General features: G+C 36.1%; 1 protein-coding gene across 2 annotated transcripts; it reads left to right on the top strand.

The window, feature by feature from the left end:
* The first annotated feature begins 32373 nt into the window (after positions 1 to 32373).
* On the top strand, positions 32374 to 132213 carry LOC131036362 (uncharacterized). 2 transcript variants are annotated; one of them, XM_057968227.2, is made up of 15 exons: positions 32374 to 32529; positions 32685 to 32877; positions 55696 to 55763; positions 55844 to 55988; positions 56112 to 56197; positions 56300 to 56474; positions 56609 to 56814; positions 64824 to 65053; positions 65169 to 65264; positions 65414 to 65523; positions 95499 to 95600; positions 95759 to 95868; positions 95973 to 96060; positions 96152 to 96363; positions 131589 to 132213. In XM_057968227.2, the coding sequence occupies exons 2-15, from the start codon at positions 32746 to 32748 to the stop codon at positions 131794 to 131796; spliced, it is 1968 nt and encodes a 655-aa protein (XP_057824210.2). In that variant the 5' UTR covers positions 32374 to 32529; positions 32685 to 32745; the 3' UTR covers positions 131797 to 132213. The 2 variants fall into 2 exon arrangements, with proteins under 2 accessions (XP_057824210.2, XP_057824211.2); XM_057968228.2 differs by having other exon boundaries at positions 32395 to 32563.
* The last annotated feature ends 11966 nt before the right edge of the window (positions 132214 to 144179 follow it).

Below are 144179 nucleotides of genomic sequence, written 5' to 3'. Positions count from 1 at the left end.
TGGTGCATCATTACCAAATCTTACATAACCTCCATCATAATCTTCTAATTTAACAAACTTGTGTTTATTACCTGTCATGTGATGTGAGCATCCACTATATATGATCCAAGAATCATTATTATTTATGTGTGATATTAAGGCTTTTTCTTCAAACCTTTCTTCATCTGATCTATCTTTGATAGCCACATATACAACTTCCTCTGTCTCAGTCCCATCAGATTTATCGTCATTGGATTCCTCATCAACTACTGGGCATGTCTTTCTATCTCTCCTTCTGAAGTCTCGGTGCCCTCTATATTGGTTTTCTTTATGTCTGTCATCTCGATATTCTCTCTTTTCACTAGATTCTTTTCAAGACAGTTTGAAGCCATATGTCCAATTTTATCACAGTTAAAACATTTCAAAGGTAACTTTCCTTTATACCTACCTTTGCCTCTCGGTAACCTTCTAGCCAATAATGCTTAAAACTCTTCTTGCTTTCTGATTTCCTCATATAGTTTGTGTACTTCTTCCATGTTTTTGTGAAATCTCACTTGCTCCACTATGATTTCCTTCAGCATACTTATACATTATATCATTGTAATCATTAGATTCATCAAGATGAAAAGAACTGAATGCAAATTCAACTTTGTTAACCAAAGACCCACTGTTATCAAAATTACTTAACTCAAAAGCATGTAGCGTACCGATAGTGGCATCCAAAGAGACTGGCATGTTTGGTATAAACCTTAATTCATTAATTGCAGAGACTCGAATGGCATAAGCAGGTAGAAGTGTTCTCAGCAACTTACTTGTTACATCCTTTTCTTCAATAGTTCCTCCTGCTCCTTTGATTTGATTGACAGTTTCCTTTAACCTTGTACTGTATTGGATTATGTTCTCACCTTCATTCATTCTCATGGACTCAAGTTGTCCTCTTAGACTGTCTACTTTTTCTCTTTGAACATGTTCATCACCACCATACACAGATATAAGCTTATTCCACATAGCTTTGGCATCATTACAACCTTCTAGATCATTAAACTCTAAGTCGGTCAATGCTAATGTTATTTCAATCATTGCTTGAATATGTTCTTGCTTTGCCTTTATCTCTTCCATTGTCATTAGGTAGGTGATAGGTGCAGTGTAATCATTCTCCAGATAATATGTTGCATATTCTCCAATTCCTAACAAGTGTAGCTTCATCCTTTTCTGCCATGTGGTGAAACTTGACTTGTTCAACTTTGGTGCATCCCTTTTATACATCTTCAGATCTTGCCTCAAGTTCCTTTAAACTTTTCTTTCGGAGTTCTAGCTCTGATACCAATTGAGAGTTAGATGAGAGGGGGGTGAATCAGATAAACTCACAATACAAAATATTCTTCAGATTCAACCTCGATAGAATTTACTTGATATGCAACTATGACTGTAAATCATTCAAACTCATAAACTGATAAACTTGAAACAACAAAACACATTTAACACTAGATTTAACGTGGAAACCCAAATAGGGAAAAACCACTATGGGATTTCGGACCCACTAAGAAAATATACTCTTCTAGAGTATGCTCAGTTAAAAGCCAATCCTGTTAAAGATTACATAAACACATTGCTAGATGTGACCCGGTCAAGGGATTCCCCTCAAATCTATCAGAATCTTGCACTTTGTTAAAAGTGACCTTGTCAAAGGATTTCAAACACTCATTCAGAATGTTACCTTGCTAGAGGATTTACAAATAAGACTGTTAGGTCCACTCGGTTAAGAAATTTCCTGTCACTTACAAAAATAAATAACAGTAATAAAATATATCTACAACTTCACATCTGAAATATTAAAGCAGACTCTATGTGTTCAAAATAATCTTGTCATAAGACTTATCTTCCTCCTTGTTGGGCTTCTCAATCTATTCTTCAATCAGATCTTCAATCTTTTGTACTCGGTAATCACCTCTGCAGTATCACTGCTCTTCTATTTGCCTGCTTGCTTTGTTCATCAACTTTTCCTTATTTATAAGCAATTCCTAACCGCTTAATCTCCTTAATCATATTTCCCATGATTAATCTTAGCCATCCGATCTTCAAACTTGACTATGTTCATTGAATCCTTTGAACTGAAAAATGTTTTATCTTGCCTTGAAACTTGTATACCTTCCTTGGTACTTGTGCTCGGTTATGACCGTTCAATCTTTTTTGTAGATCCAACTCTTGAATTTTCATTGCCGTTGATCCTTAACAAACTTCTTGCACGACATTCCAATCTTCTATAAATCTCTAGTTCATTGGCATCCTTCATTTAATAATGTATTTATTCATCCAATGTATTCTGCTACTGCTCGGTTGATACTCAGTAAATACTAAACTTTACTCGGTAGACATTCTTTCTTCTTTAACCGACATTGATAACCTTGGTGTTTACTGACTAGCTCCTTGCTCGGTAAAATAGAACAACATCAAACCTTTACTCATTCTATTACATGAAATCTTTTCTCCTTCTTATTCAGTCTTTAAATACACAAATATAGGATATTTAAACAATCAAAATAACATAATCTCATCACTGTCTAACTTGGTAATAGTTGCCCATTGAATAACTTATTACTCCCCTTCATTTTCACATTCTTTCTGTGTCACTTACCGACATCTTTATACTCATCAAAATATATTCTTTAAGATATGGCAACATCATACTGAATCAGAAAATCAATTGCTTGACATCAACGACAAAATAATATTATTAAGACAGTAATCATCCTTTATCAATTATATCATCAATCTCCAACAACCTTCTCAATATCATCATACCAACAAACTTAATGTAATGCCAACACCTTTGTCTTTTGTCTTTATCGTCTTCTTATCCTGCGGCCCTTGGCCATATCCTTTTTTATCCCCACGAGATAAGCCTCTGGTACATTTTGCTTAGTTGGCCTTACCTTTTCTTATCCCGCAACCTATTCTTCAACTACGCTTGACCTTGCGGGATAAGCCTCCTTCATGATTTGCTTTATTGTTTTCTTATCTCGCGTTGCTTGTTTCTTTGTTCCCTCGATGTCTGAAGACCACGCAAGATAAGCCCTTTTTTCTTCCACCTTAATCATTTTCTTATCCCGTAGTCATTTTTGTTAGGATAACTGGTGAAAAATTGAGAGGGGGGGTGAATCAGTTGTTAACAGATTATAACTTTTAATCCACAATACAACCTTAAACAAATCAAGTACCAGTAAATAACAGACAGATGTCGGTAGGAACAAATACCGGTAAGCAATACAACTTAACAATTAACTAGATAATCAATGCAAAGCAACCATACCACATAAAACCATGATTTGTATGTGGAAAACCCGAAAAGGGAAAAACTATGGTGGGAAGCCTACCCACAGTCAGATGATACTTCTGCAAAAAATATGTGTTACAAGAGGGGCCTGCACTTACAGGAAGGCACACTACCTAGAGCGTACTACTCACTACAAAAGAGTCTCACTGAATACAGAGAGGCTACAACCTTCTCAAGATAAATGGACAACAATCCAATAGAGTGAACTACTGGAAATAGAATCTACTATGCCTGATTACAGTCCCGGTTAAGCTCAATGTTGGAGAACTAAATCCTCTTCTGAATCCAATTCAATCACCAATGATCGATCAACTCCTTTGCCTAAATGATATTACAATATTCGCACATTACATTCCTTGACCATGACCTTTACAATAACCATGATACTTTACAAAGAGTTTCTATATCTTATTTATACAAACCCTAAGGCCTAAACCAATTAGGTCGGCCACCTAAAGATATTACAATAATGTCATTACATAATTTCATTTACAATGATATGCCATGTCGGCTTAAGACCAAAACAATAATAACAAATCCATAAATCATCTCGAATCATCCTGGTAATGTGTAGAGTACTCGCTAGCATGATACCAGTCCATAACCTAGATAGGTACCAGACCTATTCTGGGTCTACCACACCAAAGAAATATCTTCAAGCATTTTAAGCATGATCAAAGAACATCTTCAACATCCTGAAATCCTCGAAGAAGCTGCACCAACACCAATTGTGCATCCTGTCATGATTCCTCAATGAAAGCTCTACTGGTAAAGCCTTAAACCAGTGTCGGTAAGGGTTTAGCAAAGTGTATGATAACATCCAATTACCAAGCCAATACCAACTGACCAAAACATGCTCATGGAGCATATAACTCATGAAATCCAATATACTTTACTGATCCAAACATGTTGAATGTGTTAACAGATAATCTCTTCTACTGATAACACTAGATCTTCTACCGATAACCAAAACTTGTCTGTTGGTAACCATCCATATCAGCTAGTGTTGACATCAATGACAAAATATCAATGTAACACATAATAAATTCATCCATAATGCCAACAATCTCCCCCTTCGGCATTGATGGCAACACTGGATGTGAAAAACATCTAAGTACCAAGAGATGCCAAACAAGTCTCCCCATGTGGAAGATAACCAACAATCAATAGTTCTCCCCCTGTGAATGATATCTATGTAACGTTCGGAATGATTTTTCACATTACTATCACTCCCCCTTTGACATCAATGCCAAAAATCTGACAAAAATATCAAAGCAATGATATAAACCTCTGAATCTCAAAGCTGACTACTCCCCCTGAGTAGTAGCACCACTCATCAGTGCCAGAATGAATAATGTTTCTGATAATACATGTCAAACTGATGACAAACTTCATCAATCAAGTCACTACCAGAGGGGCAGAAACCCCTAACCTGTCTCTTAAATATTCAAATGATTCCTTAGATAGTGGTTTAGTGAATATGCCTGCAATCTGTTCTTTAGTGTTCACATAAATCAATTTGACTTCCTTTGCTTCTACCTTGTCCTTCAGAAAGTTATACTTTATTGAAATATACTTAGTCTTAGAGTGAAATACCAGATTCTTAGACATGTCTATAGCTACAGAGTTATCACAGTAGATAACTATCGATTCACTACAATTTACTCTGATATCCTTCAACGTTTGCTTCATCCATAAAACTTGAGTGCAATTAGTTGTTGCTGCAACATACTCATCTTTTGCGGTAGATAAAGAAATGCATGACTATTTTTTGCTTATCCATGAAACCAGTTTCTTTCCAAGAAAGAAAGCTCCACCAGAAGTGTTCTTCTTGTCATCAATATCACCTACCCAATTTGAGTCAGTATATGCACATAAAGTGAAATCATCATTTCTGGAATACCATAAACCATATATTGTTGTTCCTTGCAAATACCGAAATATCCTCTTTACTACACATTTATGATTTTATTTAGGATTACTTTGATATCTTGAAACAATACTTACTACATTCATAATATCAGGTCTAGTATGAGTTAGATATAATAGAGCACCAATCATATATTTATACCTTGTCGGATTTACCAGTGTAGAAGTATCCTTGATAACTAATTTCTCACTTGTAGCCATAGGAGTACTTACCAGTTTGGAATTCTCCATACCAAACTTTTTCAACAATTCCCTTAGATACTTAGTTTGACAGATAAAAATACCTTTGTTAGTTTGAGTAATCTGCAAACCTAAGAAAAATTTCATCTCACCAATCATGGACATTTCAAATTCATTTTTCATGTTGTTAGCAAATTCCATGCATAGTTTATCTTCTCCTCCAAAAATGATATCATCAACAAAAACCTCAATAATCTAAATATCATTATCAGTGATCTTATAATATAGATTACTATCAGCACTGTCTTTAGTAAAACCGAGCTTCAAAAGATATTTATCCAACCTTGCATACCAAGCTCTAGGAGCCTGTTTCAAATCATATAAAGCTTTCTTCAATCTGCAAACCATGTCTTTGTCATCTGTTAGTGAAAATCCATCAGGTTGCTCAATGTAAACTTCTTCCTCAAGCTCACTATTCAGAAATGCACATTTGACATCCATTTGATAAACCTTGTAGTTCTTATAAACTGCATAGGCAAGAAATAGTCTAACAGCTTCAATTCTAGCTACAGGTGCAAACCTCTCACCATAATCAATTCCTTCCATTTGATAATATCCTTTACAAACCAATCTATCCTTGTTTCTTATAACTTGACCATCCTCATTCAGTTTATTCCTAAGAACCCATTTAGTTCCAATAACATTCTTATTTTTAGGCCAAGAAACTAAAGATAAAGTTTCATTCTTCTCTATTTGATCTAATTCATCTTCCATAGCCTTTAACCAATGTTTATCCTTACAAGCTTCAATAACACTTGTTGGTTCAACTTGAGAAATAAGACATACCTCTTCATTTGCCAATTTTCTTCTTGTCATAACTCCCTTGTTTCTATCTCCAATAATTTGATCTTCAGAATGATTTAATCTTACATACCTTGGTGTCTTTTGAACTTCAGGTTCACTGCTTTGATCATCAGTCATAGTTGAATTTTTTGATTGTGCTGGTGTAACTGTCTCAGCTTCCTATACTAGTTGAGGCATTGTCGGTTCAGTTATGATCATTTCCACTGTCGATTCCCTGTCATATGATATAGAATGATTTTTGTACTGTTCATCCACTTTCACATTAGCACTCTCAACAATTTTCTGCACTTTTGTTATAACATCTGTATGCTTTGCTCTGAATTGAATAACCAAGAAATATCCCTTCGTCACATCTAGGATCAAACTTTCCAATTGAATTATCTCTTTTTATATAACATTTACTTTCAAAGATTCTGAAATACTTAACAGTAGGTGTATGTCCAAACTATAGTTCATAAGGGGTCTTACTAGTTTCACCTTTGATGTGAACTTTGTTGAATGTGTAGACTGTCGTACTCACTGCTTCTCTCCAGTAGATATGAGGCAAGTTGGCTTCCATCATCATAGATCTAGCTACATCCAAAATGGTTATGTTCTTTCTTTCAACTACTCCATTTTTCTGAGGAGTCCTAGGTGGAGATAGTTGTCTCCTAATTTCATTTGTCTCACAATAACTGTTAAATTCATGAGAAGTGAATTCACTGCCATGATCTGATCTTAGACATTTGATTTTCAATCCAGTTTTTGTTTCAACCTTCGCTTTAAAGATCTTGAATTTATGAAAGGCTTCAGACTTCTCCCTTAGAAAAGTCACCCACATCATTCTAGAGTAGTCATTAATAATCAGCATGAAATACCTATCACCTTGAAAGCTTCTAGTCTTTGCTAGACTACATAAGTCAGTGTGAATCAAATCAAGTACATCATTATATTTATCATGTATGCTCTTAAAAGAAATTTTGACTTGCTTACCCAATTAACATTCCTTACATACTGAATTATGAGGCTTCATAATCTTAGGTATATCTCTAACTGCCTTAGTTGAACTGATCTTAACAATGCAATCAAAATTAACTAGACACAATCTCTTATAACATAGCCAACTCTCATCAATATGAGCAATCAAACATGTCTTATTACCGGTGTTCAAGTGAAAGATATGACTTCCTGTCTGAATACCGGTTGCAATTTCCAAACCAGTCTTGTTAATGATTTTGCATTTTCTATCTTTAAACTGAAGTTGAAAACCCTTATCAACTAATTGACCAACACTCAAAAGATTATGCCTTAAACCTTATACATAATAGACATTATCATTGTTATGCTTACCATCCAAAGACATAATACCTCTACCTTTGATCATACATGCCTTGTCATCTCCAAATTTGACTTGACCACCATTGTATTCTTGCAGGGACAGAAATTTTCTTTTATCTCCAGTCATGTGATGTGAGCATCTACTATCAATTACCCATTCATCTTTATCTTCAACTTTTGCTGCCAGGGCCTTCTCTTCATTTTTGATAGCCAGTTCTGGTTCATCTTCCTTCAAAGCATAGAACACCCATTCTATTCCATTTCCAGATCCACTAGCAGAGTCTTCTATCAGCTCATCTCCAGAGCCATCAATTACTCCTTCCTCATCTCCTATGTAGCATTGTTTACTTTTCTTGAATCTATATCTGTTTGGGTTAGGCTTAAATTTTTTCTTGACTCTTTCCTCAAGCCTTGCATTCCTTTCAGGACATCTAGATACAAAATGACCAATCTTATTACATGAAGAACATTTAAAAGGTGCTTTTCCTTCATACTTACTTCAAGTTGGACCTTTAGGTATTCTTCTAGCAAATAAGGCTTCAAGTTGCTCAAGCTCTTCATCTTCTTTCCTCATGTCTTCCAATTATTTTGCATATAGAGCTCTCCAATTACTTTTGCCGGTAGATGTTGATGATGATGCATGAAAAGCAGGTTTAGACTTTACAACTCCAGAAGATCCAAATTCTTCAAGCTCAAAAGCAAATAATTTCCCAATCAGAATGTCTCTATTGACTGAAGTGTTTGCCATTGTTCTTAACTCATTAATTGTAGTTGCCTTTATCTTATAAGCCGATGGAAGGGCTCTCAAGACTTTGGAAACTATTTCATCTTCACTTAGAAATCCTCCACAACATTGAATTCCCATAACAATCTCATTTACTCTTTCCATAAACATAACAATTCTTTCATTTTCTTCCATTTTCAAGTTTTCATACCTTACTCGGTAACCATCAAGTTTAGCAATTTTGATAGTAGGGTCACCTTCATTTAGATTTTGCAATTTGTCCCATATAACCTTAGCCGATGATTTGTCAGTCAATCCCATAATCTGTTGATTAGTAAGTGCACACAAGAGGGCTTCTCTAGCTCTGCAATCATTTTCAATATTCTTATCCAGGTCTGCAAGAGCAGGATTGCCAGATGTCGGATCATAAGGTGTGTATCCTTTCTTAGTGATCTCCCAAATATCCTTGCCAAGAAATCTAAGATGAGTCTCCATTTGAATTTTCCATATCCCATAATTTGTTCCATGAAGATAAGGGATTTCTCTTCTGAAAATAGCTGTTGATGGATTAGAAGTGTTAGTTGCCATAGGATCTAACTCAAGTAGTTAAGCTTCTGCAAAAGAGGACCAAAGCTCTGATACCAATTGTTAGGATAATCAGTGAACAACTGAGAGGGGGGGTGAATCATTTGTTAACAGATTATAACTTTTAACGCACAATACAACCTTAAACAAATCAAGTACCGGTAAAGCACAGAGAGATGTCGGTAGGAACAGGTACCGGTAAACAATACAACTTAACAATTAACCAGATAATCAACGCAAAAAAACCATACCACATAACACCATGATTTATATGTGGAAAACCCAAAAAGGGAAAAACCACGGTGGGAAGCCTACCCACAATCAGATGATACTTTTGTAGAAAGTATGTGTTACAAGAGGGGCCTGCACTTGTAGGAAGGCACACTACCTAGAGCATACTGCTCATTACAAAAGAGTCTCACTAACTACAGAGAGACTACAACCTTCTCAAGATAGATGGACAACAATCAAATAGAGTGAACTACTGGAAATAGAATCTACTATGCCTGATTACAATCTCGGTTAAGCTCAATGTCGGAGGACTAAATCCTCTTCTAAATCCAATTCGATCACCAATGATCGATCAGCTCCTCTGCCTGAATGATATTGCAATATTTGCACATTACATTCCTTGACCATGACCTTTCCAATAACCATGATACTTTACAAAGAGTTTCTATCTCTTATTTATACAAACCCTAAGGCCTAAACCAATTAGGTCAGCCACTTAAAGATATTAAAATAATATCATTACATAATTCCATTTACAATGATATGCCATATCAACTTAAGACCAAACAATAATAACAAATCCATAAATCATCTCAAACCATCCCGGTAACATGTAGAGTACACGCTAGCATGATACTGGTCCATAACCTAGATAGGTATTGGACCTATTATGGGTCCACCACGCCAAAGCAATGTCTTCAAGCATTTGAAACATGATCAAAGAACATCTTCAGCATCCTGAAATCCTCAAAGAAGTTGCACCAACACCAATTCTGCATCCTGTCACGATTCCTCAATGAAATCTCTGCCAGTAAAGCCTTAAAACAGTGTCGGTAAGGGTTTACCAGAGTGTATGATTGTTACCCTATATTTTTGCTCGTTTCTAAAGCCTCATAATCACCTAAAAACCAGTTATTGCTAATGTTTTAATGTTGAAAGTGTTGGTCACCTTTGTTCAAACTTTCAAGGACCCTCCTAGACATCCCCTACTTGTCAGTCACAAAGAAATCATTATTTTTCAAATTCTATAAAAAATGATACAAAATCCTTTTGTATAGATAATTTTCACCTTCTTTTCTCCAAAATGACCAATTTTTATGGCCAAACTACATGTTGGTTGGGAGATTTTAATTCTTTTATTTTTGGGTTATTCATATGCCCAAATAATTAAATCCCAAGTCTTATGTGTCCTATACAAAGTCACACTAACACATACAAAGTCCAACCTTCATGTTACAATGGAAGATTAGGCTTCTTGAAAGATGAATTTAATTATTAATTCATATGTTGATAACAAAGGATAGCAGTTGATAACATTTTCAAAGAACTGTTTCAGCAACACACTATTACAAAAAAATCTAAAGAGTTACAATTCTCCTCTATTCTAAAGAGAGATTTGTCATAAAATAGAGCTCATTCCTTCAAATGGCAGCTCAAAGTCACGATCCATATGCAAGTTTTGACATGTATAATGTTTATAGTTTTCAATGCAAACTGTAACCATGAATTTTCTGAGACAGAAAAATCAGTCTCAATGCGGGGGGCATAACTATTAATTGAAGTGTTTGGATTGCACTGAATTTGTGATATGTTTTAGAAAACCTAGTTTTCTAAATCCTCACAAGAGAGATTGGAAAAATATTATCGCGTTCAAAACTTATTAATCTCTGAGTACGGGTCTATAAAAAATTTTGAGATAAAAGATTTGAAGCAAAAAAAAAGATAAAAGAAAATATTAATTAATAATCTTTTCAAGAATCAGTTATTGATAACTAAAAGTCTCAGAGGCTATATATATGTAATGAAAGAAAACAACAAGGGTTCTTTTCTTTTTTTCTCTCTTTTTGTTGTAATAAAGAGGGGGCGTCATTGTTTTCTGGATTTCATAGTTTTATTTTTTCAAAAGTGTTGAGTCTGTGAGCTCACATTTTGGTATTGATGGACTGAAGAAGATTTTATTGATCTGTGCATTTATTAATATTTTTTTATTAAAATGAGCTTTGTTTCTCTTGTGATTTCCTTTCATTGCCTTTTCTGATACTTTAAACTATGTATGCATTTAATTCTGAAACTTTGATTACAGAAATAATTTGTATGTTGGAAAGAAATATGTTGTTAGCTCTTTGTCTGGGTATTTTGATCCCCCTTTTCCTTTGAGGCATGAGAAAGACTCGACCACAGTCCAAGGCATTTTGATTCCATTGGAAAGGGTATTTCTTGGGTGTGGGTAATTAAACTGTATTTTACTTATCTTAATTCACTTCATTATAAATCTATTATTCACATATGTGTCATGGCTATGAGCAGATGTTAGTTGCCTTCATTGCTTTCCGGTTAAAAGCATATTCAAAAAATATACATTTTTATCCAACGAAGGGAGTTGTACCTTCATATCAAAATTCAGAGAGCACTTGCACTCACCATTGCAAGTGACTCAACTATTGGTTCTTGTTTTTGTCTTTCAATTTGAGCATTTGGGAGTTATTTTGAAAGGTATTTAAGAAGGACAAATATATTAACCAACAATGATAACATCCAATTACCAAGCCAATACCAACTGACCAAAACATGCTCATGGAGCACATAACTCATGAAATCCAATATACTTCACTGATCCAAACATGTCGAAAGTGTCAACAGATAATCTCTTCTGCCGGTAACACTAGATCTTCTACCAGTAACCAAAACTTGTCTATCAAAAACCATCCATATATGCTAGTGTTGATATCAATGACAAAACATCAATGCAACACATAATCAATTAATCCATAATGCCAACAATTTCCTTATCCCCGCAGGGACGTGTGGGATAAGGAAATCCACCTTTGTTCCCCTTCACTTTCTTACCCCACGACCTTCAACTATACCTTCAACTATACCTTTCTTGCCCTCGCGGGATAAGACTTATTGGTATCCTTCGACCATCCTTATCCTACGTCGTTCCTTCTTCTTCATTCTTGTTCCTTTATGTGTTGAATACCTCGGGTCTTCGTCGCCACGTGGGATAATCACCTTATTCTTATTACCTCCTTATCTTCTTATCCCACAACCTTTTTCTTATCCCCGTGGGAATGTGCAGGATAAGGAAAACCCTTTCCCTCGTTGTGTTACCTTGCGGGCCTTATCCCGCGTTACCTTTGTTCATTGCTTTTTTGCTCTGCGGGATAAGGGAAACCCCTTCTTTGATGCCTCGCATGCCTTATCCCACGATTCTTGGTGATGCTTCTCTTTGTTACATGGGGAAACATTTCTTTTGTAAATAGGTCTTAGTCTTATCTCGCGTTGTCAGGAAACTACATGATGATGCTTGTGGGATAATACCTCTCTATGCATGATGCTTTTAGCTTATCCTGTGTGAGTAGGACCCACTGTGAATATACTCGCGAGATAAAACCCGCTCACACATCCATATGATTTGCTTATCCTGCACAACTGGGATATTGGAGCCGACACTTAAGTGAAGAATTCAAGCACGTGGGACTCATAATGAATAAAGTGATCGTGCGATGGGGCCATCCTAAGGAAAAATATGACTAAGCTTTAGTCATCGGAGAATTATATGATCCTTAGGGAACAAATATTTTAGGTAACTGGCCCGATATAAAAACTTGACGTGTGGGGCTGGTAAACCTACGACAGAGAACCCTCTCGATCATGACCTAAGGTGAGGAAATCGACTGATGTCGGTCAATTGCGAAACATAACATGGCCTGGGAGAACAAAGGGGAAACTTAGCAAAATAAAAAATCCTCCAAAGACCCTAAACCCTAGGATTTTTATCACAAGAGAGGCATATCAAAAGCCAAAATTCAGCACTTCCAACAGTGCAAAAATATGAGCTCACCAAATGAGCTAATCAAGCTTGCTTTGAAGGCGATTCTGAATGCAATATACACAATTTTGAGCCTGGGTCTTCAAAATTGGACAAATTTTTTGAAGTCCCAACACCTTTCCATGTGGACCACCTTTTCTCCATTTTATCCCCCAAGGGGTCCTAGAGTTTAATATTTATCACTCTCTCATCTAAATACAAACCTAAACATGAGCAAGGAAGCTTACCAAATTTTAAATTAAAGGTTCTAAGGATCTCTGCCTCCTAGGCTGAGCCTCAAAAAAGAAAATTTATGATTTGGCATGCTTGACTTGTTCAAAGGTGGATGCATAGCTCTCTAATATAATATAGAAGAGTTGGGCCTCCCTTCTCTTGGCTTCCCCAAATAACGATATCATTTGTGAACTGTTGATCTGTGATAGCTAGTAGAGCACAAGTAATATTTATCCCTTTGATCAAACCCCTATCTCGGATGGCTTTGAAGGCCCTACTTAGTGCTTCCACCATAATTATGAATAGGAATGGGGATAGAGGATCCCCTTATCTAAATCCTCTGAAACTCCCAAAAAACTAGTGTTTATGCTAGATTTAGAAACCAAAATTATTATAAAACCTAAGAGAATTAACCACTAAAACCCTAGCCCTACAATAGAATCCAACATAGAACCAATGAAGAACCTAATATTATGCAAAAATAGTAAATAAAGAGCTTCTATTATTCACATGCTCCAAGGGCATGTCTTTATTGTCCTCCTATCTCCGTTGATCTTGCTTGATGTAGTTGCTCTTAGATTTCATGTGTGCATAAGAGCTCAATAGAGAATGGATGTGGTTGAGTATGTAATTCGACAGGGTTTAGGTATTTGATCACTTTCTTATTATGGAAAGAGAGAGAATGAGGCCTCTTTTATAAAGAGCTCACACTAGAAATGGAGGGCTAAGATTAAGAGGTTGAGGGATAAATGATCGGCTTAGATTAGAGGGTAGGTATAGGAAATAGGAAAATATTAGAGAGGTGGTTAAAGGTAAATTAAGAGATGAATGACGATTGTCATGGAGGGAAAAAGCTAATGAATTAATTAATTAAATAAACTATTTATTTAATTTAAGGAAAGGATAATTTAAATTTAAAAAAAATATTATTTAAATGGGGAAATGCTACAAGAGGATAATTGAATTAATTAAATAAATAAAGATATATTTAATTAATAGAATGCTTAGGATAAAATAATAAAATATATTTTTTAATTAGGCTAGGACAATTTTAGGTGTCTACAACTAGAACTGAGAATCTAGTGTTGGATATGCAGTAGAAAACCTAGTCAATCCACTATTTATTGAACCCAATGGCTTTTAGGATTTTGCATAGAAAGTATCAATCTACTTTATCATACGCTTTCTTGATTTCTAGCTTGATGAGCATACTTGGTGTCTTGTTATTTGGAATTGAGTGGATGGTTTCTTGGGCAATTATCACCCCATCCAAAATGGATATGTTGGGAACAAATCTAGTTTGTTGTTATGAGATTATGGTCAAAAGAATTTGTTTTAACCTATTAGCCATAACTTTTGCCATTAATTATAAATTGTTTTGCAAAGAGAGATTGGGTGAAATTCATCTAGATTTATAGCCTTTTCCTTCTTTGGAACGAGGGTGATGAATGTGTTATTAATTTCCTTGAGGAATCTACTTGAGTTTATGGTTACCTCCAATGCTTTTGTTGATTCAATTTCCATTATAAACTAGCATTTTTGGAAGAAGTTCGAGCATGCTAGGAACCCATCCAAGCCTAGGGATTTATTTGGATGGATTTTCTTAAATGTTGTTTCTACCTCTTCTATGGTGAATCTTGTCATTAGGATTTTTTTTTATGTGTCTGATATCAGTTTTGGAATATGGTTTAGGAACTCTTGTTGAGATGACCTATTCAAGCCCTCCAAATTGTTTAGTTTGGAAGATAAAAAAATGATTATTTTCTTATCTATCTCTTTTGAATCCTCTACAATTGAATCATCTACCTTTTTATTTTAATGATTCTATTCACATTCCTCCTCTTTTTGGTCATATTATGGAAGTATTTAGTATTATTGTCTCCCTCCATCATCCAAGTCTCTCTTGATTTTTGCCTCCGAAAGTCCTCCTTGTTTGCCAAAATATCCTCACAGACTCTTAACAAATCCTTCTCCTTGATAAACCTACTATGATCCATATCGTGTTGTAAGACTTCCTCATGTAGAATTTCCATATGTTTTTCCAAATCTTGTTTGGCCTCGAAGATCTCCTTAAAATGTTCCTTATTACATTGCAATAATTTGTGCTTAATCCACTTTAGTTTGACACAAATCAAAAGAGTTTGGACCTATACAACTCTCTTCATTCCACCATGAGTAAATCAAATAAAAAAGGCACCATCTTTCATCCACATTTTCTCGAATTTATCTTATAGGTTTCCTGTCTCCTACCAACTTTATTTGTATTGGGTAATGATCTAATTTTGGCAAGGCAAGATGGAGCCTTCTAATCCAAACGAGGAGGCCAAATCCTCACGGAGGAAGAATCTATCCAATTTTTTGGCTATGTGGTTGAAACCATGCCTTCAATTGTTCCATGTGTAGGAGCCATTTGCAAGTTCTACTTCCAATAGATTGTTCCTATCAACCCATTCCCTAAAGTCTAGTTGTGATTGATTTGGCCTTTGCATGCCTCCCCTCTTATCTTGCAAATACAAAATTGTGTTGAAGTCTCCTCCTATGATTGTGTGGGGGAATGGATTGCTAACCAAAAAACATTCAAAATCAATCCACAATTTTTTTCTTCTTTATATAGGTCATCGAACCATAAACATTAACCAACATAAAGTTTAGATTCTTTGTTAGGTAGTGCACCACACCTCCTAACTAGTTTATATTACAAGCAAGGATCTCAAAGAAAACTGAGTTGACATCCCATAAGATCACTGCACCTATTGAGGTCCCTTTCATAGGGATTGTCTCCACCATCCATTTACCTATCTCTTAGAAAAGTTCTCGACCTCTCATGTGGTAAATTTGGTTTCTTAAAAAAAAAATATTCGCATTTACCAATTTTAACTGACTCCTGACCAAGAGTTGTTTGTTAGGGGTATTTAATCCCCTAACATTCCATGAAATGAGAGTCATGGCCCCTTAGAAAGGGGGACACCCTTCCCATTCCTTAGTAACATAGTGATTTTGAGCTGATCTTCTACTTATTTATCCTTATTCCTAAGTTCCTGAAGTGTCTTCCTCCCTTTTCCTTTGCCTCTAGATTTCCCACAAACTAGTTTGATCTTTATGGATGGGGTCTGGTTGATTCCCATAAACTTTTGGTCTTCTTCCTTTGCCCTAGGTTTTTCTTCTCATCCAAAAAGATGTTCTTGTTCTACCTCCAAAATTTATCCTTCCTCCAACAATCCATTCAAGAGGTCCTTCTTTAGAGACTCTCGGGCTATTATCAAGGTTGGATCAACCTCAACCTCCCCTGGTTTCTCTTTTGTAAGATTGAAGAGATCAAAAACTGCCTCTAGTTCAAGTTTCCCTTCTGCCATTGTGGGAGCTTGGTCCTATGTTCCCTTCTCAAGTACCATCTTAAGGGTTTTTGTTTCCCCTTGCAAAATTTAATCTTGATTTTCTTTTCCAGGATCCATTTGAATGATTTCCTCTCCTTCCTTAGGTTGATCCTTGGATTTAATAGAAACACCTCTCTATCATTTCTAGTTCTTCAAGCTTTGAGGACATCTCTTTTTTATTACCAGGGTTTCCATTTGTCATTTTGAGAGGTTCCCAAGTTTTCCTTTTCTTTATCCCATTGATATGATTGAACTTTGTCACCATTTCTTTGCCTTCCCTCCTTACCCAGTTGTCCTTCATCCTTTTGTCCCCTTTATCCGATTGTGATAGAGTTAACCCTATTGTCAAGTCTACATTTGTTTATAGATCTTTAATGCTTGAAAAATCTTTATTGGAATTTTTGTAATGCCCCCCTCTAATTAGCTAGTATAAATATTCAAGGTTAGTCTATTAATGAATCCTTGTAGACTAATGGGTTGGATATAGGACGCTTGACCAGGCAATTTCCTCTGGGTTCAAATAGTGCTCTAGTTTGGTTCTGGTTGGAATCATTTAACATACACATTATCTCAAAGTTTCTAGATTAAAAATATATGAAAGCCTAAGAAATCCTCCTTCAAATACACTTAAGTCTAGAGAGAGAGTGAGGTGCCTCCTCGCTAGACACCCTCGAGTAGAGAGAAAAGAGTTCATTAAAGGAATTAAGTGAAGGTATTAAAATTTTTAATAATCTCAAGATTAAAGAGTTATAAATGAGATATTAGAGAAATAGTAAAACTCAAATTAATTTTAAGTGAGTGCCTAGGTAAGGAACCCTAATCAGGGCACACAACTTGAAGGAAAGAATAAAAAGGAATATTATGAGGAGAAGGGTATATTATTTTTGTTGATTATTTCACTTGCTTCCTTGAGGAGCTTGATAGTATAAGGTTTGAGCTTCTTGTGCAGACGAAAACCTCCATAATTAAATACACTTGCAGTTGTGAGAAATAAACCCATAGTGTGCAAGGAGATCCTATTTGCAGGGATTTTATTTGGGCTTCAAATAAATCAGTTTAGAGGTTAATTTATTGGTTCAAATCTAAAAGAGGTGTTTACTTAAGAGGCCAACCCCTTTCTTGGCTTGTTTGAAGTAACGAAGAGACATATTCTTGCATTTCAGTATTTGGATCATCAAGTTTCTCCATTTCCAACAAATTGGATCAAGATTTATATTAGTTTGGGGAAGTTGGAGCAATCTATGAATCATTTTCTAAGTGAGCAGCTTGTGTGCTAGGCCAACCCCCTTTCTAACTTGTGTGGGGTGAAGAAAGGCATCATTTTCCATTTTAAGAGTTGGTTTTACAAGCATCTATCAATACCATCAAATTGAGATAATTTAGATCAATTTTGGAGTGATTCTGGACTATTTTGAAAAGGACGTTATTAGTGTGCGACTTGTTGGTTAGGTCACACCAATCTTTGGTGTCCAGAAGCTATTTAAGCCTTTGGGAGGCTATACAAAGAAGATTCTGGTTACAATCATCATCAAAATCAAGGGCTAAACATTACCTAGTTTTTGGAACCACCTTGGACTGGAATAAGATGATTAGTTGCTGCAAAAAAACTTGGTGAGTAACCTGTGTGGCTATCTTCTCCTATATTAGACTTGCAAATAGCCTTTCTAATCTATTTTACTATAAGGGTTTTAAGAGAAGTTCATGTGTATGCCTAGAATTAATTTTAATTTTGTATAGGAATTTAAACTATATTTTATACTTCAATTTATGTATTTCAGAATTGTAGACTAATCTGGAAACTCTAATTTTAGAATGCAAACCATCTTGTTAAATTTTAGATTTACCATTTGATAGCAACATTTATTTCATGCCCTTATATATCATTCAAACTCTATAAACACAACAAACTATTATGAAACTTTTATCTAGCTCTGAAAGAACACAAAAGGAAAGAGAAAACATAGTGTGTGTAATTAAAATAAACAAGCAGGTTTGTACAAAGCAATTTTATAGTGTTCCACCTAGGGTGGGAGATTTCAATTTTTGACCTCTACATCCAGCCCAAAACTTCCTGCTACTGTATTACTCCTGAAAAGACATTGACCGGGGATGTTTCATTTTATTTTGACCACTTCTTGATTCCATTTGCCACATTCTAGGATAATCTTCAATTCATCATATATTTTTATTTCCATATCAATCTCAATCAATAGATTTGCCTTGAATCCAAGCTTTCCATTGATAAAATCTTCATCCACTCCCAAAAAATTCCCTGAAGAGTCTCCTATTTAATAGGGTTTTTAGATTCCAAAATTCCATGGGAAGGCCCTTAAGATTTGGCCACATGGGGATTTTCTCTAGTTTGTACTTAGTTAAATTGAAATTTGGTCTCCAAACGATACAATGAAAGCTTGAACCCTTAAGAAGTATAGGGATTTTGTGTAGGATCTCTATTTTTAATGTAGAATGTATTCATTCTATTAGAAAGGAGGAGTTCATGAGGGGATGAATACTTAATTTTCCTTCATAATCATTTCTTCACTGGTTCATGATTTGTTCATTGGAGCATCCTATTCCACGCTATTTCACCAGTATCGCATGATCCTTTAGGTGCTTCACACTTGTAGCAATTATTTTAGAGGCGATAACTATAGCTTTGCTATTTTTTGGTTACTTGTCTAGAACAATCCTCTCTACATTCCCTCCATACCTTTTTCGACCATTCCAACCCTCTAGAATCTTCTCATTCCTTTTCATTGGAACATGCCCATGTGTTTGTGGATTTCTGCCTACTACCTTCCTTCCGCTACCAAGTGTTTTTACATTGGCACCTATGGCAAAGGACAGAGTGTCTGATGATCTGTTTCCTTGACTATCAATATTTGTTTTAGGACACTTTTGATTCTTGCATTTGTTTTCTTTAATGCCTTCTTGTTGCCAACTTTTGCCTTTGTCACACCATTGAAAACCAAATTTTTGCCTATTTTTGCCTCTTGCCATTTTTTACTCCTATATTAATAATCTAAAAGAGTAAATATTACATCATTGCTCTTTTTGTGTTTATTAGCCTTTTTGATCATTAGGGTCTCTCTTAATTTCATAACATTCATTCACATTATCAGTCCTCAAAATTTGAAGCGTATGCTTTGCTAAGTGTTATTCTATCAAACTTTTAGATACTTTCATCCTCCCATATCTTTTTCTTAGTCTTTTTTATCTTTGAAGATTAAAAGATCATTTTTCCCATTTGTCAAGTTTGTTAAATCTTTGGACTATCAATGTTCCTCTTATTTTCTTATCATTACTTGTGATCCCTAATCCTTGAAGCCCAAAAGTATTCAAAATCATAAATCCTTTATCTATTGGAATTTCAAACTTCTTATTCATTTATCCCTTGGTAGCCATTCTCTCAACTCCTTGATTCCCCAACACTCTAACAGTTAGATTCGTCGATTTTCTTCATTTATTTATCCCTATTAAACTTCTCATCCTAACCTTGAATTTTATGAATATTTGATGCCCAAACATTTATTTTTGATCTATTACAAATTTTATCTAATTATTTTTAAAAAATTAGCTTTCTATTCATGACATTCGTTTCCATCCATACTCAAAAGTACACAACTATGTATTTTTTCTACTAACATCGTTCTCCCTACTGACATCATGCTAACACCATCCAACCCAAGCATTCTATCCCCTATTAAATTAATTTTTCTAACATCATGATCCCTTTGAAATAAAATATATATCCATTCCCTATTATAGTATGTTCTTCTATGCACTCACAATAATCTAATACTCAACCAAAACTCTTGAAATTCGCCTCAAGTATCTATCAATATAAGATTTTTGGCTTTATCTTGCCTTCCTACCATCTCGTCCTTCCCTGATGCACCAAAGGTCCACCTTGTTCCCTTTGTTGATGTCGTCACCCCTTTGAATTTTCAAATTTCCTCGCCCCGCTTTCCAAGAGAAGAAGTTCAATGGTGGCCCAATGGTCAAATGCTTGACAAATTAGTCCTTTGTCAAGATATGGACATGCACATATAGTTGACCCGACAGGTATGTAGTTTAAAGGAGGTTTAGTCCAACAAGGTAAGACCGATAAAAGGTTTATATGTGGATATTAGGCGTTTTAATGCTTCTCTCCCGAGTGTGATGGACATGAAGGTATGTGATGGCCCAATACTTTTTCAATGGAAATAGAGCCACTCCCATTTTTTCTTTCACCTACCCCTTAGCATTCATCATTAAGGTTGCTACAATTCCTTTTAACTACTAGATTGATGAATTATTAAAGATATAATTTGGAATACATAGTTGAGGAATTTAATTCTCTTATGCCTAGTTGCAAGTATATAGGAAACATGCCCTATATTCATGTGCAATAAATTGTTTGGGAGAATTTGTGACCATCATTACTCATGCAAATAATAGTTTTGAGTTTTATAAGGAGCACCCTCAGGTCTTTCAATTGAGAAAGTCAACAAGCACCATCTCCTACACCTTGTTGGACAATTTGGTGGAGATTTCAAAGGAGGAAATATAAGAAAACATTTATTGTAGCAGTTAGGAATAGTTAGCCTTTATTTATCCACAAAGAAATAACTCTTAAATTCTTTTGAGAGGTTTTGTCTTACTTACTATCTCTCTATATGTATAGTATTAAGATAATTAGGACCTCTCGAGAACCTAGTAATATATTTCTACAATCAAACCCATTTACTAGTTGTATTTGGTCATTTTGACCAATAAAAGAATTGCTTTTGCCTCTATCATATATTTTACATGATGTATTATTGATTTTTTTTACATCACCTTGTGAATTAGCTATTCCTTATGATTTCAATATTATTTCTTAAACCTCTAAAAGATTTTAACAAGTTTTGCACAATATATAAACTATTGAAAATCATTTTGTGCATAAGGAACTAGTAAGAAGTTCTTCAAAATCACTTGGTGCATCAACACACATATTATTTTTTAGATTAACTCCTTTACTCTTTTCCATTGATAAAAAAATACGATTAGGATTAGATTCAATTTCCTAAATCATATTTCAAACAAAGGACCATCTATTTATTTAGACATTTGACTTCAAATAGCAAGGTCTAACACCTTGAAGTCATTCCAAATGTTATCTCTAAAGTATTGAATGAGGTTCTATAAGGGTGCAAGTTCAAATGATAATAGTTTGTGATATGCCCGATGGGCCAACTCTACTCCAAGTTAAGAGTTGTTGTTGAGAAATTGGTGTTGTTCTTGGTATATTTTAGTCTTGGATAAGGCATCCCATAAGCACTTGGTGGCTCTATAAGTTCTAATTGCAAATGAATCTTATATATTTCATGACAAGAGTGGAGACAAGAGCTTCTTCAATGGGTAAATATGTTTAGTTTGTTGAATTATATTCATGTGCTTCAAGAAGAAGAAGAAGAATTAGGCTATCTAAATATATTGAAAAAAAATATTAACTATTGTAAAACCTCCTCCAAGAGCCCAATAAAAGCCCCCTTTTGGTAGTTTTTCTCAAACAAGAATATTGTTTTCATTTCCCAACATATCCCAACCAAGAAATAGAGTTTTTTGTCTTTCAATGGGGACAAACCTCTTAGTCTTCAAGATCACGATGTCATCCCAATTTCAATCTCAAAGGATATTTCATATTTTATTGGTGAAAATACCACCACACCTATAAAAGCACATGCAAGATATTGCAAACATTTGTTCAGTGCATAATATCACACAAGATATTATGGTTGTGAGACTTATTGCTATTTCTTTGAAAGTCTAGCAGTGTAAATTGTTTACCCTAAGAATTTCACGCTTTATTTGGCACTTTCTTTAGTGTCCATTCCCCTAGTTCATTTTAAGACCATTAATACTCTATGCTATTCTAAAACTTTACCGATGATCCTACGCTTAAAAATTCATCAAGCATGAAATTTGAGACTAGATCTACTTGTTTCTCCCCTTTGAATGCTCATTTTTTGGTGGACCCAGGTGCCCAATGGCCTAGTTCGACCAAAATGTGCTGAAATTTGGGGTGTTGCAAGTGTCAACCTTTATCTTTGGTGATTTGGTCTTGATCATTGTATTTGATTGTTATTTGTCAACTCACACCTAAAACAACATTTGTGATCCCTATATAAAGAGCATCTTTTATCCTTCATATTATCTAGAGGATGATTATTCAAGGAATGGTCTATCAAACTATAGAACAACAAACCACAAGCACTTTACATATGCAAATTCATCACACCAAAACTACACTCAAGTGTTGATTCATGTTTCTTATTTATTATTATTATTATGCTATGCACTAACCTTTTGCAAGACTTCAAGGAGCATTATATTGAGCCTTTATGTGGAAACCCTTGAGATGATTTCAAATCTAAGTTGAGCTTGTCAATTTAGCATTTTGTATATTTTTAGCCTTTTTATTGAGGGGACACACACTCACATTCATAATTGTTGTTGTGGAGGTGGGAATACCAACATGAGGTTTGATTTAGGCAAGTACATATACAATACAACCATTTTTTTTCTTATTTTTCACGTGTACAAGTGCAAATTTAATCATGAGATAGGTGCACATGGATATAGTATATGATGGCACCTGTGTCATCGAACTTTAGATCATGCAAAACTCTAGGACCTAAGTGCTTAGCGCCCCTATCTCGACCTTATTGGCTCTTCTTTTGAGGGGAAAATTATGTACTCTAGTGATCCTATTTATAATCATCCCTTGAGCATTCCTAAAGAGACATTTGAACATTGACACAAATGATTAGGTTTGTAGTTGTTTGGTAGTCACATGATTTAGTGTTAGGAAGTTGTTCTTATCACTTAGGCACTTGTTTGGTTCCTTGACTACAGTTTCTAAATCATAGACTTATCTGGAAAATTAGTTATGTGGTTGATTTGATGTTTGAGTCTTATGGTCTACATGATTATCTTCTTCGATATCTTGGTTTATAGATTACTAATGTGATGATAATTTTACACATTTCAATGTTTGGGATCAATGAGTTACGTAGCTTGTAGGTGTGTACAACCTATTATTTGTAGTGTGGTGATTTAGGCATGGACAATCTAAATACATAAGATTGATTTAATGTCGATATATACTTTATTAGTTGGCCTTGTTTATGGTGATTTGTGCATCTATATGTGTTATACTGGGATGAGAGGATGGACGACTGAAGTGAAAATATTGTCAATTATTGGGACTTGTAGGATGTGGTATTATCATGATGTAGTGGATAGCTTGGATTCATAGTTTTATGGTTGAGATTTTTAAAATGATGGCTTAGAAATGTATGATTTATTCTTGATGTTTTGATGGTGGTTGTATCTTCTTGGCTTGGAGATCTTGCTTCTACTTATTCTATAGAGTTGTTAGGATTGTAATTAAGTGTGTGTGGATCATGGGTGATCTTTGTGTTGGGAGATGGTTGTTAAGATTTAATGTGTAGCTTGATATCATAGTCCAATGGGAGTTGTTGGTAGTGATGTATATTCATTGTTGAAGTTTGCAACACAAACACTTGCAAGATCAAATAGAAAACAAGAACACCTTCCACAGATGAGAGTAGTAGGAAAAGATTTGTTATATTCCTCAATTTGGTTAGGTCTTGTCAAGGCTTTTCATTTGGGGTTGTCAAGGAAATCACACTTGACAAAAATTAACAATTCGAGGTGTTGGTAGTGTTGGAAAATGCACACTACAATGAGAAATTGTAGGTGATTGAAGGTATTGTCATTGATGGCAACCTTACAATCCTATGACACTGGTAGGCACCGACATCGACATACAGTTCACCGGCAGCAAAAAGATTGATTACCGACACCCTAGCTGACAGGATTTTGTTTATTACTTAATGCACTTAATTGTAATATCTTTTTGTAAGCCGACATGGCATATTGTAATAAGACTCATATATAAGTATGAGATCTTGTAGGATCATTTGTAAGTAATATTCACTTATTGGCCATTGAACGAATATTGCGGGTCACAAATCCCACCAAGGTTTTTCCCACACCAGGTTTCCTCGCCAAAAATATTGTGTTATGGTGTGCTTTCTATGTTGTGTTTATTGTTCTTATTTACTGCATTAATTCATGTTTACCGGTACACTGTTTTGAAATGCAATTCATTTAATAAGTTCAGAAAATCCATTAACCGGTTAGATACTAATTCACCCCCCCCCCCCCCCCCCCCCCTTTCAGTATCTTTGGGAATCCTAACAATTGGTATCAGAGCATAAAGGTAATAGATAATGTTGAGAGTATGGAGACAACACATGAAGACACCAATCTTGATTCATAGGTGTTGTATACAATGAATATTGACACACAGGAAATCAACATTGTGGTTGATAAGGAGACAAGTGAGAAGAGAGATGTGGCAACTGAGCCACCGGTAGAAGACATTACAGTTGAGACAAATGTTGAGGACATAGTTGGCAATATTGAAATTGGGGCTGAACGACAAACTGAACAGTCAACTAACCCCCTGGATACAGGAAAGGCAGATACCACTGGTGTACATACTGATGTATCTACTGAGCAACCGGCAACTGTTGACACTAAAATTTTTGTTGAGATACCGACAATAGACAATTCAGAGGTAAACACAGAGAAACATGTAGAAAACCCAGAGTCACAATCAGAGAAACCGACAGTGGAAAGCTCTGAGAAACAGACTGAGGTACACACAGGGAAATCAGAAGAGAAGAAGGATGAGGTAAAGGTTCAGACAGAGATTGTGCCACCAGTATCAGCTGAGAAACCAAAACCCTTGCTAGTAGAAATGCAGACTCAAACTGACCTACCAAATGTCACCACAAGCAAAGAGGTTCCTCACATCGACGGATTACAAATCGTTAAGGCAGTTGGTCAATCATCTGGTTCTTCATTGACAAAATTCCAGCCAATCAATGTAATAGAGGTATTGCTTGATTCAATTAAGAAAATGACTAATTGCAATGCACTTGCATATAAGGCAATTGATGACACCATACCAATTTTGAAGATGATTGCACCCAAGTGTAACATAGAAAACAAAGATTCTTTAAGCCAATTAGAAACATTATCTAAGTACATAACCGACAACCTACTAACAATTGATCAGATCAATGAGGAGACTTTCAGAGAGATAATAAATAAAGAGAAGGAAAAATTCTTTGAGGAGACAGTAAAGAAGAGTAAGGAACGTATTGATACATTATTACCGGCACTAGGAAAGACAATTTTGGACTTCAAGAAATTGTACAAAGATACATGTAAGACCAACATTTTGACAGAGGATATAGATACAAAGATCAACAAGGCACAGAAGGAAATCAATAATATTGTTGATAATTTAATAGGTTCACCAGACTCCATATCGATAGTAGAACATGAAATTACCGGCTATGAAGAGAAAATTGAAAAACTTGAAAAAATAAGGAGAGATTAAAGTTAAAGGCAAAGGAACTGAAATGCATACTAGGTCCTAAACTAAATATCCTCATCTCTTTGAGAAAAGAGATTTCTGAGGCTCTTATTCCAAGACTTAAGACACCGGAAGAGCAAATGCACATACTCACCGGTACAATTCAAAGGACATAAGCAACACTAAAGGATAGTGAGAGGTTCTATAACAGCCTAAATTTTGCATTAGTGGATCAGTATCAGATTGTAACCCACCAGTTACAGGGATCCCGACAGGAACTACTCTCAATTGACATTGAATGACAACCTTTGTCATTGATGCCAAAGGGGGAGTAGTAGAGGATGAGAAAAAGGAGTAAGGAGCACACAATTAATGTATGACAAAAGAGATCATCTGCTCAGACGGAGCACACAGTTTTGGTAAGACAGTTTTTGAGTAGACAGTTTTGGTAAGATTTTTGGACAACACTTTTCGGATACAATTTTGTCTTTCTCTCATGAGTGTTTCCATCAATGCCAAAGGGGGGGATTGTTGGAAAATGCACAATCCAATGAGAAATTGTAGGTGACTGAAGGTATTGTCATTGATGGCAACCTTACAATCCTATGACATCGGCAAACACCGGCACCGACAGACTCTACACCAGCATACGGTTCACCGGCAACGAAAAGATTGATTACCGACACCCTGACCGACAAGATTTTGTTTATTACTTAATGCATTTAATTGTAATATCTTTTTGTAAGCCAACATGGCATATTTTAATAAGACTCATATGTAAGTATGAGATCATAGAGGATCATTTGTAAGTAATATTCACTTATTGGCCAGTGAGCGAATATTGTGGGTCACAAATCCCACTAAGGTTTTTCCCACACCAGGTTTCCTCGTCAAAAATATTGTGTTATGGTGTGCTTTCTATATTGTGTTTATTGTTCTTATTTACTGCATTAATTCTTGTTTACTGGTACACTGTTTTGAAATGCAATTCATTTAATAAGTTCAGAAAAATCCATTAACCGGTTAGATACTGATTCAACCCCCCCTCTCAGCATCTTTAGGAATCCTAACAGGTAGAAAGACATTATTATTTATAGGTCTTCTCTCTTCACGTTTTATGATTACTTCGTAGGGGTTCATTTTTATATGGTTTGGGTGAGGTGTGTTGACATGTTGTGAGAGGTTATACAACTGTTTATTTTGTATGAGTGGATCATTGTGATTGTTCTCAGTATTATATAGTTTTGATAATCTCCCACACCTTGGTATGAGTGTGGATTGGTAGAATTAATATACCTTGATCTATTTTCAAATTTGGCATTACCCATATTGTGAGATTTCCTAGATATGTACGTTCTTGTAAGGAAGTTAAGTAGTAAAACAACTTCCTACACTAACCTTGAGAAGAGGGTAATGCAAAAACTTTTACAGATCGTTACAACAATTATAGAAACTTAACAATAATAGACATAATAACATGCATACCACAACACAATGATTTGTGTGGGGAAAACCCTTTTGGGAGAAAAACCCCACACTCCAAAAATAGCTCACTATATATTATTCAACAATCAATAACAAATTATAATATACTTGCTGAGAAAGATCTTCACAAGAGTACCACTAATCAGAGACTCAGAGGTTACTCAATAGCCATAAGACTCTTACACACAATGTCTATCTCACACACTCTTCATATATAGGCGATACAATACAAGAAATCGTCAAACAATATTACAAAACCATGGGCTAAAACCACCCAATAAAGTAGAGTCGACCTTATCTCCATTCTAAATGCCCTATGACATGTCAAAACACACATCGCCACGTGTTCTTCCCTTTTACAACCCATTTATGTGTCTGATGCATTTTTTTATGTCCTATTACAAGAGCCTAAACTTCTGGAGGCCATAACTTGTGAACCGGGTGTCCGATTAACAAACCGTTAGATGTGTTGGAAAGATCGCGAAGTGCTCTATCACATCATAACCTACTATGTTGGTAATAACCACTTTTCAAGGCATTTAAGAAGGTCTAAATTCTTCAAAATTAAATTTAAACCTTTCATCGCACCCTCCAAAAACATATTCTTTAATATCTTCAAAACTAGCTATGATCTTGCGGCGAAAATTTACTGGCATGCTTATCTAGCCAATCCGAAGCTTTGGAGAGAATTTCACACCATTTCATGCTCAAACAAAAAGTTACTATAAATAGTAACCTCATGTAAATGCAAGGTTGAGACACCATTTTCCTAGCACTTCGTTTATGGGTTTTATACAGGAGCTTGTGATCATGGTTTGTGGGTTGCGTATTATTAACATGGGTTTACTAATTTTATTGACAACTCTTAGGTGTGTATGGTTGGATTTATTAGCACATGTAGAGGGTGTTATTTCTAGTCATGTAGTTTTTTGCCTTTAACAATGGCTTGGAGTCTTTATTGTCACATGGATTTAATTCTTGTGTTCTTTTGATTGGTGCATCTTCACCCTCCCATGTTTATTTTCTTCCATAGGTGGCATGTTGAAAGATGAGAGGAGTTCTTGCTTAAGATGGTGGTCATCTTGGTTTTATTGCAAGTACCTTATGGAAAATGAGAGCATGCTAGAGATTCACGTGGCTTCATGTATGGATATGGTGTACTTCATTGATTGACTCTTATGAAATTTATACAAGTAAAAGAATGTTGAGACTAGGTGTTGTACACCTTGTATGAAATGAAAACACTATAGTGTTACAAATTAAATAAATATTTACTATTGTGTATCTAAGAGATGTGTTCAATTACATTAGATATTTATCTTGGGACATTTGTAAAGTTGTATGTAACATTGGGTTAGTTATTTTCAGGTGGGAGACATACGCTAACTAATTGGGAAATGTATTTAATATTTGTATCAAAAAGTAAATGCGGGGTTAATGGTTTTGTGTACTCATGGTTTTATCTTACCACTACATTGTATTTGTGTGAGCATGAATCTATACAAGCAAGCACATGTTTAGTGGTTAAGGTTGGTTGTTTGAGTGGGTTATCATTTTATTGAGTATTTATAAGGAATGCATATATGAATCATGACATGGGATGTGTGGATCCTTTCTTAGACACATGAAAGATGCATTAGAGAGCCTTGATATTTTATAAGTGTTCATTGGAACTCTATAAGTGCATGTGTTATTTTATTATTGAATAATTGATGGAGTATGGATTCTTTTGTAGGTTGGATATTTCACTATTGAGGGTTTTGTTAGAGTGTGTTTTGTGTCATGTCTACTTGATATGTTCATTATGGTTGTTTTGTAAGCTTCTATGGATGCTTTTCTATCATGGGGCAAATGGATTAAATGTACCAGGTATTATGCATGATTCTCTAACATTCAAGGTGTCTAAGATAGTTGCAAGGATATACGAAACATGCACTATATTGATGCAATAATTAGTTTTGGAGAATTTATGACTATCGAGAGTAGTTGTAGCAGTATGTGGTTATCGTTCACTCATGAAAGAGACAACTTTGAGTTTCATATGGATCACTTTAGGTCTTTTAGTTGATAAAGTCAATAAGCACCACCTCTTATGCCTTATTGGAGATTTTAAAGGATAAAATCTATGAAATCGCTTCTTCCAATGACCAAGAATAATTAGCATTTATTTCTCTGTAAAATAAATAACCCCTGAATTCCCTCAAGAGGTTTTATCTTGTACTCTCTCTACATGTATGAAATCAAGACAAGCGAGGGATTCTTAAGGATTTTGGGAATGTAATTTTGTAAGTAAGCCCTTATACCAGATTTATTTAGCCCTTTTTATCAATAAAAGCACCAGTTTTTGCCTCTATAATGTCTTTTACACAATGCATTATTGAAAAAGTTTGAGACAATATTGTGAATCAACTATTCCTTGTGATTTCAACTTTATTTTTATAACCTTTGTAATAGTTTTATGAGAAATTTGTAATATATCAAATACTATAATTATTTTTATGCATATGAAAACTAGTTAGAAGCTCTTCAAAATTACTCTGGTGCATCACCACATATAGTATTTTTTAGATTCATTCCTTCACTCTTTTCAATTGATAAAAAATAAATAGGAGTAGGATTATTTTTTGTTTTCTAAAGCATATTTCGAACAAAGAACCAACTCTTCATTTGGGGGTTTGGCTTCAAATAGCAAGGTCCCATACCTCAAATCATTCCAAATGCTATCTTTGAACTATTGAGCAAGGTTTGATGAGTGTATACATTTATGTGATAAGAAGATCCTTAAAAATATTCATAATAAAATTATTATATAACTAGGAGTTTCTATTGCAAATATACATGATGGTCCCACACAACTATTTTTCTAAGTTTGTTATTTGAATTATAGGTAATCCCTTGACTATTTATCTAGGATTATTATTTAAATTTTAGCAACACACGCAATCCTATATAAATTTTGAATTAAGCATTAAGGATAAAATTAATGGTTTTTTTTATAGGTAAATTGCAATCACGGGGGTTGCTCCCATTTATATTGTCCATAGAAATTAAAAGTTTTTACATTTTCAAGATCTCAATATGATAGGCCTCAAAATTCAGGGGAAGACACAAAAACCTTGATTATTAGTATCCACAAAAAAATTACTAGATTTTTTGACTAAAAGATGAAAACTTATATATTACCTTTGAACAAATAAATTCATCAATTGAACACTAATTAGACTCCACTACTCTTCTTCTTCTTCCTTTGAGCTTTCTAAAATTGAAATGCTGGGCCATTTGTTGCCCACCTTCACAACAATATCCATTATTTTCTTCATGAAATCTACACCTCTAGTTACCTTCTTTTGTCATCAAGCTTCACTCTATAGCATATTGGTGTTGATGGATGTGTGTCACTACACATTGAGGTTCACATTCCTTGTCTTTCTCGTCTTAAATAATTTGTACTCCAATCCCATACTCGACCATTACAAGCATTTCCACCAACCCACAAAGACACCAACTTTTGATAAGAGAGGAAGCCATCGCCATTATCATATCCTATGCCTCTCCCAAATTAAGTAATATGAATAGAAAAATAGAAGAGATGTTTGCGTTTACTTGAAAGATGTGATTCTCCAACATGAATTCGTCCCCCAAGATCCATTGAATTGCAAAGGAAAAAACAATTACGAGTTTTAAATACACATTTCAATCTTACATTCAATACCTTCCCTATGAATGACATTTACCATAGCTTGGACACAAGCCTAGTAGCTATAGAGATTGATGAAAAAGCCATATGATTCAAATCTTATTCATTTGAATCATTATTAGATTGACTTCGCTAGAGCTCACCTTCTCCCTTGATCACAACTTTGTTGCAAGGTGTGCGCCCTTGGTCTCTGTGCATCAAAAGCGGTGTGTTTGCAACATGGCTTAACCACCTCTCGTGGATTCTATAAGTTTAGTGGTTGTATCAGACATTGACAGATCGATCTTTTGGTGCAACAACAACCACTCCCAACAATTGGTATCAAAGCTTGGTCACGGGTTCAAACCCCGCTTGTGCTGAGGGGGGGATTGTTGCAAGGTGTGCGCCCTTGGTCTCTGTGCAACAAAAGTGGTGTGTTTGCGACATGGCTTAACCGCCTCCCGTGGATTCTATAAGTTTAGTGGTTGTATCAAACAATGACAGATCGATCTTTTGGTGCAATGACAACCACTCCCAACAAACTTGCCACAAATGGAAGGGATATGCACTATATTCATGACGAGTCTAATGCAAATTTTGTCATTTTTGATATCTTACTCATCAGGTTTGCTCATTAATGATTACCTTCCATTATGGAGCCTTTGAATTTTTTTTTTAAAGGGGGCCATGCGTTTATCTTCTTGTCAACTAAGAGTTCCTTTATTCCATTGATTGCCATGCTAGCAAGTAAGTCCACCTCATTATTGATCTCACGGTACATATGATTAATTGTAAAGTCCTCCAAATAGTTTAGCATAGATAGGGCAAAGAAATTAGCCTGTCAATCTTCTAATTTGAAGAAAAAATTCTTCGTATATTATTGACTATAATGATTGAGTCATCTCTAATTGTAATTTTATTTAGACCTTAATTAATTCATAATTGTAATCCTATTACCACCTCAACTACCTCAACCACCTCACCCTCATTATTTGTTCCGAGTTTGAACTTTTACCTGATCACATAAATCACATCACAGTACCATTAAAATCCCTTAGTATACATCCTTCCCCTATTTTCCTATTTTTTTGGAAAACAAATTTGAGCTATCCCAACTTTTTTTTTGTTTTGAAATAATGAAAAATCTATTGAGTATATATATTTTAAATATACGACTGACATTAATGAGGTTAATGAGGTTATTGCTTATTAGTGAGCATTGTTCTTCTTATTCTAATTCGAAATTCCGCCTTCGAATTTTCCCGCTCATCTATTTTCACCCAATACAACGAATTTGTTTCGTTGTCAGTGGGAGCGTAATTTGTCTATACGCAAGTCGGGAGTCGCAGGTTCGATCCCTCCAGGTATGCTATGTCAAATAACAGCTACGAATACTAGGTAGAGATCTCTGAAACGAAATGCCCTAGCTACTCCTACTGTTACAAGCACTTAGGTTAATGCTCTGTTTCTCTTTTACAAAATTGTTATCCAAAAACCCTAATTCATGGATTTGAAGCAGATTATGCTGGTCAAGAATAAGATTGCAAATCCATAATCGAGTCATCAAAATATAGTGTGAAATGGGGGAGGTTGCAACCGCGAGAATAACGGCGCCTTTATTTCCGTCGTCTGATTCCAATGGTTCTATGGAAGGTCGAAAAATTATCCAAGGGGCTACTGCTGGAAAGAGAAAGACCCCATCAGAACTCAGGGTAATTTATTATTCTTATTTTCTGCCTTTTCAGTTTGATTTTTTTATTTTTTATTTTTAATTTATATTTTGGGACCCCAGCCCTTACGCTGCCAGGAGAAACATACCATACAGGATACAAAAAGCCTGTGTAAACAGCCCACACAGGTGTGCAACACGCAAGATAAAAAGCTTAACATAAAAGCTAGCAACATAAAACAATTAGACAAAAGAAAATACAAAATAGAGCAAAACTAGCATGAACAACCCACAAGGGCGTAGCTGGAGGAATAACAGCAGTACACCAAGCAAACCAAAGTGTTTCAGTTTGAATTACTATTTGAGATCTTTCTGGAAAAGATTAAAATACCCGTGGAAGCGTTTTTCGTCTTTCTTTCTGTTCCTGTTAAATTATAGGTTAAAGCATGTTTTCAATCGCTTTAGACCATCAGAACTCCTTCAGGATCCCTTATTGTTTTCAATAGGTTTGTTTACTTTATTTTTTTTCCCCGGTGCGAGGAGATTTAAAATATATTTTTAAACCATATAATGGAACACTTGGATGGTCCCAAACGTGCATTCTAATAGCTTCTTAAATAGTTTGTTCTTCCAAATAATCAAACAAACACAATAATAAATATAATGTGCTTGAGTGCTTGCAGTAGGTTTGATAGGGTTCTTCTTTTTTGATCTAAGAGGAGGGGGAATTTTTGAAAAAGATTGCCATCTGTTTTTTTAAAGTTAGTTTTTCAAATTTCAATTTTTGTCCAGTAGCTCTTTGAATTTTGTAAATGGGTTGTGGCTTCTTGTAGGTTGTGGTTCATTGATTTTGCATTATGTGCATGCTAGTCACATATGGAAAGATAATCTTGACTTTAGAAGCTAATGACATTACTTCTCAAGGTATAGGTGCAGGTTAGGTTTCCTAAGTCATTCATCTTTGCAATGGAGTTGAGGTTTCCGGGAAAAAATTGTTTCTATGTATTTATGATGGACACAAGGTTGAAGAAATACATTAATCTCCAGCCACAAACAGATATTGATACAAGCAGTGAACTTGGTATTGGTACAATTTGTAAGAGGGTACGATAATTGGAGTTGGAAGGCTTGGAATGAGTGATTGGCATACGTTCAACTGTCAACACTCCTTTGATAGCAGAAACGTGCTCTTATACATTGTTTTTACTTTTTTCAATTAAAGTATTTTGATTATTTCTTTCTCATAACATATAATGTTGTCCATTGACTATAAGAGGGTGCTGGAAAAGAAACTTGTTTCATAACAACCAAGGACATAGGATTCAGTGAGATTATAAGGCAAATACACTAGAAGATGAATTGAGCATCTAAAGGAGTCACTAGTGAAGAACAAAGCTTACAATGATCATCATGGAAAGGAACATGATTTACACCTTGTGGACATGGTGTGGCCCTCACTTGTGCAAGGAGTAAATCCAACGACAAGGGAAGAAACCAAAATTGGTAAGCTATGTACTTTCTAAGTTAGAAAACAAGTGGGTAATAATGCATGCATATGTATCTAGTGGTAAACGTGGAGAGGTTAAGACACTTAGATCCATTCAGGCATAATGACAAAGAAAGGGACTATCTATTGTATTCCATAGAGGATTTTGTAATTGATTACTTAGAGAGATTGGAAGGGGTCAGTAAGTATCAAAAGCAAATGAGAAACACATGATAGGAAGAACAAGACCTTATTAGGTTGGTCTCAAGAGATAGCTATTGGGATAGGTGAGATGCTACCTATTGATGTGTTTTTTATGCACATGCGAACACAGAATAAAATACCTAAAGTATCTTATCCTCTCTTGAACAAAATCTCTCAAATGCTGAAGATTAGCTTAAGGATCACTTGAGAAGATTCCAAGGTTCATGAATGTAGGGTCACTACGTGTGGATAAGATTCTTTGGTTGATGTGATTATGCTGGAATCACAAGAGGACTTACATTAGAATGCCTGAATGCTTGATTTGCTGGAACTCGATCATTTGATGTTGCTATATGGTGATGCTCTTTGTCCTAAACTAGCTTGATTTTGTAAAAATGTCAAAAGGTAAAGGGTTGAGAAGGTCTATTCTAAGACCTAGAATGTAAGAACATAGATGAATGACTATATGGAACCCTACCGAGCGAGGTCTCACCATCAACTTGAACAATTTGACATAAGCTCAGTGCAATTGTCTAAGGACATTTCAAAGATGTTCGAATCGATACCATCAAACATTGATCACCATTCAAGTTAATGCATAAGCAATGGATGAATAACGATTCAAAGTTAAGCTCATATCATTCCAGTTGACCACACAAGGCACACTTACAATCAATAAGAGGCTAGTGATATGGATTGGGCGGATTCCACACAAATGCATTCAACAAATTCTTCCATTCAATCTAATTATTTATCATCTAACATGAAGATCCAACAAGAAACCATGCACATTGTAAAGAAACAACACACTTCACCATAAATTCAATGAAAATGGAGTTCATTTACAACTTGGGCAACAATTTCTGCCTTCTCCTCCTACTCTACTCTAATTACTATTCTATTCTCTTAAGACTATCTATTGAGTATTAGCTATTCTACTCGCTATTTTTCTTTACAAATGAAGAGTCTGAGCCTTATAAAGAGAGCTCATTTGCAATGAATGGCCAAGATTGAATCTCCATCAATGGTCAAGATTTTACACTGAAACCCTAATTAGGGTTTGTTACAACAAACTCTCCTTAGCCAATGAGAAAATTACATTTAGTGAATGTGGACCAATAGATATTGAGGGTAGTTACATCGGAGTTTGTGCATCCATGGGTGAGCTTGGTTCATTTAATCAAAACGTGCTGATGTGGACCTCTTTGATTGGTGGAGTAGCGACAGAGATACCACCTCAATCTTGCACTTTGTAGACTTGATTCGATTCATCCATCATCATGAAGGGATATCAAGAGATATCTCTTGATACTCAACATTCTCTAGCTCGCTCAAAGTAGTGGTGATGAGAATTATTGATGTAGCTGAGTTCTTCTTCCATCCTTGTTTGCTTTCCTTGGAGTGATTGTATGACTTCTCCTTAAGATCCTCAAACCAATCTTCTTCCAACCTGATCCTTTTGATCTCTTTCCTTACCTCCTGCAAAATAAACAATTGGGCATCAAACATACATGGTATATAACCTTTACATATTACCATTTTGACTTAATCCCTCATTCTGATTTTATATGATTTTCTCTAAATCTGATCAAAGAGGATTGATAATAATCAAGGAACTCGTTATAGCTGAAGGGATTTCGCCTTGTTGAAGATGAATTTTCTGCTCTTTAGATGAATCTGGACTGCTCAATAGTGAAATTCGCTTCCCTTTTGACAAATTCGCTCCTCCTTTGTTTAGTTTTGATGCTCTATAATGAATTCGTCCCCCTAAACATCAGATCCACATCTTCAATGCTTGAATTTGTCTTCCTTGATCATCAGGTCTGCACCTTCAATGTCTAATTTCGCCCTTGTGCCACAACAACTCACCTATATTTTGATAAAATTCGCTTATGTGCTGACAAAATTTGATGTCTAGCTCGAGAAATTCGCTGTCTGGCTGGTCAGATTCAGTTGGTCTGCTCTCAAATTCGCACTTGGAGAGAAGAGTATACTTGAATTAATGGTTGAAATGAATGTTTTAACCCTTCCTTTATAGGTGCTTAAAGCAAGATTCATGTCCCTTGAGTGCATGGCCGACCTGATTTAGTAAAAATAAATAAATTGCTTCTATTATGCCAGCCAACTTAATCGTTTCTTTTTTTAGAATTTCGAAAATTGAATAAGTTTTTGGCTCCAAAACATGTGAATTAGAGGAGCTCGCTTTAGGACCTTAGGGAGGACAAAGCATAAAATTCGCTCTAGGACCCTTGGAAGGACAAGGCATGAAGTTCGCTCTAGGACCCTTGGAAGGACAAGGCATGAAATTTGCTCTAGGACCCTTGGAAGGACAAGGTCAAAGAAAAAAAACTCGCTCCATGTCCTTTGGAAGGACAAGACCTATAATGAAATTCGCTCTGTGTAAATTCATTCTCTGACCTTGGCAAGGACAAGACCCAAAATGAAATTCGCTCTCTGTCCTTAGCAAGGACAAGAAAATTGCTCTTGGGCATTTGGGAGGGCATTCGCTCTATGTGCTTTGCAAGGACAAGGTCAAGGTGAGAAAGTTCGTTCTATGTCCTTAGCAATGACAAGGAACAAGTTCTCTATGTCCTTTGCAAGGACAAGGTCAAGGTGAGAAAGTTTGCTCTATGTCCTTAGCAAGGACAAGGAACAATTTCGCTCCAGGACCTCTCCATGGACATGGCTTGAAAATTGCTCTTGGACCTCTCCAAGGACAAGACTTACTAGTTTTGCTTTCAAATCTCAACAAGGTACATGCTTGAACAAATTCGCCCAACTTAGCAAAATTTTGCTCTAGACCCTTAGGACGGTACATCAATAAGTCTAAGTTCGCATTGTGTCCTTCGGAAGGTACGCACATGTTTTGAACCAAACTCGCTCTAAGACTTCTCTAAGGACTTGACTTTGGAAATCTTCTTTCACTTGGTTGGTTTTGAGTTCAAGTTTTCCATTCTTTCCACATAAAAGCACCATCAATTCGACCCTTAAAAACACCTATGGAGGAAATTCGCTTTGGGACTTTAGCAAGGACATGACCTTGGTGAAATTTCGCTCTAGGACCTTTGCAAGGTATGAGAGTCTATGTCTTTAGCAAGGTACGGGGTCAAGGTACTTGGGCAAATTTCGCTCCAGCGAGGGAGCAAGGTACACCTCCTTAGGAAAGATTTTTGACTTAGTCCTTTCACCTGACTTTGCTCAGTTTGTTCAATCTTAAATCATTTTTGCAACACTTGATGCCCTACTTCACTCCACTTAGGAGACCAACCTAACATGATGACTCTCTAGCTACTTGAGAAACTCTATTCCTTCAATGTAAAGACTCTAAGACAACCTAGAAAGCAAAAAGTGGGGGGTCCCGATTTGCAATGGGGCGATGTGTGAATACCTCACAACACTACCCAAGGGAGAGGGTAAAGCAATTGCTCTCTCATGTTCTCCAAAACTTAGTTTGTGGGTAAAAAAGAAAAGACATGAATCAATTGAGGCAATAACATAAGTTGTAGTGAAAGCTGGTTTGAAATAGACATGGTAGTATCTAACCACATGGAGAGTAAAAAGGAACTTTTCACAAAAGTCTATAAGAACAAGTTAATCATAGAAACTCTATGCAACTTTTATTATGTGTATAAAAGATGGTAATTTGTTAAGGTGAAAGTATTTTAGTCTCAATTGTTTTTTATTGCTTTCATTTCATAGAAGTACAAATAGAGGCTAGGAGGTTGTTCGAGTCCAGCTTCACCTCATTTAAGTACACCTAAGAAGTATATAAGTCTTTTTGACATCAAAAGTTACATACAAGGTTTGGTGGGAATTGCATATGCTTGTCAAGAAAAAATTGGGAGGTCAAGAAATTTTTTGGACTCAAAGAGGAAAACACAAGCTATAGATTTTTGGAAAAAGGAATTACTAGTCAAGAGGATCTTGGATGGTTTAGGTTGATTCAGTCTTATTGAGCCATTTCATTTTTATTGTTGAAATTCTTGAATCATTGAATAATCTCTAGAAAATGTTGGAATTATTTAAATTTGCACGTGTTTGTAAAACTTGCATATGTTATTAAATCTCCTCCACATGCCTTTTATAGGCAATAATAGTGTTTGCAATTATTGCATTGACAACGTAGTGTAATCTTTAGATGGTGGAAAATCTATTTTTCCTCCAATATTTGTAATTTCCTCAAGTTAGTTGTTGTCCTTTGTAGGTGGTGCTTAATGAATGCATTGAAGCATTCCATAAAGGGTAGGTTAGTATAGTGAGACCATGTTAGCTCCATAAACCTAGTTAGTAGTGGGGTCCTCCATCTTTTGTAACCTGTGACCTTGGTCCTTTAGTTGGGCACTTGCTTGTAATAACTTGGATTTATTCACTAACTATAATTTTTTATCCTATAGTTCATGTAACACTTGAATCAGCAAATAAACATCTATGCTGTGAAAATTAATTTGTAGTGCACCTCTTGTAGTTTTTCTTGTTAGAAATGAGCTACACCTAAAACATAAGGATCCTATCGAAAAAATGGTCATGAAAAGGGTTGACAACTTATTGGTAGAGCGACCTCACATGCAAATGGGTGGTCGTTCCAGCTAGTTTGTACAAAATAAAAAATATGGGAGTGTGGTCGTTCCAGCTAGTTTGTACAAAATAACATAGTATGGGAGCCAAACTAGGAGCCTTGAGCACCAAAGTTTTGCATATAGGGGTGTTGTACAAATGAGCTACACTTGAATAGTCATAAGGAGCTTATCAAAAAGCCTCGACCACAAAGAGGGTTGGTAGCTTTTGTGATAGAGCACCCCAACATGCATATGGGAGGTCCTAAGTTCAAGTTCTAGTTAGTCCAAGGAAAGTAACTTTTCTTTGCATGGTTTGATGGCTTAATTTATGTTGTCAAAACTTGTTGTGTTGGTTGCAAATTAAACTTGCTTACTTCATTGCAAACGATTGGATTAATAATAATGTTCTAAGAAAGAGAGACTAAATTTGACACTCGCTCATTTGTTGTTTGATGTAATGTCCCCAACTCGGATATGGTCTAATTTAACCATAATCAACCTATTTTCAAAGTACTAATGACTTAAACTAACTTGTTTAAGAGTCAAGTCTATCTTACACGAGTCAAATCTGTGATATTCGATCTTTCTTTAGTCTATCAAGTACTTGCTAACTTACCATATTAAACAATCAATCTTATTCTGATTCATTTATAAATCATTTACATATTTATTAATTATTATTTGTATGAATTATTATGTAATATTATTGAATTTCTAAAAGTATTATGTTAACCATAAATATCTATATTTACAATCATTATGTTACTCCTTACTCTGATTGAGTGTGTATATATATATATATATAAACAAATGAATTAAATAATATTACTAATTATATATGGATTTGCTAGTATCCTTAAATATAATCTACTAATACTACTACCATTTAAAACAATCTTAATTGGTAATATGTTTAGGGGCTGGTATTGGCAGACAGATCTGACGCATGCTAGATCTGGTCTGCCACTGTCATGATACTTATATCCTTATTAAGTATATAGCACTCTATGTTAATATTTTCCTTGATATTAAATTCTGCATAGAAACATTATCGGACTTCATAAAGTAGGGATACATATTAAGCACATACCATGAATGCCACCAAGAACAAGATGTTACTGCCTGTAACTTAATAACAGTTCTGATCTGAACTGATCGATCCTGCTGGATATTAATATCTCATATGTCATCCGTCCCCCCCTTGAATCATTTATGTTCATCCTTTTAAATGCCTTATGGACGGAATAGTTGTATCTCTTCTTGGGAATGGACATACCCTTCCCTTAATCGTGTCTCTTCATGAACAACTGTTGTTATCCTAATTGCTGCCTTAACATAAGCCTCTCTCTTTTTATTTTTAATTCCCCCTCCTTAAATAGACATTGCACCTTTAATAGGTCACGTAAGAGGCATGGTGAAGACTTTCCCTTTCTCATAACTCTTGCTAACAATTAATCATGATTAGTATTTACTTGTGACCCCACCAATCATTACTAATGCAGTTTGTGTCCTCTCTTAGGATAGCGATCATGTTAGGATATCTGTAGCTTGTTCTATATGATTTCATTGATGAATGATGGCCACAATTATAGCTACAATCCCATCTTTCTTATATATTGTAATCCATATTCAATTCGTTCTTCCCTCCTAATTGTTCTCTTATGATAGTCTTGGCTCTATCAATCTGCAATACATTTGACAAACACCTTCCTTATCGGTCCTTCATATGATGTGATACTATCAGGTGTTTATTTGCTAATGTGTATACGATTCTGAGGTTATGGATGCCACAAGCTTTCAATTGTGATCAATTGTCTATTCATAATATTATTAATTTAATATTACTAATAAATAAATAATAAATTATGTTTCATGTAAATAGTAAATAATAATAAGAATAAAATAATAAATTAATAAATAAATAATAATATTAGTAATAAAAATAATATGTAAATTATGTTTATAATATTATTAATTTAATAATTCGTTGGTAATTATTATATTAATTAGTAATAGTTACTTTATTAGGATATATATAAAGATCAAGGAGGGGACATGACATTTGATCTCAATGGGTATTTGCTATTTTTAATCTAACATATTACACATGTTTTTTTTTCTTTTGGCATGACACGCCCTCCAGCTCCACATGAAACGCTTTTGACCTGGAGCTACGAACTGGTGAGGCCACAACGGGGGGACCTCATCCCCACACTTCACTTGTTCAAACCTGCGAGCACAACGACCCAATGAAGACACAAGGCCTGCGAGCGCAATGGCCCAGCAGGGGTTTGAACCTTGGTGGCCGCTTCATCAACAAAGTGTTTTAACTCCGACACTACATGTTCGAAGGCAACATATTTCACATGTTAATGTACCAAGGTATTAACATATATCTTATCTACCCTTTGGGACTTCATGAACCTCGATGCTAAAGCATAAACAAATATTTATCAAGATATATCAACACCGTACAAGCCAAAGTAGATTCCAATGCTTTAGATCCATCTTGATATAATAAGTTGCCCTAAATTGTACATTAGATCTAGCATTTCATTTATGATTTTTACATTCTCACGTTGTTGATTCCTATCACATGTTCCATGACATTTACAAGATGACTATGGTAGGAAATGTAGGGACACATGTTGGGGATGACAATGATGGGAGACCGTTTTGGGATGTAGGGGACAACAATACATATAGAACTAAATACTAAAGTCAAGATTAGAACATTGTAACAACAATAAAAAGTTAAGCAACCTTTGAAATACATGAAAATTAATGACTTCATTTATTCAAGTATAGATCCACATGAAAAGTAAGATTCATCAAAGATTCAAGTTTAGCCATAATGGATCAAGCTTGTTGATTTAATTATAGTTGTACATTGTTATAAGGTTAGGATTAGGATTTCAAACAACTCTTTGGGGCTCCACAAAAAGATGAGATTTATTAAAACTTAAGTGTAGCCATAATGCATCAAGATTCATTGATTCAAGTATAGTTACACCTTGTTTAGAAGGTTGAGATTGGGGTTTCTAAAGTCTCTGGGGGGCTTTGTAAAAAGATAAGATTCATCAAGATTTAAGTATTTAAGTATGTTGTTTTAGTTTAAAAAAATAAAGATCAAGGTTCCAAAAGTGGTGTGGTTTCTCATAACCCCACACTTCAACCCTCCTTTTTTAAAACTTTAAATTGCTTTGGGATTGTTTATCTTCTAAAATTCCATTTTGGGGTATTTCAAAATTTTCTTCAAATTTTGGGTTGGCAAGAGGATGTTTCTTGGTTGTCCTTGCGTGCTTAAAACAACTAGAGAATAAACACAATGAAAGAAGGATGTCTGGGAAAGCCTTAGGCACACCATTATGTATTCCTTTTCTATCTTTTCTCAATGTCTATCTTTGTATATGCAAATTCTATACAAGCAGCAAGCCCTAATTGTCATAGTACAAAATTGTATGATATGTGCAAGTAGGCTCATTCTTGTCAAGATATGATATAATCATATTGCTTTACAAACAATTCCACTTGTGATGTGTTATTTTGCTTCAGTGGAAGATGAGCAATAATGGTTTTCTTTTTACCTCCACATTAATGAGACGGAAATCCAAAAAAATGTCTTGAAATAGACTTAATGTTATTCAAAGAACTTACATAGTCAAAAATGTGCATTCTATTTATATTCTAGTTCATATTTATTGTACCATAGATGTATCTCAAATTTTCTTTGTTGCTTTCTAATGTGAAACCCCAATTTCTCACGTAAACCTTGAAGAATAAATTATAGCATAGATGATGTCTAGCTTGGTGTAGGTTAGGTAAATAAGACTCCCAATCAACCAAACGTAGCATTTACTTGAGGTGATGAATCATGTTTAGAAAGTCACAATATTGTCTATTGGTAATGACATGGGTTTGTAATCTTCTATCTTGAATTTCTCAAGCAATGCCTTTGCATGTTTTTCTTGATACAAAAAAATTTAATTCTACTTCTACCACACTTTAAGTCCAAGACAATAATGTAAGAGCCCAAGATTTGTTATGTTGAATGATCGTTTAAGATCAGCCGTTATTGTTTCAATCATTTGTAAAGAACTCCTGGTGATAATCATATCGTTAACACATATCGTTAACATATACTGTCAATATCACATTCGCCCCCCCCACTTTTTTTTTTTGTAAGAGGGGTAAATGCTTTGACCTAGAGTTTTGAATCGGTGAGGTCAGAAATGGGGGACCTCATTCCAATTTAAACATTCAATAATAGCACCCTAGTGAGCCTTGATCGCAAGAACAACAACACCACAACTTAACCATCACAACATGCCAATGTCAACATCCCCCCTTTACTCTTTGAGGTAGAGATTGGGATCAAAGTTTTTCCTTGGTGACTTTATGTTAAAGGAGATGATCATTGATCTTGATGTACTAAGTTTTGGCAGCTTGTTTTAGACCATAGAAGGATTTTGCAAGTTTGCACATTTTTTGGTGTTGTCCAGGTGCAATATATCCCATCGATTATGTCATATGGATTTCTTCTTTGATATATCCTTGAGAGACACACTACTGACATTCATCTGAAGAACTTGCAAAAACCATTTTGGTAATCTTGATATTTTTAGTGGAGGCAGAAGTATTTTTCATAGTCAATGCCTTCTTTTGAGCATAGCCCTTAGTCACAAGCTAGGTTTTGTACTTGTTAATGCTATTCACTGTTTTGTATTTGATTTTGAAAACTTATTTCCATCCAATAGCCTTCGTACTTGGTGGAAAATCAACAAGTTCTTATATGTTTTTCCTCATTAATGCATTCTATTTTTCATCCATGGCGTTTTTCCAAGGTTGTGACTCAAGAACTTGCTTCATTGTTTTTGGTTTCTAATTTAGGATGCTTGTGGATAGAAGGGCCAAATTCACTTCCTTGTGAGACTAGCTGCAAGTCTTTGGCTTATAGTTAAATTCATCTGAAATTGCATCTGATTTTGCATCCTTCATGGTGGTACAATACCATAGTTATTTTGTGCATAGGAGATCAAGACCAAGCTGGACATAGAGGTGGAGAGTAGTCCTTTGTAAACAAAACCTCCTCTTATGCTGCACTTAATTTTGTTGCGTGGTGAGTTTCCTCAAGTTTCTCATCTTCAATCTTACTAATTCTAGGTGTTTGGTGACTTAGAGGTGATGGTGAGGGAGATGTGTTGTATCCTTTTTCCTCATAAAAAATTACATCATTATCGATTTACAACTTCTTTGTAGCTAGATCTAGAAGTTGATGTTCCTTTGACTCTAAACTATATCCAAGAAAAATGCATTCCAAGGGTTTTTCAAACTACTTTTTTGCTCCACTTTGGGAATGTGCATGAAAGTTGTACACCCAAACACTCCCAAATGTGAAACGGAGGGGTTTTTTTGGTTCATGTCTCGTGAGAATTGGTTTTTTTGAGCACTTTGGTGGGTGCCTAAATCAACAAATACACAACTAAATGAATTGCTTCAAAACGTAGGAATTAGATTTGCATCTTTCAACATAATTGTACCTTTCCAAAATGGTACAATTGTGCCTATTTGCAATACCATTTTGTCGAGGTGTTTATGTTGTGGTCAATTGTCTTTTGATTCCATGTTATTGAAGGTAGTTTGGAAACTCCTGGTGAATTCCCCCCCCACAATTTGAAAAAATGGCCTTGAGGGAATGACCAAATAATTTCTTTGCAAGAACTCTGAAATCTTTGAATTTTCAAAGGCTTTTATCTTGCTAGTCAATCACAAGACCTACATTTTTTTGGTATAGTCATCTACAAAAAGTTGAAAATATTGGGCATGATTATGATTGGGTGTTATGAATCTACATAGATTGGTGTGCACCAAATTTGTGGGATTAGAAGCATGTGTTTTTGTAGTTGGAAAAGGAGCTTAATGTTATTTCTTGATAGTATAGTTGGGACAAAGAACTTTTGTTTTCTTTGTGGGGGAAGTCCTTGGGACATGTTAGTTTCTTAATGCAAGAAGATAGCCTATAAATTGAAATGATCTTTTTTTTTTTTGCCAAAAGGATTAGTGGATGAATTTGTTTAATTGCAAGGGCCTTGTCTTCATGGTTGACATTAATTGAGTGGAACATTTGACACACTCTTGAGGCGCAATCAACAACTTCACCATTGCAACTCTTGTTTTGAATTAGGTATAGTTTGTCACTATTATTTCAATCAAATTCAATCTTTAAGTTGTACTTTAGAACTTGATTGACTACTATAAGGTTCTTTGTGAGCCCTCAAACATAAAGAACCTTGATAAATTTGCATTTGCGAGTCTTCAGTGGTAAAGATGTCTTGATAAGTTGCACTTCATAGGATGTATCATCACTAAGTGAAACTTGCCCTAATGAAGTTGATGAGGTGAGGTTGTAGAACTTTTATTATTCTCATGTCACGAGTTTGGATGCACTAGAATGAACATACTAAATAGGACTTTTAGAAGTGGAGTCCTAAGTTGTTGCAACATATAGAAAATCTTATTTATCAAAATCACTTGTTGAAGCAAAATTCATGTGTTGCTTTTTGTGCTTTATTTGCCAACAGGGATTATTCTCCTTGCCCCTTTGAGAATTCTATGTTGGATTTTGTTGACTTGATTAACCATTGGCAAAATATCATATTAGTATTCTTGGATATTGTTGAAGAGCACACATAAAATGCTGAGAGGAGGGCGGGGGGGGGGGGCAAATCAGTATTTTAAAAACAAGAAAGTCCTTGAACATAGAGAGTGCAGATATTAAGACACAAACACCAAATTTCTTGTGGAAAAACCTTTCGGGTAAAAAATCATGGCAGATCAAAATCTTTCTATAGCCAAATGGACACCAACCCAATTTACATGAGTGAGCACCAACCCTCCTTGAAGCACCAACTTTGTACAATAGAGGCACCAATCTCAAATTTAGAAAAGATTTAAAGTGAAGTAACTAATTACACTTAGAGCACATACACAATCATAATTAAAATTGAAAAATGATGAAAATACACATAGTGAGAGCACTTTTCAGTAATTCTGTAGCAGCAATTTGATTCCAGTTGACACTCTGTTTATTTGCACCAGTTCCACATTTTCACTTCTGAACTCATATAGAAATCCTTAACAAGCAAACCGAGTATGTGAATTCTTAACTTCAAATTCAGATTTCATTCTCGAGAGTGATAGATAAATGATAAATTTCTCTGTGCATTCTGGTCACCCCCATTCTGCAGTTCACCCGCAGTGACAGCCCATAATTTTTTTAACTCTCTTCGATATCTTTGTTGCAGCCTCTTTTGGAATCAGTCGTCCCACAAATTATTTTTCCTATTAACACTATATGACCATTTTTTCGATGTCAAAAACATTCCATCGCATCTCACAGATTCTCGATCTGCTTGCCAGGCGTATTAATCAACAACACATTCTTGTCACAGTTCAGAAATCATTTTTTTTAACATAATTTTTACATGATAAAATCTGTCTGATTCATAAGTAAAGAGGCGTTACATCCTCCAAGACAACCATCGAAGACAAATAAAAAACAGCACCTTAAATTTCTGCAGATGCACAACATGGTAACAACGTTGAAATTCTTCCAGTAACTGCAATGAACCAGAGACAAAACACATGTTTTGAAAAACAGCCAGCCTCATCGCTAGAGATGTGATGGTCTAGCAAGCTACTCCAGAAAGGTCTCGATATTTTTTATCACTTGGCAGAAACGAACTACTATATCCAACACAACAATGCATATGTAAATGAAAACGCCCCAGACATGGAAATAGATTTTCTGTTTCTTAATAGCTGTATAATCTCCAAAAACTTAAATGTATTTTTTCAGCTCCAATGCACCAATAAAATCCATCTAAAATGAGACAGTACCAGCTAAGAATGAAATGCATCGAATCTCACATATTATTATCCTATAACAAATTTGAAGTTCTGCCCCACTCAACATGTTACAAAGGAATATGCAGTTATCGCTCAAGAGGAGATAAGAAATTAATGATTAGATGGAAATAATAACTTTAAGCTGAACCTGACAATAATGTGGACTATATACGTTCAAAGCATATTTTGATTTAGCATCCACAAACAAACTAATTAAAAATACGATTTCAAAGACCCCGTCCTCTTGAAGATTCAATGGATGACTTGTCAGGCAGACATGACACAAAGAAGAATGAGGCAGACACGTAGGCAGCTTAAGTAGACATCCAACCAGCTGAAGCACACAGCCAAGTAGTTGAAGTAGACACCCAAGAAACTCAACCAAACATCCAACCAGCTCAAGCAAGCAAACAAGCAACTCAACTAGACAGGCAACAACTCAACCAAGCAGGCAAGCAGCTCAACAAAGTAGGCAAGTAGCTCAACCATACAGGCAAGCAGCTCAACTGAAATTTCAATTCAATCTCTGAACCTCATCAACTGACCTTTGACATCAATGCCAAAATGTTCAACAATTGTTTCCCTTCTTCCCACAGATGAGACTTTTTTTTTCGGTGTAGATGCATTGTCTTATTTGGGTTTTGATGAACTTGATGAATCAATTTGATGTTCAATTTTTTATCCCTTTTGTTGAGATGCGAGGGCTTGATTGTTTGAAAAATGGGAGGTCTCATCATGAATTGCTTATTCTTGTTGAAGCAACTTCACTAACTCCTCAAACAATGGCTTTCTAGCAGTCATGTTGGGACATGTGACAAACTTGCGAAAGGTAGAAGGCAATGCTCTGAAGACGATGGTTATGTGAGAGACATTTTCAATCATCAAGGCTTGTAGAATGACATTTCCTATGTCAAGCCTTGACACATAGTCGTATAGCCTTGACATATAGTGGCCAGTGGAGAACATTCAAGTGTCAAACTGTTATGTAAAAACTTGTCATGAGCACAAGAGAAATCAATGTATATTTTTTTAGTGTTTAGGTACCACTACATTTTCTCTGAAAAGGCAGCTGAGAAATGTACAACTCTTTCAGATTGGGTAGGCGAAAGAGTCAGTTTGGAACTCTCCCACATAAGTTGTTGTGTTGTAAGTGCCTGCACAATCACATAATTTGGTAATTGTTATTTCCTCAACATTTTAAAAACTTACAGTGAACATTTTGAGGGATTTCTGGATAAGAAATGTAAAGCTTCTCCAACTTGACTAAGTGGGTTAAATTTGGCAGGCTTCTCATAAGGTGATTATTTTCAAGCCTTCTTATCATTTATGTCAGTAAACATAAATCAATGTACGTTCATTTGATAATATCCAAGCTAAAATCTTTGTTAGTAATTCTTGAGATGCAGGTCATTAACTGTAGCAAGCAAAATATGATTTAGAAACCCAGAAGACTGAAATTATGAGCAATTGCCACAGTAAAGGAAGAATCAAGAGTACCATCTAACATTGTTCTATTTTAATAGTTGATATTGCATGATTGAAATTTAATATTCAGCATCAAGCTTGATAGTTTCTAATACTTCCTAACTAGACTGTGTCCGACTTCTATTTTATCCTTTTCAGGGACTGTTAAAAAAATTAGTTTCCGCCAAGTTTTAAGTTTCTATTAACCATAAATGAAGGCTGCATACAACTTGAAAGTGAATTAGCATTTCAGACGTACATATTAATCAGTGCAGTCATGTTGGCAAGAGTTAAATAGAGTATATACCTCTATTTCCCAACACTCTTCACTATGACAATTTTGACACATGCAATAGTAAGACAGACAAAAGTTCAAGTCCACTATACATCACTTAACTTCACAAGACACAACACTGTTTAACAACAACCTTAACACAGGTTACAAAAGTACATCTATGATCACGTTAACTTCACAAGACTGGTAAACAAACATAACTCATATACTTCATATCAACAAGATACAAACCCTTAAAACTTAAGAACAAGTTCTTTCACTATTACCATGGTCAACTTGAACATTTTTACAATATTTACACAGAATCTACATAGAAAGCACAAGACTCTTTGAAATGGTAATTGATTGTTCGATATTTACAATTGAGACAAAAGCTCCTTAAATAGAGATTACAAGCAGAGTTTCTAAAATAGAAATGAAAGACATAAAAGAAACATTCGAAATAGGAACTAACTACGAAAAGGAAATCCCTAAACTAACATACTAAATGACTATTATAGAAATATTACAATATTACTTTAATAGTCTCCCATAATGGTCATTCTACTAACTACCCTATAAAAGACTTGACATAAAATACACGTCGTTTGGCCATGAATGCATAGAAGGCTGCCCCCCTCTCTTCTGAATGTTTTGCGACATGAGCTTGCTGCTGAGACTCCCTAGTTGGACTTTTGATCAGCCAATCGCTTTCTGCAAAACATCTTCATATAACCAAGAAACGAAAACCATCCGTCCAACATGATGTTGGGTAACGAAGCCATCTCTCCTAGAGACACAGAAACTGAGACTAGCTTCTAAAAAAACTTCGATTTTTGTTAATAAAAAATCAGCAAAAAAACAAAAACCTACTATTCTGTCTAGAAATCGTCAAAAAAGTTGTTGTAAGATAGCACCACGATTTTGTGGAAAAATTGTCAAACCCTTAATGCAATGTTGAGATCACATACAATTTTGCAAAAAAATTAGCAAAAAACTTGGTTTTGTGGGAAAATGGTAAAACCCCATGACCACAATTTTTAGGAAAAAATCATGAAAAATCACAAACTCAAAAATCTAGAGAAAACCCACAAACACAAAAATTTGGAGAAAAAGGAACCCACAATTTGAAAAAAATCATGCAAAAAACGAAACAAACCACGATTTTTGAAGAGAAAATCGTGTAAAACCTTACACAATTTTTTTGTGGTTTTTTTTTTGAAAAAGTTGAAAAACCCTTCATATCAAAAATAATCTGCAAATCTAGGTTTGAAGAAACACCCACGATTTTTCCGAAAAAATCATGTAGAACATGAAATCCCCTTGCGAAAACGGAAACCCTTGGCGTGGTGTCAGAAAAAAACTAGTCGCAAAAAACCCTCGCACAACAAAAAGACGTCATAGCCATGACATAAAAAATGACCCGTTGAGCAATCGTGGCTTGAAAAAACCCTTGGCGCCTAGAAAGAAAAGCTGCGACACTCAAGAACAGGTCACATAGAGGGAAAGAAGAAAACCCTCGTTGCCATTGCCCACGAATAGAGGAAAAATCGCCAAAAAAACCTTCGAGATGTGGGCAAAAAAATTCCTAGTCATGCAGCTAGAAAAACTCCCCCATTGCATGATCTGTCTCACGGCTTGAGAAAAACCATTGTGTGGTGCAATTTGCATATGGAGAAAAACCACGACGTTCCACGAAAAAAAGGAACCCTTGTGATTCTCAAACAAAAGCCTTCGAAAATGTAGAAAGATGTCGACGCGAGTAGAGCTTAAACCTCAAAAATTTCTTCTTGAAAATCTGCAAAAAAACACCCGAAAAACAAATGTGATTTTTTTGCAAGGATGCCCATGAAATTTCACCTCAAAAAAGAATGTGATTTTTATTAAAATTCAACCAAGAATCTTCTAGAAAAAATGCCAGGGAAATACCCACAAATTTTTTTTCCTTAAAAAAATCTGAATAAAATGTACCTGGAGTAAAATTTGGAAAAAATTCATTGATGGTTGTGAAGAGCTCTTAAACACCGTCCCAACGTCACTGGAATCTTTAAAAATAGAGAAATTGGTGAAAAGTTATGAGCTCGGGATTGAAAATAGCACCTTTGACTTCAAATGGTTGTAGAATGCAGCATCAGCAAAAATAGGTGATAAGACCCACATATTTGGAAAGTTGGTGAAACCAGCTTTTTGACGATGTCTCGCTTGCCAAAAACAATATTGTATGCCCAAGTTATGGCCAAAAGAAAAAAACACCTCTTTTAGGGCACAAAGAGGGTCATGTAGAGTAGTCTGTATTGCTGACGTAAGCAGAATATTTTGCGCCAAAAAAAATCCCCTCCAGAAAACTTGCTGGAAAAATATCTGTCACCGGAAAAGAAAATTGTTGTTGGGAAAAAATCGCGGTAACTAGAAAAGTGGTGGTGTGGGTCGGGCGGCGACGAATTCTGCGAGCCGGACTGTTGCGGAGGGAAGCATGTGGCCGGGGTCGAGAAACATGTGACGGGGGTCGAGAAAAACGGCAGGGGTGGTATTGTTGGAGGGAATACCCACGCAGGGCTGACAGCACCTACGGGTACTGTTAGTACCCAACGCGGTGGTACCACCGCCTGCAGAGTGGTACGCCCCAAGTTTTGGGGTTATCAAAAGTTTTTCTAAATTTTTTTATTTTTATTTTGATATATTTTTCTTTGGAAAACAATAAAACCAAAAAAAAAAAAGAAGAATACCATATTTTATTTTTTTCGAAGTGCGTGCACAAGCGATGTGTAGACAACTTTTTTTTTGCCTCAGATGTCAACTGTTCGGATTTCGACGATTTTACAAGTGATCTTAGGGTTTTTGGCCGTTGTGGACGCAATGGTGAGGTCCGTTTGGGTTTAAAATGCCCCGAAATTGCAGGCACCCCCAGAGATCTGAAAAAGCATAAAATTGCAAATCTGACACCGTGTATCTGATTTCAGTGAAACAAAAGGCGATTCTGACTTTCTCGAGTCTTCTGGAGCTACTGGTGCGCTTCAAATTAACCCAAGATGAACGGTTTTCTGTGTATGCAAATAATCTAAAAAAAAAGCAAACAAGAATCTTCAAATTTGGAGCTCTGATACCATGTTAGAATTTGTGAAGTGTGAATCCCACAAGCCTAGTTATCTTTTGCAAGAATACCTGTCACACGTACAGAGAAAATTGAACAGCAAAATAATTGAAGACAATAACAATGAAATTGATTGAATTGCTTGAGTTACAATGAAGGATATGACATCCTTATAAAGAAATCTAACTCTAAAGATAGAAACCCTAAATGGTGGAGCTTACAAGATAGATTGAGAGTTAAAAATAGAATGCATGAATTAGTCATGTATGCACAAATAGCATAATAGACTAATTAAATGCATGAAACTCTTGAAATCTAAACATAGTTTGCATTATGCATGGAGATAAATATTAATTAATTATCCTTAATTAATTAATTAACTAAATAATAATTGCCAATAATTAATTACGAATTGAGGCATAGATTATCTAGTGAATTAATGCAATTAAGTGAATAATTAATGTATAACTTATTTACTCCAACACTTTCATCAATTTATATTTCACAATTCCCGGGCTGAACTCTCAATTTTATTCACTCTCATATATCTATGCTATTGAAATGCCTTTACATTTAAAAAATAAGAAGTTTTTGTCCCTTTTTCCACATTTTTCATTTTTTTAATCGTATTTTTTCCATTTAAATCCCAATCTATATTAAAAGTCTTATACCTTTGGTTTGCCTTTTTTTGCTCCTATGATATAATAATACAATAAAACATATTTAATAGCTTTTGGAATGTCTCTTTTAATAGCTATTTTCACTTCAAAATTCTCTCTAAATTACATTCTGTTTTCTGTTTTTCCACACAATATTTACACACCATCACTTAGATAAAATAGAAAAAAATTATTAAATATGTGCCGTCAAAAGAAAATTGCAGCACATCTCACTGGTGATTGACATGATTTATTGTTATGACATTTTTTATAAAATGAACTTCATTTCCTATTTTTAAAGCCTATAGTGTATACGACTGGATTTTGATAGTGGACTTAAGATTGATGGGTTTATATATATATGTGGGTGTCAGCTGATAGATCTTGAGACAGGCATCAACTGTATTTTATGGGTGAAATGCCCAAAAATGTGTGTGAAGAGGTGTTAATTTTAAACACTGATGGCATTAAGTAATTATATTGCCATTATTATTCTGAGATATAATGTGTCTTATATCACATTTTTTAAAAATTAGTTTTATTATATTGCGTTGTTATCATTTGTTTAAACTTTATATATTGTAGGTCTCCTCTCCTATCTGTGTTTTCAGACACATTTTCTGTGATGCATTGAATTTCATATGGACTTGGCAGTTGGGCAAATATTCTGTTGGTGTCAATTGTTTTTATTTTGATCTATAATTTTGGGCAGTATCTGGGCCTAGATGGTGAGGCTACAAATGGGAGATCCCATTCCCAACTTAACACATGCAGTATGTGAGCACAATGGTCCAGCAAGGGGATGAAGCTCTTGAACTTGACAGCCCAGTGGGACATGAACCCTGGTAGTGACAATAACGGTGCTACATCTTAACCAATGCACCATGGCCTTAGTGGATATTCTTGTTAATTGTTAACTTGCAGAATGAGTAAATTTTTTTAATTTACAGTTTGAACTTTGATCCACTATGACTAGTTTATCTTTGTGGACTTGACAATATATACAATGGATAGCCACAAGGTTGGGTACAAACATTGGCTGATAGAAAATAGGATGTAATTGTCATCCATTAATAGTCTCTCATATTTGATTATAGATTATTGGTTAAATCTAAGCTTTCAATTGCTGTTAAGATGTTTTTGTTTGTTGTTCATATACAAGTGATTTTAGTTTATTCTTCATTTGCAAGCGATTTTAGTTTATTCTTCATATGCAATAGCATTTTTTCAGTGTTCATATCATAGTGACAACATTTGATTAGACTAGGTGAGCCTGAAGGCAAGCTGGTTGCAATGAGTCCTAGAAATGTGGGAACTGAGTGCTTGGTGAGTTTGGTTCAACTCAGTGGACTTGCCAAGTCTTTTTCACAAAACTCAGCCATGACAAACAGGTGAAAATTAGAAAAAAGAAAAAAAATTCAAAATGCTTAAACCTAAAACACAAATTGATCTTTAATAGTTCAAAATGATATTTATTTCATTTGCAAGCACAAGGAAAGAGAAAAATTGAGAATTAAGGTTAAAAATACAATTCATTGAAATAAAAACCAGCAAACATATTGGCAAGAAACATAGTTAGGGCCTAATTACCGCTTTATGGCCTTGATACTTTCATTTTTTCAAGGGTCAGGACTCTTGGAGCTTGGTTAAAAGCAATAAAATTTTGAAAAATGGCATGTGCCATAAAGTTCTGTGTTGTCAAAAAGGCATGCTACTCCTTGACTCTGCTTGGGGTGCTTTCCCTTGACGCCATTGGGGCCTGCTGTCTCTAGATCCCCCGCTCTAGTTTGTAAAAAGAAAAAAGAAAAATCATTTTTAGCCAGGTCAGATAGAATAAGCAATATTCTTTATTCTTTTGACTTTTTTTCCAATCAAATCTCAAGTAATTTAATTACATTTACGTTTTTGGTTTTCCAAGTAAACCTATAATATGTAATGCTCAAATGGCCGTAACAACATTTGCAGACTTGTCTGAGATACAGGCTCAAAATCCCACATAGAGCTAGTTATGTTAGGCCAAGTGATATAAGCTCTTCTCTACCATAGTTCATGACTCCTTGTTGTGATTTTTGCTTTTGCTGCCATGGATATCATAATCCATGAGTGTTGTACATTTAAAACCAGAGTTGCCGGAAATTCCTTTGTCCCTCCCCGGGAACACGTTTCCCCGTATCTGTTCCTGTTTCTGAAACGGATACGTATCCGATACAGCCTACCTACATGTCGAATATTGTATCCACGCATGCCCAAAAATACTTGATTTCCAACCATGCTAAATACTAATGTGATTTGATTTTTAAACAAAATTGACATAAATCTTCCTAAATTTAATTTTTAAAAACTTCATTAATGCATTTAAAAAAAAAAATGGTATTAACAAAACCTACACCAAATGAGAAAGACAAATGAAATGTTTTTCTATTTCAGTGACCCATTTTTTGGGTTATCTTCCAATGCAACTTTTCTATTTTTGCATATTGTAAAATGTTAAATCTACTCATCATTATTTATGTAGCAATTATGTGTCTATATTGCTTTTGAAGTAATGAAAATCTCCTCGAATAACTTAGAAAATTGTGTTAAATATATGTGTATGTGTTTTTTATGAATGGCGTGTCCAGCCGTATCCATATTGGGGGTCTTAAAAAATAGCCGTATCCGTATCCGATACCGTATCTGTATCGGATACCGTATCCGTGTCCATGCAACTTTGTTTAAAACACTTGAGAATGTTTAAAAAGTTTGTTTGCTTCAATTCTAATCTTCTTAGGTACTCATTTGATTATGTATATATGTGTATGTGATCAAAGTAGCTTCTAATTGATAAGCTTATAATGTCATTAATGTTGATTTATTAAAGTGTGCATGGTAAAAGCTTATTAAATCCTTAAAAAATCTGCATATTTCACTCTTTTTCAATTTGCTGAGTCTGAAACTGAGGTAAAAATCAGGTGCAGATTTTTGGTATCATACACTGATCTTTAAAAGATGAGGTTGAGCTTAATGTGTATCTGGTTTCTTGACATCGTTTCTTGTGATGCATGCATATAGGGTTTTCAGGGCTTACGCAAGTCATGGCTAACATGGTTTGAACTTTTCAGGAAGTGTACATGTGGTCAACATGGGCTAAATCTGACGTTTCTGTATTTAAATACTTCCTTTTTAAAATCTGTACTTGCTGACTCGAGAAATTCTGATTCCCTGTCTGGCTCCTTGCAGGCAGAACAGTTCAAACGAATGCGTGGAATGCCAAATGAAGTGTCCAAATCCCTACCTACCCAAGAGAGGTCTTGACGGTTTTTTTTGTGATTTTCTTTCTATGGAAGCCTGCAGCCTGTTTGAATACCAATTATATTTCATATTGCAGGTTGAATACTGGAAATGTTTCCGAGCCTAAGAAAGCTGAGTTGTGCAAGCCACCAAGATACATTGACACTCATGTTCATGATGTTTATCCTGTGACCAAACCTGGTGACAAGCTTAAATTACTTGGTTCCAAAGGCAAATCTAAGGTTCTATTCCCTCATGCTTTTCAGGCCAAATTGACACTGATACTTATTTCAATTTTATATTTGAAACACTGCTTTACTTAGTTTTTAGTGTGAAAATATATGACAACACATTCTCTTTTCCAGGATTCTACCTTATTGCAGAACCAGAAAAAAGAGTTTGGCGAAACTTCTTCACTATCTAATGAAAAAATTTCGTCAACATTTTCCTTGTAGGTTTTGAGTTTGATTTATTAGTTTATAGATTCCAATTCTTGTTTCGCAATACATTTAGGTCAGGTTGAATGACTTACTCAATTATTGAGAAATGGCAGGAGAAGGAATAGAACTGAAGCATTACCTGATTATGTGAATTCCTCCACAAACTGTACACTTACATGTGAAAATGTTGAAGAAACCTCAATGTCTGTAAATTACAACAAATTTCTTAATGTAGCTGAACTCTCAAAAAACTCTCAAGTACTTGCTTCAGGAACAACAATTGACATGGTATGTATGTTCTTTATTAGCAACACTGAAAATGCAGGATACATGCAGTAATGGCATATGTTGAAAGACATAATGAGTGGTCACTTACTTTGTACTTTCTACTTAGAAATGCTTAAAGTACTGTCTGATTGCAGGACAAGGCATTGAAGGGATTAGCAAATAACAAAGTTGCAACTGCTACCCCTGCAACTCATGACTTGCCAGGTTCATTGGGGGATTCAGTACATGATTTTCCAAGTAACACTGTTGGTCATGAAGTTCAAATAGATGGAGATAAAATACCCTTGGATCTGAGCTTGAAAGCTAGCATGCGTCTAGTCTCTTCTTCTCCTCTCAAATGGTAATTGTTTTGAGTCCTTATTCAGAGATTTAAGTTTATGCAGCTATTGCATGCTCTTCTTGTTATTGCTAAGGATGATACATGGTAATGTGATGCCAAGACACGCCTATCTGATCATGTAACTTAATAGCAATAGAACAATAAAAAGATTCACAAAGTATTCTCCATGCAACACTACAATGTGGATTTTTGACCTTTTTAATTTTATTTTGATATTCTCAATGTTGGTATTTTGCCACATTCAATTAGAATTTGTTTTGTGACTGGTTTGAGATTTGTTTATTCATTAGGCAACTTTAGGTTTGATTGTGTCTTTGATGGAGACTGCAATCTTATTGTTGGAGATGTTAGCTGGACTTGTGCCTCTTTCCCATTGAGTTAGCAACTTGTTGTGCACCTTAGAGATAACTTTTCTTTTATTCTGGTACTTCGTACCTGGCTTACATGAGTTAATAAGACCATTCTTATTGACATACATGTGTAAGTTTAACATTATTTTTTTGGGATATGTGCCTTGACTAAAGTGGGCTTTCTTCTTTTCATTTGTAGGAATAGTGTACAAATATAAGGCATTCCTCTCACTATTTCATACAATCCATTTTGATTTTATCAGTTCTTTATTCAAAGTTTTCAGTATCTAGGGGCATCAGGTATTTCCTTTAAATCATTTTATATCTTAATATACATATGATTTTTTTCACCATATCTATTTGTGGTTTTTTCTTCCATTCGGAGTGTTTCATTTCCATAATTTGAGCTGAGCAACATCAGTTTGTTCTTGTTTTATATGGTTATTAAATGTTTTAGTCTTCTCACAAATGTATTTGTTATTATTTGGGCTTTGTGCAGATAGCTAAACCAGTTGAAGGTTATAATTAGGACAGACTATATGAAGGGCAGTTTTGCAAACATTTGAACCTTAGAATTATTTATGTTCTCCTATTAATCTTTTCTTTTTGTTGTAGAGTTTTTTTTTTCTGCCTATGTGCATAATTCAGCTTTGTAACTTTTGTCAAATCTTAAGAGAGTTTACATTTGTGTCATATTTTCAAATGACTGTGCATGTAGGAGACACGCTTATCTTTATAGCCCATTGCTTTAGCAATAAATATCTTTAGTGAGGCGATGCTTGACACATATTCAGAGGGTTATACTGGTGAGGTTGCAAGATGCATGCCTGTAAGGAATTTGAAGGGGATTAATTATGATGATTGTAACTTGTTTGCAATTATAGTTGCATATGTACGTTTGTCTTTTTTTTGGTTTTAGTGATGTTTAGAAGGTCTATTTATGGCTGCTATTAGGGCATGGCAGCTAAGGGTTAGATGTTATCTTTTTTATTTCTCGTTAATTAGCTTGTGAAAAGGCTTGAAGGGATCACCTTCCTAGATTTGGTGGAACATGAAGATGATGAGGAGAAGACTTATCATATCACTTGGCCTCATTCTGCCCTTTACTTGTCGATGGTTTGGTTTCTTGTTCAATAAATGTTGCTTTCCTTGTCTTGGGTATAGGGAGTAGTCATAGGGGAAAGGAATCTGCAGTTTTAGGAGCCAACAAATCCCATGTAGTTATTATAGTTAGTGGCAAGCAACATTTGTTGTTCGTATGCAATTTACTGTTTATTTTTTAAATATCTCACACAATGTTTGTGGTATTTCAGTTTCCTCTTTTTCTTGCATATGTTTTCCTCTTCTTTGCCAATATTCTTTTCCAATTATGCTACTTATTTTGTTTTTTGTTGTTTAATGTGTTGTGTTGTTTGTATACATTTATTTGTGATGTTAATGCCCAACATTTTTCCGTTTTGAGTCTTGACAATACTTTGTTATAGAGCTTATTCTTTGTAACTTGCTTGTAACACTAAAAGCATCTTGATTTTCTATGCTATCTAATTGGTTAAGGATGAAAATTTAGATCAATTGAAGCCTTGATCTCATTAATTGTGACAATTTTGGCAAACGTAGGATTGCAGGATGATAACCGTAGTTAACATTTGTGAAAAATAAATCTTCTCTACAAAGCAGATTTGATATTATTTTTTATGTTGATGAATCACCAAAAACAGTCCTTGGAACTCAAATGCATTTATATATGATGTACAACTACTAGAGATAGCAAGAAGCTATATTTTTTGATGATATTACTAAGAAAATTATGTTGTCTATAAGCTATAAAATTGTAAGTTAATGTGACCAATCAAAGTTGAATGTTTCTAAACATCTTGCTTAGAATTAGATCGAATGCAAGATGTAGCCGCTGATGAAAAAGTAAGTAATCTTGTACTAGTGCAAGGAGTCACAATGTTTCCATAATTGTTTAATCCTCGAAGTATCTATGTTATCGGTTCAGGTATGGGTACATGTTGATGTGTCTTTTATACACGATCAAACACAAAATAAAATACCCAAAGGTACCTTATCCTCTCTTGAACAAAGTTTCCTCAAATGCTGAAGATTTCGCCTAAGGATCAATCGAGGCAACTCCAAGGTTCTGGTATGTAGGTTCTCTACGTGTAGATAAGCACAAGTGTTCGTTGTGTTTGCTGTTTCATCAAGGGGCCTTATGTACTTTCTATGAAAGCTCGTTCTTGCGACTACTTAACCAATGAGGAACAAGACTTTCCTAATACTAACCGATGTTTCAAAAAAGGACAAAAGATAAGGGATTAGAGAGGACTATGCTAAACTAAGCCTATGAATGATTAAATGGAGGGCAATCTTAGTGAAACTCTACCATTCTTAGTATTGCCATAGAACAACAACTCTACTGAAATCGGTGCGATCTTCTAAGGGAATTCAAAGATTTTCAAATCCTTCATGAACATAGATACCATCAATAAGGTGCATATCAGCACTCATGTAGTGATTGAACTCTAAATAATTTCAATATCTCCAGTTGACCACACAGGGCACACTTACAATCAGTAAGAGGCTAGTGGTTTGGACTATGAGCTTCTCTAAAAGATCAAGCACAACATTTATCACTCAATTTAACTCTAACATCTAAATACTATCTTCAATAAAAGTGATTCAAGAAGATAAACAACCATGTACGAAGCCACAAAGATTGCAATAAAACACTGTAACTTCAATGTTTCATTAATCTCAAAGCAAAATGTAACAACAATTGCTCAACTTTCTCTCTTCACCAAATTTGTACTCTCTATGAATAATTACTACTTCTCTTCTGCTAATAACCTTATTAACCTTACAAATGAAATGAGTGAGAGCTTATATAGTCTTCTCAAATACAATGAATGGCCCAGATTTAAAGAAGATCAAGGGCTGAGATTTCGACACCTAAACCCTAGTTAGGGTTTGTTACAAAATAACCCTATTTAGATAAGCATTATCATAACATAGCCAATAGAAATTGGCACGAATAACAAGGAAGCATCCTCCAATAGGGATTGAATCGCCACATCATTTCATAACAACTTTTCATCTAGAATTTTGTTCCCTTTTCCTTGTTCCTTTCTAGCACATTCAATGAATCTGGACGTAATCCCTTCAATCTCTGCAATGGGAATCTCAGGTAGGTTCTTCATTCGTTCTTCCAAGTGAAGGACCTCATCAAAGGCCGCAAGAAGAGTCATCTCCCATCCATGCTCCATCTCTTTTGTTCTCTCAATCAGGAACATAGTAGTATACATCTGATCTCGTTGCTCTTTTGTGATCATGCTGTCCTCTCTACAAAAAGATGACCTTGATCCTGTCCTCCAACTCTTGGATATCCACATCTGTTTCAATCTCTATCCTTCTATCAAGGATTGCACATAATACATCGAACACCTTATCCTGAATAGGATGGATAGTGTCGTCAACTTGGCTACACCTACTATTGATGTCCTTGAATAGAACCTCCTTCATTTGGAGCAAAGTTGACCATTGTAGGAGATTATGGGCTCCACCATCAACTATCCTTTCTTGTGCTAAAAGCTGTCTTGATGTCTTCCTTACCACTTGAAATACTGGGATGGTAATATCTCTAGTGTGAGTGAATGCATCGACAATTACCACTAAATTATGAATGATCTCAAGGACTTGGATGGCCCTGTGGATAGTTTTCATCATTCTTCCGACAAATTCCTTGGCTACCATGTAAGATCTATCAATCCACGTATCCATGAGTCGAGCTGAGTTCTTCATCTTTTCTACCTGATTTATTGACTCAAGAGGGAGTGCCTGCAAGGGTGAGACTATTGGATCCTGTCGCCCTAATGACTCATTAAGTTGGCTAAAATAATTCCTCCAAGCATTAATCTCCTTTTCTAACCTTTTATTCTTTTCTATCTCTTCTTTTAGCTTATCATTGACTGCCCTCACTGAATCAATCGCATCTTCCATGCCTTGCTCGGAGGTAAGTGGACCAAGATCAAATGTCTCCAAATCATATTCTTCTTCCATGATCTCATCGTCATACTTGTCCACCGTTGGTGTAGCTATCTGTATCTTTCTGGAGCCCGTATCATCTCTGATCACCTTAGATATCTTTGTAGCTTTCTTCTTTTCAATCCCCTCCTGAGATTTGCTTAGAAGACTCTTCAAATCAAATACTTGCTCCTCTTCTTCAACTACAACTTCTCTTGCAAGTCTTTCTCTGAGCCAATTTGGAATGGAAGATTTTCCTTCTTTTACTTGCATTTCCTCTGGCAATGGCCGCTCGCCCCTAAAAGGAGATGTCGCTTCATCATCATTTCTTTCTTCTTGCTGATCATTATCACAAACTTGGAGAGGAAGAGACCGACTTGATGATTGCTGAGGTGTTCTCCTTTGCCTTGTTTATCATTCTGTACTATGGACTCCATGGACTTATCTATCTCATACACCTTCTCTCTTTGATCCTCTCCTTGACTTATCTCTTTTTCATGTTTGGAGGAAGCACTAGGAGGATGATCAGGATTCACTTTTTGTTTCTTCTTGGACGATTCTCTCTTTTCAGGTCCCTCCTTTCTCTTCGACCCCTTAGCATGAGAAGTGTTCTCACTTGCACTCGCGTCTCCTTCTTTCGTTCTTGTTTCTAAGCTGAATGTCATAGCTATGTTTTGTTCCTTCAACTTTTGATGCTGGACATCCACCCATCTACGAGTACAACTCAAGACTGGATCCATCAATGCTCTCAAGTCTGCGACCTCTTGTTCATCCCAGTCGATCTTTACTTCTTTGTCTTCTTTCTCATAGGAAGATTGAAGATATTTGCCACTATCCTGTGCTTGATCTATTACTCTATAGATCTTACATTTCCTAATGAGATCAAGGGATAATCGAGAGTGCATCTTTCTTTTTACCTCTACATCATCCTGAACATTCATCCAAAAGTCTTCTACTTGAAATACATGCTTGTACTTTTTCCCTGCAGTTTCTTCCACATGACCATGAGTATCAAAATTATCTCTCGAAGCAAAAGATGTGAATGAATAGAGAGATAGTTCCTTTTCTGCATCTTCAACTGCTTGAAAGTTAGAACACAGTTCAATTGAATTTCCAAGTGAAATAGGTATAGGGATACCATTCCCATGTTTATGTCTTGATGCCTTAGCACAAGCTGCCAACTGTCTAGTCACTTCAAGTAGCACTACTCTATTCATAGGATACCTTGGCAACATATAAGGAGGTGAGGGATATCCATGAATTCTGATGTAGGTGAATTTAGGAAATTGAATGAACGACACACCGTGTTTCTTCATGAGCTCTTGTGCTTCTAGAGACAATCGTTGATGAATTCCTCCTTGTAGTGTCCTGGTGATATGCATTGTGAAAGTATCGTTGACTAGCTTGTATTACTTCTTAGGTGGGTGATATAATGGGGCATAGGAATCACACACTCTTATCTCTTCGGGCCCTCTCCCAACTATGTCTCTGTGTTGTAGTCCCGCATACTCGTACCGCATACTCGTAACATCTGGTTAAAGAATATATAACATATGAGCTCATGTGGAAAAATTTAGTAGGGACTAACCTTCTCAACTGCACGTTTAGGTTGTTATTGATAATCCTGGCCCAATTGAACATCCCCTTTCCTTGAACGATCACTTGTATAAAGAAAAATATCCACCTGTCGAAAAAGAAGGCTTGAGAGGCACCTACGATTCGATTAAGCATGGTTATCAAGTCTCTGAATTCTTCTTGGAAATCAATTATGTGAGGTGTATTGGGTATCTTATTTAGGCGAGGCCTACTCTTGAGCAACCAATTCTTATTGACGAAATTCAGACAAGTATCAGGATCGTCTTCGTAGATAGACTTGGCTCCTTCTAGGCTCTTGTAGATCATATCCCTTTGCTCTAGAAGATGAAAAGCTTCACTTATAGCTCCCTCTGAGAGATAGGCGAGGACAGTCCCATCCTTGGCCACAATTGTCCTTGAATGCGAATCATAGTGCCTGATACATTCAATCATTAGCTCATGACACCTGAGTGTGGGAGGGAAATCTGCCGCCTTGATGATTCCACTCTCAATTATCTTCTTGGCTATGGGTGATGGCTTGTCGATGTAAGGTGCTTCTCGAAACTTCTTCACATTGAAGTTTCCTAAGTTGGTGTCTCCGACATTGCTCCACTTGGATGTGATCCTCGTTTCTATGTCGTCACTCCTTTGATCTTCCTTAATGAGGGCTTGCCGAGTAGAGGATCCACTTGCCTTGGGGTTTTCCATTTATCACCTATATAGATACCTTAAGTTAGGGTTTTAAAGGGATAGGTCACAAAGATGATTAATTCAAGACCTAAAAATAGCAGCTATACCTATACTATGAACTTCAATTTGAAAATGAAAATGATAAGCTTTTAAAATTACGAGTTTTCAAATTGACATCACATATGAATCAAGCTATATCATGAAGACTTAACTTCTCAAAAATAATCGATATTGAACTGAATCAGATCTTCATTAAAACTCCCTCAAATAAATCAGATTGCACATACCGTAATCTTGATTTTTAGTTATCAACCTGAAAAAGATGGGTAATTGTTAAATTTCTGTTGAATTCGCCTCCTTTCCAAGTGATGCTTTCACAAGATAGCCTCCTTAATGATTCAGACCTGCAATCTAAATATGTTAGAATCTCCTTGGATCGGTATTCTCTAAATTCACCTTCTTAAATCTGAATTTTATTCATTGCTCCTTGAATTCGCACTTTGGAGAGTTAGATCCAGGTTTGAAGATTGATAGTTTCACCTTGACCTGCCTTCTTAAGTCTTGAAATTCGCCTACAAATCAGCTGCTATAGTCTGCCTTTTGAAAAAATCGGCTCATGAAGATTATTAAGCTTCCTTCTTAGGATCTGCAATTGGCTTCCTTAATACTTGATGAAACCTGCTGATGAAGTTCACTTCCTAAGTCCGCTCTTTAAATTCGCTAAGGAAGAATGTGTTTGAATGATATAAGAAAAATAAACCCATCAAACACTTTTTGTGAGCAATGAATCATTTTGACTGATTATTATGAAAACCTTTGATTTAGAAAAAAAGGGCATCAGAGCCATGTGCTGATTAGTTGTGATAAATCACAATTTTTCCTGATTCTACAACTATGGAACTTTATAGGAGATAAAGGAATAACTAATAAGTCATTGTATGAAACAAGGCTCTTTGTTGTTTCTTTGTAATTTTGGATGATACAATTCTTCTAATGTTCTGGGGGTATTTTAGTTGTCTTGTCACGAGTAGTCCTCTTAAAAACACTGCTGAAATTTTCTCATGACTCACTTCAAGAAACTTACTGGGACCTTGATAACTAATTTTGTATTTTGTGTATAATTATTTATTGCACCCACCATTCCACTAAGAATTTGCACCCTCAGTGGATTAGGTTTTGATATCTTTGTTGAACAGAGGTATTAAATTATTAATAGAATCTTAAATGTGATTGATCAGGTCTGTGTAAACCAAAGAGGACTCTTTTTGGATTGAGACCACAAAAAGATGGATGATTGTTGTTTACTTTATAAACAAGGCCCAATATTTGAAGAAAACACAACATGTGAAACCTTTATTTTTGGTTGTGCAGGTGTCACCAGATGACTACAACGAGTGAATTTATGGGCATGAAAGAGTTCATCTTTTCATTGGATTCTTTGGAAGATAGTTTTCAAACAAACAACAAAGTTTTCTCAAATTGCACAAATGTTCAAGTTTCATTTTGGCAAGCATTGCACTCTTGGGTGCACCCTCAATCTACATTACCATCTTCTCTTATTTCTACAATGGCATTGTCTGCAGCACGTGGTGGTGCTGTAGGTATGATGTGTAGCTTTTTCTAACTATCTATTTTATATTACAAAACTTTGGCCTTCAGTTGATAGAATTGTGTTCTTGATTTCAGAGGCTTAATAAGTATCTTATATGTTTGTAGAGGATGAGTTTTTATCAAAACGACTATCTTCTTGGGAAGATTCATTTCGATCAATATATTACATGTTTCGTAAAAGGATGTGCAATATCTTTTACTGTAAGTATGTGGTTTTGCTTATGTATTTTAACCTTTGGCCTTTACAAGTGTCTCATAATGACATCACATTTGCACTATGGATTTTACTTCTTTATATGTTTTTGATACTATATCAATATAGAGTAACTTCTGTGTTGTAAAATTTGCAGTTTGCACTCAACAATTTATAGTCATGTTCATGAACAGTGACATAGAGAGTAGATGTGCTGCTTATCTCACAAGATCTACTCGTGGCCTTCGAGCTTTACTTAAGAAGCATGTAAGAAACCTCTTGCATTGCAACTTTTAAGCACTGTATTTGGTGTTTGTTTTGTAAGAGAGTAATAAGAACATATCATTAGCAATTGAAGTGCTGGTTTTGAGAGTAATTAGATTATGCTAAATGGAGCATGGAAAGGCAGTATTGATATCCGTGAGTGCATCTCATAAGACCATGAATGAAATCTCCAAATATATTAAATAAATTATTTTGATCTACTACCTAAAATATCTGTAGACTACAAAATGGAGCTCAATTATAGCACCTTATTTATTGGTCGGTAAACTCTTTTGACTGGAGCTATGAACCAGTGGGGCCACATTGGGGGACCCCATCCCCAAGTACATTATCTGAATGATGAGGTATTAACACCTCCATATTTGTTCTTTGGAATTATCTCACCTTATCACTCTGATCATTGTTATCACTCCATGCACACAATTATCTCTCCACTCCTTATCTCTCCATTCATACTCCTTATCACTCCGCTAGAACTCCTTATCTCTCCATATTTCTCCTTATACCTCCTTCTCCTTATCGCTCCATAATAACCCCTTATACCTCCCTCACCTTATCACTCCATGCGGTCCATCCTTATCTCTCCATCCGCTGATCCATCGTCCGACTCAGCGACCAGTCACCATCACTGTCCATTGGGCCTGCACTGCGTACGAGGCGTGTGAACTGTCGAGAGGGGCCTGAAGCTGCTAAAACCTAGGTATTAACACTAGCACGCACACCGTGCAGCGTACATCGTCCAAGACACCACAAACAACCTGCAAATACACCAGGCGAAGGAGATGGTTCGGCCAAGACTTGAACCATGGATGTGGTATCAACACCACGTTTGCAACTTGCCGTTGCACTGCAGGGACATCCCCCCAATTATAGCACTTATTATTGTATGCATCTCTTTTATAGAAGTCATCTATTTTATTTTAATTAAAAATCAGTTACTATTTATCATCTAAATACGTTGTATAGTCCTTAGGCTGTAAAAAACTTCTTAAGATAGTTTTCCTTAGAATTATTTTTGACTTTAGTTACTATTTATTAATTATATACAGCGTGTAGTTCTTAGGCTATAAAAAACTTCTTTAGATAGTTTCCCTCTATCTTTGACTTTTTCTCACTATTTTGCTGGTTTAGTTCAGATTTTCATGAATTTGTTACTTCAGGTCTATTTGCTAAATTTCTCAATGTGTTCAATTGTGTAAGACATCTTATTAGCTGCCCTAGAGTATATGGCTCGTAAATATAAAGGACCATGATCATTTTTTCAGTAAGCCTTGATCCCAGCATTTAGACTCAAAGGATTTTAACATAGAAAATAGGAGTTACTAAGTTCCCTTGTATGAGGTTAATGGGTGATTGATTAGTTTCTTTGAGATAAAAAGCTGCTAAAATGTGGCCTTATGTAAATAAACTATTTTGTAATTGTTTTTGAAGTGAATTGATGAAACTTTGGTCTTGGATTTTTGTTTATTACAAATAGAGTAGTGTTTTGTATCTTTTTGTGCTTCCATAAAATCCCAATCTGTTCTTATCTGGTGGGTAGACTAGAGTTTGAAGGTATAAAAATAATCATGTCCTTAAAGACAACCAGTGCAGCAATGAGATGCTCGGAAATCATCACAAGTGTGATATCCCCACACTTGCAACCTACAAGCCAAAATTGTAAAAGAATAGACAGTCTGAGTAGGGAGAAGTCTGATGAAAACCATAGATACATCTCATTTAAACTTAATAATACCATTGCTGGTCATCTTCAATATCCTCAAGACAACAATGATGTGAAGCATAGCATCAGAAAATATGTTATTAATGTCATTGATTATATTGACACATACTCTTCACACTTGGCAATACAATCAGCCATGTGGAGATCACATGAAAAGAAAGATTCTATCAAGTAAACGGTGGTTAAACAACAATTCTATATTGGATGGAATTCAGACGATTACATACAAGAAGCTTTGTTGAACATTTGACTAGTATTGATAAAATAAGAAGATGACAAATCTAGAAGATATGGTTAGATAACGATAACAAATCAATCTAACACCAACGTCAATTATAATACGGATTTTAGTACAAGTCAAAGCTAACTATCGATTGTAACTATAATGGGTGTGATCAGTAATCAAGTAATGAGGAATTCTTGCAGACGATGACTATAGTTAGTGACTCCCCTAATATCAATTGGAGAATAGCGATTAAGTCGAAGATGAATGAAGACCCCTTAATTACAAAGGGATCGACTATTACATTCAAAACAACCTAGATATGCATACCAATGGTAATTGAAGCACTAAAGCGATCATACCATTTAGAGTAATTAAGCAACATTGATACTATAGGTGTTAATGATATCGATTTCAATCATAAGAGACATATCAATCGACAAACTAATATTTTAATTATTGAAGGGATATGTAATATATTGGGCAACTTAACGAGTAGTGATCGGTTAGTAATACTCCTAAGACAAGCAATCATGACAAGTGGTGATCAGAGTTTCAAAGACTTATCTTTGACTACGGCAAACAAAAACTTTAGTGTGGCATCGATAACCATTTACACATCAGATATCAGTGGCAAGCAAGAGTTTATGCAGGAGCGATCCTTACAGATGGTTCAATTAAGGAAAAAATTACGATACCCCTAAGTATGGTTAACGGTTAATAAATATGAAGGATATAAGTGACATAGTTTCGATATTTATATGTAGCGGTGATACATTACAATCAAGATGAAGATATATCTTTATAAATGAAGCCAACAAAGTGGACTAAGTCGAGCAATCATTTGCTAAGGAAGAGTAAACACGAGTTTTCCTAAGAAGCACACTAATGAAGAGGCACGAGGGCAAAGGATGTGAAGGTTAGAACACAACTTCCCACAACGTGTTCCTTCATGAGATATTTAAGAGATTGTAAGTTCTATTGAAGAAAGATCCAGGGATTAGATTAGGCCAGATTTATTATTAAGTCCAAGTCCTTTGGGTATAAAGATAATCTAGCAGTACGAAGAGTATTTACATCATTGATTACTATTGCATTATTGAACAGAGGATTGCAATAAGTATATGGTCACCAACCAAATTCATTTAGAATATAAGTTTTAATAGAAGAGGTCTCTCACCGTGGAAATTATAAAAAAAGTTTATCTCAAATTTTAAAGGCTCACATAAAGGAATAGTAGACTATTAAGATAAGTTCTATCTGCCAAATTTATTTTAGATTCTTAGGTAAAATATTATTGTCTTCAGAATTGATAAAATCACATTTTTAAACATAATAAAATTCTCATATTAAGTTGGAAATATTGTCTCATGACTAAATTACAGTAAATCTGAAATGGGGACATTACAACAAGTGTCAACTCTTCTAATTTGTAAATTTTATATATGTTTGTGACACTCTCAAACACAGAATAAAATACTATGTATTCTATCCTCTCTTGGATAAGGAAACCTCAAATGCTAAACAATGTGATCAATTAAGGCAACCCCAATGTTCCCACTGTCATGTCTTGACGTGCAATTGATAGACTCAGTGAAGTGATGTGATTTGCTGTTCTCACAAAGGGACTTACTCTCTTCACTTCTACAAAGCAATTGGAACCTGAACATCTGATATAGCAATTTGTGTGATGCTTTCTTCCTAAACTAACTTAATCTTCTACCAAACAATGATCACAAAGATAAGGGTTAAAGAATCTAATCTAAGAGCCTAAGGATTGTTGATTTTATGATGGTGCTTGTTAACCACAGGCAAACATCAGATCTGTTGCCTTCCCAACCATAGATGATAAGCTCTTATCGTCACCCCCCGAGCACACTACATAAATTTCTCACCATCAATTGATCTGCTTGTACATGAATTCGATGTGCTTGATTACGATGGAACTTGCTGTCTGATCTTTGTTCCAAAGAGTGAAGACCATGTCCATATATATCCGTCGAAAGGAGATATCCAAGAGTTGACTCTCATCAAGGAGGCACGACCTTCATGAAGCATCGCATGCCTTCAAATGAGGGGTGGCAGACTTTAACCAAAAGTCGGCCCCTTTGAAACAAATCCGATAAGTCAAACTCGATAATGTATGTTTAATCATTAAACTTGATAATGCATATGTGACTTAATAAAGATATTAAAGGATTAATATAAGTTGATAGATTCATCAAATGTGTAAGGCCAATAGGCCATTCACACATTTGATCTTGCTGAGTCGGCTTGTAGGATTTCTACCAACGCTATATCATCAATACCCCCTCTTAGCTAGGGACGAAACCTTCTTAATCTCTACAAGTAACATCACCTCATCGTGATGACTAACATAATGACTACACTCATGTGAATGAAAGAAGCTTATCACCTCATCGTGATGTTTGACCACAATGGCTACTCCCAGAGGGTGAATACACACAAATGCTAAGTCATGGAGTCTCTCACATGACATCCACCATACCTACTCGCAGAGGGTGGAACAAGGGCTGGAACCTCAAACTTCGCTCACAGAGAAGAATACACAACAAGGGCTGATACCTCAAACTTCTCTCATAGAGAAGAATGCATAACAAGGGCTGATACCTCAAACTTCTCTCACAAAGAAGAATGCATAACAAGGGGTGAAACCTCAAACTTCTCTCAAAGAGAAGAATGCATCTCCACCATGCCTACTCGCAGAGGGTGGATCCACCATACCTACTCGCAGAGGGTGGAACGAGGGCTTTCACCTCAAACTTCTCCTAGAGAAGAATGCATTAACAAGGGATTGCACCTTGAACTTCTCCTCATAGAGAAGAACTCATTAACAAGGGATTTCACCTCGGACTTCTCTCTCTCAGAGAAGAACTCATTAACAAGGGATTGCACCTCGAACTTCTCTCTCTCAGAGAAGAACTCATTAATAAGGGCTTTCATCTCAAATTTCTCCGTCACAGAGTACAATGCATTAACCAAATCTTCATGATGACGTGGCTCCCTCTGAAGCTCAAATGTCAGGCTCCCTCTGAAGTTGTAATGTTAGGCTCCCTTTGAAGCTAAAAAACAAGCTCCCTCTGAAGCTGAAAAACAAGCTCCCTCTGAGCAAATATCAACCTTTTGACCTCTTCGTCCAAGGTTACTTTTGAGGATATGTCAAACTCCCTTTGAATGCTGATTCTTCGTTTGCAAAGAAATGCAAGCAATCTTCCTTCCTTGAATAGAGATTCGTCAGTGCCTGAACCTTGGGTAGAGGGGCCCGCTCAGCTTGAGGGTTCAATTTATGATGAATGGGACCATTTTATTAAAGTTCATTTCTCCTTTTTGCCTAGAGAGGGGCGCCTAAAGGGGTGACTTTATATTTATTTATTAACATCTCATTAATCCCCTTTAAATAAAGTTACTTTATAAAATTGTCTAATTATAGAAAAAGTAACTGTATAATGAATTATTATAAATTTCATATGATATAAATCCATCCAAGCCAAAAATTGGTCAAGTATAACCTTTTGCAACCAAAATCATCTCCTATCCACTAAATTCATCTGCCGAGATGGCTAACAGATGAATCTATGACTGCTGAGTGATCAGCTAGGAAATTGGGGACATTACTTTGATGTTCCTTTTCCAAGCAGCACGACTGAAATGTGTAATGTCCATACTTTGAAATATAATTTAATAATAAATAATAATTAAATTAAAATACGAAAGAATAAATATAAAAAAAAAAAAAAAAAGAATATAATTAAAATTTGTTAAAATAGAAAAGAATATAATTAAAATTTGATTAAAGTTAATGAAAGGTCAAAAGGCATGAAATGATAAGTTGTGACTCCCTCAAACGTGAGAAATAAAAGGGAGAAGAGAAACTCATTTTAGGGGGGGAGAATTTGAAAAATGAGAAGTGCAGATCTGATTATGAAAGGTTGTGTCCTTTTCAAAGGGCAGAAATAATGAAGAGTTGCACTCTTTCAAAAGGTGCTAATGGTGAAAGGGTGTGTCTCTTACCAAAGGGCAAGCATGATGAAGAGGTGTAACCTCTCCCTCACATTGAGAGATATAAAGGAAAGGAATCAAAGCATCCAATCACATCACCATGGATTAATAAAATCAGAACTGTTATTGAGTTACAGGCAGTAACATCTTTGTTCTTGGTGGTATGCATGGGGATGTGCTGAGTATGTATGCTTAATATATGAAACCTGATAATGTTCTTATGCAGAATTAATAGTAATATTAATATGGACTGCAATATGTATGACAGTCATACTTAATTTCATATATATTCATAATACATAAGAAATTAGTATACTTATAGTTTAAATCATGTTATTACTGTCAGTATTTAAGAAGATGGGAATGCGATGTTCCAAGGAGGGGCAGTCTAAATCCAAGCAATAGGTTAAATCCCAAGATAGGGTGGGGATCAGCGACCCATAAGTCTTGAGGGTATACACCCAAGATAGGTAAGCGCTTGGATCTGTAAACTTTGAGGGAACTTGTTGATGTTTTTTTTTTACGCACATGCAAACACAAAATAAAATACCCAAAAGTATCTTATCCTCTCTTGAACAAAGCTTCTCAAATGCTGAAGATTTGCTTAAGGATCACTTGAGACAACTCCAAGGTTCATAAATGTCAGGTCTTGACGTGTGGATTAGCATGAGTGGTTGTTGTGATTGCTGTTTCATCAAGGGGCCTTTTACATGAGAAGAGACTTGATGAAGTACTTTGCGGATGATATGTAGTGAAGTTCTTTCCTACTACTACGCGATGTTTTATAAAAAAATGGCAAAATATGAGAGTTGAGAGGTTCTAATCTATCCTAGGAATGAATGGATGAAGAACGACATAGGTGAAACTCTACTAGTCTTAGCATCACCATACAAGAACAACTCCACCAAAACTAGTGCAATCTTCTAAGGATACTGTAAGATTTTCAAATTGCTACTAACCATAGACACTATCACTTGAATGTGTACCCATGATTGAGCGACAATTGAACTTAAGCACTTTTAATGATTCCAGTTGACCACACAAGGCACACTTACAATCAGCAAGAGCCTAGTGGTATGGATTATGGGTTTCACAATAAATCAAGTACAACATTCCATCATTCAATCTAAATACTTAAAGTAATATCAAAGATTGACTTGAAAGGATGAAAAACCATGCAATAAGCTTCAAAGATTGAATAAAAACACCATGACTTCAATGTTTTATTAATCCAAAAGCCAAACAAGAACAATTCTTCAAGCCCTCTTATCACTCTTGAATTCTATCTCTAATATCTCATCTCTCTAGCTGATATCTAACTTTTCTTTAACTAACTCACTTATTAACTACTGGTGTTGGAAATAAGCACACCCGGACCAACGATGGACTGGTCCAAGAGGGGCCAGTAGCTTAGTGGTAGAGCACTCCAGCAGCGTATGGAAGGTCCTAGGTTCGAGTCCTAGCTGGTCCATGTCTCAACATGGTATCAGAGCCAGGCCTAGGCTAGGAGCCCCAAGTACACGAGAAGTGTGGCTTAAGGTGGGGTGTTGGTGTTGGTGTTGGAAATAAGCCACACCCGGACCGATGATGGATTGGTCCAAGAGGGGCCAGTAGCTTAGTGGTAGAGCACTCCAATAGCGTATGGAAGGTCCTAGGTTCGAGTCCTAGCTGGTCCATGTCTCAACACTAACTAACTCTCTACAAATGAAATGAGTGGAGTTTATATAGTACTCCCAAATACAAAGAAGGGTTGAGATCGAATGAAGATCAAGGGCCAAGATTTTGCCACATAAACCCTAATTAGGGTTTGATACAAATGAAACCCTATCTAGATAAACATCATCATGGAATCAACCAATGAGAAAATAACATGTGCTGACATAGAAATCGAGGAAGCATCCTCCAATGAGAAAATGAATCGCCACGTAGGATCATAACAAACTGTCTTCTAGAATCTTGTTTCCTTTCTTTCCTTCCCTTTTGGCATATTCAATGAATCTGGTCACTATGCCCTCTATCTCAGTCATCGGTACCTTAGGTAGAGACTTCAACTGTTTGTCCAGGTGCATGACTTCATCGAAAGCCTTGACGATGGCATTCTCCCATTTAGGTTTGAGCTCGAGTTTTGTTGGCTAATACCACGAGTTCTAGCATATCATCCAACTGTTCTTTAGTGACCATTCGATCAGTCCCATGAAAGATAACTTTTATTCTTTGTTCCAATTCTCTGGCCTCTATAATCGTCCTAGGATCGATCTTCCTTTCCAGAACAATTTGTGCTACTTCTACTATCTTATCATGAATATGATGCATATCAAACTGAATGAGAAAATGAATCGCTAATACCACGAGTTCAAGCATATCATCCAACTGTTCTTTAGTGACCATTCCATCAGTCCCATGAAAGATAACTCTTATTCTTTGTTCCAATTCTCTGGCCTCTATAATCGTCCTAGGATCGATCTTCCTTTCCAGAACAATTTGTGCTACTTCTACTATCTTATCATGAATACGATGCATATCAAACTGAATGAGAAAATGAATCGCCACGTAGGATCATAACAAACTATCTTCTAGAATCTTGTTTCCTTTCTTTCCTTCCCTTTTGGCATATTCAATGAATCTGGTCACTATGCCCTCTATCTCAGTCATCGGTACCTTAGGTAGAGACTTCAATTGTTCATCCAGGTGCATGACTTCATCGAAAACCTTGACGATGGCATTCTCCCATTCAGGTTTGAGCTCGAGTTTTGTTGGCTAATACCACGAGTTCAAGCATATCATCCAACTGTTCTTTAGTGACCATTCCATCAGTCCCATGAAAGATAACTCTTATTCTTTGTTCCAATTCTCTGGCCTCTATAATCGTCCTAGGATTGATCTTCCTTTCCAGAACAATTTGTGCTACTTCTACTATCTTATCATGAATACGATGCATATCATCTTGAACTTGACTGCATCCATTTCCAATCTCCTCAAAAATGATCTTCCTTGTGTGAAGTAGACTACTCCATTGTAGAAAACTAGGCGTAGATCCCTCTCTTTTTATCTTCTCTCTTGATAAGACTTCCCTGGGTGTTTTCCTTATTACTTGTAATACTGGAATGTTGACATCTCTACAATGAACAAATGCTTCAAAGGCTTCTATGAGGACATGAGTTCTCCCAAGAACTTTTATGATTGTGTCGAGTGTCTTCATTATGCCCTTCATGAACTTGCTAACTTCAGTATCCATGTGTCTCTCTTCTAGGGTTTGGAACATCTCTATTGTTGCTGTTTGTACCTTGGAGGATTAATTGGCTCATTCTTTCGAATTTCTCATTGCTTTGCTCTATGAAAGTCTGAAGTTGTTTGGCTAATTGATCGACCATTGCTTTCTTGGCTTTCTTCCTTTGATATGTGATCATAAACTAAGACTCCTTTCCACAGGTTGGCAGGATTATGCTCTGATACCATTGTGATGTCCCTATTGGTTAGAGATCTCTGTCCTGTGGCGTCAATGCTATCCTCTTACTTTCTCTACCGCCTCTGCTGCTGCAATTCCTCTCCTTTTCCTTACTCTCCGTCCTTGACTTTGGTTTGTGGTTTAGCTCCCTTAATATCCGTGGAGGGAGGGGTTGCGACCCACTACGGGATCCCTTTCGTGGGAAGGGGTGTGATGGTGGTCGCAGCCCAGGGCTGCAACTCTCGTCCCACCACTTCTCGCCGGGGGGGGGGGGGGTGGGGGGTGGGTAATCTCCGTGGTTTGCATTAAATCTTTCTTACTTTTTTTAAAATAAACTCTAGCTTTATATAATATGTCAATACTAATTAATAATTAACATTATTTAATTATTAATAATTCATTTCTTCATCATTTAGGATATTAAATATATTACATTATTTAATAATTTATTTCTTATATTAACCTTGTTTAATATATTAACATTATATGATAATTTATTTCCTCATTTAATATATTAACATTATTTTAATAATTGATTTCTTCATTTTATATATTTCTATTGAACTCGGTAATGAATGCAAAAATAAAGAGTAGATTTCTATGATACCGAGGTAAGATTTATATCAGGTGATACAGTAGAGAGTTATCACAGTGGTATCAGAGCATAATCAATGCTCATCTCTAGGTGGTGAAGTAGTTTCATCATTGTCTTTTTCTTCATCTCCTTCGATCTCTTGAATGTGATGAGTGTGATCTTCTTGCCCTTGTGATGATTTCTCTTTACCTTTATCATTGTGAACTATGGATTCCATTGATTCATTTGCTCCTTGACTCAATTCCTTTTCTATCCTATGTTCTTCGTGTCTTTCATCTTGGTTCAACTCTTCTTCATGCCTGGAGGAAGGATGTTTGGAACTTGATTTATGCTTTTTCCTTGAGGACTCCTTTTCTCCACGATCTTCTTTTCTCTTCGAGCATCTTGAGTGAGATGGTTGAGGAGCACTCTCACTTGCACTTGCTTCGTCTTCATCGTCTTTCCTCGCTTCTGAGTGGAATGTCATTGTTATGTTCTGCTCTTTCAATCTCTGATGCTGCATGTCTATCCATATGCGAGTGTATTCCAAGACTTGTTTCATCAACTCCTTCAAATCTACAACCTCCATGTCAACCCAATTGATATTGATCTCCTTTACTTGAAAGGAAGGACACACTTCAATGGAATCTCCAAGCGTAATAGGAAAAGAAACACTGGTTCCATGTTTATGCCTGTATGCTTTGACATATGCCACCAATTGTCTCACCACCTCAAGTAACACCACTCTGTCTGTCGGGTAGCGTGGCAACATGTAGGGAGGAGAAGGATATCCCTGAACTCTGATATAGGTGAACTTCGGGAATTGGATGAACCATGCACCATATTATTGAACCAATGCTTGTGCTTTTGGAGAGAGTCTTTGCTGAAGTCCTCCTTGGAGCGTTCTCGTGATGGGCATAGTGAATGCATCATTCACTCTCCTATAGTGTTGTTTAGACGGACGATGAAGATGCGTATAACATTCATGCACTTTTATTTCTTTGGGTCTTCTACCGACTATACCCCTATACATAAGTCTTGGATACTCATAATTTCTTGCAAGGGAGTATATGACGTAGGAGCTCATATAGAATGTTCTAGCTCACATCAATCTCCATAATTGTAGATCGATATTGTTGCTGATGAGCCTTGCCCAATTGATTGTGTCTTTGCCACGAGTGACAGTCTCTATGAAGTAGAACATCCAGTCCTCGAAATAAGAAGCCTCGGGTGCACCAACCAATTGATGAAGTAGGGTGATGAAGTCTCTCAATTCATCTTTGAAGTCTACCCTATGTAATCTGTCGAGCCATTTGCTCCTACCACCTCTACTCTTCTTTAACCAAAACTTATCAATGATCTTTGAACAAGCTTTTGGGTCATCTTGTAGGTGGACTTAGCTCCTTCCATACTTATGTAGACCATGTCCTTAGGCTCTGGTAGATGAAATGCTTCACTAGTTGTTGTCTCCGAGAAATATGCAAGCACTATTCCATCCTTCGCCACTATTCTTCTTGAGGGAGAGTCATAATGTTGGGCACACTCCATAATTAACTCGTAGCATTGCACCGCGGGAGGAAAGCCAGCTGCATTTATGATCCCACTATCAATCATCTTCTTTGTTGTAGTAGTAGGTTCACTTGTGTACGACGGGTGCCGAAACTTCTTGGTGTCCAACTTCCCGAGATTGGTGTCTCCTATTTTGCTCCAATGAGACGTGATCCTGGTTTCTAATGCACCGTTCTTCGAGTCTACCTTAATGAGTGCATGACGTGTCATAGTTTTATTTGGTTTAGGAGCCGCCATCTTTCACCTACAAGAGATATGTGAGTTAGGATAATGGTGAAAGGTATGTGAAATGTTGATATAATGAAGTCTATTTGCTTAGTAAGCCACCTATGATATTGATCTAAACCACCCTTACATCTAAATGAATATGAAATTTGAATGCTAGGTAAGACTGATTTTAATACCTATTTGCACTTTCCCAATGAAATAAGGAGGTCTATTTTACTAAACAAAATCAATTTGACTTTAATCAGACCTGTACCTGATCTTTTATTAATCAATATGATGCACTTACCCCTGATTTTTGATGATTCAACCTGATATGAGTGCTAGTGATCAATTGATGTGATTAAAGAACCTGCTGTTGCTGAGTGTGAATGAATAAATTTGCCCTTGTAGAGATGAATTCGCAGTTCCTTAGGACAGATCTGCTGGTGATATTCCTTCTTTCAGGTGAAATTCGCTTCTTGTTGATGAAAGCTGTTGTTCAATAATGAAGTTTGCCTTTCAATCTACAATATCAATGCTAGAATTCACCCTTGCTGATGATGGAATTCGCTGATCTTAATGAAGTTCGCTGCTTGCTGATTAAATTCGCTCAAGAGAGAGGAATTTGCTTTGGTTTGATGTTTGAATGAATGATTCAAACTCTCTCTTATAGGTGATCAAGGCAAAAGTTGTCTTTTCCAATAAAGGCCGACTTGGTTTTGATAGAAATAAAAACTACAAAACACCTCTTAATGCTGGCCGACTTACCTCTTTTTATTTAAGTTTGAATTTTGCTTAGGGGCGCCAAAGTAATTGTTTTGATTAGTCTTTAAAAGTGCATTAGAATATTAAGGAAATTCACTCCCCTCTCCTTATTTGTGAAGTTCGCTCCCCTCCTTCAATTTGTGAAGTTCGCTCCTATCCTTCAACTTGTGAAGGTCTCTCCTATGCTTCAACTTGTGAAGTTCACTCTTGGGTGCTTGAAGGTGAAGTTCGCTTTCAACTCAAAATCAGATCAGCTCAAGGCAAATACTTTCACATTTTCTTTAGGCATATGAAAGAAATTCACTCTACTACTTTTGCACATGAATTTCGCTCCTACTTCCAAACATGAAGTTCGCTCTCCTATGCTCAAACATGAAGTTCGCTCTCCCATGCTCAAACATGAAGTTCTCTCCTGAGGGCTCGGAGATGAAGTTAATTTCAAACAAACTTTTCTTCAATCACTTTGTTGTTTTATTGATTCAATCCTTAGGTTTTCCAAGTTATCTTCTTTCAAACGCTCAAATTCATGCTCAAACACACACTCAAACAAGACTCCTAGGGGAAATTCGCTCTCTTACCCCCATACATGAAGTTCGCTCCTCTACCTCAATTCTTGAAGTTCGCTCTCCTCCTTCGATTCTTGAAGTTCGCTCTGCTAGGCTTGAACATGAAGCGGTTTGAAATTGAATACTAAGTGTTTGCTACTCACCTTGTTTCACTCTCTCCATTCAAACTTGCAAGATAAGGCTTCATGGAACAACTTTGCTCTTAGTCAAGGGCATTCGAAGTGAATTTCGCTCCTCATGAGAAGCACTTGAAGTTTTCCCCTTTAACCTTGAGCACTTAAAGTATCACTAATCAGCAATCTTTCACATTCGATGGTTGAACTCATGACTGACTCACATGAAATCTAGACCTTATGAATTTACTCATTTCACTTGCGAGAGGGAGAGACTATACTAAGAGACTAGGACCTAAAAAAAAGGGGGTCCCCATCTTGATGGGGCGATGTGTGAAATGGTCACAACAGAACCTATTGTATTTGGTCTCTAAGCGCTTTGGTAACATACATAGACCCTTCCCCCTTAAAACTAAAGTAGTAGCAGGGTCTGATAGCTATATTAAAAACTATGAATAATGAAATTAATTGTCTAATGAGAAAAATAAATAAGAACTTGTTAATAATTAATTGAAGAATATCAATCAATTTTAGTAAATTGAAAGAGAACGAATAGGGGACATTACAAAAAGGCTAGAAAAATAAAAAAATGCTTGAAATAAAGTGTTGAGCCTGTCATGTATCACAAATTCACAACACTATTTTGTTGGTTCTAAGTCTGATAGCGTGTTGTTGAAACTCATCATGAACACAATAACAATTAGCCTTCCTACCTTTGAATCTCCACTTATTCTGTGTGTCTTGGAGACATTTGAGCCCAACAAACATCATATTTGTCTAAAGTAGACAAATAGTGTAAATTTTTATATACTAGAATATTCAAATTCTATAGAATTTTGTTCAAAGGTATTCAAAACAACACTTAAGTCTTCTCTTGCTGATCAGCCATGTGAAATTGGCAAGTTGTCATGTCAATCAAAGTTAACTTGCACTAAAATCCACCAAGTTCACACATGTTGTTGTCAATGTTGAAGCTATACTTCCTATGATTGTTTTGATCTGCGGCCTTTTCTATAAGTGGTTAACACACATTTTACAAAACATTTTTATGTTAGAGATCTACCTAACAAATCAATAAGGCAAATGCGTTTTGGATGGACAGATCTTTCTAAATGGCAAACAAAGGATTTTTTTTTTCTACTATCAAATTCTATAGTAGATTCCAATCTGTTTCTGATAATGGGTCGTATTCACTTTAGGTGGATATTATTGATCCAGTTGATAATGACTAAAGCATTATAGATGATGTTGAGCAATGACATACAAGATTGTTGAGTTTGTCTACTCATGATACAAGTATTTTCTGCTAAGAACATTGTAGAGTTTTCCTCAATCCCCAAAGAGGATAACTACGTTCTTTGTCTCTACGACGTTGATAGGAGGGATGATTTTGTGTAGCTATGATTTTTCATTCTGATTGGGATATTCTTAATGAGCAACACTAAGATTGCCATATATGCAATTTAGTACAAATTATTTGAGGCTATTGATGTGTTGATGTGTTTTTTATGCCCAAGTATCTTATCCTCTCTTGAACAAAGTTCCCGACTGCTGAAGATCTCGCTGAAGGATCAGTTGGAGTAACTCCAAGGTTTTGCTATTTAGGATCTCTATGTGTGGATAAGCTCTCTGTGGTATGATGTGATTTGCTGGAATCACAAGGGGACTTACACTCAATGACCTAAACGTCTGATTTGTTGGAATCACAAGATTTCACTGGCCTAGATTTTGAAAAAAAAAAAAGAAAAAGGATGAGGGCGAGGAAAGGATCTAATTCTGACACTAAGAATGTAGGAACAATGAATGACCTTTGATGAAAATCTAACTAAGTCTTGTCTTGACATCCCAAGACCATCTCCACAAGGTTAGTGCGATCTTCGGAGGAAAGCTTTATGATGTTCAGATCATCGCTACAGGCATAGATAGCATCAGGCTAATGCATACCAATGAAGAAGCAACAATTGAAGTTAAGCTTAAGCTAAATGATTCCAGTTGACTACACAAGGCAAGTTTGCAATCAACAAACTGCTAGTAGTATGGATATACAAATTTCACCATCAATCAAACACATTTCTTCCACTCATCTAATAACATGAAATCAAATCTGAGAAGTATAAAGGCCATGCAAATTGTTGAATCGACCCATAGATTTCACCATTTCTTCAATGAAGTTTTACAAGTCTTTTACAACAACATCTTGGCAACAATCTTTGCCTTCTCTTACTATTCTACTCTAATTGCTATTCTATCAACTGACTATTCACTATTAGCTAACTATTCACCTACTATCAACTATTGACTAACTATTAGCCTTTACAAATGAGGAGCCAGGGCTTATATAGCGCCCTCAATACAATTCAATGGCTCAGATCAATTTGAGATCAATGGCCGAGATTTTACAACGAAAACCCTAATTAGGGTTTGTTACAACAAACTCAATTTTGGCCAATGAAATAATTGCATTATTTGGACACATGTCTTCTCTGGAATATTCGACCAATGGAGAACCGAGGTAGGTACATCGAAGTTTGTGCCATCTCCAATGAGTCAGGTACATTGAATCTGGACATGTTGAGGTGGACCAATCCGACTGGAGGAGTGATGACTGGGATGCCACCACCTTGTCTGACACTTGTAACTTGGTAGATATTCAATTTGATGTTGCTGAGAAGCTAGCTTTAATTAACTCTTCTGAAATTGTCTGCTTCTTCAACAACGAACCCTTGCTTTAACTTCCTTTGTCTTCGATGTGCAGGATGGATGGTGTACCTTTCCTTCGAATGCTGGACTGGAAGAGGTCGTCCTTGATGATGCTGGGCTGGAGAAGGTCGTCCTTGATGATGGTGGGTTGGAGAAGGTCGTCCTTGTTGATGTCGGATTGGAGAAGGTCGCCCTTTAACTGCAAGACAAGCAAAAAGATGATTAAGGACACATAATAAATTCATTTCAACATAGCATTTTATACCTTAAATCATCAACAAGAAGACATCAAAATTAAGTTTGTTCAAGAGTCTTTCCAGGGACAGGCCCTATAAGAATTTCGCCTTGGACCCTCTGGAAGGGTTAGGAGCGAATTTTGCACTTTTGGACAAATTCCATCATGTCTTTGTAGCGTCGTAAATTGTACGCACTTGCTAAAGTGGTACAATTTCACACCTAGTTTAGCACCCGCCTTGGCGCATTTTGCATTTTGCATTGCATTTCCCCTTTAGCACTTAATTAATTAAATTAATTAGGTCTAAGGTCCTATTTCATCATCTTCCATATCATAAAGTTGGGCCCTTTCATTAAAGTGTGCCCTTTTCATTTTATTCCTCCAATACATCATTTAATCAAAAACCCTAATTAGGTCCTATTTTGAACTTGGGGGTTTGATTTCGGGGGTCAAAACATCTCGAAATCACCTGTAACTTCGGGATTCTCTCTAAAATCATCATATCTGACGGCCTTGAAAATTTGGTGAAAAGTTGTCGGGACCATGGCGCCTGGAGTGCACACGGTCCCAGACATTTTTCCCGAAATTTTAGGAGCGCGACCCAATCATAAAATAAAGCTTAACCCCAAGAAATTGGCGGGAGATTCAATCTCTAGGTCGGCCAAAAGTTGAAATTAAGACCTAGGGTTTCATATATAAGAGCTCTCTTTCTTCATTTGAAAGGATCGGAATTTTGGTTTCAAGGACCTTCTATGCAGCGAAAGAGCAGATCTTTGAAGACTTCAACAACATTCAACCTCCATCCATCAAGCATTCATCAATTTCATTCATCCATTTAGGGCTTTGAAGACATTGAAGAGCAATAAGGGATTACTGACTGAAGATTGGCATGTACCCCTCCCTTGGGGTTGGGTATGATTTCATGTTGTTTTCATGTCTTTGCATAAGCCTCATTATATCACTTGTATTCATGCTTTAGATCTCTTTGCATCTTGATTTGGAGCATTTACATTATCATTTGCAAGCAATTAGGGTTTACTTTCTAGGTTGCTCTAGTTTGCTTACTTGCATTTTAGGATCTTGCACACACACAAGGTCTGCACACACATTACTTTTACAATACAACTTGGCTATTCGTGGAGGTGGAAATCATCGAAGCGGGGGTTTGACTAAGGCAAAACCCTATATAGCCGCCCACCATACCTTTTCAGATATTAAGTGCAGGTTTCGGGATTCGGACGACGCCGCAAGTTACAGATCCGGGAGAAGCAGACTGAGACAGAACTACACACCAAATTTCAGAGCAAAAGACCAGGACAGGGGCGTGGGGCGCCTTGGTCCTGCCAGGACAGGGGCGCTGGGCGCCCTGGTCCTTCTGTCAGACAACAATTTTCAGCATTTTTGACAGCTTTTCAGGTTGCAAAACAGCAGTTTCAGGAGCAGTTTCAGGGGCTGAATCAGGACAGTGGCGCCCACGCCCCCGTCCCGAACATTTTCATTCATATTTTAACACCGGGTACGCATTTACATTCTTGTCTTGTCCTTGTGTTTACAACTTTCCATTGTTTAAGTTCAATTCTGCAATCTTGTTATTAGTTCATACTTGCACTTTGGGGTTAGGGATTGAACTTGCATCATTCTATCTATCATTTGCAACAAAGGAATAGAAATCCTAATAGGTAGCCCGTGGCTCTCTCTTCCACAAAAAGAAGTAGCCAATTGTGTGATACCTCTAGGCTCTTTCGTATTCCACAAATGTGTGATTGAAAGTGAAATTAGGGTATGTTTGCTTAGTGTCACTTTTTCTCCTACACATTTTGGTGAACCTGACGTGAACTCCAATCTTCTCTAATTCCAATTTATGTTTTCAAATTTGAGTGTCTATGCTATTTCAAAATCAAATTTGTATTTACAAGTTTTAATTTCTTGCAAGATTCAAAAATCTGGAGGAAATTTTTGCTAAACCCCTAATTTTTCAATTCAAAGTTGAACTTGTGGATAGCTTAATTGGGATCAATAATTTCAAATCTGATTTAGGAACTCATTTGAATCATAAATTTCATTTTCTAAATCTACATTCTAAGTGCTTGCATTGGTTGAAATTAAACATTTCCTTCTATTTTGCATGTGTTATCATTTGAAAGAGGAAAATTGTTGTCATGATGCATTCATTTCATAGATGTGATAATGGGTTAGCTTCCCTTGTTTCAATTTTTCCTTCTCCTAAAGAACCTCCCCCCATCTATAACAACATTTTAGTGCCTAAAAGAGTTGCTACCAATCCCTTTGAGACTCTCCCATGCTCTAAGGATGAAGACTTTAAGAGTGATCTTGACAATTCTCCTAAAATGTGCCCTTCCTATTTAGCTATCCTAGAGGAAGAGAATGATATCATAAACACCTTTCTTAATGTTACTTCACCTTCCCTACATGATGCCTCTCTAAGTGAAAAGGTATTGATGGACATTGACTTATTTTCTCCTAAAGTTGGTCCTTCCAATGGGGGCATGTTAGTGCAACAAGAGGTTATGAACACTTCTTTCAAAGATCTCCTTCCTAAGCATGAATCTTTGGAGAAATATGTTCATGTTCCTCCTAAAAAACACTCGCTTCATGAGGATCCTTTTGTGCAAGAAGATGACATGATCCCTACATTTCCTAGAGATGGCATTTCCTTTTCCAACAAAATTCCCACTAGAGATGATGAATTAATGATAAATGCTTACCCTTCTCCTAAAGTGTGTCTTACCCATAAGCATCCCTTAGAGAAAGAAGATGAAATAATAAGCAATTTCCTTAATTCTCTCTCCCCTAAAGATCATATTGAACATATTTTGAGGAAAGAGGATGAGTTTAACACATCTATTGATGCTCTCCCTCCTAAGGATGAGGGATTAATAAACAATGTTATCTCCTCTCCCGAAATTGACAATACTTCAAACATTCCTTTCAACAACTTCGCTATTTGGGATGAACCATTAGAAGAAGGTGTAGATTATTCTCTACCCCATGAGAGAACCCTAGCCAAAGGGGATGAAATCAAGATTGAAAACTCCCTTGATAGTTTCTCACCTTCCTTGAATCTCAATTATTCTCCCTCTCCTCAACTTGGTTCTACTCATAAGGAAACACTAGTTCAAGGCAAGGTGGTTAACATCTCTTTCAAAGATCTCCCTCTCAAGAGTGAGACTTTAGAGAGTAATGTTGATCCTTCTCCTAGAGAGTTTATTCCCCATGTATATCCTTTGATGATAGAGGGTGATATGACCTTTCCTAGTATTATTCTGCCTACTAGAACATCAATGCCTACCCCTTGTCTCTCTCCTAAAATTGATTTAATCCGTGATGAGATTTTAGTGCAAGAGAAGACTATCAACAATTCTTCCAACACTTTTGTTCATTCCCCTAAACCATCCTCAATCAATTTGATACATGTGAATGAAACACCTAACAAACCTCTTTTCACTGTCCAAGGTGCTTGTCCTTCTCAAAATTCTCAACCTTTAAATAAGCCTATCTTAGTGGTTCAAGGTGGTTATGCTAATGATTCTTTTTGCACTCCTAAGAAACCTATTATTACTGTGCAAGGAGGTTATTCTACTAAGAGCCCTTATGAGTATGCTAAGCAATTGACTAGAGAGAGTTATAATGTGGTTGCTCATACCTATAACACAAGAAACAATAGGCAACCTAATCCTCCTCCTGTTACTCCAGTTTCTCTTCCTAATCCTCAACCAATTCTTCCGCAAGCTCCACGTATTTCACAAGTTATTGTTAAGGAATATGATCTCATAGAACAACTTAAAGCTACCCCTGCTAAGATATCCCTTTGGGATTTGATCCAAACTTCTTCCGCTCATCATGGAATGTTACAAGATGCCTTGAAAGATTTGAATGTTCCTCCACCTAATACATCTAGTAATATAGTGTCTTTGGTTAACTTTGTGATGAATCCTAAAGCTCAAATTGTGTTTACTCAAGATACCTCTAGGCTCTTTCGTATTCCACAAATGTGTGATTGAAAGTGAAATTAGGGCATGTTTGCTTAGTGTCACTTTTTCTCCTACACAGTCTTTATTCCAAAATACCTTCCAAGGAAAGCATACACTAGTCTTTTCTCCACCAAGGCCTGGGAATCCATTTCTTGATCGTCATTGTGAGCAATTTAGGTGATACTGGGAATTTCGCTCTGGACCCTTTGGAAGGGTCAGAAGCGAAATCCAAGCTTTAGGTCTCAGTTCCTCATCTCCTTCACTTCAATTCATCTTGCAGGGCAAAGTAACATCATTTCAACCTCAACTACGCCTTAGGACTCCTAGTCTTGACTTGACACAAGGAGGAAATAGGCAGATGAAGAATTTCGCTGTGGACCCTTTGGAAGGGTCAGGAGCGAAATTCACCTTTTAGCTCAAAATTCACACTTTTGAAGGTCAAACATCTTTCCAAGGCATTCCAAATAGCTTTTCTCACCCTAGTCTAGGCCTGACTTAACACAAAATTTGGAGGATAATATGGTTTTAGGGTTTTTCGCTCTGGACTCTTTGGAAGGGTCAGGAGCGAATTTTTTGCTTGTAGCTCACTTCTCTATCATTTCAACTTCAAATCACTTCACAAGGCAAGGAAACACTTCTCTTCTCTCATCCAACTCCAGTTTGACTTAATTTTGCAAGGAGAAAAAGGTGATTGAAGAATTTTCGCCTTGGACCCTTTGGGAGGGTCAGGAGCGAATTTCTTCCTTTAGGCCAAAATCATCATTTCGGGAGACAACAATCAACTCAAGGGCAATCTCAAGGGCATCTTTCACCTTGGCCTAGGCATGGTTTAGCATAAATTTTAAAGAAATATGTAAATTTTAGGATTTTCGCTCTGGACCCTTTGGAAGGGTCAGGAGCGAAAATCTTCTTTTAGGCTTATTTCCTCATCTTTTCAAATCCAATCCACCTCCAAGACCAAGGACACATCGCCTCACTCCTATCTAGGCCATAAAAACCAAAAACTCGACTTGATTTGCAAGGAAAAAAAGGTGATCCTAGGAATTTCGCTCTGAACCCTTTGGAAGGGTTAGGAGCGAAATTCTCATTTTGGCTTCAAAATTTGCATTCTTGGTGACTAAAATCCACTCTAGGGCAATCCAAATGACTTCTCTCACCCTTGTCTAGGTTTGACTTTGCTCAAATTTTGGAAGAAAAGATGGTTTTTAAGATTTTCGCTATGGACCCTTTGGAAGGGTCAGGAGCAAAAACCACCTTTTAGGCTTATTCCTCTATCATTTCAAGTTGCATTCACCTCAAAAGGCTAGAAAACACTTCTCTTCTCACGTCCAACCCAAGTTTGACTTGATTTTGCAAGGGAAAATAGGTGATTGAAGAATTTTCGCCCTCAACCCTTTGGAAGGGTCAGGAGCGAATTTCTTCATTTGGCTCAATTCCTTCAATCTTGATAATCATTGGCAATTTGGAGTCATTCCTAAGGACATCTCCTTCTTGATTTTACCTTAGCCCACACTTGATCTAGCACAAAGTTAATAGCAAAGAGAGGTTTTGAGAAAATTCGCTCTGGACCCTTTGGAAGGGTCAGGAGCGAAAATCTCATTCTTGACCAAAAATCATCATTCTTTCAACTTGAAACTTCATTGCAAGGTAAAATCTCATCTCTCTTTGCCCTAGGAACAAGGTTTTAAGCCTACGAAAGGTCAAAAAAGTAGGCTTATAAGGAATTTCGCTCTGGACCCTTTGGAAGGGTCAAGAGCGAAATTTCCTTTCTTGGCTAAAATCTTCATTCCTCAATGCTATCAAACACTCTCAAAGGAAAGATCATGTCCATTTCCCCTTTCAACATGCTTTGGACGTCACAATTTGGTCAAATAGGGAAGGAAATGAGGTCTAGGAGGATTTTCGCTCTGGACCCTTTGGAAGGGTCAGGAGCGAAAATCATGATTTGGGCTTGATTCTTCCTTTTTCCAACACAAAATCACCTCAAGAGGTAACTAAACATCATCCTTCACCCAAGGGATAAGGTCTTAAGCCAAAACAAGGTCAAAAGAATAGGCTTGCAAGGAATTTCGCTCTGGACCCTTTGGAAGCGTCAGGAGCGAAATTCACCTTCTTGGTTAGAATCCTTCATTTTTCAAGGCTTTCAAACATTTCCAAAGTCCAAACATGTCCACACTTCCCTTCAAGATGCCTTCCAACTTAAAATTTGGTCAAACTAGGGAGGAAATGAGCCTTAGGAGGATTTTCGCTCTGGACCCTTTGGAAGGGTCTGGAGCGAAAATCTCATTCTAGGCTATATTACTCACTTTTCAAACTTCAAACCACTTCAAGAAGCAAACTTAGATCATTTTCCACCTGAGGAAGAAGGTTTCAAGGTCAAACAAGGTAGCAAATGAAGTTTATGATGAATTTCGCTTTGGACCCTTTGGAAGGGTCAGGAGTGAAATTCATCTTCTTGACTAAAATCCTTCATCTTTCAATCTTGACAAGGCTAGAACATTCAAAAATACCTTCAAACATGCCTTAGGAACTAGAAATTTGGCCTTGATAAGTGAGAATTTGAGGTCTTCAAGGATTTTCGCTCTGGACCCTTTGGAAGGGTCAGGAGCGAAATCCCTATTCTTGGCCAAGATCCTGACTTCATTTTCACATTTCTTCATTCAAACAAGCGTTTTTACCTTCATTCAAGCTTGGGAATGCGTTAGTTCTAGGTTTTGGTCAAAGTAGAATGTCTTATGGAGAATTTCGCTCTAGACCCTCTGGAAGGGTCAGGAGCGAAATTCGCTTTGGACTCTCCGTCAGGATCATTTTATGGAATATAACATTTAAGTATAAGAAAGAAGAAACTTATACTTTAAGTTATATTCCATATATACTTCCAGGATGTTTGAGAGTGGTTTCGAACCTCCAAGAGTTATATTGCAAAATCTAGTTTTTGGTGGATTCTTCAGTTTTCCAGACTTAGTCAAATTTCAGGATCAAGACATTCCAGACTTAGCCAAATTTCAGGGCATTTGAAGATCAAGATGACATTCCAGACTTCATCACTCACCAACTTGACCTAGCTCGGAGCTTCAAGAATGATACTCATTCACCAAGCAAGACACAATTAGCAACAAGATCAAAACCAGGCCCTAAGGAAGACTTTCAAAGAAACCCTAATTCTGGGGCCCTGTGGACTCACCCTGGCTCAAGCAAAGCCTGCAATCCAATGATCCCCTCGATAACACTCATCCTGCAAAGGCTAACAGACAAAACCCTAAAAACCCCAGAAAGCAAAAAAAGTAGCGATCCCCATTTGCAATGGGGTGATGTGTGAATACGTCACAACAGGATGTTGCCTCTTGTTGATCGTAGTTTTTTGCATTTGAGCTGTAAGTTGAAAACTTGAAGGGGTGGCTTACAAACTTTTCCCATTAAGTTCGAAATCCCAAAGGGTGTCTTAATCAAAACACATGATGAAAACTTGAGTGGGTGTCATTGAGTTGTGTATTTCTGTACATTTGGTTCATGTTCTCCTCTTAGGGGGGGCTTTGCAACATCTCTCCACTCCATCTAGTAGGGGGGCATCAGGATTCAAGTTTCAAGTTTTTCAAGCATGGTACTTGGAGGAACATCAAGATTCAAATTTTGAGATCTTTGAGCATGGTACTTGGAGGAACATCAAGATTCAAATTTTGAGATCTTTGAGCATGGTACTTGGAGGAACATCAAGATTCAAATTTTGAGATCTTTGAGCATGGTACTTGGAGGTTGCTCACATTGCCTATTGAGGATTTGTCACTGCAGCATATTGCAATTTACAAATATTGCTACTTGTCACTACATCTTATCAAGTAATGTTTAACTCAACACCTAAACACTTGAGGTTGCACAAATCATTTTGGTTTATGATATCTATGCATGGAGAGAGATCATCATATGACTTCATTTTTGAGATGGTTTTTTTTGTATGTGAGTAATTTTATGTGTTGACATGTGGACTTCAAATAGTTCACATTTTCACCTTGATAAAAAGTTAGGTCATTCAATGCATGCTTCAGTGCATTTTGTGTTGCTCAAGGGTGTCATCAGCTTAGGTTAGCCAATGTTCAAGTTACATAGTGTAGTTGACACAGTTTTGGACTCCTTATGGGTGTAATCAACTTGGGTTCTCAAGTTTTCACTCACATAAGTGATCGAGGCAGAAGTTGAACAACCTTCTTTTGCAATATTCATCACTCAATAAAAAAATGGCAATTAATTTTTTTTTATAGTAAATAGGCATTTTATTCTCTCAAAATGGGATATAGCATTGTAGAAAGTTGACTTGACTTGAAAAACCAAATTCAAGTTTTTACCAAAGTCCATATCTTGGTTCTTGAAAAATTGCATAAGGGAACAATCTATCACTTTGACAAAACCTTTTGTAGAACATTGGAGGTCCATATTGGGAATGAGGTACCACAAACAAGTTTCTCAATGCACAATAGAAATAATGATTTTACCACTACTCTTGTGAATCAAGGTGGGGATGAAACAATAATGTACATAATCCTACGAGTGATAGGATAACATTGTTAGAATTTGTTGTCATTGATATCAAAATGAATCATTGAAAGAATTGATAAAGTTTGGTACCCAATTTATGGCATCCATATTGATGTATTTGTGCAGTCACATCACCCCACCTTGGTGACATTGCTATACTAAAATCAGGTTATATTTAAATTCTTGTATAAGCAGCCCCTCTATAGGAAAATTAAAGTTAAATAAATTGGATGTTTGCTAAGGGCCAACCCCTCATGTATGGTGCTCCCATTTGGCCAACCCTTTTTTTGAGCCGCCTCATTTGGATGTTTTAAAATAAATATTTGATCTTGTATTTGGCTGATCTCTTTGTGAGAGTCACCACTCTTGGGCGAAGTCGCATTTGATGGCGTATAAAAGAAGGTTAATAGGTGGTGTAAGAGCCAAGAAATTAACAGATATCTTTTCTATCTAAATCAGACTTTAGAGCAGATCTTAAATGGACTTGATAGAAAATCTAAGACAGATTTATAGAAGATCTTGAAGCTCATTTATGGCAGATTTTTAGCAGACTTTCAAGGTGGTTTAAGAGAGACCTTCAAGGTGATTTAAGGCAGACCTTCAAGATGATTTAAGGCGGATTTGTAGCAGACCTTTCAAGGTGACTTATAGCAGATTTATAAGGAGAATTATTCTCAAAAAGACTAGGACTTTGTTGTAGATGAGATTGGTGTCTCTTGCTGGGTTGGTGCTCAGTAGTGGGGATTGGTGTCTCCAGTGGGTTGGTTCCTACAAAGATTAGCGGGGATTGGTGTCTCTAGTAGGTTGGTGCCTATAAAGTTTGTTAAGGGAATATATATAAGCAATATTTTGCTGTGGTTTTGTACTCAAAAGGGTTTCCATGTAAACCTTGTGTTCCTCCTGTGTTCTTATTTGTTGAAGTTGTGTGATTGATAATATTTTGTATTTTGTGTTTCCTAGCTACATTAAGGTACATTTTGATTGAATGGGATATGCTTTCATTGAATATCTTTTCTCATTGTCCAATTCTTGTTATTTTGTCAATTTTTTCTTGCATTACATTCTCAGGCCTAACAGGACCCAGCCAAAGCTTTAGCTAGAATAATGTATAAATATGGGGATAATGGGCAGCTTTGGTGTAGGGCTTTGCAGTCTTAAAAATTCAAGTTGGGGATGCATTGATAATTGGTGCCACCTAAGGGCTAAGAGTCTATGATGAATCCAGAAATCCATTTCATGGAGATAAAAGGGAACCCAAATGCTTGTAACACTTGTGCCAGGAAATCTAACTTAACTTTGTTAATCACATTAACTATGTCAACTTTTATGGCTATCTTTTTCTTGGATTCCTTATTACTAGAATGCATTACTTCACGAATTATCACTATATTGCTATATGTTTTTTTACTAGGAACGAAGGCTTCTTGTTCCTTAGAGATGATAAGGGCCAAAATAAAAAAAATGCCCATTGGCTATAATTCTGGTCAAAATCTTGTAAGAGGAGTTGCACAGAGAAATAGGCTTGAACTTGTTGAAGAAACAATGTTCTTATTGCTTTTAATCAAGGCTAAAAAGATGAGTTAATGGCACAAATCAACTTCCCTTTTTTGCGAACATCTTTAATCTCCTCCATGGTGACAGCTTGACAAAGTAGATTTTTAATGTTGTAAGTGATGACATTGACATATTATAGAGAAGAAAGGCTTGTGCAATGGGATCTGCATTTAACTTTTGGTAAAGAGCTCTATAATGATCATGAGCAACATATTTGATTTCCTGTATATAAGAGATTTGCCACCATCAAGTAATATTTCCTTTTATCGTGTTTCTTTGTTGCCATTTATGGGTTTTGAGGTGAAAACACTTGGTATTGGTATATCCCTTACGAAGCCAAGCCAAGCAGGATTTGAGCCTCTAGTATTTATTCTTTCTGCCTAGCTTTTTTATGTAGTTGAGAAATAACAATTTCTCTCTCAAATTTAAGTGCTTTAGTGAGGGGTTCCATTTCCAAAAGTTATTCTGTTTCTTGAAGCTTGAGTAGAAGGAATTGCTTTGACTTGTTGGAATTTCCAGAGTCCCCAATTGCAAACACTAGATAAATGTCCATTTTTTTTGTATTTTAATTTTTCTGATTATAGAAGAGTGAAATGAACTGCAAAAATGAATTAAAACCTACAATACTGTAATCAGTACTGAATTTTCAGAATTTAATTCAAACATTTACTAGTCAAATTAGCAACCTTAGATTTGTAGTAATCCCAAATAATTGTAAACTTCAGATCTCATTTGAAATGACAGCAAATACTGTTTACTTGAAACCCTTGATCATTAAATAAATTAATCAGATTCAAAATCCTTAATCGGCAGCAATTAGATCAGTGTTAGAGGGCAGATTAATCCTTGAACAGCAGTCACAAATAAAATTCAGAACTATATATCAAACCCCTACAAGGCTAAATTCTTGCTCAGTATGCATAAAGTTATTGGTAGAGCCCTTGGAAGAGTGGTTGCAGCCTAGAAAAATAAATTAAAACCTATAGATGTTGATGAGCTAATGTGTAATGAACTCAGTAACCAAATGCATGTAGTGGTAACTACCAAAATATATCACAGCAAAAATAATGTGTTTTGCAGCCTTTATAATGCTGCGATTCAGTTACAAGCAGGGTTGGCGACTAGTAAAAACCCTTCAATTTTATGACGACTTGGAAAAGATTGGTAACAACAGAGATTTGCTGTTATGCCACCAACATAAATAATATAAAACTGAAATAGAAGATATAAATATCACCACAGGTAGTCGCATCAATTGGCACTTCTCACATTCAACATAATTCACAAAATTCTGAATTTGTTGCAATTGTATAATTGTTCCAACTGAAATAGGCATTAAAGCAGGTACTACATAAATATATAATATTGAAATATGAAATGCAAGTATCCTCACAAGTACATGTAATGATTGGCAATTCACAAATTCAAAAAAATTGATAAAGTGTTGATTTCTTTGCAATCATAGAATTGTTCTTGATGGAATAGGCATTACAATACGTTCAATTGCAATGTTGGAATGTAATCACCAACATTTGGATGAGAGGGTTTTCGTCCTTAAATCCCAAAATGAAACCTATAGGGTTTTCAACTTTTCATCCTTCGGATTTTATAATCATTGGTTTTTGCTTTTCAGTGTTCAATATTTGAAAATTTGAATTCAACAATGACAAAATGGATAATCCAATTGGGGTACAATACTCTCTTGTATAACCTGAAAATGGGGACATTACATATTTCATTTCCAACATGGTATAAGAGAAAACCTGGGAATTGAAGGGAGGACTAATATTTACAAAAAATTAATAAATTGTAAATATAATAAATATATTATTATTTTAATAATTCTAAAATATAAAGATTAATTAGTTTGATTAATAAATAAACATTAATGATATTGAAATTAGATATACCTATCTGTATATGTGCATATATGTTCTTATAACTATATGTATATATTTATGCGATTAACCACTAGTCTTTGCCTCACTACTAATCCCAAATCTAAAGTAAGTTGATATGATATTGGTTATACCATATGATCTAAAGTAAGTTGATAACCTATTTCTTATAAATTGGAAGGCCCATTCATATCATTAATGGCCCTGTTTGTCTTTTGGCTTTCTTCTGATAACTAATATAGTACTAAATTTTTATTTGTTTCTTTAATATCTTCCATTTTCCTATTTTTATTTAGTTATGTAGAAATATATATGATATTGCTGAATTTTTTCTTCTACTTCTGTAGTGTCTGATTCCTTTGTATAAACCATGCCATTTTATATGTCTCATTGTTTTTGTGACATGTTATCATCTTATAATGTTGACTTTTGATTGTGTTTTGTCTGGAAGCGATTACATGGGGGATTGTTTTTCTTTTGTATGTGTTGTGTTTGCATTAATGGTAGATGACTCATTGTATTTTGAACATTTTACTTTCTAGTAAATTAAGAGCGGTTTTTTTTCTTTATTTGGAAGAAATTGATGATATTTTACTCTATTGCAACCAAATTACTCTGCCGGTAATAATTTTGTATTTTTTTTAAAGGGCATTAATATAGTTAATAATATTATAGAAGCCGCCTGTCTGTGCACATCTTTATTATGTGCTCAGCATTTTAAATACACTTTCGAGAGCTATTACAGTGGAGTTCCTATGATTGAACCTCTTCCCTTGCTCACTTTCGCAACTGGAAACAAATATGCTTGGCACTTGAACCTCTTCCCTTGCACTCTATCACAACTGGAAACCAATATTGATAGACCTTGTAAAAGTAAAAGAGTAACAGTTGCAAATATTTTCATTTTTTATGAATCCCTCTAAATTGATGAAAAATATATTCTATTTTGTTTTACTAGGATTTATTGCTTCTTATATTTTGGATATCGGAACAATTTTTGAATCTAATTATTTGTGGCCTGCTCAAGGAAGGGCAGGAAAGGTGCACATTTTATATGGGGACTAATAATTGTAAGTGACAATTTAAATATTTTAGGTATGCATAGAAGTTGCTCATGATAGGATTGATGTATGCTAGATTGATGCATGTGATGATGTGTTTTAACTAAAACCTAAAAACATTTCACAATAGTATTCTTTGCATGACATTTCATGCTCTGAGAAGATTATTGAGGATGCTATGACACAATTATTGTGGTTAATATAGGTGAAACACTCTCGTTTTTTGTATTTACCTGGTGAATCTAATGGATTAGCATATTGGACGTCGGGTGAAGGATAGATAATTATTAAGGTTTTTTGAAACCAAATTATTTCTGTTAAATAAAAATGCTATCATATGTCACTGAAATATGGTCAGGTCTGACAAATAAAGGTTGGCGTTTTTTTATTGATTTTGGTTTTAGTTTGGTGCTTGTAAAAATAAATAGGAAATTAACAAAATATTATTTTCTAAAAATTGATCTACTCTGAGATAAATTGTCTATCATTAAGAATTGAATTTATTTCTCATTAGTGCATATGTGAATGATCTACATTTTCCATTTCATGTTTTGGAACTCTACTGAAGGAATAGTCAGGCTACACAATTTTGACAATCAGGCAAACCGATGTTACATCTCATTTACCGAATCCCAGACTATTATTATGTGCAAAATACACTCTTTTATTTTTCACATGTAAAAATGCACTGCCTTGTTTTTAGTGAGAAACAAGTTAAAGGTTATTATCGTTACATGCTTAGAGATTGTCATGTTAAATTGGAGCTATTGTTCACTATACAGGATGTAGGTTTCTCTATGCCTCTCTGTGGTGCAGAAATTGAGCAAGTCACCATGGAGGATTTGCACGAGTTATCTGAGTTTGAGAAAACAAATCCAGGGCAGGTCTGTGTAATGCCTGTCTTGAATGAATTAAATACTAACTTTATATTTTTAAACTTGAGTTGTAATAATTGCATTGTACATGTTATTGTTGTAGCATTTTTTTTTCTGAATCATCGTCTTTACTCATTGAATTTGAGTTGGGCATTATGTGTAAGCAGACTCAAGTTGTTGACTCCATGGTTGACGTTGACAACAGCTCTCAATCACTTTTAGCATTTGTTGGAAATGTTAATGTTCATGGGTTATATGATTTTTTGCTGAATCATAGGTATTCCATCTTTACACTCACTGATGCATATTGGAGTTTGGAACATACTAAACTAATTTGGATATGCATATATGAATTTGCTGCTGGATTATTAATGTTTTCAGGTCACTTCTGAGTTCGGTGGCCTGCGTTGATGTTCCTGTTCTGTGCTCACCAGTGCCATTCAAGAATGCATCACTTCATGTGCCAAAGGTTAGTAATCTGACTGTTGCCTATATGATTTAGACCCTTTTTGGCTAGAAACTGTACAGACGTTTTACAAGTATGCATAACATTTGTACAGGTTAGCTGCAAGCAAATAAAACGATTGGATGCTGTTCCTAAGGCTTCTATAGGGGGTGAATCAGTAACAACTGATTCTCATGAGAGCAAATCTTCTGTTGCATTCGGTGACATGTCATATGCTATTGAGATAAAAGATACATTTCTTCCTCCCTGGGTTGTCAGCAAAATATGTGCCACAATTGTCACAGATAAGAAGAACTTTGAAGCAAGGTTAGTCAATAGTTTATTAGTCTATTGTACTGCTTTCTGTCAATTTTTTTAGTAAGAATTCTGTATAATTAGAAATTATTTGTTGACATACTAACAATTTTTATCCTGGACCTATGAACCTGCAGACTTAGTTTACTATAGAATTTTCTCCCCTTGTTTCTTGTGGAGGGTATATATGTATGTATCATAGTTTTAAAACTCGCGGACTCGCCACGGACTCGCGAGTCCATGGGAGCCACGAGTCGACTCGCCAAGGACTCGCGAGGCGAGTCCATCTGAAAGACTCGCGAGTCTTTTGCAAGGACTTGCGTGAGTCTTTTGTATGGACTCGCGAATCTTTCAGATGGACTCGCGCGACCCAGAAAAAAAGTCATACAAGCTTTAAAATTGAGTTTAACATGTGAAAAAATTTGGTCTATCCGTCAAGATTCATATATGGAATATAACATTTAAGTTATATTCCATATATACTGTCAGGATGTTTGAGAGTGGTTTCGGACCTCCAGGAGTTATAATGCAAAATCTAGTTTTTGGAGGATTCTTCAATTTTCCAGACTTAGTCAAATTTGAGGATCCTTCGGCGATGCCCCTTGACCCCAACTTGGGGGCGCTGCCCCCAAACCCCCATCAAAAAATATAGGGGGAAATTGCGCTGATGGAAGTAGGGAAAATTTAACCTCTGAGTCTGATTAGGCTCCATATAAAAGCATAATTAGCATTGAAGAAATCTTGGTATTATACATTTTAGAGTTGAAAGTTTGAAACTATGAGTATGTGACATGTGTAATGTTTCAATTATGGCTCTTATGTTCTCTAAATGCATTAATTTCTTTATGTTTTTTTGTAAAACTACGGTTTTTTTTTTTGTTGAGTCCTTGCCGAGTCTTTCACGAGTCCGAGTCCGAGTCCAAATTTTTGGTTTGCCGAGTCCGAGTTTTTCAACTATGGTATGTATATACGTATATATACATATATATATATATATATACGTATATATACATATATATATATATATGTATATATACATATATATATGTATATATGTATATGTGTATATGTATATATACATATATATATGTATATATGTATATGTATATATATGTGTGTGTGTGTGTGTGTGTATATATATGTATATTTATATATGTGTGTGTGTGTGTGTATAAAGTTTTAAACCTGTTGACGTGTATTTTGTACACCATCATACACAGAATAAAATACCTAAAGGCATCTTATCCTCTCTTGAATAAAGCCTCTAACTGCTGAAGATTCGCATGAAGGATCAGTTAGGATGACTCCAATGTTCTGGTTAGTAGGGTCTCTACGTGTGGACAAGCTCGCCGTGGTATGATGTGATTTGCTGTATCCTCAAGGGGTCTTACGCTTCCGAAAGCTTAAGATTTTACTAAACTAAGAAGCTTTTCAAAAAATAACAAAAGGATAGGGTTTCGGAAGAAGTTTAATCTAGTCTAACCCTAAGAGTGACTTCGTGTGAACAAGACTTGGTAAGATTCAACCAACTTCAATTTTGCCATAAGATAACAACTTAATTGAAATTGATGCGATCTTCTAAGGTAACAAATGATTTTCAACGCATCAAAGACCAAAGACACTACCACGAAGGTACATATCCAAGATACAATGATGATTGAAGGTTAAGTGATTCAGGTATTCTCCAGTCGACCACGCAAGGCGTTCCTACAATCAGCAAGAAGCTAGTGGTTTGGATTACGAATCCTACCAAAGATCAAGTCTCACACTATGTCCTTCAAATTAACACACTACTTTGATTGAGCATGATTCAGGTAAATTGAACAACCATGAAGATAACCAAGAAAATTGCAACAAAACACCATAACTTCAATATTTCATTGATTTCCAAGTCATCATGTACAACAATTGCTTGAATTCCTTCCCTCAAAACTCAATCTTGCTACAAAAATAAAATTGCTTCTAACTCTAATCTCTCTAATACAACAAACTCTCTGATATCTAACTATTACAAATGAAATGAAAAATGAGGGTATAAATAGCATCCTCAATTACAATGAAAGGTCCAGATTGAAAGTAGATCAACGGTCAAGATCATGACACCTAAACCCTAATTAGGGTTTGTTACAAATGGCCTCCTTTTTACTGAACAATATTAAATGCATAGCCAAATATTAAATTTGGCACAAAAACCTAGGAGACATAAACTAATGACAATTAAGATGCCATGTCATCTATAACAACCTATCATCTAGAATCTTATTCCCTTTCCAATTCTCTTTTTTAGCATATGTAATGAATCTTGACACAATTCCTTCGATTTCTGCAATTGGGATCTCGGGAAGATTCTTCATACTTTCTTCCAAGTGGATGACCTGATCGAATGCATCTAGAAGAGCTGCGTCCCATGAAGAGTCAAGTTCCTTTGTTCTTTCAATCAGGAGCATGGTGGCAAACATCTGATCATATTGCTCGTCTGTAACATTAGCGTCCTTGCAAAAGATGACCTTGATTCTATCCTCTAATTCCTGCATATCCACATCTGTCTCGACCTCGATCCTCCTGCCAAGAATGGTACGAAGTACCTCAAATACTCTGTCCTGGATAGGATTGATCACCTCCTCAACTTGGCTACATTTAGTACTGATGTCCTCGAAGAGAACACTCTTCATATGGAGTAAGGTTGACCATTGAAGCAAACTGTGAGGTCCTCCATCCATGATCTTTTCTTGTGCTAAGACCTTCCTTGATGTGTGTCTAATTACTTTCAAGACAGGAATGATAACATCTTTGGTATGGGCAAATGCGGCTACTGTTATCATCAAATTGTGGATTATTTCAAGAACCTGGATAGCTTGATGAATAATCTTCATCATCCTTGTTACAAACTCTATGGCGACTGTATGAGATTTATCCATCCAAGTACTTGTACGCTGGACCATATTCCTAAATCTTTCTGCCTCATTGATTGATTGAAGTGGAAGTGCTTGTACTGGTGATCTAGCTGGATCCTGACGTCCCAAAGGCTCATTGAGATGACTGAAATATGCCCTCCATGCACCGACCTCTCTCTCAAGCTTTCTATTCTTCTCCATTTCTTCTCTAAGCTTGTCTTTCAATGCCTCAAATGAATCGGTGGCATCATGCAATGTCTGCTCTGCTGTGGATGGTCCTAGCTCAAATGTCTGTATATCATATTCCTCTGCTAGGATCTCACCTTCATATTTGTCTACTGCCGGTGTAGCTATCTGCAGTTTTCTGGATCCAGTCTCATCTCTAATCATCTTGGACATCTTGGTAGCCTTCCTCTTTTCTGTTACTTCGTGTGAGCGTCCAACAAGGCTCTCTAAATCAATTGCATTGTCCTCGTCCTCTACTACGATCACCTTGGTTAATCTTTCCTTCAACCAATCTGGGATAGCTGATCTTGTCTCTTGAACTTGAATTTCCTTATGTACTATTTCTTCTTGTCTGGGAGGAGATGTTATTTCATTGTCTTCTTTATCTTCATCTAACTCATAATCTTGGAGAGATCCATCTGGTGACCCTTGCTGTGCCTGTCCTTCTTCCTGCCTGTCGTTCTGTACCATCGACTCCATGGATTCTTCTACTTGAAGCGTCCTCTTCTCTGGTCTAGAAGATGTGCCGGATGAACGATCTCGGTTGGCCTCTTGTTTCTTCTTGGAAGATTCTCTCTTTCCAGGTCTCTCTTTCCTCTTCGAGCCTCTTGGATGGAGATTGCCCTCGCTGGCACATCGAAGGTTACCTTCACTTGAATTTCTAGGATTAGGATTGCCTTCACTCACACTAGCTCCACCTTCGGCTGGTTTCTCTTCCAAAGTGAAAGTCATAGCTATGCCTTGCTCTCTCAACTTCTGATGCTGTACGTCAACCCATCTGCGAGTACAAGACAAGACTGGAGCCATCAAAGTATCTAGATCCACGACCTCGGGCTCATTCCAATCTAACCTTACTGATTTACTTTCTCGATCATAGGAGGACTGGATATGTCTGCCACTGTCCTGTGCTTGGTCGGCCACTCTGTAAATCCTGCATTTCCTGATGAAATCCAAAGGCAATCTAGAATGCATTTTTCGTTTCACTTCAAGATCATCTAAGAGATTCATCATAAAATCTTCTATTTGGTACTCATGCTTAAATTTCCTACCGACTGTCTCCTCTAAATGTCCATGTGGATCAAAGATTTCTCTCAAAGCAAAAGATGAAAAAGAATACAAGGCTAACTCCTTCTCTGCGTCATCCATAGCTAAAGCATTAGGACATACCTCAACTGAATTGCCCAAAATGATAGGTACTGGAACTCCATTCCCATGTCTGTGTCTGAATGCCTTCGCATACGCTGCCAACTGTCTTGTTACTTCAAGTAACACAATTCTGTCTGTCGGATATCTCGGCAACATGTATGGAGGTAAAGGACATCCATGAACTCTGATATAAGTAAACTTCGGAAATTGGATAAACCAAGCACCGTACCTCTTCACCAATTCTTGTGCATCCTGAGACAATCTGTTGTGAATCCCACCTTGCAACGTCCTTGTGATGTTCATCGTGAAGGTATCATTAACTAGCTTGTAGTTGCTCCCTGGCGGATGATGCAAGTAGGCATAGGAATCACAAGCTCTGACCTCGCCGGGTCCTCTTCCAATCACTCCTCTGTGAGGCAGTCCTGCGTACTCAAAACTCCTGATCAAGGCATAGATGACGTATGAACTCATGTGGAAGGACTTGGTAGCCTTGAGTCTCCTCAACTGTACGTCCAAGCAATGGCTAATCATCCTAGCCCAATGAATTGTTCCTTTACCCTGAACTATCACTTGAATGAAGTAGAACATCCACTTCTCAAAGTAGAAGGCGTGAGGGGCTCCTGTAACTCGGTTGAGCATCGTGATCAAATCTCTGTACTCCTCCTGGAAATCAATCCTTTGCGGTGTGTTCGGGATCTTGCTTAGACGGGGACGGCTCTTGAGTAACCAGTTCTTATTAATTATGCTTAGACAAGCATCTGGATCATCTTCGTACATTGACCTGGCTCCCTCTATGCTCTTGTATATCATGTCTCTGTGCTCTGGAAGATGGAAAACTTCACTTATAGCTTCCTCTGAAAGGTACGCCAAAGTGTTTCCCTCATTGGACACGATCGTTCTGGACTGAGGATCATAATGACGAGCACACTCGATCATCAACTCATAGCATTGAACAGCTGGAGGAAAGCCGGCCGCCTTAATGATGCCACTCTTGATTATTCTCCGGGCGACAGGTGTTGGCTTGCCAATGTAAGGAACCTCTCGAAATTTCTTCGTGCTAAAGTTACCCAAGTTGGTATCTCCAATGTTGCTCCACTTCGACACGATCTTGGTCTCCACTTCTTCGGTCTTTTGATCTTCTTTCATAAGAGCTGAACGACTGGTGGATGCTCCCGCCTTCGGGGTCGCCATACCTACACAACATTTCATAATGAGAAACTAGATTTTGCAATATATAACATAGATTAGAGAGTAAATTTTAGGAAACCTCATGATAAGTCTTAGAGTTATCATTTCGTAAAAAACGATCGAGCTAGTTGGAATTCAAAATTCAAAATTCAAAATTTAAGCTATGACGATCAAAAAATAAAACAATAAAACCATATCGCCATACCTCACTAGAGAACTAACTCTAGAACGCAAAATGAATAAAATCGCCTAGGCAAAATTGATGTTAGATGGTCTTCAACGTGATCTCTTCTTCAAATTAGGAACTTCGCCACCTTTGATATGTCCTTGATGTGATCTCCAATGCCTTGGACAAGCTTGCGCAAAATGAAGCTTTAGGTTCGCACCACCTTTGATTGATGTTTACGTCTTCCTTTGATGAAATTCGCACCACCTTTGAATATAAATTCGCACTTCTAACTACAACTCGCACTTCTCCTTCAAGATCGCATGTAAGAGATGATAAATGATGATGTGAAAATGACAATTCTCACCTCCCTTTATAAGCGCTCATACCACCCATTCACTTAGGCCGACTTGGTAATTAATAAGGCAATTTAAAACGATTTTTAAATAAATAATAATGGCCGACCTTGATAAAATAAACCAAATCCAAGCGCTCCATTTTAATTTTTTAAATTGATTAATAATTAATTATTAAATGCCATCGTTTTTAAATTAATAAATTCGAGTTTTTGACAAGGCAAAATAATAATTAATTAATGATCAAGCGCAAATTTTAAATGCCATTTTTAATTAAATTTTCAAACTTATCGAATTTTCTAGCATTTAAATAAATTCAAAAATGTGTTTGATCGCCAAAATTTGAAAATGAAATATACAAACCTCATCGCCCTGGTCCCTGACTGAGGGACAGGAGCGATCCATCATCTTGGTCTTGATTCTTGCATTTTTGACGTCCAAAGTCTTCATCTCCACATTGAACTTGGCATTTTCGCTAGGGATTTCGAGCTAGATTGACTTGCTTGTGTGAACGAATGCCTTTTATGACCATTATTGCCCTGGTCCCTTGGAGAGGGACAGGAGCGATCTAGATGTTTTCACTTAGATCTTGCATCTTCAATCTCCAATTTCCATCATAAGGCAAATAATAACATTTTTTCTTCATTCCACGCTTGTCTCACTTGACTTCTACAAGGCGTATTTGATGTTTGGAAGGTTATCGCCCTGGTCCCTTGGAGAGGGACAGGAGCGATCCTTGTCTTCTAGCTTGAAATTCTTCGTTCTTGACTTTAACTCCTCGTTCATCACCTTTCAAAAGACGTTTCAATCCTTTTGCAACTTGGTTTTGACATAATCTTCGAATGACAACAAGTGCTTTAGCAAATATCGCCCTAGTCCCTTGGGGAGGGACAGGAGCGATCCTGGTGTCCTGGCTCAAATTTGCAAACTTTCAATCTTTGTTTCTTGTTCAGAGTCTTCCAAATGGCGTCCTTGATCTTGTGTGACCCTGCCCTGTCTTGATTTTGAAGGAACATGAGTGTTTTAATGAAAATTGCCTTGGTCCTTGTCCAAAGGACAGGAGCGATGTAGCTTCCTTATTCAAATTGGTGATCATTTTGACGTTTAAAACCTTTGCACATCATCCTCTAACAACACCTTAGACCCTTTACCACCTCGCATGATCTTGTCTTAACGTGATTTTGGAAAGATTTGGCAAATATAATAGATATCGCTCTGGTCCCTTGGGGAGGGACAGGAGCGAACTAGGTGTCTTGGTGTGATTCCTTCAATATTGGCAACTTTGGATACTTCGTTCTTTATTGGGATGCTTCGAAATGCTCTTGCCACCATGTATCCGGTACTTGGAGTGTCTTGAACTTGAAGAAAAGGCAACATACTCATTACATCGCCCTGGTCCCTTGGAGAGGGACAGGAGCGATTCTGCTCTTGTGGGCTTCATCTCACCTTGTCACCTTCAAAATTTATCTTCAACGGATTCGTAATGTACCTTTTCACTCATCCATGCCTTGGAATCCATTGTAACTTGGCAAGAAATTTGTCTAAGACAAAAATCGCTCTGGTCCCTGCCTGAGGGACAGGAGCGAACTTGGGCATTTGGGTCCCTTGTTGATGTTTCATAATCTTCAATTTATCTTCAATGGGTTCGATTGACCTCCTTTCTTGCCTTCAAACTTAAAACTTGCTTGATTTTCGCCCAGAATATACCTTGTGAAGAACTTCGCTCTGGTCCCTGGGAGAGGGACGGGAGCTACAAAGAACTTCGCCCTGGTCCCTGGCTGAGGGACAGGAGCGATTTTTGCATCCTGGGTCATTCTCCTTCACGACGGCACTTCAAGTTATATTCATTTGATAAAACACATCTCCTTGGACCTCTTCAAATCATCAAGTCCTTAAAATCCTGCAAGGACAAAGCAATATTTGATTTTAAGCTCTGGTCCTTCACTGAGGGATAGGAGCGATTTTCTTCCCTGAGGCATTTCCGTGTTCGTGAAATTCTTCAATTTATATTCAACGGAAAGATCACGCCTCTCTTTATCACTTCCAATTCGAAATTCATCTTGACCCTGTAAGGACAGTAAGATATTTGAAAACGAGCTCCGGTCCTTCACTGAGGGACAGGAGCGATTTTGCTCCTACAGGCCAAAATATCAAGATTTCACAAGTTTAATCACTTCACAAGGCAAAAACAAATCATTTCTAATGCCCGGGATCAAATATCAAAAAGGTCAAAATTTGGTCAGAATTACTCAATTGGACAAAATTCACATTTCATCATCAACACTTAGACAAATTTAAGACTCTGCACTCAAAATGCCAATTGAAAATAGACCATTCTGGCGAATTCATTTCATTCAAAATTGCATCCTGCGAGAGGAAGCTTAAGAAGCTCTCAAGACTGACTGGACTCTGGCCTGAAAAGATCGAAAAGGAAACCCTAAGGCTTGACCCTAAATCCAGACAACTGACAAACTACCAAAACCCTAAAAAGCAAAGCGAAAGGCGAGCAAAAACGAGCAAAAAGAGGGGGTCCCCATTTTAAATGGGGCGATGTGTGAAATGGTCACAACAAAACCTCGGACTTGCCATGGACTTGACAAACCAAAAAATTGGACTCGGATTCGGACTTGTGAAAGACTCGCGAAAGACTCGGCTAAAAAAAAAATCGTAGTTTTACAAAAAAAACATAAAGAAATTAATGCATTAGAGAACATAAGAGCCATAATTGAAACATTACGCATGTCATATGATCTACAAACATTCAATGTTTGAAATTTCATCATTCATACACCTAGTTTCAAACTTTAAAATGTATAATATGTAATGTCCCCAATTTTTCGGGTTCTCTAGCAAGCTTTAGTAGCTGACACTCTGGGTTCATGTTAGCTTGTTCAGATGAGTAATTTGATGTTTCCGATGAGCTCAGTTGGTTTATTGGAGTTATACGCCACTTTCCGAAGTGATTTTTGGCCTCTAGATTGATCTCCAAGAATCTTGGAGAAGTCGTCTATTTTTAGTAAGGCGCCCGATCAGCTTTGTTTGCTATTATTCTTTATCAGGATCACTCTGGTGGGATTGGAATTTGATTCTGATGTGTTCTGACAAGGTTTCGCAAATTTGGTGCATTAATGAGTTATTTTAATTATTTTACTAAGTTTGCTTAAATTTAATTAAAATATTTAATTCTAACCTTAGTATTATAGCTCGTTGGAACCGGGGCAAAAAGTTTTAAATCTTGGGCACATAAAACAGTGATCTTAAGTGTCAAAATATTATTATTTTTTTGAAAGGGTCATTTTTCAGAGGAAAAAGGGAGTTTAAATTAATAAAGTGACTAAATTAAAGTACATTTCTTTATAAAGTCACTTTATTCACTTATGAGGAAAGTGATATTTTTAAAGGAAGTGATTTATCCCACATTCGGGATGTCTTGGGAAATGGGCCCAATGAAAGTTATAAGTGGAAGCATTAAATGGAGTTTGTATCATCTTGGCAATTGGCAAAACTTGGAATTTGTGATTTCTGGATTTAGTTCTGGAAACCTTGGGCATTTGGGGACGAAATCCCTCAGATGTGACATTTCTCTTGCTTGTGAAAGACCAGGTTTGGGAAATCTTTAAGCAAAATTGATACAGGACATTAGAAGTTTTAGAACGTACTGTGAGAGCTTGCTGCAGAAGTCACAGAGTTAAGATAGGTATTTATTTCCCATGTCTAAAATGAGGATATAAATCGATTAGTGTTGCAGAAGGTTATTGTTTAGTGCCTTGGGGGTGTAGATATTGCAAAATAGTCATGACAGCTCAAGAAATTCGTAAGAACTGAAGGAGTCAGCAGAAGTTTAGATTGAAGCACATAAAGAATAATACTCAGGTTCCTTCGACAGCAGCAAGGAGTGTTTTGGCCATTTATAACGCTTGGAACAGCTAGAACAGAATCACAGTATAACAAGGACCAGCGAATACCACAACTACAGCACCGAAGTTAATTCTAGGTTGCACGAATTTAAAGGGAAATATGCCCAACATCCTACAGCAATTAGCACGGCTTCTTCAGAAATACACACAGGATATCTATTAGATGCAGAAGTGTACAGGGACCTAGCCACTCAATGATAGCTTGGAGGCCACGTGATACATTAGGCGTTCTGCTAGAGAGCTAGAAATCGAGTTGAAGTGTTGTTGGAGTGAGAAAGGGAAACCGCCGACATCCATAGCTTGTGCCAACGTTGAGCAGCATGGACTTTCTTCCTGCTGTATATGAATAGATATCTCTGCTGGACGTGACATCTACCCTTGGCTGGGCAGAAACATATGTGGTTGGGCATTAGACTCACTTGGCTGGGCGTGAGTATTTACAGTGGCTTGATGTGAGTAATCTTTGACTGATAAGGGTAATGAAAGAGGGATGGAGCTGGAATAGTAGTTTTCTGTTGCAGACAATAATGAAGCTGCCATTGCTGGTCGTGGAGTCCAGTTGATCAACTACAGGTTCCATTGCTGAATAAGGAGTTTCACGAATCAAATCACAGTGCTTTATGTTCATTGTAATTTATCAGTTTGAATGCAAATGCAAGTGTAATGTATTTTCATGTTAGTCTATGCAATATTAGCAATGTTTATGAATAAACTTCCAAACAACAAAACGCACCAGGTGGCAACAACACTATTAAACAAAACAGTCAGAAAAAGAATTCAATTCACAGGTTACTGCTCATCAATTGTTTGACAAAATTCTTCAAGCTGACTGGGAGGTTAGTTGGGGAACTAGGGGAAGCCCATTACATAATAGCAGCATAAGTTTATAAATGTTTACAAAATCGCATATAATGATATGTCCAAATGTGAAAAACAACAATGAACAAACTAAAGAGAAGACTACATCTTCCTCTTTCCAGCTCTAGTGAAAACCAAGGGAGAGATAGAACTAGAGGGTCTAGTTCTAGGAGTCCGATGTGGGTTGTCCAGCTCGCCAAAATTAGGTTGAGGGTAGCACCACTTATTGGGGTTTGAGGGTGAGAGAGAGAGAGGGGGGTAGAGAGATAGGTCTAGATCTTGGGGGAGAGAGGAGAGAGTAAGATGGAGAGTGGTAGAGAGAGGGGATAGAGGAAGAGTGACAGGGAGATAGATAGGTCTAAAATTCGGGGCAGATAAAGTGAGTGAGATAGAGAGAGTGAGATAATGCTAATAGGAGCCTACTGATTACTGATATTTGACTAAGTCTAAAAATTTAAAAGATTTAAAACCTAGAATTTGCATTATAACTCCTAGAGATCTGAAACCACTCTCAAACATCCTGCTAATATATTCATGAAATATAACTTAAAGTGTAAGTGTCTTTTTCCTTTCTTATACTTAAATGTTATATTTCATGTATATATTCTGATGAAGAGAATGAGGCTGTTTTAATTTTGTTTCCTCTCCCCCAAACTCTACAAACCTGTTTTCAGCAAGCAACAATGCCGAATGAGTGAAAAAAGAAAAAAAAAAACACTTAAAATTGTGGCTGGGCATGTTCAGTGAATGGCGCGAGTCCAAGTGAAAGACTTGCGAGTCCGAGTGAAAGACTCGTGCGAGTCCACTCAAAAAAATCGTGAGTCCTTGGGAAGGACTCGCTAGGATTCACGAGAGAGTCCTTGGCGAGGTGACTCGGCCCGCCAATGGACTTGCGAGTCTTGGCGAGTCCCACGAGTTTTAAAACTGTGATATATATGTATATATATTTATATATGTATATATATATGTATATATAGATGTATATATATGTATATATGTATATATATATGTATGAATATATGTGTGTGTGTGTGTGTGTGTGTGTGTGTGTGTGTGTGTGTGTGTGTACATATATATACTGTCTAATACATTTTACAAAATGTGCGGATATAGCCACTACTGCAACTATGACTAGAGATAACTATTGCTTTTACATAGTAACCACCCTCACCCTTGCCCTCGTTCCCCCCAACTTAAAAGAAAAAAAACCATATAATGGGAAAAACCAAAATTTGAAACATTGTGCATTGCTGAATCCAAAAAGAAGTGTTAGGAGACCTTGGCAAGGATCATTCTATGATTAGGAGAACTTTCTCCTGCTTCCAACAACTCCAAAAGATCCTCCTTTTGGAAATGCTCCTCTGTTTTGAGCCTTGACAACTGTTCCTAAGCACCCACATTTTGCAACCTTTTGTAAGTTAAGTTTTTTTAAAACAAAAATAGACGTTGGGCTTAACTGTAGCACTCTTTGTTTCTTTGACCAGATTCTCTTTAGGTGGCTGTAGAAGTGTAGAAACTAGAAATTGCAAGCTGTCCAGTTTTGTGGATCACTCTCATCTAACTGACATACAATGGCTGGGTCCTTGTTGTAATCCACTGCGTCCTCTTTTTGCATGTAAACCGTCTGAACCTCCTGCTTTAACACCCAAAATTTTGGAATGTTCCCTTCTTCAACTTAGGCGTTCATGGGAACTCCATTGGCCTGTTCTATTCCCATAGGCTAATCTGGAGAATTAAAAAGGAAACAATTTAATTAATTAAATTAAGTTGGCTTAAATTAATGTTGTGAGCAAATTGTATTTAATAATTTTTATAAAGTGACTTAAGTTTAAAAGAAGAAATAATATAAAGTCACTTTATGTGGGCCTAAAGGATTATTATTTCAATAAAGCCGAATTTAAAATATAACTTCTTGAAAGTTCCATTGGAACTGGAAGTTAAAAACAAGGAAGGAAGAGCTCGTTTTCATATCTTGAACATTTTATTTCTCTCATTTTGCAAAGTTTGGACTGTGAGTTCAACTGCAAACGCTAGGATGAAATCGCTAGGAGTATTTGATTTTGGAGACGAATGATTTCTTCCTAGTCAAATTTATGGTGGATTCACAATTGCTATTAAATGGAGGAAATATAGATTTTGTTTACAGTTGTCGGCTCCATAATGTTAGGTACAAATTTATTGAGATTTGTGAGCAAATAATAAATTTGAAAATTAGTGCCATGTGTGCAAATGAGAGAGTAGAAAATTGTTGTGCAGCATATGCCTTGGGAGTAGTATCTTAATAATCAAATATTTAGTGTGTGCTGGGATAACCTAGCCGTACCTTTCTTGAGCTCCCAAAAGGTGCCTTACACTTCTTATATTCCTTTCCAAGGAGGAATCAATGAATGAGGAAGGTATTTAAGCATTAGTTAGCTCGAATGTAGTCTCATAGGGAAAATTAAGGCAAGTGCAACATTTGAAATGGCGTTGCAACATTTAATAAGGTAGCTGTACCATGTATTGGAGGAGCTTTACTGGTTCATGGGTGCTGTACAAAACTGAGAGGGAGTTTGGGAATATTTGTAGTTGCTGTTTGGATTGATATGAGGTCTAGAAAAGGTCAGGAATTAACATATCTTCAATTTATTAATAATAAAAATTCTGTATGCTATTTCTGTGTTTACCAGTTTGCTACATCAACTTATGTAATTATCAAAAATTATTTGATGTACACAATTTTTTGTAGTTTAATTGAGGAAAATCATGTTATTGGCATTTGAGATTTAGATATTGTTTTTATCATTATAATGTTTGTTTATGATTTTTGGTCAAACAATATTGTAATTATCCTTCAATTCTGTTACAAGCAACTGTTTGACAAGAGAACTGCATTATAAAAATGTGTGAAAACTTCAAAATTTTTGGTAAAATTTTTTGGTCAGAGTATTACAATTTCCACTTGCATTTTGTCAGTTTCTTCCTTCTCTCTTATTGCTATCACCTTGACAGCTTCCTCAGAAAAAAGTTCACCTGGTGATCATAGAGAACAACATGCAGAATCCAATCACATATGATTGGGTTTGCAACTTTCTCTGACAATATCTCCTTGAGTCAACAGCAATAATGATGGATCTAAATCTGCGAAAAAGGTCACCTCATCATCATAGAGAACAACATGCAGAATCCAGTCATGGATGACCAGGTTTGCAACTTTCTCGGATAATTTCTCCCCAGCCAATAGCAATGGTGCCCCAAGATATGAATTTCCCTGTTTTATCCATTCCCTCCAGTCCTAGAATATGTTTGATAAATTCCAAACTTTTTGAACTTGGGGAATTGGAAGTATTTTTGAGGTGATTTTTAGAGAGAATATCCATGTATTGTGAATCTAGAAGGCTGCTACATTCAAACTCAACACCTTGCTTTGGCATTCCTTCAACCTGCATATTCAATGCTACAACAAGAAATAGAACTAATGGAGATGATATTGAGAGCAAACTTTATTTAATAGATAAGGGTTGCCTACATGTGTTGTTTAATGGGAATTAAAGAATTCAATTAGTCATTACTTGACTGACACATTTAAATTCTAATCACATGCACCGAAAATTATTACCTGTGGTTGCAACTGTACCAGCCCCTCGAACACATGAAGAAAAGGGAGCTAATGCAAATCTTCACATACATAAGAAAAGTTTAATCAAAAAGATTCTTGCAGCATCAAAACTACCCTTTGAGAGCTTTCTACAAATTATCCAGTTAAAAAATTTGACCAGTAAGAATGAATCTCAACCTTGAGAAGTTGGCTTTATGGAACTTTGCATCAATAATACAAGTTACCAAAATTCTATGCTATTTTTTTGCAACTTAAAAGAATTGTCAAGATATTTTAATTTTTGGATTATTAAATGCAATTGTTTTGAAACCCTATAACTTTGTTTGAATTTTGATTCACCAAGTGACCTAATCTTTTTACAAAACAAAAAGAATCATGAATTTGACAGATATTAAGAATAAAGTATTTATAATTATCAAGAAAACAGGTCTATAATGATGAAACTTTGAATTTGTGGATCTTAGACATGTTCGCAAGGTCTTTTGGGTACCAAATTTTCTCAAACAAATGAGAAAGGATAAAAATAAATTCTTTAGGAAAATGAAGATGAGCATCAAGTTCATGATGTGAAAGAAGAAAAAGAGGAAAATTGAACATCGCTGTAATTGGAAAAAAATATCATAGAGGTGTTGTTTTCATATGAAGAGGTGTGAATAATGTAAGTTCATTGTTGCATTCTGTTGACGTGTCTGAAATCGCATTGCTGCAAACTCCATACGGCCAATGGAGAATAGAATAGCCGACTGATTATCCTACTCTCTCTTGAGATAAGGAAGTCTCTAATGCTGTTTTCTAAGTTTGATCAAAGGAGACTACCTCAAGGTTTCTTTTGTCAGCTCTTGACTGCGGGATCTCTCAGTGGCTTGATGTGTTTATGCTGGAAACACAAGGGGACTTACGATTTGCAACAAGCTAGTCTGTCGTGATTCTCGAATTACGCAATAAAGAGCAAGAGGAAAGGTTTAGGAGATCTAAAACTAACAACACGGGTATGCGGGTAGACAGATTCAACACAACCAATTCCTGTTTGGCCAGAATAGCTCACAACCTTGCAGGAACGGTGCAATCTTCAAAGGAACTTGGAAGATTTTCAGATTGGAGACGCACGGCTAAGCACCCAATTCTGGCGCAGCTCAGACGGACACCTGCAATTGAACTAAGCACAATCGAAGGCTCAGGTTAACCACACAAAAGGATACACAATCAACATATCCTCAGTGGTATGAGCCCGAATCTATCAAATACCTGCACACACAAAACATAAAGATCTATCTAAAATGCTGAAAGAAACCATGCAAACAGGATGAAAACAAGACAATAAACACCAAATCAATGTTTATATATTGATTTCAACTGCCTATTACAACAATTTCTGCAGCGTCTCTATGCTACTGCTAAGATCTAACCTATTCTAACTCTAAAATCTAATTATCTAACAATCTCACTATCTAACAATCTCTCAATCTCTAACAATCTAACCCTTTACAGAAGAAAGGCCTCTGCCTTTTATAGATATTACAATTTTGAATCAGAGGCCAGGATGGACTGCATCCAAGGGTCCTGATCTGTCTTCCAGAAGCTGACAGCCTTGACCAATGCCGAATTAATTCTCAGTTATCCAACCAGCAACTATCTCAACTACCTGCCACTATTTGGCTTTAATTCAGGCCTATCCAATTTTCTTGGTGGTTGGGAATAGTTATCCACAAAAATATCTTGCAAGGGACCCATAGGCAGTTTATAATAAAGCAATTTCAGCTTTAAAACTGAATTTTTGGACTTAAATCCAACTGTGTGCCTTCTGAGAATGCATAAACTTGCAGCATTCAGAGTGTTCTTTTGCCTTTTGCCTCCAATTTCGCCGGTGGACTTCATCTTTGTTCAACGACACGGTTCCCAATGCTCGGTTGCTCTTGCGCTCCTGTATCTTTCTTTTCCAATCTTCAGTGCCCGGCCTTGAATTGCGATCCTTCCTCAATTTGCGTTTCAGGTCTTTCTCCTGGTTCTTCGATGACGTCCTGCGATCAACCAATTTCATTTCATTAAATTAATTTGAAAAAATTAAATAATTTAATTTTAACAAACATTAAATTTAATTACGACGTCTGGCTTGAGAAGCTCTTTGCGAGATGTATCTTGAAAATGCTTCTCTTTCTCTTCGATTGTGAAATCTGATCCTTGGTTTTTTACTTCTGCGTATTTTACCTTTGGAGTCTTGGACGTTTTAAATGGGTTTATGGCGCGATTCTGGAGGTTTGAAGAGCTTCTGCAGATTCTAAAACTCTAACTCATGCTTTTCTGGTAAATTTCGGAGAACAGAGGGCATCTTTTGAAATTTTCAAAAACTTCGGACCGTTTGGCGTTTTTGCAAATTTGGAGTATTTAAACTTTTTGCGAATTTTCAAAAAGTTTCACTTTTGGCTCATGAGTCCGATGTTTGAGGACTTAAGGCGAATTTCGGACCTTTGCCATCCTTTTACAAATTTCGGAGCTTACATATATTTCGCAAATTTTAAAGGCAAATTCGGACCCAAGGGCCACTTTGCAGCTCTTCACGTTTTTTAGTTTTCTCCCCAAGGTCCGAAAATGAGCATCTAAAGTGTTTTTCGGAGCTTTTCACGTTTTTGGCGAACTCTCATTTTCGGAGCTAAACCACCTTTGCAATATAAGTGAACTTCGGACCTAAACATGTTTACAAAATCGGAATTTGAAGGCGTTTTACAAATTTCTGAGTTTTCACGATTTTAAAATGAACTTCGGAGGTAGGGTCCGAAATTGGGCGTTTAAGTGTTTTTCGGGGCTTGAAGCGCTTTCGTCAGTTTTCGGACCTAGTGCGTCCTTTTAAAACTTCGCGCTTTCTTTTATTTTCTTCCAAGGGTCCGAAAAGAGGGACTTAAGTGATTTCGGACCTGGAGGCGCTTTTGCAAAATCGCGTTTTTTAACATTTCGCCCCAGGGTCCGAAAATGGACACTTAAAGTGTTTTTCGGACCTTGAAACACTTTTTGCGATTTTGTCATATTTAGAAATTTCGGCCCCAGGGTCTGAAAATGATGTTTAAAGGTGAATTTCGGACCTTGAAACACTTTTAACTTTTTCAACTTTTGGCTGCTGGGTCCGAAATTGAGCATATGGAATATAACATTTAAGTATAAGAAAGGAGAAAGACACTTATAGTTTAAGTTATATTCCATATATACTTTCAGGATGTTTGAGAGTGGTTTCAGACCTCCAGGAGTTATATTGCAAATTCTAGCTTTTGGAGGTTTCCTCAGTTTTCAGAGTTAGCCAAATTTCAGGATCAGGACATTCCAGACTTAGCCAAATTTAAGGACAGGACAGAAAGGCACAAACTGGGGGGTCCCTGTCCAAGACGGGGATGGGTGTGCGATTCGCACAACACATTCAAAGAGAGGTCATTGCACCCATATGAATGCTCGAGCTCTTAAAAGTGCATTGTTGTGCAGGTGTCAAAATGAATTTGTCTTAGCGCATATGTATTGATTTAGGGACCCAAGTAATGTGTGGAATGTTGACATGTTGGTCAAGCACTTAAGGCATAAACATCCATTCATATGTTCCCTCTATTTTGAATGTAGTTTTTCAAATATCTTGAGATTAATTGGTACTTGGTAATATTTTGATTCGAGGTTGGTCTTTGTGAAGAATTGCACATTGTAGATATGGTCCAAAAGATTGCTGATGCAAGGAAAAAGATGTTAGTTTAAGAATTCTACAATCTTGCTGAATGCATGATTATCTATGTACATGCACCATATGCCATATTGCTTTGGTGCAAGGACTATTAGATTGCTATATAAAGAAGATATGGTCTGTATCTTCCCTCATCAATCAACTCTTGAATTTGACATCAAACGTTGTTTTTTCAAATAGATATGCTATACAAAACAAAGATGTGTATTGTTTCAATAGGTTGTTAGGTCATTGTTTCGATGATGTTTGTCAACCTTGCATGTTGGTAATGTACTTTTGCTCCCATACGTGTCTCATGATGAACCGTGAGAAGCATGTACTTTTACATATGCAAGGTGATCTTGCGACATTGCTTGGCAGATACTAGGGCTACTTTATTTTTTTGTGAAGGGTCATGAAAATAGAAGTATCAATTATTGACATGGATTGTCTATTTTTGTGGTTTCAGTTAATACACACCATCTTTGTTGCATACATATTGCTTCCCAAGCATAATGTTGCATACTTACAACATTGTGATGTCACAAGTGGCTATGTCTTGTATAGGATTGATTGCATACTTGGAATTACATTGTCGTTTTATCTCAATATCTTTCCTTGTTGCAACCATGTAGACTTGATTCATCATCATGAAAGAGTGTTGAGCAGTATCTCTTGATACTCAACATTATCCAGTTTGTTCAATGTGATGATGATGGGAAGCATTGTTATGATCTAACAATATTTGATTAGCTCTTCTGAAACTATTTGCTTCCTTGAACATGTTTGATGTAGGCTGTGTGATGACCTTGATTGATCCTCCCTGTGATGAATGGTGCAACTGGTTGAGTTTAGCGCCTTAATGCATTGACTTTGATTCTTGGATTTCCAAAGGGAATTCAAGATTGTAAAACTTTCTTCCATCATGTAAGTTATCCTTTTTATGCTCCAGAACTTTGACTCTGATCTTTGCATTGCAAGTCTCGAACTTGGTCTTGACGTTGAACGGTCTTTGATTCCTTAATCACCTCTTTATAGTGCGAACCTTGTTTTGCTATTGTCTTCTTATTGAATCCATGTCCTTCATTTTCACAATGTCCCAAATCTTCCTCCATGCTCTTGAATTGTTCTTGATGTTGTTTGCAGTTTGTATCTTCATCCTTTGTCACTTGCAAAATGAACAAGGATCGTATTAAATATACATAGATAGATTTCCCAAACCTATAATTTGGTAAATCCTCAAGACGATGATGAGATGGTAATTCTATCTTTCATCTCCATATCTGATTTTGAAGTGCTCCGAAGTCCGAGTCACATGTTTGGAAATCTCACTCCACCTTTTATATGCAGATATAAAAGTGATTATACACAGATTTTGATCTGAAATGTCTTCAAAATTTGATTAAGGATTCTCAAATTAACCCCTTGTGAATGTGTTTGATCAATGAAATGATCAAACTTTTTATCTAAAATTGCTAATATGGACAACCCTTGATACTTGCTGTCAAAATTGCAGAATGTGGATGAACTTGTTCTTCAAAGTAGTGATCTCAGGGATAAAGATTTGAATGTTGCTCTTTGAAATCGATGTTTCCTTCATTAAAGCCCTTCTTAAAAATCAGAGAATTCCCCTTATGTAATTTGCTGCCTCCTTAATTTGCAGAGCTGATTGAGTTTGTTTGATATTTTGAAATGGGACTGAGTCTTCTTATATAGGTGTTAAGACTAAGAGGTGTGTCCTTTGACTTCTCAAACCTCCTAGGCCGACTTTGCATCCTTTTTAATATATATTTTTTTAATTCTTTTAACTTTGGCAGATTTAAGGAGTGTCATTGCAATTTTCGAAAATCAAGGGGGTCTTTGCAACTTTCGGAAATGAAGGGGGTCTTTGCAATTTTTCGGAAATGAAGGGGGTCTTTGCAACTTTCGGAAATGAAGGGGCTCTTTGCAACTCTCGGAAATGAAGGGGGTCTTTGTCGGCTTTTGGAAATCAAGGGGGTCATTGCAAGTTTCGGAAACGAAGGGGGTCTTTGCAAATTTCGTAAATGAGGGGGGCCTTTGCAAGCTTTCGGAAATGAAGGGGATCTTTGCAACTTTCAGAAATGAAGGGGCCCTTTGCCATTTTTGGAAATGAAGGGGGTCTTTGTAGGCTTTTGGAAATCAAGGGGGTCTTTGCAAATTTCGAAAATGAGGGGGGTCTTTGCAAGTCTTTAGCTAGGCGGAAAATTAAGAGACCATTGCAACTTGCTTGCATTAAAGTTCTATCCTGATTTTGAGACTAAATTTGACAAATTCTTAGATACTGATCAATACTTTATCCTGAACCATTTCAAGACTCTTTCGCACTAGAACAAACCCTCATCTCAAACCCTATTGACCTAGGCGACTTTGATGATCATGATCCTTGAATGCACCTCTCAACTTCATGAAACTTACATCCCCAACTACTAAGATTGACAATGCTCTAAGGCAAAAGAAACTTCATTTGGAGCCTAACAATATTCCTCTCCATTATTTGACCTTAATACTTTTTTATTTATTTTTGATTCATTTGATTTTCAACAAGGACATTAAAATCATTAAAGTTGTAAAAACTTCAGACTTATGCTCTAGATGATAAATTCAAGTAGAATGAGAGTAGTTGTGTTGATGGTGTTTTGATGCACTATCGAACACAGAATAAAATACCAATGGCACTCTATCCTCTCTTGATAAAAAGACTCCCAAATGCTGAAGATCTGCGAAGGATCACTTCAGATGACTCCAAGGTTCTCTTATGTTAGGTCTTAACGTGTCAGATAGCTTCAGTGGTATTGATGTGATTCGCTGTAGCTGCGAGGGGACTTACGTTGAACACTTGAATGTGCGAACGATGTTGGAACGTGAAGCTAACTTGACTTGATTAAAAAGGAAAAAATGATAAGGGTTGAAGAGAGATCTAATTCTAACTCTAAGAATGTAGGAACAATGGATGATCTTTGATGAAACTCTAACTAAGTTTTGCTTCAACATGCAACGAACATCTCCACAAGGTTAGTGCAATCTTCTAAGGATAGCTTTACGATGTTCAAATCACCACTACAAGCATAGACACCATCAAGTTGATGCATATCAACGAAGAAGCCATAATTGAAGTTAAGCTCAAGATGAATGATTCCAATTGACCACGCAAGGCACTTTACCATCGGCAAGGTGTTAGTAGTATGTATATGCGAATTTCACCATATAGAATTCACCATATAGAATTCACCATTTCTTCAATGAAGTTTACATGTCTTTTGCAACAATGTCTTGACAACAATCTTTGCCTTTTCTTTCTACTCTACTCTAAAATGCTAACTGCTCTTGAACTACTAACTATTAACTATTGACTATTGACTATTGACTATTGACTATTGACTATTAACCTTACAAATGAAGAAGTGAGGCCTTTTATAGTGCTCTCATTACACTTCAATGGCTCTGATTGATTTGAGATCAATGGCCGAGATCAAAAGATAGAAACCCTAATTAGGGTTTATTATACCCATTGCAAAGCATTTAATGCTTGACCAATGATATGATTACACTTGATAGGACACATGTCCTCCTTAGAAAACTTGACCAATAGGTGATGAGGGTAGGTACATCGAACTTTGTGCCCATGTAGCAATTATCTCCCCTTGATGGATGAGCCAGATTCATCGAATCTAGACGCCTTCTCATAAAATGATGTGATTGGATGTAATGATGATTGGGCGCCATTTCATCTTGATTGATCTCTGTAACTCATCACAAGTATGCTATTGAATGAGGCATATCTCTTGACACTCAACATGTGCGAGCGCTGGATGTGATGATGACTCCACTAATGTCGACCTTCTAACTTTGATTAACTCTTCTGAAATCATCGCTTCGTCTCAATCACCTGTGAACTTTCATCTGGCTATACCGGCAATGATTCTTGGATTGCCTTGATGTCGCATTTGGTGTAAACGTTGCCTTGCATGAGCCTACAAGAATTGATTAAGTTAGCATCACGTATGATAACATTTTCTTGCAAATAAACAATCGATTTATTAGGCTAAGTTAAAAGCTCGAATCATGACTCGACCATAGATAGAAACTAAAACCCTCCTAATGCAATGAAACGAAGACAAAACCTTCATAATGTAATTAAAACTATCTTTGAATAGGGTTTGGTCTTATTTCAAACATGTTGTACAAATAACATCTTTGCATTAAAACCGACTCTATACTCAAATGGCCAATCACTTGATCACATCCAAACCTTCAAAAAGTTGTCGACTAGCTGGCCTTATGAGATTTATTTGGATTCTTGAATATCACTTTAAACGCACAAGGCTATTGCAATTTAAGATAATCTGATTTGGAAGTCGCTGATTCTCAGATCAGAACACCAAATCGCCAACTCAGAGGTCACATTTGTAGTTTTTAAGGCAAATTCGTTGTGAGTTCGCTATTACAATTTAGAATGGTAACATGTGCAAACTAATATATCTCGAGGCCTTTGTCGCTGGACATTGTGTACTGATATATCTTCAAAGATCTGATCACTATGAAACAAGATGAGTACTAATCAGTGATCAAGTTGTAACACATCAATTCGGCTTAAGATAATATCGCTAGGCCTTGCCAAAAGTTTGAACACCAAGAGTCGCTTTGTCAAACCCACTGCATAGTAATTGTGACTTCCAGAAAATCACTGCCAAGATCGTAGTTCGCTGACCCAAATGAGACCGCTGATAATCAAAATGCAGAGGTTAAGTCTATATCTGCTTTGATGTCAAGTCACCATCTTATAACGATGTCAAAAATCGCTCTCAAGATGAATATCGCCCAAAGCCTTACAATCAAAAATCGCTGTAGAGAGGAATATCACCCAAACTTGACGGTATAATCAATCAATGTGACTGAATCGCTGGTCTGAGAGCAATATCGATTTGAATTTGATCAATGAAATGATCAAATTTGGACTAAGTGATGAATCACCCTTTTGAATCGTCCTCACTGCTGTGTCAGGGTTGTCACCTTATACCTATGTCTTCGGATGGTATTGCTGATTAGAATTTGTAACAAATCCGCCACCTCAATCTATCGGTCAAAATGGAGTTTGTTGGATGAATTCGATGATCTCACAATCACGTTATCTTTGAATAAGCAATTCACTTAACATAATTCGCTGTCAACAAACAAGTCGCTGATCAGAAGTCGAAATTCACTGTGTGGGAGGCAATGTTCGCTATGTGTTGATAACCCTTTAGTCACTCACATCATCCTTGGCAAAATCGCCATCACCATGCTTTGAATGGAGTCGCCGGAGTCAAAACTTAGTCACATCCAAATTGCCGAACCACCAAATATGGTCAAAACTTGAATCGCTCAACCTCTGTTATAAGATTGCTCCCTCCGAAATAAGGATCGCTGATATTAATTGTTCAAAGGTGAGTCGCTGCCTCAAGATGACTGAAATTTGAGCAGAATCACCAATCGTTGCTGTATGTAATCGAACATCAGACAGCAAGAGTAAATCGTTTCAACAAATTGATCAACAAAGTGATCAATTTGGAAAATAAAAGGCATCGGTACCTCATCACAAATCAATCGACTTTTATTTAATGCATTCGAAACAATTCGACCACCCTATTTCAATGTCAAATCGCATAAATTAAATGACAGATATTGTTTCTTCAAAATCGCTGGGCACTTCTATTTAATGTCATTCGATCAAATCATGATGCCTTTTAAAATTTCTAATTTGAATTGCCACCTTAATCGATTGATGTACTCACCTCATTCATTGAATATTTCTTAGTTGATCATTTGCATCGAGTTTTGATCTAAGTCATCCAATTATGGTTACCTTGCAATTATCTCTTGAAGGCAAGCTTTCTTTATTAAATATATCGCAATCACCCATTTGCAACTTTATATCGAACTTCAAACCACTTAATTGAATGCTTCACACTTGCTTTGTGATCTTCGAAGTTGAAAAATTGCATTGAATACGTTCTAAAGTTGCATCGTGGAAAAGTCCAAGTTTTGGGATCGATTACCCAAGCATTTGCATTGTATGTGGTCTTGTTTCCCATTCGCTACCTTTCATTCATCAACTCGAACTTGTCTTAGCTCATTGAGCAAATAGATACTAAATCATTTTGAGCGACTCTCTTTACCAGGAGCAATGATGAGCAATACACGAAGCGTGCAATGCTTTTGAAAAGCAGTAAAGACATAAATAAGCACTGCTTAGAAGCAATAGTGGTACCACTGGGAAGCAACAGTGGTAGCGCTGGAAAGCAGCAGTGCTACTGAAAGGCACTGCTTATTTTCCATGCCTTGGCCAAAATTTTATGATTTTCATTTTTTTTTTTGATTTTTTAATTTTTTTTGTATTTTTGAAATTTTAATTTTTTTTTTGGAATTTTTGAATTTTAAGAGACACTTTAAACTATACTAAACTAAGACACTAATCTATGACAATTAAGCTAAGAAAAGAGGGGTCCCCATTTGTGATGGAGCGATGTGTGAAAATGTCACAACAAGTTGCTCATAAAGAAAACATACTAATGAGATTTACAATCGAAACAATATTCACAGGACCAAAAACATCTTCATAAATAACCTCTAATAATCTTTCTTCACAAATGGAACAAGAATTAAACTTTCTATCATGTTTTACAAACATAGTGCACAGAAAAATGAAAATTTGTAGAATAACTAGATAAAGAATTCAACATATTTCTATTAATTAGGGTATTTTCCTTTATAGTTTGGCCCAACCTTGTTCCGTTATAGTTTGGCATCAAATTTGTTCTAGCCAACTTGCAACCACTATTATCAAATGTAAGATGCACTCTAACATCATCTTGTTACAAATCAAAATGTAATGTTCCCTTCTCAATAGTAATCTTGGTACAGTGGCTTATTAGTTAGAGCTACTAGTGAGTAGCAAAGTTCACAATGTCTTCCACATGTCTCGCCTCAAGAAGGCACTTAGTCACAATGTAGTTGTCTCTTCTGATTTGCCTCCCTTGGATGAGGAAGGATGATTGGTGTTGATTCCAGAGGAGATCATTGATTTCAGAGAACTCTCTTTGAGGAGAAGGATAATCGAGGAGTATTTGGTGAAGTGGAAGAATTTGCCAATGGAGGATGCTACTTGGGAGAATGAGGAGATTTTGCAGCATCCAGGCTTACGATTGCTTGAGGGCAAGCAATCTTGGGGAGGGCGGACTGTAATGTCCCCTTCTCAGCAGTAATCAGTTCAGTTGGTCGTTAGCCTATTCCGGAGACTCGCATGCTAGTCAGAGCAAAAATTAGGGTTTCCTACTTTCTAGGAGAATGTCTCAGCAATTTTGGTGGTTTGCATGTTGGATTTTTACAGTTTTGATTCTGGATTCCTTTTGGGTTTTCAAAAAGCTTCGCAATGATGGTACACGCGTAGCAAGCAGTGGAGTTGGGTGAACTTACTATTTTTAGTAAGTGGGGGCGAGGACAACTCATTTCTCTAGGTTTTTCTTGGTTTTCGGCTCACGATGGTGTGACATGCAACTGGATTCAAGGACTTTTTTGGACTTACTATTTTTAGTAAGTTGCGACAGCTACTCAGAATGTGGTTAAAATGCATTTGGACACACTTACTATTTATAGCAGTATGCTATTTTTAGTAAGTGCTATTTTTGACAGGTTTCAGTGTTCCAGTTTAGAGGTTATTTTTGCAGTGCAGTTTTCAGTACTTTTGGCCTTCAACTCTATGGCAGTTGCTCAGTATATGGAAAAATTATTTTTTAAAATATTTTTTAATGTTTCCCCATGGCCTAGGCGTATGACTTATGTTATGACTTCGACTTGGTGATAAAGTATTATTTTTAAGACTTAAAGTTGGGCGTCCACTTAGGAGATATATCATTAAAAACTATATTCTTTAAAATGTGTAAACAATTGTTTAAGTTGGCGTCCCCTTTGGTGGAATTTGTGACTTAAACTAAAGTCAAATATTATTTTGCCTTGTGCGTCCAAGTTGGCATTTGATTTGATTTGATTTCATGTTAACTTGGAGGGAGTTGAATTTGAATTTGAAGAGATCTTTTCTATAAATACAAGGCTCTACTCCTCATTTGGGTATCCATGAATATTTGTAACGAAGTGTTGCCGAATTTGTGCCAAACTTGTGCTTTGAAGTTGAGAGCTTCCTAGGTTGTGCCAGTTTCGTGCTTGAGAGATAGCACCTAGTTGTTTGGAGAGCCTATTTCTCATTCAGAGGAATAGATTGAGCTACATTGAGATGGATTTTGTTAATTGTATTTTCAGTTTTTTGAGTGCTTGTGTGTTTTTGTATGTTGCTGGTTTGTTCATGGCTGAAGCAGTTTTTCGCTCATATCTCCGTGCTTGATTGTTTGTTCGTTTTGGGTATTGGCTCATTGGATTCTTCTCTTCTAGGTGTTCCTTCTTGTTAAGTTTCATGAATTAAAGTGAAGAGCTGGAATTTTAAGGAAGATCGCCCCTCTCCAGGCAGGCCGCACCATGTTGGAGTAACATTGTAATGCGTGCATTAAAGTCTTGAGGCTGCTTGGCTTAGTTGGTGGGTTGGAGCTTGGGCATCCCCTTCCTAGCTCTCATTCGCCATTGATTTGGAGCCATTCAGAGGTCTTATGATGGAGTTATGGGCTTCACAGTGCTGCTGGTCTGATTTTGGTGATGCTGGTGTGTTATTTCAGATTTGGTAAAGTGTTCATTTTTGGCTTGTGTTTTTCCAGTATTCTTGTTTGTAGCTTTTTGGAGTACTTTCTTGTATCCGTTAGAGTTTGAGGTTTTAATGTATTGACAATATCTTGTAGAGTTGGCTTATTGTAAGGTTGTATTCAGTAGTACTGAAACATTCCATTTTCATATTACATTATACTTTCTTGTATTGCCCACTGCATAAGTGGAAGAGGCTGGCTTCGTTGCCTATCTCTATTTCATTTTGTACTCCTATCTGTTGAGTTGATAGTTTGTTATTTTCAGTCCTCTTGCTGAATAAGTGGTTGAGTGATTGTCTTTGTTTAACTTCAGTCTTTTTGGATTTGTAATTGGCTGGTTATACCGCCAAGTGGTTGTTAATTTCCAGTATTTCTTTATCCCGCTAAAAAGTGGAAGTGGTTGGTCTAACTGCCAGTATGTATTGCTCTCAATATTTCATCATGCTAACGCTGATGAGTGAAATTATTGTGTGTAAAAATTAAAAAACATTGTGGGGGACATTTCACAAAATTAACTTTCATGTAAGATGTAGAATATGCAACACTTTTATGGTAGATTTTACTTTTCCATCATCGAACAAAAGTCTTACCTTCTCTTTGCTAATAATTTAATTATTGTAAATCCTATGCATTTAATTATTTCAAAATTCTATTTGTAAATGCATTCATGAGGGATGTTGGATTCATTGACATCGCTGATTTTTTATTTATTATTTACCAGTTAAAAGCATCTTCTAATTTGAGATGAGGTGATAAGGTTCATCTTGGAGTGTCCTATTTTATAGGTATTTATTTTTGATTGTCTCATATTTTATAGCGAGTCATCTTGGAGTGCAACCTATTTTTTAAGGATTTAAAATCAAGGCGCCCAAAATAGAGAGACTGCTTTTTTATCAACTATGACTTTTTGTAAGAGTCTTGGTTTAGCATGTTGAAGTTTTTTCCCAATATCAAGGTATGATTTTTAATGTATGCAATGGTTTGTGTTAGGATGCTATGTTTGGTGATTGAGAAGAATGTATGCTATGGTGTTGTAGGATGTTTAATGTATGCAATGGTTTGTGTTAGGGCAAATATTGCTCAAGTAGTGGAACTATCGAGTAGGTTTTTGTTAACATTGGTAGAGAGCATTGAACTATATGAAGAGGGCGTTCAGATATTTGTGTGGTATTTTTTATTATTGTTTGGTTTATTCTGGTACTGACAATGTGAATAAGACATTGTGCATATAGAGTTTTGTTCATGCAGGTTGTGTTAATGCATGATAGCTTCGGTAAGATAAATGATTGAATGAGAGATAAATGAAGTCTCTCATTCAATCATTTATCCTATCGATAAACTATTAGGAAAACTTCAAGCTATTGTTCTTTCATTTGATGATCTTTCTTCACTTGTATATGTCTAATCTACTTAGTTCGATCAATGCTCAAACTATCGATAATCATATCATAGCATAGTATACCGATTAATATCGGTTTGTATCTCTCGTTCAATCATTTATCCTATCGATAAACTATTAGGAAAACTTCAAGCTATTGTTCTTTCATTTGATGATCTTTCTTCACTTGTATATGTCCAATCTACTTAGTTCGATCAATGCTCAAACTATTGATAATCATATCATAGCATAGTATACCGATTAATATCGGTTTGCATTATAACTGTGATCACCGATTATTATCGGGCTAACCATGAATCCCGATTTATATCGGTTGATTTATCAACAGTAAACAAATGATGATTATTGGGATTAACCGATTGTTATCGGGTGGCAAAGCATACGCCGCTTGGTATCTAACTATTAGTTAAGCGATCACCAAGTCACGTAGACACCGATTGGCATTAGATAATAAGTTACGTAGACCCCAATTAGTATCGGGTTGTTGATTAAAGTAAACATTGATTGGTAATTATAATTCAAAGGGTGCGATCAAGTAATGTCTTGATTGGTCATGTCTATGAGACATGACCAGTGAAGGCATTGCTTGATCCTCCCCTCTTGCATATATATATCAATCGATATTTGTGAGAAGGATATCGAAATCTATAAATGCTCCTCTCACCTGCCATACAAAAGAAGATAATCAGATTTATCATATAAATAGATGATACATAGATCAAGAAAATATAAAATAGAATACATCTTGCATATTGAATTGTAAATTGAATATCATTTACATGGTATCAGAGCTATAGTTAAATCGAACCTGAGGCTGTTCAATTTTGTGGAAAATTCAAAACAAGCATATATTCAACATCACAATTCTTCTAATGGCTAGCGCTATTAGATTTGAAGATATACTTGGAGGAGGTGATGACTTCTCAACATGGAAGTTCAGAATTCATATGATTCTAAAAGAAAATAAAGTCGAATCATTTGTAAAAACTGAAACTGGAGAACCTGAGACTAAACATGACAAAACAACTTGGAGAGAGGGAAATGAAAAGGCCATCAAAATCATAGTTGATGGGGTGAGAAATAATATTATGCCCATCATAAGGAAACATGAAACAACCTACAACATGTTCAAAGCACTTGAAGATGCATTTGAGATATCCAATGCCAGTAGAACCTTGGCTTTAAAAAGAGAAATAAATCACATAGCCATGATCAAAGGAGAATCAGTCAATGCCTACTTCATGTGAATATCAGCCCTAAGGGATTGCAACCCTTGGATATGAGATCGAAAGCAAAGAATTAACACTCATTGCTCTAGATGGGTTGCCTAGCATATGGGAAACATTCGTCCAAGGCATCAGTGCAAGGGATGAATTTCCAAAATTCGATAGGCTAAAAGCTGATTGTCTCCAAAAGGAATCAAGGCAAAATAAGAAAGGGATCAAGCAAAAGAATATAGATGAAGATCTCCAAGTTCTAAATACAAACTCAAACAAGAAAAGCAAGTAGAAACAATTCAAAAAGAGAAAAGGTTGTCACAGCAAGAACACCTTCAAGAAGAACCTTTCTCAGATTCAATGTTACAGATGTGACAAATTTGGGCACTATGTTGCCAAATGTCCAGAAAGAGCTAAGCAACAAGCCACATTTGCCAAAATAGGAAAATCTAAAAGGGAAGAAGACCCCGAGAAGTATGTACTCTATTCAACACTCACAAACCAAGCATCAAACAAAGTTAACTCTTGGGTGATCGACAATAGCTCATCCAGACACGTTACAGGATTCAGAGAAGTGCTAGACTCCATGAAAGAGGAGAATGATGAGGAAGTAACTATCGGAGATGACTCCACACATCCAGTCAGAGGAGTTGGAACTTGCACCATCAAATTAAAATCAGGTGTATCATTACAACTTAAAGGAGTACTATATGTTCCAAGCATCAAGAGAAATCTAGTCTCAATATCGGCACTGGAGGACAATGGATACAGATTGACCTTCATGGACAACAGAGTATTGGCTTGGCCAAAGAATTCATCCATCAAGAAAGCTAGAACTATTAGTCAAAGACAAGGCTACTTGTATGAGCTATGCACAGAGCCCAATTTAGTCCTAATCCATGAAACTACAAATGCTAATGAAGTATGGCATAGAAGACTAGGCCACCTGAATTTTAGAGCTTTATCATCAATGGGAGACCTTGTCACAGGCCTACCTAAGTTAAAGCAATATCATTCAGAGGCATGCAAAGGATGTGCCCTAGGTAAAAATACTAAGGGTGCTTTTCAAAGTAGTACTAGGAAAACAAGTAAAATTTTAGAGTTAGTTCATTTTGATGTATGTGGATCCATGTCCGTACCTTCTTTGGGGGGATTTTTGTATTATGTAATATTTGTTGATGACTACTCTAGGAAAACTTGGATCTACTTTCTGAAATGTAAAAGAATCAGAAGAGATCCTTAATAGGTTTAAAGAATTCAAATCACTAACAAAGAACTACTTCGGAAATAAAATTAAAACCCTAAGAACTGATAATGGGGGGGAATACACATCAGAAATATTTAAAGAATTTTGTAAAAATTCAGGGATTAAGAGGGAGTTAATAATACCTTATAATCCTCAACAAAATTGGGTAGCTGAAAGGAAAAATAGGACAATCGTTGAAGCTGGCAAAGCTATGATTCTTGATCAGAATCTAAATGTCAATCTTTGGGCAGAAGCAACTAGCACTGCTGTATATATTCAAAACAGATGTCCTCAGTCCCATCTTGAAGATAAGACCATTGAGGAAGTCTTTACTAAATCAAAACCAGATATAAGACACCTTGGGATATTCGGATGCCCTGTCTATATTCATGTACCTAGGGAGAAAAGATTAAAATTAGAGCCTTCTGGGAAAAGGGGAATCCTTGTAGGATATAGTGAAACCTCGAAGGCCTACATGATCTATATACCTGGTCAGAAGAATATTGAACTAAGTAGGGATGTGATCTTTGAAGAAGACTTAGCCTTCAAAAGAGCCCAAAGCTCACTAGAGCCTGAAGTCTATATCCCTACCCCTAGCATAGATGAAGATCCTACTCCTGAGCTTCAGAGGGAGAATCCTGAGGAAACTATAGGTGAAACTCAAAGTCCACCTAGAGAAAACCTCAAGAAAAGACCACTATGGGCCACCAAGACTGTAGTAGAAGCTCACAAGTTTGTTGCTCCTTCAGGAACCTTCAGGGAAAGCAAAAGGCCTAATAAATTCACTAGCTATGTTGCCCTTATGAATGATCTCTCTAAAGCCGAACCAAACAATGTATCAGATGCACTTGAACATCAAGTATGGAAGGATGCCATGTCTGAAGAGTATCATTCTATTATGAAGAATGATGTTTGGGAGATTGTTCCTAGGCCAACTAAGAAATCTGTTCTTTCATCTAAATGGCTTTTCAAGATCAAACATGTTGCAGATGGCAGTATTGAAAAACACAAGGCCAAATTTGTAGCTAGAGGGTTCTCACAAAGGGAAGGAATAGATTATGAAGAAACTTTTGCTCCTGTTGCTAGGTATACATCAATAAGAGTTGTATTAGCCATTGCAACAACAAAGGGGTGGAAGATTCACCAGATGGATGTTAAGACTGCATTTCTAAATGGTGAGATCTCAGAAGAAGTCTACCTAGAGCAACTTGAAGGGCTTGAAATTCATGATGCAGAGTCTCATGTGTGTAGACTCGAGAAAGCTCTCTATGGGCTTAAACAGACTCTCGGGGCCTGGTATGAAAGAATTGATACCTATCTCTTAGGACTAGGCTTCTCTAAGAATGATGCAGATCCTAATCTCTACTACAAAAGAAATAAAGGTGATATGCTAATATTGATTTTATATGTTGATGACTTATTAATCACAGGAAATGATCACCTTATAGATCAATGCAAGAAAGATCTATCCAAAGAATTTGATATGAAGGACTTGGGACTCCTTCATTACTTCCTAGGATTGGAAGTATTGCAGAATTCTGACAACATTATACTAAACCAAGGAAAGTATACCTTGGATATTTTGAAGAGATTCAGAATGCTAAACTGTATGCCCCTGATCTCTCCTATGGAAACCAATTTACATAAACTTAAAGAAGTAGCAGCAGAGTCACAACTCACTGACCCTACTCAATACATACAAATGATTGTCCCTGATGTGCCTGGTAAATACAAGGCCAAATATCTGTTATGCAGTTAATGCTCTAAGTTAGTTTATGTGTGAACCTAAGGAGATACACTTGGTTGCAGTAAAACACATCATGAGACACCTACAAGGTACCTTAAACCTTGGTCTCAAACATGAGAAAGTTGATATAGACCTACATGGATTTATAGATTCAGATTGGGCTGGAAGTGTGACTGATAGAAAAAGCACTTCAGGGTGTTGCTTCAGTCTAGGTTCAACTATGATATCTTGGATCAGCAGGAAACAGTCTTCTGTAGCTCAAAGCTCCACCGAGGCAAAATACATTGCAGCTTCTATGGCTGCTCGAGAGGCAGTATGGCTTAGGAAGTTGCTTGTGGGGTTGTTTGGAGAACCTATGAAACCCACTGTTATACATTGTGACAATCAGAGCTGCATAAAACTTTCAGTAAATCCAGTGTTCCATGACAGATCCAAGCATATTGAGATTCCATACCACTATGTGCGAGATATGGTAGACAAGAATGTGATCAAATTAGAATACGTTTGTACAGGGGATCAAACTGTAGATATTCTGACTAAACCTCTTTCTAGAGTGAAGGTTGATCACTTCAGAAAAGGTTTAGGTATGATAGAAAGGTAATTTGCTTTGTAATCTGTATTTGCATATCAATAAGATGTTTAATGTGTAAACTTCTTTGTCATGATAGGACATTTTGGATTTTATCCCTTGGTTTCATATCTAAGAGGTGACGATCTCTCAAGATAATGAACACTTGTATGTAGACATTATAAGGTGACGATCTTATGATGTCCAAACCAGTTATCATGTTGGATCTCTAGTGTGTCATGGATGTGCCATGATTGTGTTGTGGTAAAACATTTGTATAAGATGTTAGTGGACATACCACAACTTGGATAAGATGAGAATTTAACCTTTTCTCATATGATTATCCTTAAGTATTGCGTGTTTAGGCAATACTGATATCACATGCTTAGGTGATATCCTGCCATCACAAGATTGACGTTATGGACATTTGTATCACGTGTTTAGGTGATACTTCATATCATGTGATTAGGTTATATGATTTTCTAGAAAGTCAGATTGTGTAAAGAATACTGACCATCATTTGAATTATGATGCTTGATATATTGTTTTCATTTATCTTACCTAGCTAAGAGGGAGTGTTAATGCATGATAGCTTCGGTAAGATAAATGATTGAATGAGAGATAAATGAAGTCTCTCATTCAATCATTTATCCTATCGATAAACTATTAGGAAAACTTCAAGCTATTGTTCTTTCATTTGATGATCTTTCTTCACTTGTATATGTCCAATCTACTTGGTTCGATCAATGCTCAAACTATCGATAATCATATCATAGCATAGTATACTGATTAATATCGGTTTGCATTATAACTGTGATCACTGATTATTATTGGGCTAACCATGAATCCCGATTTATATCGGTTGATTTATCAATAGTAAACAAATGATGATTATCGGGATTAACCGATTGTTATCGGGTGGCAAAGCATACACCGCTTGGTATCTAACTATTAGTTAAGCGATCACCAAGTCACGTAGACACCGATTGGCATCATATAATAAGTTACGTAGACCCCGATTAGTATCGGGCTGTTGATTAAAATAAACACCGATTGGTAATTATAATTCAAAGGGTGCGATCAAGTAATGTCTTGATCGGTCATGTCTATGAGACATGACCGGTCAAGGCATTGCTTGATCCTCCCCTCTTGCATATATCGATATTTGTGAGAAGGATATCAAAATCTATAAATGCTCCTCTCACCTGCCATACAAGAGAAGATAATCAGATTTATCATATAAATAGATAATACATAGATCAAGAAAATATAAAAAGAATACATCTTGCATATTGAATTGTAAATTGAACATCATTTACAGGTTGGGTAGGTGACTTGTATGTTTGAAGGTTATTTACTTTGTTTGTGAGAGAAAATTGGACAGAAACAATAGAAGCTAAATAAAATAATTTGCACACATAATTATATTATGCTTCTCTCTTCTTTGTTCAATATAAATTACATATATAAAGGATTTTCACATCATTTATTATAGGAGGGTTGTTCTACCCCCTATAACCACTCTAAATATATGAGCTGTTTAAACAACTCAATACAAACCAATATTCATCCTTGATATATTATCCTACAAATAACATTTAACAAACTATAACAAACTTAATATTTCTAACAACTATAATAACTGTGTGAGTTGTTACTTCAACTCACTTTTGTTTTAACATAACACAGATCATTATTCTAACCCATCTGAAATTCTGACCTTACAATTGCCCTGTCAGTTGTGCACATTGACAATCGGTATTTTGTTACATGACTGGAGTCATCCACTTGTAGATCTGTTGATATTGTCACATGTCCTACATGAAGCTACACTTAGCTATGCGTTGGAACAAGCAATAAGCAATGTGTGGTGTCATGTTTATGATGTGTGATGTGATTGGGAGTTGCATGTTGAGCACAAGTGCTGAAGAGGAGAGCATAGAAGTGCTAACTATCATGAGGTGAACGATGTTTTTCAGAGGCTTGCATGGCTGCACTTGGACATCCTTCTCTCCTACCCTGGACTTCACCATCATCTATTTAGTTGAACAAAGCTTGCCTATTTTTTTCTCATCTTGATGGATCGTGAAGTGTGATCCAAAAATTTGAAAAAAATCGCAGATGTTGCCAGAAGCCTTTTTCAATTTACTGCAGTTGTGGAAATATCATGTCTGTTATAGTCTACAATAATTTATTGTTTTGGAATAACAATTAATATATTTTTCTATTTTTTATATTTATTGGAAGATTGATTTTGGCGTTTTGGTTTGGATGCAGCTTTGTGACAGAACAACTCTCAGATGGCCTAAATATTGCTTTGGAATTTTATTGTGGCAAAGGAAATAGTGAAAATTCTAAAGTTGACAAGATCCATTACAATGGCAGTTTGAAAGATGCAGTTTGCAGTCCATCTTTGAGATGGGCCTTTACAAAGAATTTGAAATACACAAATGGTTCTTATCTAGCTTCTCTGTCTTACATTTAATATATATTTTTAATATTTTACCCTTGGTCTACTTTCTTTAAAAGTTATGGAATGTGGTCAGATTTTTGTGAAATATTCACAATTACTTCTTTGAGAATGGTAGAAGATGGTCCACTTAACGCATCTATTGAGGATCGATGCACCTCTGGTGCCCATAGATTGAAGGTCTGAGGAAAGATGAGTGGCATGGAAATGGTGTATTCCTTAAAGGAAACCCAAGTGGTTTGGTGGTCCTTTTCTTTGATGTAATCAAGCTCTAATGGAGCTACAAATGTGAATGTACATTATTGGGTCTTTTTTCACATTTGTACTAAAGGCTGAAAGCTCTCTGCTTCCACATTGGCTGGATGTGTAATGATCATCAGTTTTCAAAATGGAAAATTTAAACATGCAATATAAATGTTTGTTGTTCTTTCATGGTCAATAAATAGAGTTCAAAGGTTTAATTTTTCTAGGCTAAAAGGCTGCGGATGTACATCTATTATGAATCAATTACCTGAGAACAATAAAAAACTAAACTAAGTGAATCTATTATGAATCGATTGCCCGAGAACAATAAGAAACTACACTAAGTTACACTTGCATTTGGATATTATCGCACAAGGAGGTGATATTGGCTGGATATGCAATGAGCCACATCTGTTTTCAAAATGGAGAATCTTAAACAGACAATATAAACTTATTTGTGCCTTTGATGATAAAGATTGGACTCCAAATGTTAAGTCGGTATGGTAAATTGTTTATAGAAAGTTATGTATTGTGACCCAATAGCTTAGGAACAATAGGAACTAAACATGTGCATGCACCCGGAATTTTTGCTCCTGCTCATGGAGGAAATAAGACCTATGGAATAGTGATTAGTAGGGTAGAACTTGTACCATGGGGCTGGCTATTTTCCTTTTCTGTTTCTAACCCTCTAAATTTAAAAAAAGTTTTAATCACTGTATGGATGACAGCTGAATGGTTTCAAGTAGCCATAGCAACCTGATGATTAGCTTCTTGATACTTTTTCCTCCATTACAATAATAACCTTGTTAAATTATCAGGTTTTCTCCTAGCTGGCAGAGTGGAAGGAATATTCTCCCAATTATTTTTGTTAGAACCATAATAATGTGACTGGTCATTGCAAAAACTTGGAAGCCAACTGAAACCCTGGCTTTGAGCACCGCAACTTCAAGTTTTTCCATGACTTCGTTATCATTTTGAGAAGTAATAAAAAGCTCATTATCAGCCTACATAACGTCAATGGTAGCCTTAGGCCTATTAATTTGTCATGATGTGACAATGCATGTCTAAACGTCAAAGTGTCAATCACGTGTAATTAATTTCATCATTTCCTAGCAAGAGATTACGGATAATGTTAAAAGGTTTCCATAAATCATTTCTTCAAGAGCCGTGACCAAGACGTCAGATCTACCATCCTTCATTTTACTTTGATCCCTATGTTGACCAATGCTAACATGCATTCTCCTTAGTTGAGAGGTGCATACATGAGCTACAATATGGCCTTAAACCAAAATGTAATGTTCTACCTTGGAAAAAGATCCTTAGCAGGCAAACGTGACTTGCACCCTTCTACAAGAGTTTAGTGTGCGATGTTTCCTCTTACTCTAGATGATGCTCAAATATCATGTTGGAATAATATAGACAATTGTAAACCAAGACATCAATTTTTAACAAGGAAATCACGATAGATAATAATTTTTTAGTTGAAACAACTAGATTTTGAGGAGAAAGTGATGCTAGCGATATAGAGACCCCTAGATGCATTAGTGCCATTGGCTAAATAATAATGACATAGTACAATAACATTGAGTTGTGTGGATAGTGTAATTCATGTGGTTTGTGTTGGCAATGTGTTGTTATTGATGTCAACTTGATGCTTAACAATATGTGTTGTCATTGATGATATGGTGATAGGTTGGATAGAGAATTGTTGCGGTCGCTGAAGTAGTAATGATGAAGTTGCATGTTCATGATTTCCAATGTATGAGGATATTGTTGGCAATTGATTGTTAGTTGTCTTTATGATTTGTATGACTAGTATGAAGAGATTGATATGGAGAACAAATGAATATTGGTTGCATATGGTCTATGGATGTCCACCTTCTTGGTGTCTAATATCTACATTTAGTATGATGCATTATAACACGATGATACTATTATATTAAGATGAGGATTAAATGCATCGAGAAGTATTAAGATAAGGCTTTGAAACATGTCAATACAATGGAGATGTTTGTGTTGATCTTGTGTGTGCAAAATGATGGTGGTTATACCTTTTGGTTATTTTTGAGTGAGAAGATGATGTCTCAAGGGCATTCTTGTCCTTGGAAGTTTGATGAAGTAAGTTGGTGCAGATATATATGTTGATGACTGTTTGGAAGAATGCTTCACATTCCTCTACATTTGATGATATGGTCTTGCATACTTGAACACAATGTTTTTGCTCTTAGGACATTGCACTCTTATCTTTAAAAATCTTTGTTGTAGTTGGTGATTGCAATTTGTTAACAGTTTGGTTGTCTTTCATAATTGATTCGAAAAATCTGCATTTCTATGCATTGATGTTTCTGGTGTTGTGGCTTGGAGGACATGTTTATATCGTTTGTTATGTCTCAGTTCTATTTTCAGATGCTAGTGATGCCTACCAGAGTTGCTAATGGTGTTCTATGCATGACTCATTTCCTCGGCTCTCTAGAATGAATTGTTTTGTATTAGTTGCGTTGTGCTAGTATGATCTTGATGTGGAAAGAAAAAAGAAGGATTTGAGAATATTGTTGGATGTTCAAGGAACATCTGTGTGTGCTACGCATGATGCTAGAAGGTTTGGATGCTTGTGCATTGTGTCTAGCATGTTTCTTTCACGATAACCACTCTGGTTCGGTCGACATAAGTTGTTCTTATGCTTGTAGTGAACCTTTGGGTGTCTCTGCTTGCCTTGAAGGTTGATTTGCATTGTTTTTGGGTCCTTTCTTGGCATGTGAAGGTTTGCATTGGGCTTGTTCATTTGGAAGGTATGTTTTTGGGCTAAGTAGTGATGTGTTATATGGATTATTTGTCTTGTTGCCGACTTTGGAGGATGTGTGATAGTGTGTGAATTGTTTTAAATTGCTTAAATTGAAGTGATATGATGTTTTTAGGTCCGCTTTATCTCCTAGAGTGGCCCACTTTTACCACATTTATGTTTTGGTGGCTGATTTGATAGGATCTATGTTTGTCCCTTGCTTTGGCTGATCTAGTAGATGCTTGCAATGAAGAAGTGTATATATATATATATATATATATATATATCAACGTTGATGGTGTGGATGAGTTTGTGAATCAATGTGTACGCTACACTTACATGCTAATATCATTTGTGTAGTCAGCGATGTGAAGTTGAGTTAGAAGAAGTATGTGGTGATTGTTTTGGAGTTGGTTGCTTGAGATAGAGGTTCAAGGACAGCTTCATACTTGAAGATTATTGAAGGCTTATTCATCTTGATTCATATGTTCATGTACCTTGCTTGGAGATAGTGAGTCTCTGCAAGTTTTGTATCTTGGCTTGAGATAGTGCATCTTAGCCTGGAAGTCCCTTGTATTTGGCCTTGGGTAGTGAGCCTTAGTTGACAAGTCCCTTAGCGAGCAATGGGCTTCCTTGGCAGTGAGCCTAAAACAATATTGTAATCTTATTTATATATTGTGTGTTGACTCTCATTGTGGTTCTTCCATGTTTAAGGTTTCCATGCAAATCTGGTGTTCTCTCATGCATGTTGTTCATTGTTTTATTTTTCATTAGTGTTGCTAAGATTAAGGTCTTCTCATTATTGGGGTGTGTTCAATAGTTTGTGCATTTAGTCAAAATGGTGGTGGATGATAAAAATCTAAATAGGTGACAAGGACATTATTTTGTGTTGTATCCTCATCAGAAGAATGCTAAATAAACAACTCTGAATGGGTGTATCAACACTTCTTTGACAAATAATTTTTAAAGATAATGTACTAGCACTATCAAAATAATTTTTAATGATAATGTACTAGCACTATCTTTTCGTGTAAGCATAAAGGTCTCATCTTGTGATTAATATCTCACAAGACTAACTTAGTGCAATGTAGAAGTGGAAACTAGAGTAATGTTGATAACAAATGGGATAATTGTGAACCACCAGTTATTTTCTTCTACCTATATTCAATCAAGAATATACAAGAGTTTGATTGATTGTCCTCTCACTAGGAACATTTGGGAAAAGCTAAGTTAAAAATTAAGAGTTGAATATAAATGAATTAATCTAAGGGGCATACAATAGTCACCTACACATTGTAAAATTAGCGTGAGTGTGCTCACTAGTTCATCAAATCATTTTGTGCATGAATGAAATCAATTCCTTTTTATATAAAAAAATTAAAAGAAATATTGCATAAGGTGTTGTCCCTCAAGCTTGGTGATTAACTCACCAATGGCCATACCATGATAATTTATATGGTGGATCAATAATTTCCCATTATGGAACTCTACACTAGCCTCTCACGGATCCCATGTGTGGAGTAATATATCATTAGTGAGGTGACTACAATAGTCGTAGCTGAATCTGTTACCTTTACTTGGCACCCATAATTATAGTTCCCAAGGGTACTTCATTAGTGCATGCCTTGTACACCAATTTCGTGCCTACCATCACATATGTGGCTTGAACTTTGATACTCATTTCAAAATCTTTAACATATCTACCAGTCTTGCAAATTTGGACCAAGTCATCAATATGTTTCTTATCACACTTGTCATTTAAGGCTACATCTAAATATTGGCAAGGTCACGTACTATCCTCCCATGCTTTCAGACAAGAAGTGTTGTGAGCTCAAAGATGTATAATGAGATGATGATGGATTTCTATTTTAGTAAAACACATCATCATGGAATTGTTTTCATGCTTAAAATCATAATTGCTGAATAGGAAATAAGGACAATCACAAAATCCTTAACTATTAAAGCACTCCTAAATATAAATCAATAGAAAGAATGCATGAATGAAATGAATTAAATAAAAACTCCCTCATTCTTCATTTTAGCTTCTATTGTTCTTCTCATCTCCGTGGTATGGTGGCTCTCAGATATTTGGCTGATAACTTGCAAGTGACACAAAGATTCAAAGTTCGTGATTCGATTGAAATGAATAAATGTTGAATTTATAGATTTTCGGGTGAGAAATATAATAGAAGTGCTAATTGAGAGTTGAACTGATTTGATTGACCAGTCAACTCATTTTGATTGATTTATTAACTTATTTGATTGATCTGTTAAGTGGATTGATTGAAGAGATAACTCAATTGATTGACTAGATGACTCAATTGATTAGCCAGTTGATTGAATATATTGGAAATAAGATTGAATTGATTGATTAGTCAGAAAAGGTGATTTGGAGTGAAAAGGGGAGATTGGAGAGTTAACTGATTTGATCAATTAGTCCCGATTTTCAACATGTTCTGTAGGATTTTGAATTGAAATTCCATTTCATTCTTATTTGGATTTGAATTTTGATTTTCAAATGTTGAAATGCACATGAAATTTATTGAAATGGGATGAAATTGAAATTTGATGAAATGTGAATTTGGAAGAAATGAAATTAGATTGAAATCTAAATTTGGGGATTTGGAGAAATGAATGAATGAATTAAATAATTTAAACGAAATTATTAAATAATTAGAAATTGAACTAATTAAATAATAAAGATTATTTAATTAAGGAATTAATGAAAGATTCTTGTGAGACATTTTATTGCAAGGTTTTAATGTTTTTTTTTTTTAAGGATTGTATTTGAATGTTTTTGATATTTTCTACTTTTTCGATGTTTTTGGTTGATTTTTTCAAGATCGTATTTGAATGTTTTTGGATTTTTTGATGTTTTTGGTATTTTTCTGCTTTTTGATTTTTTGAGGCTTTGTTCAGGACATTTATTTAATTTTTAGATTTTTTTCAGGACTTTATCTGATTTTAAGGATATTTTCAGGACTTTATCTATTTTTTATGACTTTTTCAACTATGCCCCTAGTATGCAAATCAACAATGACACGATGATCTGCAACATGCACATGGAGACAATGAATTTAGGCATGACCTATGCTAATGCAATATGCAAGATGACAATGCATTTCCTATTCGAACACGGATGATTGCATGCATTTTTCACTTTGTAATGCATTAATTGGATTAAAGGTATGAAATGTTTCAGAGATAGGAGTTCAATCCGTCCTCATAAGACCTAGGATCATCCAACTTAACACACTATGTAACCGCGATTTATGAAAAAACTTATCCAGCAATTCTTGAAACTTTGATCTTCTTTTGCCCATGTGTGTGCAATTGAATTTATTTCGACTCTTGCAACCATTAGAGACCCTTGGAATCCTATTTGACTAGCTACGTGAGTTATTCTAACTTGAAAAACATCCTGGATAGAGCTTTGCTGCTAGTCAGACGTCTATAGCCCTGACGAGGTTATGCACTGTAATCTCTCGAATATTGCTCCATTGCCAACATGCATCCATAGCCCTGATGGAGTTGCTTTCATGGTTATGCACTTGTATGCATGATATTTCCGTTATACATTATTGCTCTTTTGCATTGATATTGATTTTTGCATAGCACTTTTTTTCTTTTATTTTCTTGCCTTGACTTGTAATTAATGAAACCTACTTGGGTATGACGATTACAACGACACTGAAGTAGAACTTTGGATTTTTCACTAGCCACATGACCAACTAGGTATCTATAATGACTTAGAGCAAACAATTAATGTGTGATATATCAATTGATAGACTTTGGGTAACAAGACTCAATAGTGAAACTTCTACCCAACCATGGATAAAACTCAATTATAAGGTGATGTTGAAGATGAATGACCTAAGACTTTGAAGAGCTTCATGCACAAGTATCTAAGAAATGAGACAACCGTCGCTCCTTTCAGTGCAAACATGTAAATGATTTAGACAATCGCCTTGTTTTATTGATGCAACTATATGAAAAAGAAATAATGATATGCAACTATATGTTGTGCAATGATGATATGCAAGCAACTATGATGCACTCTGAAATGGAGATATATGATGCAATGTAGTAAAAAAATGTGCAAATGCAGTACTGAAAATTTAAATGAACCCATCCCTTAGATGTAATATCTTTTTAGGTGTATGCTATTCATAGGGTCGAGGAGTTTGGTGTAGGTAGTTCATTGGTCTATGTTTGAAGAGTTGGATAAACCTTTCTTTTTCAATAGGATATAAGGACTCAGCTGGGTGTATTTCATGTACAATTTCTGCTATAGCCTCATTATTTTCAAACCAATCCAGCTATGGTAGATCTTCTTGCCCCCAGTCTTTCAAGTGCGGGTGTGTGAGATAAAGATTTCTATCAAATTTAGGGATTGTTGATATTGTGCAAGCCTGATTATCATAGTGGATTTTCAAGGAATTTGGATATATTTACTTATCTTCATAAGTGATTCCATCATCTACTGGTGGGAGATGGTCATAAGATCTATCTATGTCTCCTCTGCTGCTACTATGAAGAGATAGGAATTCATAGTCATGAAAATAAGTTATTGATCCTATTTTGGTTATTGAGATATTATTCATTCCTTGGATAAGAGATTTTGACCCTGTAGTTGTGACATTAGCAGGTGTTATGTTTGTTTTTGTTGATGCACTTGAAGAGGATGATGAATCCAACCAGGAGTTGATCTTATTAAATGATGGCACACATACAATTTTTGATAAGTTGCCCTGTGTAGTATGATCCAGATTGGTGATTTCATTGATAAGGGGTTCATGGACAACTTGTGTAGAGGCATTGGGATCATGAGGGGGACTAGGAGAAATGGTAGGTTCATTTAGTGAGTGGAATTCTTGTGAGGGACATGGAGGATTATGACATGGAGATGAAGGGATGGAGGGATATTGATAAGGATCTGGAGAAATAATGGGATGTTGTTTAGGACATGAAGGTGAAGGGATGCTTTGATTTTGAATTGGAAAGGGATTATTAGGAAGGATGGAAGGGATGTCCCGATCTTTCTTAGGAGGTGGATGTTGGATGGGACTTTAAAGGACACTTTGTTAATGAGATAAAAGGGTATCATTATGAGTGGAATAGAAAAGAATGAGGGGATTATCATAGGATTATTGATAGGTGGGATCTTGATAAAAAATTGGGTAGGATGAAAGGGGTTGTTCTTGATCTTGATTTATTTCATGACTCATTTCCTTTGATTTTGGATTATCCTCTTAACACGAGGAAGGAGTTTGGATATGCATGGGATATTTTTGGAAGGTTTCACCACTTTGGGTTGATGAGAAAGGATTTTGAATGAGACTCCCTGAAGTGGGTTTTCTTGGAAATGGAATAATGGCGGCATTGGATCTTGAATTTCTAAAGCATAGAAAGGACTAGCATCATGACTTGGATTAGATTGGATTTATATTATGGATAGCCCTTGGGAGATTGTGTTTTTGGATAGAGATGGTGTGGACTGTTCTTGTGTGACTTTAGGGGATGATGAAATGATGGATATATATGGTTGAGTTGGACTTTGGTTGAAAGAGGTTTGATTTTGGTTGAAAGGGGTTTTAATGTTGTGTTGACATGATTGATACGATTGATATGTTGGGTTGAAAGAAAAAGAAGGTTGACCCAACTCTAATGTTGGTTGAAGTGAAGTAGGAATGATTTTGTTGGAGAATGAAGGTTGGAATGTTTGAATGGTCTCACAAGAGAAGGAATGTTGGCATGATAATGATTCCCTTTTGATTAGAGGTACCGTGGTTGTCACTCCCCTCATCATTTTTTCTAACCAATCCCTAAGGTTGTTAGGACTAGTCATGTCTCTCATTTGTTGTTGCAAAGTCTTAATTTCTTGAGCTTAAACTTCTATGGATGACGATGGAATATGAATGGAAGGGATGAATTATTCACCTTCCCTACGAAATGCATAACACTATTCCATCATGTTTGCTTGATTGGTTTGGACTGAGATTGAGAATGTTTAAGACTATGATGATGATTATTTTGTATATGACCTTGATACTTGGATATGGAGACACAAGAGGGGAAATAATGAGACTGGAAGATGAGATGATACAAATACTTCTATGTGAGGTTTGGGTACTTGTTTTGATGTTCTTTGTTGTACTTGTTCTGATGAGAACAAAATATGGACCTAAGATCGCAATAGATAAGATGTTTTCTCCATTTTCTTTGAAAGTGGCAATTTTGTTGGTTGTTGTTGACACTGGATGTTGTAGGGTTTTTCCTTTTAGGTCTCAAACTGTGTTTGTGGTTGGAATATTTCTGACAAAACTTGATTGTGCTTAACAATTTTTCTAACTTTTTTTGGCTATGTTTTGGATGTTTGATCTTTTTGTAAAATATGCATGAAACACAACAACAAGTAAGAAAATAGTTTGATATAATCCAAAAAGAGTGTTGTTTATAGGATCTTTTCAAATCCTCATGGTTGCTAGGATCTTTTCAAACCCCAATTGTTTTCGATATATTTTGGCCAAAAGAGCACACAACAGTCAAACTCTTCTAATGTCAAAAGGTCACTCATAATACTACAACCCACATCTTGATACTCCTTCAACTCAAATAGCTGTGTCACACCTTAAGGTGCGCCCTTTTTTTTGCGTTTTTCCAAAAGTTGAACCAAAGAGAATTGCTTCTCAATTGGATCATTTTCTTGGGAGATGTATGGTGAGTGTCTTGGGGGCGGATTCTTCCCCACTCTTGCACTGTGTTATTACAAGTGTCTAGATACTAACTTAACTTTGCCACTAATTCTTAAAGATTTTTAATAAAGGTTCCATTCGAGTTGTCATAATCATTAGCATTTTCCACTCCGTTAATGGAGGTCTCCCAGTTTGTAGAGGCTACACTCTACAAATTCTCACATACCATATAGACACCGAGGGAGGCATGACACCGTTATGACAACATGTAACACTCACCACTTGCAACTTTCATCATAAACACATTGATTTATAGTTGCTTGGATTTCTTTTCTTTAGCCATTTCCACTTAGATCATGTCCTCTCACTAGGCCTTATGGGCTACTTGGGAGGCATACCTACTAGAGGTTTTATCCTATTGCAAAAAATGACAAAAAGCATAAATGATGAGTCTGACTTTTTGGTCACCCAATTAAGGGGAGAGCATATGCCTATCACCTTCAAGACACAAAAGACAATATCGTTCTTTTTAATACTTCATTGCAATGTTGTCTAAAAGCTATTTGGAGATGTTGCTGCAACAAACATGTTCTTTTTAATCCCACATAGCAATGACGAATGTTATTTTTAACCTCAATGATTTGCAATAAAAAAGATTTGTCTTTTTCATTTTAGATAACACCAAAGGAAATGTGTGCTAAATCTAAGTCCAATTGTACCTATAAAACCCATTAAAGTGTTAGTTGACATTGTGGGCTTACAAGCCTAAATTCTTCATTGAATTACAATAATTTGCTTAATTGTCTGTCCTAGCAATTGCAAATTTCTGTGAAGGCAATTGTGACTTCTTGTCTGATCAAGTGCGTAGTGTTGTCTGAGTGATTGCGAATTAATTATGAAATAGAATTAAAAGACAAAAGATAAAAATTAGTTTTTCTCTAAGGATTCGTTAATAAGCCCTTTGTTGTCTTCTGTCTTTTGATCTCGTTTTTGTACCTGAAATTTTGAATCTTATCTTCTCTGCAAGAAAATTGTTACCAAGCTGTGGGCTCTTCATCAAATGAAGGACAAGTTGCAGAGGCTAGGTTAGTCACACCAATAATATCCCAAAATTATTAATAGAAAAAAAGATTTAAAACATCCCTTGAGTGAATTCCTTATGATTTTCTCATAGATTTTAAAAAGATCTTACTAAAAGATCAGCTTGTATGGAAAAGATATGAGAAAATGAAGTTTAAACAAGAAGGTGTGAGTTTAGACAACTTTTCCAAAATTTTTATGATAGATATGGACAAAATAATTATACCAAATGATAGAGCATTGAATCATCTTTTTGACACATTTTGAAGTTTGAAAATCCGATATGTTATGCAAAAGTTATGCCCATTTTCGCAAAAACAACTTTTTTAACAGTCAGATGCAAATTATTTATGGCAATTGCGAATTACTTAAGTCAAATGCAAACCACTTAAAGCAATTTCACATAGTTATGATAGATTGCAAATTATTGTGAGGGCAATTGCACAACACTTCCTGCGTGTTCATACAGAACCTGCAAAACACAAAAAAAATCATGCCAGAAGGTTAGAAAAGCTGTTTTTCACGTCGGGTTCACCATTGTTTTCATGCTTAAAATCATCATTGCTGAATAGGAAATAAGGACAATCACAAAATCCTTAACTATTAAAGAACTCTTTAACATAAATCAATAGAAAAAATGCATAAACGAAATCAATTAAATAAAAACTCCCTCATTTTGCATTTTAGCTTCCATTGTTCTTCTCATCTTTGTGGTATGATGACTCTCTAATATCGTGTTCATAACTTGCAAGTGGCACAAAGATTCGAAGTTCGTGATTCAATTAAAATAAAGAAATGAGGTTGAATTTATGGATTTTCGGGTGAGATTGATTGGGTGAGAAATAGAACTGAAGTGTTGATTGAGAGTTGAACTGATTTGATTGATCAGTCAACTCATTTTGATTGATTTGTTAACTTATTTGATTGATCTGTTGAGTGGATTGATTGAAGAGATAACTCAATTAATTGACTAGATGACTCAATTGATTAGCCAGTTGATTGAATAGATTGGAAAGATCACTGAATTGATTGATTAGCCAGAAAAGGTGATTTAGAGTGAAAAGGAGAGTTAAGTGAGTTAATTGATTTGATCAATCGCTCTTGATTTTGAACAAGTGCTGTAGGATTTTGAATTGAAATTCAATTTCATTCTTATTTGGATTTGAATTTTGATTTTCGAATGTTGAAATGCACATGCAATTTATTGAAATGGGATGAAATTCAAATTTGATGAAATCGGAATTTGGAAGAAATGAAATTAGATTGAAATCTAAATTTGGGGATTTTGAGAAATGAATGAATGAATTAAATAATTTAAATGAAACTATTCAATCATTAGAAATGAAATTAATTAAATAATAAATATTATTAAATTAAGGAATTAAATCACAATTAATTAAATAATCAATATTTATTTAATATTTGAGGAAGGGTTAAATGATGAATTGATAAAGAGATGGAAATTAAATAATTATTAGGATAGATAATGATGATTAAATTAGTTCAGAAGAATGAGAATAATTAGATTAATTAAATAATTGAAGAATTATTTAACTAATAGGATGAATAATTAGTACATGATGAATGAGACATTTATAGGT

The sequence above is a fragment of the Cryptomeria japonica genome, chromosome 2, assembly GCF_030272615.1.
Source record: "Cryptomeria japonica chromosome 2, Sugi_1.0, whole genome shotgun sequence".
NCBI lineage: Eukaryota > Viridiplantae > Streptophyta > Pinopsida > Cupressales > Cupressaceae > Cryptomeria > Cryptomeria japonica.
This window is presented reverse-complemented; position numbering and strand designations above follow the sequence as displayed.

Excerpts from the sequence above, each read along its gene's own strand:
- LOC131036362 (XM_057968227.2), top strand. The coding sequence starts at position 32,746 with ATGGGGGAGGTTGCAACCGCGAGAATAACGGCGCCTTTATTTCCGTCG. Across the intron at positions 56,475-56,608 it reads CAGGAACAACAATTGACATG|GACAAGGCATTGAAGGGATT; the intron begins GTATGTATGTTC and ends GTCTGATTGCAG. Across the intron at positions 65,054-65,168 it reads AGCACGTGGTGGTGCTGTAG|AGGATGAGTTTTTATCAAAA; the intron begins GTATGATGTGTA and ends ATATGTTTGTAG.